The 105,837-nt window shown below is 45.9% G+C and overlaps 6 protein-coding genes and 1 non-coding gene across 15 annotated transcripts; 4 read left to right on the top strand and 3 right to left on the bottom strand.

Moving 5' to 3' along the window:
• The first annotated feature begins 727 nt into the window (after positions 1-727).
• On the top strand, positions 728-18,117 carry KLHDC8B (kelch domain containing 8B). 2 transcript variants are annotated; one of them, XM_061128616.1, is made up of 6 exons: positions 728-1,173; positions 2,111-2,620; positions 3,671-3,835; positions 4,165-4,389; positions 4,491-4,592; positions 16,852-18,117. In XM_061128616.1, exons 2-6 carry the CDS (start codon positions 2,245-2,247, stop codon positions 16,920-16,922), a joined length of 939 nt encoding a protein of 312 aa, XP_060984599.1. In that variant the 5' UTR covers positions 728-1,173; positions 2,111-2,244; the 3' UTR covers positions 16,923-18,117. The 2 variants fall into 2 exon arrangements, with proteins under 2 accessions (XP_060984599.1, XP_060984598.1); XM_061128615.1 differs by lacking the exon at positions 16,852-18,117 and adding an exon at positions 5,021-5,874 and having other exon boundaries at positions 1,043-1,173.
• On the bottom strand, positions 6,632-14,870 carry C24H3orf84 (chromosome 24 C3orf84 homolog). The gene is made up of 4 exons (XM_061128618.1): positions 14,844-14,870; positions 12,866-12,979; positions 7,458-7,514; positions 6,632-7,048 (listed from the first exon to the last, which is right to left on the bottom strand). The coding sequence occupies exons 1-4, from the start codon at positions 14,868-14,870 to the stop codon at positions 6,632-6,634; spliced, it is 615 nt and encodes a 204-aa protein (XP_060984601.1).
• A 1,486-nt stretch (positions 18,118-19,603) lies between the features above and the next one.
• Positions 19,604-45,753, top strand: IHO1 (interactor of HORMAD1 1). Its single transcript, XM_061128607.1, has 8 exons — positions 19,604-19,674; positions 24,209-24,279; positions 26,834-27,008; positions 28,400-28,563; positions 37,405-37,453; positions 37,646-37,733; positions 43,264-43,367; positions 43,712-45,753. The coding sequence occupies exons 2-8, from the start codon at positions 24,224-24,226 to the stop codon at positions 44,861-44,863; spliced, it is 1,788 nt and encodes a 595-aa protein (XP_060984590.1). The 5' UTR covers positions 19,604-19,674; positions 24,209-24,223; the 3' UTR covers positions 44,864-45,753.
• Positions 45,754-45,842: 89 nt separating this feature from the next.
• On the bottom strand, positions 45,843-56,078 carry C24H3orf62 (chromosome 24 C3orf62 homolog). Of its 6 annotated transcripts, none has more exons than XM_061128611.1 (5): positions 54,771-56,022; positions 54,008-54,096; positions 52,297-52,558; positions 49,873-49,988; positions 45,843-49,047 (listed from the first exon to the last, which is right to left on the bottom strand). In XM_061128611.1, the coding sequence occupies exons 1-5, from the start codon at positions 55,178-55,180 to the stop codon at positions 48,980-48,982; spliced, it is 945 nt and encodes a 314-aa protein (XP_060984594.1). In that variant the 5' UTR covers positions 55,181-56,022; the 3' UTR covers positions 45,843-48,979. The 6 variants fall into 6 exon arrangements, with proteins under 6 accessions (XP_060984594.1, XP_060984593.1, XP_060984592.1 ...); XM_061128610.1 differs by lacking the exon at positions 45,843-49,047 and having other exon boundaries at positions 49,107-49,988; positions 54,771-55,213; positions 55,946-56,078; XM_061128609.1 differs by lacking the exon at positions 45,843-49,047 and having other exon boundaries at positions 49,107-49,988; positions 54,771-55,213; positions 55,517-56,022.
• An 85-nt stretch (positions 56,079-56,163) lies between these two features.
• Positions 56,164-97,542, bottom strand: USP4 (ubiquitin specific peptidase 4). 3 transcript variants are annotated; one of them, XM_061128604.1, is made up of 22 exons: positions 97,385-97,541; positions 95,515-95,642; positions 90,751-90,881; positions 89,276-89,402; positions 88,543-88,688; positions 88,314-88,375; positions 78,424-78,564; positions 77,404-77,521; positions 76,090-76,263; positions 74,227-74,385; positions 71,747-71,971; positions 70,700-70,783; positions 69,710-69,804; positions 67,212-67,403; positions 66,464-66,552; positions 63,221-63,448; positions 61,646-61,716; positions 61,263-61,381; positions 60,786-60,935; positions 59,650-59,753; positions 57,125-57,213; positions 56,164-56,749 (listed from the first exon to the last, which is right to left on the bottom strand). In XM_061128604.1, exons 1-22 carry the CDS (start codon positions 97,483-97,485, stop codon positions 56,591-56,593), a joined length of 2,892 nt encoding a protein of 963 aa, XP_060984587.1. In that variant the 5' UTR covers positions 97,486-97,541; the 3' UTR covers positions 56,164-56,590. The 3 variants fall into 3 exon arrangements, with proteins under 3 accessions (XP_060984587.1, XP_060984588.1, XP_060984589.1); XM_061128605.1 differs by lacking the exon at positions 78,424-78,564; XM_061128606.1 differs by lacking the exons at positions 56,164-56,749; positions 57,125-57,213; positions 59,650-59,753; ... (4 more) ...; positions 66,464-66,552; positions 67,212-67,403 and adding an exon at positions 68,051-68,135 and having other exon boundaries at positions 97,385-97,542.
• Positions 93,134-93,585, top strand: LOC133045946 (small ribosomal subunit protein eS12-like). The gene has a single exon (XM_061128614.1). It carries the CDS (start codon positions 93,149-93,151, stop codon positions 93,545-93,547), a length of 399 nt encoding a protein of 132 aa, XP_060984597.1. The 5' UTR covers positions 93,134-93,148; the 3' UTR covers positions 93,548-93,585.
• Positions 97,543-104,451: 6,909 nt separating the features above from the next.
• Positions 104,452-104,554, top strand: LOC133046312 (U6 spliceosomal RNA). Its single transcript, XR_009690453.1, has one exon. It is a non-coding gene; the product is annotated as a U6 spliceosomal RNA (small nuclear RNA).
• Positions 104,555-105,837: the final 1,283 nt, after the last annotated feature.

Below are 105,837 nucleotides of genomic sequence, written 5' to 3'. Positions count from 1 at the left end.
TTGGCTGGTTTCCCTGTCTTCTTGCCACTTCCCTGCTGGTGCTTCCTGTCCTCATTTCCCACACTAACTATGTGCACTTGTGTCTCAGTCTCCAGGTGTGCTTCTGGGGAAAATGAGGCAGACTGTCTATAAAATAGGGACAGGATGGTAGCAAGCACAAACATCCATGAGGACCTCTGCTCTTAGGTGGCCACTGACCTGTACAAATGGGCCCCAGCTCACAGACTCAGCCAGTACTCTTAATGCTCAGAAGATAGGATGAGCCAGGGTCTGGGTCTAAGGTAGGTTGGCCTCTGTCACACCAACTTGCTTTCGCCTGACCCCAGAGTTGGCTACAGGCAGACACAGGACCGTGAGGATGGACAGTCACAACGTGCCTAGGGTCCCAGAGTAGCCCAGGCCTTAGGCCCCACGGGACAAGCCCAGAGTGACCTGCCTGGGAGGTCCGTGGCCTCTGATTCTTCATCCTTTGCTCAGGTACACTCCCCCACACAAACTGTCCCCACCCAGACCTGTGGAAGGGCCTGTCAAGGACTGACGCTGGCACCTTCTGCTCCTCCACCCACGTTTAGCCTCGATGTGCATCACACAACCTCTTCTGTGCCCTGTTCGAGCTTGGGGAAGGGAGACCCAGCCATTGCCCACGCCAAAGGCCCAGGCCATTCCCTAAGAGGCCTCAAGGGGGCGCCGCCGCGAAGCCTGTCGTGGGCTCCTGTGAGCGCAGTAGCGGTGGGCGGGCGCCCGCTCCCTAATTCCCCAGGTTCTGCTGGTCGGCCCCTTCGCGGGTGCTCCCAGGCTGGGTCCCGCTCAGAACCGCCCGCATCCTACACGGGTCGCGAGGCCCATCGCCGCGTCCTTTCTCCCCGCCGCCCAAGGTCGGACCCCAAGTCCTGGGCAGGCCCAGTGTCCACGTGTCCGCCTGTCTGTTCACCCGTGTGCCGGTGACCATACGTCGGTGCGCCCTGCTCCGGCCACGGCAGGTGCAGGGTTAAAGCAGGGGGAAGGGTTTCCCGAGTCGGGAGCGGGGACGAGGGGCGGACCCCGTCCAGCCCCGCCCCGCGCCGGAGCAGAGCCTGAGCCCCGCCGGCGCCCGGCCTCAGCCCCAGCCAGAGCCGGCACCAGCGGAGCCAGAGCCGTGGACCCTGCGCCCGGCGGCGCCGGAGCCCCGGCCCGGTGAGTCCCGCGGGAGCCGCGCTCAGGGGAAGTTTGGGGCGCGGGGTGTAGAGCCCCAAGCACGCTTGTAAGGACCCGCCCCCCCCCCCCCGTCCCCCCACCTCCGCGTTACCCGAGCTGGAAGTTTGGGGCCAGGAGGCCCTGGCGCCAGGGGTCCTAGGAATATGGCCCTCCTTGGGAAAGGAGAAACCTGGGAACTTAGGGATCTGCTGTAAAGTCCAGCTATCCATTCCTGCTGGCAACGCCCTGGACTCTGGGAACCTAGAGTCCAGTCAGTGCTCCTAGGTTCCCCAAATCACCTTCCTCCCCTTTCCGGACATCAAGAAGGCTGGTCTCTGGGGACCTGGCATGGGCAGACCCCTGAGGATAGACCTTGAGGGGAAATATGGAACTCTGGCCTCCATCCCCTCCCCTCCCGGTTCCACCACCCTGATATTGGTCTTTTGCCTAGGAATGGATGGACTCTATGGGATGATTCCCAAATGGGATGTAAGGATACCCTGGAGTCTGATCTTTGGCAGTAGGTGGGAGACCCCAATGGCTATCCAGAGCACCCTGGAAGCCAGTAAAGGGGAGGGTCCAGTCTAACTCCACCAATGCAGAGCACCAGGGTGTGGACTGTAGAGGGGAAGGGAACCGGGCTGGTGTGGGAAGTCCTATCCTAGTTTCTTTACCTCCCACTTAGACCTGGATTTAACCAGGGAGCAACTAGGTGAGGGCAAGGTATGGGAGGAGACTTCCTCGAGCCCCAGAGGCAGTGGGGAAGTTGCCTGGGTAACTGGAAGACTGCCCTCCTTCCCAGTCCGGGAGGGAATCCACATCAGTGTGCTAGCCAGTGGGGGTGGGTCCTCCCTCTGCTTTTCCCACCAGCAGTTTGGGGCCAGGGTGCTCATCAGTATCAGTGGCTCTGACTCTTCATTTTCCTTCTCTTCCGTAGGTGAAGACCAAGTCCCTGGACTGGCCCCACACTCCCTTATAGCCCCCGTAGAGTCAAGATGAGGCCCCATCATGCCCTTCACTGAGGCCTACAGCCTGAGCAGATAGCATGGCCTGCCACTGTAGGTGAACACCATGGCTACAGGAGGAGGCCGGGCCTTTGCTTGGCAGGTGTTCCCACCCATGCCCACCTGCCGGGTATATGGCACAGTGGCGTACCAGGATGGGCACCTGCTTGTGTTGGGGGGCTGTGGTCGGGCTGGACTGCCTCTGGACACTGCTGAGACATTGGATATGGCCTCGCACACGTGGGTGGCACTGGCGCCCCTGCCCACTGCCCGGGCTGGCGCGGCTGCTGTGGTACTGGGCAAGCAGGTGCTAGTGGTGGGCGGTGTGGATGAGGGCCAGAGTCCGGTAGCTGCTGTGGAGGCCTTCCTGGCTGACGAGGGCCGTTGGGAGCGTCGGGCCACTCTCCCTCAGGCCGCCATGGGGGTTGCAACTGTGGAGAGAGGTGAGTGGCCTCCCAGGGAAGGTCCCTCAGGTGTCCCAGCAGCCTCCATCCTTTCCTGACCTGGTCCCTTTACCTTCAGAGGTTGGGTGGGAGCTGTACATTTTGCCTGGGTGCCCTGGACATGGATTTGCGTCCTGTAGCCTTCTGTACCTAGTTTTGAGCTGGGCCAGCAGCAGCCTTAACTGCGTTTTCCAGCTGTGAGCTGAGACTCAGAGCCCTGGCTAGCCGCCAGCATGATGGGAGGGCCAGGCCACCTCTCTGCCCCATTCCTCCTCTCTGAGAGACCAGAAGGGGTGGCCCAATGGCTCCCATAGTTATAAATAGTCTGGGAGGGGGGAGGGGAGCAGGGCCTTGGCTCAGAGCCCAGTGAGTGCTTAAATTCCTCGCGCCACACAAACAAACCTGGGAGAGGAGATGGACAAAAGCCAAGCTGGCCTGGAGGCAGTTGCCATGGAAGCCCTTAGCTGACGGGCCATCTCCCCAAGGCCCTCAGACATGCCCCCAGATGACTCTGAGGGTGTCACAGGGCAAGAACCTTCTCTAGTGAGAGGACAGGGTACAAAAGTGCTGGCAGAAGGCTCATGGACAGCACCCTCATCCTGCAGGCCCAGGCTCCTTCTCCCAGTCCCCCAGCTGATCCCCAGAGCCCCCTCCCCAGTCTGAGCTCCCTGTTGAACAGATCTCCATATGGCCCCCACCTCTGGCTTAAACCGACCCCCAACCTTCTTCCCCCATGATAATTCCCACCTTGTGGCCTCTAGGTCTGACCACCGTCCTGCTTGGATGCCAGACTTGGTTGCCATAGCGTCTCCAGGGAGACGGAGACGGATTATAATTAGATCAACTGCCTCCTGCTCTTCACTTGAAGGGGCCCTGGCCAGAGTGTGGATCCTAGCTCTCCCATCCCCCACACCACGCAGGCAGGAGGGTGTCTGCTGCTAGAGAGGGGGTACTGTAAATAGGTGTGTCCCAGGCCTGACCAGGGCAATTGTCAGGGTGGAGGACTGTGGCCAGGCCCAGGGATAGTCTGTATTACTCTTTTCTCTGCAGATGGTATGGTGTATGCACTGGGGGGAATGGGCCCTGACACGGCCCCCCAGGCCCAGGTTCGGGTGTATGAACCCCGCCGGGATTGCTGGCTGTCGCTGCCCTCGATGCCCACACCCTGCTACGGGGCCTCCACCTTCCTGCATGGAAACAAGATCTATGTCCTGGGTAAGGACCTGGGGATGTGCCAAAGTGGCTTGAGGTCCAGAAGCTTCAAATGTATCCCTATAGGTTAGTCTGGGATGGTGGGACAAGAGCCCCTTTGTTGGGTTGAGTCAGGGTTGCTCTGAGGTGCTTTCGGTGGCCCTGCTGAGGCTGGAAAACCAAAGCCCAGCGCCAATGGATCTTCGGGGTTGATCCATGCTCTGGTGTGCACACAGCTGGGTATGGGTGGCTGGGGCGGGCAGTGGTAAAGGTTCAGCAACCTGGTAAAAGAAGGGCCTGCCAGGCCCACCCCCACTAGGGCCGCCTCCCAGGTGCCCCAATTCCATTGGCAGGGGGCCGCCAGGGCAAGCTCCCAGTGACTGCTTTTGAGGCCTTTGATCTGGAGGCCCGTACCTGGACCCGACACCCAAGCCTGCCCAGCCGCCGGGCCTTTGCCGGCTGTGCCATGGCCGAAGGCAGCGTCTTTAGCCTGGGTGGCCTGCAGCAGCCCGGGCCCCACAATTTCTACTCCCGCCCACACTTTGTCAACACTGTGGAGATGTTCGACCTGGAGCATGGTGAGCAGTGGTTGGTGTGGGCTACCCTCCCACTCTCCGTGGGCTGGAGGGGTGCAGAGTGAGTGAGGGGGCTAGCTCTCACCTCCTCACCTCTCCTGCAGGCTCCTGGACCAAGCTGCCACGCAGCCTGCGCATGAGGGACAAGAGAGCTGACTTTGTGGTTGGCTCGCTTGGGGACCACGTCGTGGCCATTGGGGGCCTTGGTAAGTCTCTGTGGGGCTTGGGATAGGAGGGGAGCCCGAGACAGGAAGCAGTAGCCCTCTGCCTGAGTACTACCTCCTGCCCTTCTCTAGGTACTCCGGGGGTCAGGACTTTGAGTTATCCTTTCCCAACCAGTCAGTGGGTGGTCTACCTGGCTCAGCCTTTGGGGTGTCTCTCAGCACCTAACTGTGGGTTCTGCAGCAGCAGGGGCCCAGAAGATAGAAACAGGACAAATGACCACTGAATGAATGGAGAAGTAGGAGTGTGAATGAATAGATGAATGAGTAATGAAATGGGGGCAACGGGTAGCAAGACCCTGGGTATCCCGTCCTGGGGCAACACATGCTGGGCCATGCTGTGGGCTCAGGGAGCAGACGAGCTACAGCCCCTGCAGCTTGTGCCCTTTACACACTCTGTCTCCTTCTGGCAGGAAACCAGCCGTGCCCCCTGGGCTCTGTAGAGGCCTTCAGCCTGGCACGGCGCCGCTGGGAGGCACTGCCAGCCATGCCCACAGCCCGCTGCTCCTGTTCTAGTCTGAAGGCTGGGCCTCGGCTGTTTGCCATCGGGGGTGTGGCCCAGGGTCCCAGTCAGGCTGTGGAGGCACTGTGTCTGCGTGATGGGGTCTGAATGCCTGATGGGACCTGTCCACAGGAGCAGTTCTGTGCCAGGAGCGGGTGTCTGTGGTTCCTTTCGCTGCTGAGAAAGCTCACTGTGGCTCTGTGGGATGAGGGAGACACAGGGTGGGGCACTTGAGACACTGCCCCTGGGACGTGGGGGTGGCCTTCATCTTTAGCGCAGGACACACACACCCTTCTACCCACCTTTACTCCCATCCATTCGTGGACCATGCCCAGCTCCACTCTTGCTCTGGAAACTACTGGGCCCTCTGACCAAATGGGAAGTGGGAGAAGGCAGAGTTGGCCTCCCGCCCCACATCTCGGTGCCCACCTGGAGTTGATCAGGCCCACCCCAGTGGCTATTCCTGAAAACTCCTCACTGTCAGCCTGCCTGGAAGGCCCCCATGGACCCAGAAGAGTTCAGAGAGGGCAGAAACACAGAGGGGTGTAGGCATCGATGTGGGGACCTCCAGAGGGCCAGAAGAACATTGACTGTGGGCCCTTCACACTGCTGGCTGTGTGACCTCGGGCAAGTCACTTCACCTCTCTGTGCCTCAGCATCCTCATCTGTAAATGGGGACCTCGGGGACCTTCCTGCCCTGCCTACCTCACAGGGCTGTTGTGAGGACCGAGGGGGTTCAGATGTGGAAGTAAAAGTGCTGCTAACTCCGGCTTGTGGCCTCTGCTGTGGACTCTATGTTACCTATGTTACCCCTATGTTACCTATGTTACCCCTATGTCCTTGGCTCTCTTCTGGGGACCTCAGTTTTCCCAGGGATGAGGGTCTAGAGGAGCCTTTAGGATCTGGCCTCAGCCCTCAAAGGGTTCTGGTGTCTCAGCCCCACCTAAGCCTCTAGTCCTCTTCTGTGACTTAGGATGACCACCCTCTCCCACTGCCCTGGGTGTTAGAGCTCACAAAACAAATACCATAGAATTAAGATGACCTCCAGATCCATGTCACACAGCATCTCCTCCAGGCCTCTGCTCACCTCCATGGTGGTGGTGGGGGTGGGGGTCCAGTGGGGGTTGGGTCCCTCTGTCCCAGCTGTGGGGAAGCTATCTCTTAGGCATGGCAGTGTGGCCACTCACCAGATGCCCTGGAGGCAGTAGTCTCCCAAAAAAGCAAAGCTGCCAGCCCTGGCCACCTCCTCCAGTCTTTGCTGCCCACCAATAGGGGCTGCTGACTCTGCTTTCCCTGCAGCCATACTGACTGCAGGAGGTTCACGGTTGGGTTTGTGGCCAGAACGGATTTGGGGTCCTGGAACCCACCTGCTGTGTCCAAGGTAACCCTCATGGATTGTTAGCCTGGGACGTTAGCACAAGGCACCACGGCACAAGCAACAGAGGAGGCAGGCGGAGGGCCCAGCTTACTGTTCTCCAGCCTCTGAGACCTCTTGGGCTGCAAGCACAGATGGGCCTCTGGGTCAGCCATCCTTGTTTAATGTTCCGGACCAGTTTAGACACTCAGAGACCCCAGTGTGAAGATAATGCTGCAGCAGCTTGGGTCTGGGGATCCCCGGGAGGTCAGGCAGCGTGTCGGTGACTGGGGTCTGGGGGCCCACGTTGTCGCTGCCACAGTGACCACCCCGGGAAGGCTGGCAGAAATTCTGCTGGTAGGTGGTGTTGACACGGGGAGGCTGGATCTGCACAAAGTGGACAAGGCGCTGGGGGAAGTCCCTGAGTCCTGGCCCGGACCGGAATTGGGTCTGGTAGGAGGATTTGAGGGGCCGCAGCTGGCGCAACTCCAGTTCACAGGGTGCCCAGCGCAGGAAGGTATGCTGCTGCCACAGGCGCTCCAAGTCTTTCCGCCTTCCGATTCCCTGTAGCAGGCAGTAGGGCCCCTTCTCAACGGTATGGGCCCTTGGCCCACAGTCTTGGCACCAGGTGATTCCTTGGGCCCCTCCTATACCCCAGCAGGCCTGGTGATGCCTGGCCTCCCTGGCCTGTACCCCAGCCTCTTTGAACTGCATCCCAGCCATGCCTTCCTTTCTAGAGCGAATAGAGCCCCAGAAAGTCAGTGGCCCCTAGGATATTTGCACATTTTTGGGCAAACTGATGGAGGAAGCCAAAGCAGAGGGACCTCTGTTTGGGGAATGGCTGTTTGCCAGAGGAACGAGGTTATCAGGCAGACAGACACTCCTCTGGATAAAGGAGCCTGCTCTGCCCACCATGTCTTATTCCCTCCACCCTACCTCAATTTCAACCTAGGCTGGAGGGCTGCCCATTCTCCTTCCTCTCTCCAACACTCACCTTGTCGAAGGAAGTGCGGTTGTCATGCTTGGAGAAGAAGTGTTGCTGTGGTGGTTCCTTGAAAGACAGAAAGAAAGAGGGTGAATGGGGAAAAATGATGCTTAGCTGTCCCTAAGATGCTACCTGAGGGTCCCATAATGGAGAGAAGTTGCCAGGTGCCACCACCCCTAAACTGCCAACATCCTGAAAGGGCAGATACAAATTAAAGCAACAGCTTATTCCTGGAGCACCTCATCCCAGCACTTGCCCCCAAAGCAGAAGCCTTTGGGGTCTCCGATTGAGAGAGGGGCTGAGGCATCTTACTGGACATCCTTCATCAGTGGGGCAGTACTTTAAGTCTCACACTGGGCCTTTAACCCTAGGTTGTTCACGACTAGGCTCCAGCTCTCTCCTCTTCTCTTTTACTCTCTAATCAGTGACCCAGGCTTTTGGCCCTAAATATTATACTACCTGGAAACTGACATTTCTCTTTATAGCTTTAGCTCTCTCCTGAACTTCAGACTAATTAGACAACTGCCTGCTCCATATTTCCATGTAAATGTCTAATGGACATCTCCAAACACATGTCTTGGTTTTGGGTCATTCTGCAAAACCACCCCACCTACAGCCTCCCCCAGCTCAGGTCATGGCAGTTAGATCTTGCCAAACACCCCAGAGGCCCCTTGATTCTTCTCTTTCACACCCTGAATCCAGTGTGCCAAGAAATCCTATGGATACTTCCTTCATTATGTACCCAGATCAGACCACTTCTCATCATGGCCACTGCCTTCTCTGGTCTAAGCCACATTCTTCTGATGCCTGAATACTGCAAGAGCTTCCCACTTGGTGTCCCTGCTTCTAGCCTTGCCCCTCCAGCCTCCTGTCCTCTTAGCAGGCAGAATAACTCTTAATGTGTAAGTCAGATCACACTCCTGGTTTGCCAAAAATCAATAGTTCCTCATGTTTATAAAAGTCAAAGTAAAAAATAAAAGTCAAAGTCATCATAGTGGTCCATGAGACCCACATGATATTGATTTCTTCACTACCTCCAGCCACACTGCATCCTCACTGTTCCTCAAACACACAAGCTACTTCCACCTCGGACATTTGAACTACCTCTTACTTCTGCCTGGGACTCTTCTCCTGGCTGGCCATGACTCCTTCTCACCTGTCACTTGGGAGGCCTTCCTTGACCACTAGAGTTCCATCGCCCCAACCCTGCATTTTTCACCTTCTAACATATTGTATGACTATATATATTGCTATTCATCATCTGATGCCCCTGACTAGAACACAAGTGCCTCATGGGTAAGGTCTGTCTTACTCACATCTGTAACTCAAGGACTGAGCTTGGCACTGTGCTCAATACATGTTTGCTGTTAAATCAATGAACAAGGACAGGGACTTCCCTGGTGGTCCAGTGGTTAAGACTCTGAGCTCCCAAGGCAGGCGGCCTGGGTTCAATCCCTGGTCAGGGAATGAGATCTCACATGGGAACTAAGAGTTCCCATGCCACAATTAAAGATCCCACATGCAATAGTGAGGGGCTTCCCTGGTAGCTCAGCTGGTAAAGAATCCACCTGCAACACAGGAGACATCCTGGGTCAGGAAGATCTGCTGGAGAAGGGATAGGCTACCCACTCTAGTATTCATGGGCTTCATTGTGGCTCAGCTGGTAAAGAATCCGCCTGCAATGCGGGAGACCTGGGTTTGATCCCTCGGTTGGGAAGATCCCCTGGAGATGGGAACAGCTACCCACTCCAGTATTCTGGCCTGGAGAATTCCATGGACTGTATAGTTGCAAAGAGTTGGACACGACTGAGTCACTCACTTTCACGTGCTTCAGTGAAGATCAAAGATCTTTTTTTTTTTTTTTAAATAAGATAGATCTTTCATGCTGTAACTAAGACACAGCACAGTCCAATAAATAAATAAATGGTTTTTAAAAATTATTTTAAAAAAGAACCTACTATATATAGCCCAGGGAACTCTAAGTAATACTCTATACTGATCTATATGGGAATAGAATCTAAAGACGAGTGGATATATGTATAAGTGTAACTGATTCACCTTGCTGTATAGCAGAAACACCACACTGTAAATCAACTCTACTCCAATAAAAATTATTTTTAAAAATAGATTTTTTATAGATTTTTTTTTGATGCACCACATGGCTTGTAGGGTCTTAGCTCCCCAACGAGAGATTGAACCCTGGGCCCTCAGCAATGACAGCATGGAGTCTTAACCACTGGACCACAAGGGAATTCCAAGATTTTATAGATTTAATACACACACAAATGGGAAATCTGAATGAGAGAGGTGGATTACATACATGTCAATGTCCTGGTGGTGATAATCTACTATAGATTTGCAAAATGCTACCACCAAAAAAAAAAAAAAATGCTACCACTGAGGGAAACTGGGCAAATCATAAAAAGGATCTCTCTTTACAACTTCTTCCAACTGCCTATGAATCTACAGTTATCTCAATGCTGCTGCTGCTGCTGCTAAGTCACTTCAGGCGTGGCCGACTCTGTGTGACACCATAGACGGCAGCCCACCAGGCTCCCCCGTCCTTGGGATTCTCCAGGCAAGAACACTGGAGTGGGTTGCCATTTCCTTCTCCAATGCATGAAAGTGAAAAGTGAAAGTGAAATCGCTCAGTCGTGTCTGACTCTTCGAGACCCCATGGACCGCAGCGTACCAGGCTCCTCCGTCCATGGGATTCTCCAGGCAAGAGTACTGGAGTGGGGTGCCATTGCCTTCTCCGAGTCATCTCAATAAAACTTCAATTAAAAAATCTAGGGGTCTGGGGCATATTCCATCTGCCCCCCTCAATTGTTCCTGCATCTCTATCCTCAGCCATGAAACTGTACACAGTCCTAGAATGTGGATGCCTCAGCTACTGAAGGCAGCTCTGACTTTGAAAACTCACTATTCTCACAGTGACAGGATAATCTATCAACTCCCACTGCCTTGAGTTTTATTCTCACAACTGTGGGAATCTGGTGAAAAGTGCAGTCATTTCCTCTCCACCCAGGCAGTTCAGAGTATTCTTGTCCCCAAGAAGAATTTCACCTGCATCTTTGCTTCTAAACCACCGAGGGCTCCCTTTCCATTCAGGTAGTAAAGCTCATGTCCTCTGAGCAGGTACGGCTTGGGCTAGGATACAAGCTGAAGAGTCCTTGGGGGAGAAGTAGGTTTCCTGGGATGGATCAGTGTTTGCCTGTGGGAGGGCTAAGAGCCCCTGTGGAGGCTGAACAGTGTGCAGCTAGAGGGGTACTGAGTTGGGGGGGCCTCTGTGGCAGACTGAGGTGTGGTGGGGGTGGGACAGACAGGGACACACAGCAATCAAGATACCACAGGACCTGCCTCCAACCATGAGCCCCTGGCTCTTTGGTCTGACCCGGAGAACAAACAAGCCCAGGATTACATTTCCCAAGAGTCAGGCAGGTGAAGGCTAGAAATAAATTAGTCTGGTTTAGAAGAAAAAAAGAGTAAAAAGAAAAAAGAATTTTCTTGCATCTGAATGACAAAATTCATACCTGCCCCAAACTAAAGGTAAATGGATGCCACATATTGGAAAGGTTTTCAACAAGAATAGCTGCAGTCAGCTAGCTGACACCTGGTATCTCTCAGCAAATAAGGGGGGAAAAAATGTGCACCTTCCCAGAGCAGTTCCACTAATTAAAACAGCTTTAGATCTAGTCAGGAGACCTAGCATTTGTACAACCTAAAGCCATGCTATTTGGGGTTGCTGATAATGCCAACATGTAACAAGTCTTGACTTGAATCAGAACAGGCCCCCAAATATGTCCCCTACTCTGTTCCTGGGGGGGTTGAGAGGACATTCAGGTCTTTGGGGTGAGAGCTACCACTGAGGACTACTACAGACACCAAGCAGGACGTGCCCAGGTCGCCTCTGCCCCTGCGCTACCCAGATCTCATCATTCTCTCAGGGGAGGTGGCCCCAGACGAGCAGTCTGGAGTCACATTTGGGCTTAGTACGCACTGACAGACAGCCCTTCCAACTGAGCACGGTGAGGAAGCTCAGGCTCTGCGGCATGGCAGACTCTAAGACCCTGCTCCTGGCCTGGGAAAGCAATTTGTAGCGAATCCAGATGGCGGAGGGAGCAGGACCTGGCTGGAGGCCGGGAAGCAAGAAGCTGCAGTGGGCGGGGCATGTTCCAGGCACACCTCCAGGTCCCTCCTCCACCCTGCTCTTTGCCAGGAGTCTGATGAGAACTCAGTTCTCACCAGGCTGACTTCCCTCAGACCTGAAAGGAAGCTGGAAAGGAGATGGAGGGGAGGGAGGAGATCTTTCTTCTCCTGGCTCCCTTCCAGGCCGGCCTCCCCTGCCTATCTTACCACTTCTCTCAGGATGGCCCTCTCCACACCACTCTCTCCTGGGTTCTAGAAACCATGCCTTCCCCTTGTTCCTTCAGGCCCAGCAGTCCTGACCACTTGGTTGTTACCACCCTGTGAGACCGCCATTCCCTGAAGCCCCCACACCTACCCCTTTATATGTGTACGCTCCCGAGTGCTCCCGTTTTGAGTGGGCTTTTTACTGCTGGGACACTGGCTGATGCTCAGTGCTCTCTCCTTGTCTCTAGGCCTGGAAGCATGGAGGGCATAGGAGTCCGGCATCCCTCTCCTGTTATCCGGAAGCCTTTTCCAGCCACTCTAGGCCACTTCTGCCATCACTCCCTTCCAGTCCTCCTTGGTCACACATGGAGGTGAATGTGTGCATGTGTGTGTGCCAACCAAGTTGCTTCAGTCATGTCTGACTCTGTTGACCCTATGGACTGCTAGGCTCCTCTGTCCATGGGAGTCTCCAGGCAAGACTATTGGAGTGGCTTCTATAGAAGCCATGCCCTTTTCCAGGGAATCTTCTCAACTCAGGGATTAAACCTGGGTCTCCCGCCTTGTAAGCAGAGTCTTTACCATCGGAGCCACTAAGGAAGCCCATGGGGGTGGATACATGCCACTTTTCATGCTGTTCTCCTGACCAGCGGAGGCTTCCTTCTCACTCCTGAGTCCTTGGACGACGAGGCTGACTGTAAGCTAGACCACTGACTTTTAGGGCATCAGGGAATTCATGCTGAAGGACAGTTGTCTGCAAAACTGAAGGCATACTTCTTGGGTTCTGGAGGCTCTCACTCTATGATCACCCATCCCACCTTGGTCCTGATCCTTCCTCCATTTAGAAGGAGCGGTGAGCAGCACTGTCCAGCCTGGTACCGGCTCTTATACACCCTATCTGTCGGGGGAAGATCTGACATTTCAGGGACGAGGGCCCAGGACTCATGGAAGTCCTGGGGATAGGCTGGCCTCGGGTGTCAGTTCAGCTGTGGTTGGGCTGAGGATGTTGCTCTTGCAGCCTAAGAGCAGCAGAATGTGGCCCAGCTGGCTGCAGGGCTGCTTCCTACCTGACAACGTTGCAGGAACACTGCTGGAGGCTGGGGCTTGGCTGCAAGGCGGTATTCTCGAGCACTGTCACTCCTGAATTGGCCTCTGTAGTGCCCATAGAAGCCACTGTTGTGCTGTAACAAGGCAGGCTTGAGGATGAATCCCACCCCAAGCCCCCTCCCAAGTCTTAGACCTCCCAGGCTAGAAGCCTTTCCTGGGCTTTCCTGACAGAATAAAAAGAATCAGAGGAGAGGGTACACCCAGGAGAGGAGCCAGCAGAGAAATGTCTCCATCCATCATTAGAACAGTTGGCCTCAGCTGTGCTGGCCCACCTGGGAGGGTTATGTGTGTAAGCAAAGGATTCCTTCCTTCCTTCTCACCTCCCTCTCTCCTTCTCTCTGTCTCCCTTCCCTCCTTCCTCTCCTTCCTCTCTTCCTTTCTCTGTCTCTCTCTTTCTTCAGAGCATCCTAATATGGGCTGGCGACCTGCAGCAGTGAAAAGACAGAAAGACCCTGGCTCCTATGAACCTTTCTTCTAGGGAGGAAGTAAAACAAGTGACTAGAGTCAGGAAAGAAAGAAGCTGATGACCGGATCGAGAGTGACAGGCAGCAGGGGACAGCATCTCATGACAATGGGGGTGGTACCTGAACGTGAGGAGGAGTCAGCCACATAAGGGGCAGTCGAAGAACATCCTATGTGTGAGAACTGCAAGTGCAAAGATTCAGAAGCCAGAGAGAGACTTGTGTTGGAAGAACCAAAAAAAGAGAGAGAGAGAGAGAGAGAAATAACCACAAAAAAAAAGGCCTTATTGACTAAAAGATAAAAGACTGTGAGCAAGTCGAAGAGAAGTGAGGTGGTCAGGGAGGGACAAGGCTTGGATTGGATTAGGAATATGGATTCTAAGAGCAAGGGAAGACTTCAGTAATGGAGGGAACCAGATGGATTCTGAGTTGGGGTGACTTAGGAAGCACTGAGCAGAGTTTTGAGAACAGAGACACTACCTAGTGGTGAGGTCCTTCCCTGGGAGATCTGAGAGGAAGTTCCCTTCCTTGTCCTCCCTGCATTAATAAAGGTCAAAGGTCCCTGAAGAGCAAAGATTAAATTGATCCATATTCTGTACCTATTGACAAAGTCATGAACACCTGTTTGTCACACACTTTGCTATTCTGGGGTGAACAGTGCACCATTTGAAACTGGAACAAGGGATGAACTTTCCAAAAGAAGTACTTCACCAAAAGTGGATACTTTTGGAGAGAATTTCAGAGACAAGGACTGGCAGAAGACAGAAATGAGCACCTATCAGGGGTATAAGAAGCTGTATTGTACTGACGTCATGAGGCTGACAACATAGTTGACCATGTCCTGCCAGGGAAGTCCTGTGGCCCGACCTCATTGTTCTCAATGCTCCCTGGAGAGGATAGTGTGTCTAGCCCACTCCACAATCACAGCCCTGAGCAGAAAGAACCTGTCCCAAGCTGGCCTCTGGCCATCAAAATAGGCTTCTTATCTTTTCATCCCACTGAGGGCTTGGGTCATCCAACTTGTCTGTTCATCCTTCCACTACTTGTCAGACCTTCCTCTCTATTCAGTTTATTTCAACAGTATTTCTGGACCTTGACTGTATTCCAGGCATGGGACATAGGGCTAGAAGAAAAAAGTCTTTACCCTCAAGATGTTCCCGGTCTAGAGAGCAGTCAAACTACAGAAGTTTGGGAAGATCAAACAAAAGACTGAGAATAAATGGGGTGGCAAGAGGACTAAGAGGATCACCTAATCCAGGCATAAGACCAGGACACAAGGAAGGGGGCATGGTGTCAGGAAGAGTAGGTCAGCTCTAGGGGGACCACAGAATGGCAGAGCAGGAATGGGCAGTTGGGGGGTCCTCCTCTAGCCTGGAGCCTAGATAAAACCCTTCTCACTTTACTCCCATGAATCATTCAAATTTCAGGTACTACCCCAGGGTCAGGGGCTAGGATTAATTGTAAAGTGCATTCTTACCCAGGAGCCTACTAAAGCACTTTGCATCTTTCCGGGCAAGGAGCAGAAAAGGTAAACTTTCCTCTTGTCTTTTTGAGGCTACTTCTGGAGAATGAGCATCTCAGCAGGTCAATTTCTTGTTGCTTAGTGACAAAGGGAGGTTGTGACTACACAATGCTCCTGATTGCTGAGGCAGTGCCCAGCCTGCTACCCTCTTTGTGCTTTCTGCTCTGTTCTTCTCTTTGAGAGAAACCTGCCCCTCAGCACTAAAACCTGCTCCTCAGCTTGGGAGAGTTCTTATATATAGAAACATATAAGGCTTCACAGTGGAGTCTGATGAACTCACAGTCAATGAAATACCAAAGAACATTTTAGAGGCAAATCCTGTATTTTTAAAACTGTAACCATACTGCCAGGGATATAAATTTAGAATGCATTTCATGGAGTCAGAAGAAATGCTAAAGGGACTGGTGGCTCTTAGGATAAAAATGCCACTTCAGAATAAGGCTCCGTCAAGTTCTCAAGAGTTTGTGGTAACTGAGAACACTAACTGTTGGCAGGTGAATGTTACAAGGTCCCAAGTGAAGGAGGAGAGAGCGTAACAGTGGAGCAAAAGCAGCAGCATGAAAATATCTGACACCATGGTTCCATTCCAAACTAGCCTTAGGCAGATTATTGTTTCTCTCATTTGTTTTTTTTTTTTTTTGTCTCTCTCATTTTTAATATAGGCATGTGAACAATTCACTCCTTTTTCTAACATGAAGAAGCTTGTGATGAGCCTCTAAAAATGTGCCAGTGAGAAGTTCAACAACAGGAAACACTCAGTAGGGCTTGTGTCATTGGCACAAGCCCTACTAGCCAGAAAGTCCACCCTATTAGTATAGTTACTCTGGAGACCCCCTCCCACATGTACTCATAACTACAGGAAGTTCACTGCTATATCTGTATAGGGGAAGAACTACAAAAAGGCTGAATGGTTATCTGGAGAACAATGAGAAAATTGGCCTATAATTACACAATAAAATATTGGAGTTGCTATAAATCTGCTACAGATACTTGAGTCCATAGAAAAAAATCTTAAAAATAGTAAGTCAAGTAGTTGTAGGGGGAATTCCCTGGCAGTACAGTGGTTAAGTGTTGGTGCTTTCACTGCCAAGGGCTCAGGTTCAATCCCTCATAGGGGAACTAAGATCCCACAAAAGGTGAGATACAGCCAAAAGAACAAACAAAAAAAATTGTATAATTTGACACAATTTGATTTATGTATATACCTACGAAACATAACCACAATCAAGATAGCAAACACATCCATCACCCTCAAGTTTCTTTTTGCCCATTGGTATTCCTTCTCTAGGGTATTCATTGGCCTCAGGCAACTGCTGAGGCTGTTTGTCTTTCTATTATGATAGATTAATTTGCATTTTCTAGAACTTTATGTAAATGGAATCATTCAGTATGTGTTCTTTTGTGAATTTGTCTTCTAACTCAGTATAATTATTTTGAGAATTATTCATGTCATTGTACCTGTCAGCTGTTTATTCCTTTTTATTGCTTAGTAGTTTTTATTGTGTGGATATGCCAAATCTCTCCTCTTGCTCTTTTTTTTAATTATTTTTTAATAGGTTTAATCTTTTAGAGTAATTTTAGGCTCACTGAAAAATGGAGCAGAAGGTCCACAGATTTCTCATATACTTTCTGCTTCCACACATGTGTACATTTATTATGAATGCCGATCCAAGATCAACACATCATTATCACCCAAAGTCCATAGATTACCTTAGGGTTCATTTCTGGTGATGTACCTTCTATGGATTTGGACAAATGTATAATATATAATAACATGTATGCACCATTATATTAGGTTGGTACATAAGTAATTGAAGTTTTGCATTGCTGAAAGTTGCCATTTGATATTGGAATACATTTTTAAATAAATGTGGTTGTTATACATCATTTTAATGTGTATTTCTTCCTTTATGTGTTTTTACTAATGACTTATTATTTGTCATTTATTTTATATTTATTTTAGACCAGGGAAATGATGTCAGACAAGAAGCAAATTCGAGCAATTTTCTAATTCGAGTTCAAAATGGTTTGTAAAGCAGCAGACACAACTCACAACATCAATGAAGCATTTGGCCCAGGAACTGCTGATGAACATACGGTGCAGAGGTGGTTCAAGAAGTTTTGCAAGAGACAAGAGCCTTGAAGATGAGGAGCATATTGGTCGGCCATCAGAAGTTGGTAACTACTAATTAAGAGCAATCATCAAAGCTGATCTTCTTACAACTACACAAGAAGTTGCCCAAGAACTCAACATTAACCAGTCTATGGTTTGGCATGTGGCAATTTGGCATTTGGCAAATTGGAAAGGTGAAAAAACTGAATAAGTGGGTGCATCATGAGTTGACTGAAAATTAAAAAAAAAAAAAAAAGTTTTGAAGGGTCATTTTCTCTTATGCTGTGCAACAACCACGAACCATTTCTCAATCAGATTGTGACATGAGACAAAAAGTAGGATTTTATACAACTGGCGACAACCTGCTCAGTGACTGGACCTAGAAGAAGCTCCAAAGCGCCTTCAAAGCCAAACTTGCATCAAAAGAAAGGTCACAGTCCCTGTTTGATGATCTGCTGATGGTCTGATCAACTACATCTTTCTGAATGCCAGTGAAACCATGACATTTGAGAAATATTCTCAACAAATCAATGAGATGCACCAAAACCTACAATGTCTGCGGTCAGCAATGGTCAACAGAAAGGGCCCAATTCTTCTCCACAACACCTGACTGTACATCACACAACCAATGCTTCAAAAGCTGAATGAATTGGGCTATGAAGTTTTGCCTCATTAGCCATACTCACCTGATCTCTCGCCAACTGACTACCACTCCTTCAAGCATCTTGACAACTTTTTGCAGGGAAAATGCTTCCACAACCAGCAGGAGGCAGAAAATGCTTTCCAAGAGTTCCTCATTTCCTGAAGCATGGATTTTTATGCTACAGGAATAAACAAACATTTCTCATTGGCAAAATTATGTTGATTGTAATGGTTCCTATTTTGATTAATAAAGATGTGCCTGAGCCTAGTTATGATTTAAAGTTCACGGTCCAAAACTGCAGTTACATTTGCACCAACATAATAGTATCATACACAATAATTTCACTGCCCTAAAAACCCTCTGTGCTCCACTTATTCAACCCTCCCGCCCCTTCTAGCCTCTGGCAACTAGTGATCTTTTACTATCTTCATAGTTTTGCCTTTTCCAGAATATCATACAGTTGGAATCCTGCAGTAGGTAGCCTTTTCAAAATTGGCCTCTTTCATTTAGTAAATGCAATGGTACTTAAGTTTCCTCCATGTCTTTTCATAGCTTAATGGATAACTCTTTCTTAGTCCTGAATAATATTTCATTGTCTGGATGTATCACAGTTTATTTATCCATTCACCTACTGAAGATGAAATCTAAGTTGCTTCCAAGTTTTGGCAATTATGAATAAAGCTGTTACAAATATCTATGTGCAGGTTTTTCTGCATGCATACATTTTCAACTTTTTTGGGTAAATACCAAAGAGCATGATTGATGGATCATTGGTAAGAATAAGTTTAGTTTTATTAGAAACTGTCAAAAACATACTCTGAAGTGGCTGTACATTTAGCATTCCCATCAGCAACGGATGAGAGTTCCTGTTGCTCCATGTCCTCACCAGCATTTTGCGTTGCCAGCTTCTGGGTTTTGGCAATTCTTTTTGTTGCTGGGAAAGATTGAGGGCAGGAGGAGACGGGGGTGACAGAGGACGAGATGGTTGGATGGCATCACCAACTCAATGGACCTGAGTTTGAGCAAATTCCAGGAGATAGTGAAGGACAAGGAAACCTGGTGTGCTATAGTCCATGGGGGTTGCAGAGTCAGACATGACTAAGCACTTGAACAATTGTTGCATAGTGGTATCTATTTTATTTTGTGTTTCTCTAATGACATACACTGTTGAACGTTTTTCCTGTTTATCTGCCATCTGGTGTATCTTCTTTCGAGAGGTGTTCTGATCTTTAAAATTTTTTCCTATTGTTGGGTATTTTGAAATACATTTTAGATACCAGTCTTTTATCAACTAAGTCTTTTGAAACCACATACCAATCAGGTTTTTGTCCCCACTACATCACTAAAACTGCTCTTGTCACGGTCACCAATAATTAATTCTCATTTTCCTTGATTCATTAGCAGCATCGGACACTAACTTCCTCTTTGACAGATGGTCCTGGAGGCTTCCACAACTCCTCAGTCACTATTGGTGTTCCTCCCCTATCCCTGACCACTCCTACTCTGACTCCTTTGCTGCTTTTTCCTCATTGAAGCCTCTAAACTTTGCGTGTCTTGGGACTCAATACAATCTGTTTTCCATCCATACTCCTTCATTGGTGATCTCAAGCCACTTCACGGCTTAGACAGCTATCTATAACTATTGTGCATTAAATTGAGAGCATCTGAGAACGTCTGCATCAGCGAGGGGATTCAGGGCAAGGTGTGGGTAGACAGCAGGGTATGAGTATGCAGGTGTGAGGGTCCCTCTAGTCAGGTGCGCGTGGGCTGGGTGTTGCACAGCAGTATGTGGTGAAATGTAGGTCAGCAGACCTGGCCCACGATTAAAGGCTTCACAGTTCAAACTATTAGGACCGTTAAAACCGTTAGCAGCTTGCAGCGGCAGGGGCGGGCCCAGAGGGAGGGGGTTAACTCTCATTGGTCAGAGCGCATCCTGGGGGCGTGGCCACACAGCTTTGGCAGCCTCCTCGGAACCAAGCTGCCTCTTGATCAGGCGCGTGCAGGCCCTCAGAGGTGGAGGCAGGAGCGTGGTGGGTGGGGGATGGGGAGTCGGGGGATGGAGGATGGGAGGGGTCGGGGGTGGGGGTGGGAGATGGGGGGGGTCAGGGGATGGGGCGGTCGGGGGATGGGAGGTGGGGGTGGGGGTGGGGGGTGTTAGGATTAGGGTTAGCCCTTTCTTTCTCTGTGACGAAAGACCACCCTGGCTCTTCAGCTTCCTTGGGGAGCTGTTTTCGTCAGATTCTTCAGGGACGAAGGCCTCCCGGCCTGCCTCAGAGACCAGGAAGAGAGTCCGCCCCCGAAGTCAGGGTGAACCGGAAGCCAGGGAAACCCACTGGAATTTTGGTCATTGATTATTATGACAGGAAACCCCTTGGAGGGGTAGGGAAAGGACAAGGAATAACTTATTTAGTCTACGATCCCAGAGTTTGTCTCCTGGTAGAAGAGACTGAAAATGAGAAAGCGACTGTACCGAGGTTGAGGCAGGCCTGGTGGAGGCCAGAAAAAGAGACTAGTTTTCCCTGTGGCCAAGTAGGGGCACTTGGAGGACCCTGCACTGCGATCTCAGGATTCTCTTAGTTGAAGATGGGGTCAGATGGGAGGGCTTGGAGCCCCTCAGGACACACCCTCTTCAGCCCCATATATTCCTCCCTGCACTTAAAGGCCCTTGTTGTGGAAATAGTCACTTGCACTGAAACCTTTTCCTTCCTTTTCTGCTTCCTTTAATGGGATTGGAGGAGGAGAGAGGGAGGGAACTCAGGCCTTGTGAGTTGTTAATATGTGCATTTCAATTTTCATTTACCTTAAAATAGCTAAGGTCCAACTAAGAATGACTACCTCTTCATTACTAGTGTTATACTAGTATCTGTGAGGAGAGGGATTTTTGTAGATGGGATTTCTAGCCTCTGAGAATATAAAAGCATGTATACAGATAGCATGGTGACAGGTGAATGCACAGAGGACAGGTAAGCTGAGACTCTTGGCACATCAAGCACCAGGTGGCCATTAAGCACAGTTGGTATAACCATGGAATTTCTTCAACCATATTTAAGAAACTTCTTAAGAGTAAGTTAGGTCTGGAACCTGGGGAGTAGTTATTCTAAACCCCAAACAACAGGTTATATAAATTACTCTATCAGCATAAACAGAAGTGAAAAACAATAGAGGATTTATCATCTATATGTAGTTATAATGACCTTAAATAATGACCTTGTAGTGATATGTATAAAAGTGTCTAGATTCTAAATCTATACTCTAGATGGAGGAAATTCTGCTAGTGTGGATGGAAGAAAAAAAACTCGGACTATCAGAAAAACTCGGACATACAGACCCCATAGACTGTAGCCCGCAAGGCTGCTCTGTCCATGGAATTCTCCATGCAAAAATACTGGAGTGGGTTGCCATTTCCTACTCCAGGAGATCTTCCTGACCCAGGGATCCAACCCAGGTCTCTCCTGCATTGCAGGCAGATTCTTTACCATCTGAGCCACCAGGGAAGCCCCAAACATGAGGATCAGGAGTCCCATTTTATCTCCTTTATTAAAATATATAATAAAGTCTGTGATGATACAGGGACTTAAATGTAACAATTGAAAACAATGTGTTTTAAATTTATGGATATTTGGAAAGTTTTGCTCCATTGTCCTAATTTAGTTCCCATTTACACATCTAATAATATTTTGTATTATTTGCCAGCACTTATTATTTGCTAGGCACAATTTGTAGATTCTGAGGGTATAGCAGTGAACAAAACAGACAAAAATTCCTATCTTCAAAGAGCTTAAAACTACATTCTGGTAGGCATGGGTGTGCATGCTGAGAGATGAAATATGATAAATTAATAAAATATATAATGTATTAGGATGATAGGGTAGAGAAAAAGCAGGGAAAAGACATAGTGATGATGATGATGATGATAGTTTTGGCCTCACCACTTGGCATGCAGGATCCTAGTTCCCTGACCAGGGATTGAACTTGTGCTCCCTGCAGTGGAAGCTCAGAGTCCTAACTATTGGACCACCAGGGAATTCCCATATAAGGGCTTTTGTGTTTCTTTTACTGTGAACCATTGGCTCAGATGTCCTGACCATTTTCTGTAAGATTTGTAGTGTGATACAAAATTTTCTTTTAAAAAATGTTATGTAATCAGATTTGTCAGTTTTTTTCTTCTGGACTTTTTGAGTCAAAGTTTTCCCCACTTCCAGGCTATAGAGAAATTTACCAATTTCCTCCACCCCAGTGCTTCTATGGTTTCATATTTATTTTATCTCTGATTCATTTTTTTTTCTTTTTTTTTTTCTCTGATTCATTTGTAATATTTTGTAACATATGGTGAAAGGACTAGATCTGATTTTTTTTTCATACATCTATTCAGTTATCCAAACCCTACTTTAAAATGTTTATCTCTCCCCAACAAATTTGAGATAATACCTTTATCATAAAAATACATTTCTATTTTCAGAAAGATTTATTGCTCTGTTCTGTTCTACTGGTTTGTCTATCTAATCCTGTGCCAATTTATGTGATGAGATGTGAGGAAACATCTTGCCTTGTTCCTGATTTTAGTGGGAACGTTTTTTAGTTTCTGACCATTAAGTGTAATGTTAGCACAATATTGTAAATCAACTATGCCCCAATGGAAATTTTTTTAAAAAGTATGATGTTAACTTTGGATTTGGGGGTAGATGTTTTCTATCAAGTTGAGGAAGTTTCTGTTTTTTTACTTTGTTGAGAGTTTTTATCATGAATGGGTGTTGGATTTTATCAAACACTTTTTTGTATCTATTAATATGGTTGTATACTTTTTCTTCTTTAGCCTGTTGATGTAGTGAATTAGCAGTTCGGTTCAGTCGCTCAGTTGTGTCTGACTCTGCGACCCCATGGACTGCAGCACGCCAGGCCTCCCTGTTCATCACCAGCTCCTGGAGTTTACCCACACTCATGTCCATTGAGCTGGTGATGGCATCCAACCATCCTCTGTCGTCCCCTTCTCCTCCTGCCTTCAATCTTTCCCAGCATCAGGGTCTTTTCAAGTGAGTCAGTTCTTTGAATCAGGTGGCCAAAGTATTAGAGTTTCAGCTTCAGCATCAGTCCTATAATCCTAATGGATTATATTAATTGATTTTCAAATTCTGAACTAGCCTTGCTTGCATCTCCTGTTGTGTATAATTCTTTCTATACATTGTTGGATTCAATTTGCTAATAATTTGATGAGGACTTTGCATCTATGTTCATGAGAGACACTGGTCTATAGTTTTCTTTTTTTGTAATGTCTTCATCTGGTTATATTATTAGTGTAATGCTGGCCTCATAGAATGAGCTAGAAAGTGTCCCTTCTGCTACCTCTTGGGTGAGGTGAGGTTATACAGAATTAGTATGGTTTCTTCTATAAATGAATTGGTAGAATTTACCTGTGAGCCCATCTGGACAATATTGCCAGTTTTTAAAATGAATTTTCTTCCGTTTTCATCTCAATGATCTAGCATAGAACCTATTTATCAAGAATTATTAAAGAGAATTTGAGCTAATTATTTAGCCTATCTGAATCTTCACAAGCTTTTAAATGGGGATAACAAAATCTGCTTCACAAAATCATTAAGCTTATATTCTGCAATGTGTCTAGCACTGAGCCTAGCACATAGTAGATACTGTGAAAGTAGTACTACCTCTAACCCCTTGATTCTGTGGTCTATTGACTTAACTTTCTTGCAAAACAAATGCTTATAAGCACACAAATACATGTAATTTTTTAGAAAGTTAGAAAACTTCAGTGTGATAAATTTCTGTAAACAAGGTTAAACTATATTAAGTGTATACCAAACTACCTATATTTGTTCAGAACTTATGCTTCATCTTATCTAGATCTACATTGGGGATCTCATATGTATGGATATCATTTTCTGATGCTCTCAGTGATAATGTACAATCTGATACATATGAATGTTCTGTGGGATCAAGGAGACAAAATTTGGAAATTGGGCTTGTTTCATAAAATCCAGGCTCTATGATCATCATATGAACTCTATTATGTAGTATATTAAGACTGTCAGTGAGCAGAGTAGGAAACTGCTCTAAGAGGTGTGGGAAGACACTTTTGCCCAAAGCACTTACTCTTCAACCAGCTTCTTACTGCCCAAATTCCACAGCTTTCTTGGCATTCCAATACCCTATGGACTAAGAAGAACTAGTCTTCTCGAGAAAGGTTATAGATTAAGTCATTCATTGTATCAAGCAATGAAAGAGGGGTTTATTGGTCTTTTTCTACAAGCAGATTATTACTAGAGGTGGCAGAACAAAAATGAGAGAGCAAAGGATGGAAGGCAAATTTACTGTTTTATAGGTGGCTAGGTTCGGGCTCTGATACTGAGGGGAATTTGCATGCAATTTAACTGCAAGAAAAAAAAACATAAAACCTATTTCTGGCGGATATGTAATGGGAATTTTCACCAACTGGATGAGAATATAACTGCTGAAATGCCCTCATCTACATATAACAGTCACTGTAAAGTAATCTTTGGAAAAGTACTGTATTAACCTTTTAAATGAATGTTCCTCTCTTTTTAAAAGGAATAATCATAAGACATGAATTTTAATGTCTGGAATATCAAAGATATGCTCAGTATTCCCTCAGGCTCTGGGTAAGTTTTCTGGTTATGTATTTTTTTTTTTTTTTTGGTTATGTATTCTTCTACTTGAGAGGATTGATTTCATGGAAACAGGCTCCCCTTTGTATCAGTTTATAGTAATAGAGTTACCCCGTATAGCTTCTCCCCCTTCTCGTCCCCTCGCTGGTCACCACTGAAACCCCCTCATACTGTCTTCTCCCTTTGCCTATTTTCTAATTATAAAATTAATATCAATTCAGCTATGTGTGTTAGTTGAACAATGACTGTCCAGCACCAGACCTAGGGACTATGAGGCCTGTGAGAATTAGACATGGTCCAGCATCTAGAAACTCTTACCTCATTTGGAGTGATTGCTATTGAAACAGCAAGGAGCAAACTCAAGACAATGTATTCAGTTGTGTCCTACAATTTGTAGGTACCATGAAATTAAGAACCACTCCAACTGCTAACAGGGCTCATTGAAATATTGCTCCCTCTACCACTCTGCTGAGGTACTTAGATTGGTGTCCTTTAGCTATGCAGAAGGGCCTGCTATTGCTAGCTTGGTGGGTGTGCCCCAGAAGTGGTACATATGGAGGGATTTCCAATTGTTTCTGGCATGCTTTAATCTTTGAATAGTTTCTTTTCCTCCTAACACCTTCCTAAAGACAGCAAAAAACCTAAAACATTGTTCTTTTTTTTTCCTTGAAAAGAAAAAAAAGGCTTACAGTTGATAGAGTAGGGGAAAAAATATATGTTTAATTTCAGATCATAGCTTGAAGATACAAATCCTACATGACTTCTGTAGGCTCATAGAGCTGTTTCTTTTCCAGCCCAGCTAATTATTCTCTTTGACCTAAGAAGGGAGTCACAGAGAGCTATTTAGCTATTTTGAGCAATGATTATGCAAACCATATTATAATATATGTGTGTAGCCCATTACCTTAGCTAATCTTAGAAAATGATTCTATGAGTCAAAATAATTTATCTTCTCTGTTCTGAACAAGTAGGGTTTCTTTTTTTCTTGTATTAATATATAATGATTCCTTTGGCTTAGAATATGTAATTTATGTGCTATCTATTTTAAATTTAACATTTGGAAAAGGAATGATCTGCCTGTGTGTTTTAATGAAAAGGATGTTTTCTTGGGTTATACAACAGCATTAAGTAACATAAACTGTTATTGAGATGTCTTTCAAGTAAAAACTTGAAGACTATGTTTTGTCTATCCACTTATGTGCTATCTCTGTGTAAACTCAGTACACTGTATTCAAGTGTGATTGCATCATTATTAATATCATTATCCCCTTCAAATGTGAGATTTAGACTGGCATAGGTATCCATGGGAAGCAAATTGAGGGTCCACAGCTGGAAGTATTTACAACAAGCAAGGATAAGACACTAAGGTGTGAAAGGGAATAATACAGTGCTTAACGGATCTTTCTGTGTGCAAATCTGAGTTGATCATATTCTTCAGTCTGTATGAGACCTATATTAGTCCGCTTGGGTTGCCACAACAAAGTACAGTAAACTGGATGGCTTAAACAACAGAAAGTTATTTTCTCACAGTTCTGGAGATTGAAAAGTCTTAGAATTGAAAGTCCTATGCCAGCATGACTGGTTTTTGGTGAAGACTCCCTTCTTGGCTTGCAGACAATTGCCTTTTTCTGTGTCTTCACATGATGGAGAAAGAATGAGGGTAAGCTCTTTGGTGTCTGTTCTTATCAGGACACTAATCTCATCAGGAGGGTCCCATCCTCCTTACTTCATCTAACCCTAATTACTTCCTAAAGACCCTATTTCCAAAACTCATCAAAATAGAGATTAGGGTTTCAACATACAAATTTTGGGAGGACACATACATTCAGTCCATATCTAGGTCTATATTCTTTTTTTTTTTTTTAGGTCTATATTCTGTTTGTTGTATTACAGCGTCTTCTCTCCCTCTAGTCCTGCTCCTTTCCTTCCCTATAGACACACATTCTAGGGGAGTTAATGTGTATCCTTCCCATTAATCTTCTACATACTCAATTACATACTTGTTTGATATGTATGATGTAGGCTTACAAATTACGTTAATACATGAGAGAGTTCATTACATTTTTATTTTTCTTCACTCAAAATTATGTTTTTGAGACTTATCCATGTGGTTATATGTAAATCTAGTTTATTGCTTCTGACTACTGAATCAGTTATATGCATAAGCTGTATTCTATTCTTAATCTGTTCCCTTACTGATGAATAAATTCAACCTTTTAAAATGTTCTCTTAATCCCTAAAGATTTTATGAACTTTGATCTCCAAAATGGTGTTAAAGCCCATAATCTTGTTGTACAAGAAATAATGGTGTTAGTCCTTAATGTCTGAATTTCCATCTGATTGTTCCCAGGTTGTTGTAATCAAAATGTCTGGCATTCATAATTTCCTTCTTTCTTTACAGGTAGTACTGGCAGTGTGCAGGGGACTGGGAGGTCAAAAAAAGCTAGCATTCTGCCCAGAATATTCTGAAATAATTTCGAATTATGGTTTTCATTTGTTCAGGATGTTTGTCTACTTGATATACTTTTATCTTCTTGCTTAATTTCAGGGCCAATAAGTCGTCTAACTGGAATAACAATCAGACTGATTACTCCAGTCTCAGTGATTCCCAGTTTCTTTTTGGATCCCAGTTCTGTCCAGAAAGTTCACAGACCCTGTCAACACCCTTGGACTCTGAAGTCCACTTGAGACATCCAAAACAGTCACAACAGAATTCTCTGGATGTGAGTTTGAATTCCAGAATTTCTCTGTACATGTTTCACAGTCATTATGGAGATAAACTGTAAAGATGACTTATTTTGCTGGATTATATTTTAGAATTGTATACCTCTAAGGATCACTGCCCTAAATAGATTTGTGTTTGACTGGTGATTCATTTGACTTGGTAGTCTGAAATGGAAAACATTTATATTTGCATTTTCTTCTATTACTAAAGCAACACAGAGCATTTCCAGTACTTTGAGCACTCCTAGGGTGTGCCAAATATTACATGACATTTTCTAAGGCTTGTCATATTATTGTTTGTGAATATTCAATAAGAAAAGAGAACTTTAGAAAAATAGGGACAAAGTAATATAAATATATTCTATATGGACATTTTTTTCCCTAAGAAACATCAGACGCTTTGTGGATTTTAGTCCATTATACACATTAACTCCTTGAATAAGAAGATGAGGATACTGAGGCCTAAGTTGATGAATAAGGGCCAGAAAGTGTGAAAGTGAAAGTCACTCAGTCATGTCTGACTCTTTACAACCCCATGGACTATACAGTACATGGAATTCTCCAGGCCAGAATACTGGAGTGGGTAGCCATCCCCTTCTCCAGGGGATCTTCCAAACCCAGGGATCGAACCCAGGTCTCCTGCATTGCAGGTGGACTCCTTATCAGCTGAGCCACAAGGGAAGCCCGAGGGCCAGAATCTCTTGATTTTTTGGCGATCAGCTTGTTTTCTTTTGTGAGTCAGAAATATATATATATATATATTTATTTATTTATTTTGGTCTAGAACCAGATTTAACTTTATACACAGACTTAACTGCATCAGATAGACTTAATACAATTAGGTCACTATTGTAACTTAGTAAGGTATGCTCTGAGATAAGCATTTTAGTGCAAAAATTGGTACCCAGTGATATGAAGGAGTAAATGTACTACCTGAACGTTTCAGAATAAGTTTTGCTTCAGAATGCAGGAAGTGGCTTACCATGTACCATTTACATTACATGTCAAACTTATCAGTAAGTCTAGTTCATCAGCAACTGAGCAACAACTTGAGTTAAACTTATTAATATAAAAACTTTAACACATTATCTCAACAGCATAATTTTCTGTTGTTCCCTTTAAACTTATACAATTGGTTTTAAGCCATTTTAGCTGACATTTTAAATATCTCTGGGCTGGTAAGGCAGAAATTATATTAGTAAAAAGAGTTGCTTTTCTTTAATATAATTTTCTGGTGCATATGAAATAAAAAGGAAATACTACATGCTGCATTGGATTTCAGTATTATAGTTTGCACTTAAGTGTAACTCTGCTTTGTGTAGAAAATAGTGAATGCTATAAATATTTTTATGTGTATAATGCTATGATGTTTTTCTTTTCCACTGAACAGAGTGAACCTAGTATTTTCACAAAGTACCAAACAAAACCCCAGCTGCTTGGAGGAGAAACAAAAGATGGAGGCTCGTTTCCTCTTCCTTTGTCTCTTGGAAAACCAAAAGGCCTCTTGGAACAGTTTGAGGAGAAAAAGAAAAGTGCAAAAGACAGATGTGACAGGTACACAAAAACCTTTCAAGTGGATGAGACAGCTTCTCTTTTCTGAGTGAAAGAGCAAATGGAATGTCAGTAGTTAAATAATTCAGTTTCAGCATGATAGCATTCTTACTTTTACCGTTCATCTAGTAATTACTCTTCATTTGCTTTCTTAGGCTGCCATAGTTTTGGTGTCTCTGAATATTAAGCTAAAGGACTTCTTAGAGAAATGCAATATTCAAGTAATGTTAGGTTTATTCTGCCTAAAATTCTGTCCTTTTTTTTCAGATCAGAATTAGGAAGTTAGCTAACATTTGTTTCAGGGTCAAGAATATAGCACATGAATTCTTAAATCATAGTTCAGGCTGACTTTCTCACTTTGAAATGTTGGTATTTTTAAATATATAGCCTAAATTTTATACATATTCTTATTTGTTTTATATATATATATATATAATATATATATAAGCAAATTTAGGACTACTACATTAATTTGTAAATAAATAAGTTGCAGTCACTGAGGAAATTAACTTGTTCATTTCTCCATAGTAAGTTATTATCAGGACATCCTTAGTTATCACAGAAATTGTAATGCCCAAGCAGAAATATACTTTATTATTTCTGTAATAGTAAAGATGTGTCATTTAGCATCACCACTAATACTTCCATGTTGTTTTTGTTGTTGTTCAGTTGCTCAGTCGTGTCTGACTCTTTGTGTTCCCACAGACTGTATGTAGCCCACCAGGTTCCTCTGTCCATGGGATTTTCCAGGCAAGATTACTGGAGTGGGTTGCCATTTCCTTCTCCAGGGGATCTTCCCAATCCAGGGATCAAACTCATATCTCCGTGTCTCCTGCATTAGGAGCCAGAATTTCTTAAAGAATTCTAGATTAGGAATTCTTTTAAAGATTAGGTATATTCTCCACTATATACCTATATTCCTTTAGTGAGAAAAGCAAAATACTCTATTTGAAGTGTTTGATTCTGTTGGTAAGTAAACACTTCCCAGATGTTGACAGATTTCTTTCCTTTAGGAATGTAGGCTCTAGGATTCATAACAATGGTACAGTACTACTGATGAGCAGGCTCCTCTCATCTTACTGCTTCAAATAAATTAGTCTTAAGTTTTTTGTTCTCTGGGCTTTTGGATTATATTATTTTGTTTGATCACAATTTCTGTAGCTTAAAAAACTTTTGGAAACATTAAGTTCTTGATATTTCTTTCTTCCCTCTCTCTTTCCCTCCCTTCCTTCATTTCTTTATTTCATTTTTCATTTCCTTTGCTTTTTTTGTAGTGAAATGAGTTTATTTATTTTCTTTTCCTTTTTTTTGGTTGCATGGCTTGTGGGATGTTAATTCCCAGACCAGGGGTTGAATCAAGGCCCTCGGCATTGAGTGTGGAGACGTAACCACTGGACCACCAAGGAATTCCCAGAAATGAGTTTCTGTTAACAATTATTTACAAGATGGCAAAAAATTATAGTATTTATACAGAAAGAAAAGATGATAAGGACACTGAAGATTATCTTTTCCATTAAAAAAAATTTCAAGTTTATGATATTGATTTAAATGCTAAGCAGAAAATCATAATTTTCATAAATTCTGGCAAAAACAAACCCCATTTTAGATTGCTGTTTTCTGTCCATAAGTGCTTGTCAGAAATGTGATGAAGAGTGAGAAATGTTTAAATGAGAGACAGAAAGTATACCATTGTAAATTTGGAAGCAGGAAAGTGATAAGGCATGGTACAGAGTTAACATAAGAGATGCTACTAATCAATAAAACATGTATTTACATATTGTGTTTTGAAAGTACATGTTTTCCCAAATGAGTAGAAAGAGCGTATGAGGTTAAAAAAATCTCAAAAGAAGCCTTACTCATTCACATTGCATTTGTTATAACTCTTTTGATAGCAAATAAACTAGCCTGGATAAAAAGGAGGCTATATTAGCTCTCTGAACCAATCTGGGAAGGACAGGGAATGAAACAAAATCAAAATCTGTCTCTTTTCTATGCTTCTCTTCCCATCTGTGCTTTCCCATTCTCTCCTCCTAGAGACCAGCTTCCTACTAACACAGAAAAAGAGACTCTTACCCCTTAGTTACAATTTGAAAATCCTAGTGAAAGCTTCTGATGGATTTAGTTATTTGGTTATTGAGGGGTGAGTGAAGAGGGGGATGTGACTTGAAGTTCTCATCATAATCACTTACTGGATGCAACAAGAAACATTTCTCCATTAGAGGTGGATGCTGGGCATCCCAGACAATGGATGTTCATTACCCAGATTATTTTTTTTTAATCAGTTATGTTTGAGAAAACAGATTAGTCTCATAACTAATGAATAACCTAAGGACCACAAGGAGATTATAAAACGAGCCATATTCTTTCAAGACTGGGGATCACCACAGTGAAATCTGTTCATTCACTCACTCAATAAATACTGTGCTAGGCTCAATAGGGCACACTGGGGATCCCAAGGGGAGGAATAATGGTACCTGTCTTTGAAGTTCTCAGTCTTGTTTCAGAAACAGGTATATGATGGATAAATTAACAAGTGAGCCAGAGTTAATAGCTGTGAGCAACAGAAATAACTATTTAAATGAAAAAGGAATTTATTAAGAGGGTATTGGAATGGCTTCTGGTTCTGAGTAAGACAGAATAAGCATACAACATCCTATTGCTCCCACTGAATGCAACTAAGCCCTGATGGTGTGCATGTAGCATCTGAGGGCTCTGAAAAATAAATAGTAGCAGGTAGGTTGAGGAAGGGAACTTGAATTTGAAGTATGATAGCCTAGCGTTGAGATTTCTGGGGTTTTGTTTTTAACTAAAATGTAAGATGTTTGCTCTGTGGCAGACACTGTTAAGAAAATGAAAAGACAAGCTACAGACTGGAAAAAAATATTTGCAAACCACATTTTCAACAAAGGACTTGTATCCAGAATATATCAAGAACTCTTAAAACTCAACAGTAAAAAAAACAAGCAACTGAATAAAAAAAATGGGAAAAAATTTTAGCAGACACTTCACCAAAGAAAATATATGGATGGCAAATAAATACATGAAAAGTTTCTCAACACCATTAGCTATTTTGGAAATACAAATTAAAGTCACAATGACATTACTAATATGAGTAGATGATATTACTACTCATCTATTAGTGTGACTAAAAGTAAAACAGACAAAAATTGACAATGCTGGGCACGAATATAGACCAAATGGAAATCTTGCTGGTGGATATGCAAAATGATACAGCCTCTTTGGAAAAGTTTGTCAGTTTCTTACAAAATTAAATGATTTACTATCTGCCTCTGCAGTTCTACTCCTAGTTATATATCTTAGATAAATGAAAACTTATGTTTTCATAAAAGTCTATACAATAAAGTTTATTGTAGCCTTGTTCATAATCATCAAGAACTGGGCACAACCCAAATGTCCTTCAATGTATGAATGGATAAACCATGGTACGTCCATACAATGGAACACTACTCAACAATGAAAAGGAATAAACTATTGCTACACAACAACATAGATGAGCCTTAAAGGCGCTCAGTTCAGTTCAGCTCAGTTGCTCAGTAGTGTCCAACTCTTTGTGACCCCATGGACTGCAGCACGCCAGGCTTTCCTGTCCATTGCCAACTCCCAGAGCTTGCTCAAACTCATGTCCATTGAATCGGTGATGCCATCCAACCATTTCATCCTTTGTCATCCCCTTCTCCTCCCGCCTTCAATCTTTCCCAGCATCAAGGTCTTTTCTCAGGAGTCAGTTCTTCGTATCACATGGCCAAAGTGTTGGAGCTTCAGCTTCAGCATCAGTCCTTGCAATGAATATTCAGGACTGATTTCCTTTAGGATTGACTGCTTTGATCTCCTAGAAGTCCAAGGTGCTCTCAAGAGTCTTTCAAAGGCACTATGCTGAAAGAAACCAGTCCAAAGACTATATGCTATATGATTCAATTTATATGACATTATGAGAAAAGCAAAACAATAGGGATGGGTATTAGGTCAGTGGTTACCAGGGATTAGGGGTGTGGGCTGGTCTTTACCACAACGAGACAGCCTGAAGGATTTGTTTGGGGGATACTGTCTTATATCCTGGTTGTGGTGGTTGTTACATGAATCCGAAATTTGTGATAAAACTCACAGGACTGTGTACACATATATATACAAACTTCCTATGTTAATTTAAATTTTTTTAAGTGTTAAACATTATTGAAAGATATTAAGTGGTTCATTTTATTAGTTAGGATTACGTTCAACTGCACTGACATATGTACTCTCATTCTCATAATAATAATAGAAGTATTTAAAAGATGCTTATTTTTCTTTAATGCAAAAAATCATCCTGAAATGTGTGGTTCAGGGCTAGAATGGTAGCTCCATAGACCTCATGGCTCCTTCTAGCAGTGCGGATCTAGCAGATCCTTAAAGTATGATCCCTCTCAGTCCTCACAGTGCTTGGAGATTTTATATCAGATTTCCAGACAGTTGATGGATGAAGGAAGGAAGAAGGGTATTTTCCATTGCCTTTAGGATTTTGTTTTTCTTGGTCATGCCATGTGGCTTGCAAGATCTTAGTTCCTCAACCAGGGATTGAACTTGGGCCAACAGCAATGAAGGCATGGAGTCATAACCACTGGATTGCCAAGGAATTCCCTAGGATGGAATGTCATCTACCTAGGTGGCAGGGCGTTGCGGGTAGAGATTAGGAATCCAGTTTGCAAGGAAAAAAATGAGGCCAATTTAAGTTTCTGCCAAAGTCATACAATTGCCAACAACTACCTACCATGGACAACTTTCTAAACAAAGTCTCAAAATCAGTCCCGTGCAGATTCTGCGGCCCACTAGACTCTGCCCAGAGTGCAGTGGACCCTTCCGTCCATTGTTGTCAGTGTAGTCCACTTTCATCAGTCCCATGGAGCTCCATCTTTCTACTATGATAGCCACAGCCACCAGAGAAAGAGGTCACAGTGCTTTTACCCTGACTCCCAATCTGACAAGGTATATGTGAAGGGAGAGCTCAAGTTCAGGAAAAGCTCAGAAAGCAAGCTCCTGGCATTCTCAACCTCAAGAGGAGGAAAGGGACTCTGCTTCTTCCCAATATCCCTAATCTGAGGAACTCCTCAAACAGTAAAGAGGATCAGATGGAGAACAACCTAAAATAAAGAATCTAGACTTTTCACTCTAAGTACAAATTTGTAAATGCTGTAGTAGAGGTTTCATCCAAATGCTTTGGGAGCCCTGAGGACAGGCTTCCAGCTCTGACTGGGGGCGTGAGGAAAAACTCCATCCAAGGGAGCACATCTAAACTGAGTGGGAGTTTTGGGTAGAGATCTTGGGTCTGTCAGATTCTCAAGTCTGCCTCTGAATCAGCTTACTCTGTGAACCACCATTAACACTGTTTTATATAACTCTGCTCTATTTTTGTATACTTTCAAAAATAAAAATGGAATTGTTTCCTATGGATTATTTTCAATCTGTTTTTTAATTTAATAATATTGAATGGTTATATTTCTATTTCATCTATAAAATCATTTTGGTGGCTGCATTGTGCTCTTTTATATGGATCATTTAGAGGGTTAGGTTTTAAATGTTTAATACATATGAGAAATGCCAAGAATATACAGTGAGGTAATGATAATCTTTCAACAAATGATGTTGGGAAAACTGAATCCCTATGCAAAACAATGGAAAAGGATCTTTATCTTATACCATTAACAAATATCAACTCAAAATGGATTAAAGACGTAAATGTGAGACTTGAAACCATAGAACACCTAGAAGAAAACATAGGGAAAAACATTCTTGACATTGGCCTTGGCAATGATGTCTTGGATATTACACAGGTAACAAAAGCAAGAACAGACAAATGAAATGACATCCAAGTACAGGCATCCCTCATTATCCACAGAAGACTGGTTTCAGGAGTCCCTGCATATACCAAAATCCAATGATGCTCAAATCTCATAGTCGCCCTCTATATCTTCAATTTTTTTTTTATATCTTCAATTTTGAATGCACAGATTCAACCAATTGAAGATGGAAATTTCTGTCCATGTTTGGCTGAATCTGCAGATGCAAAACCCTGGAACGTAAAGGGCCAAGTCTATTTATTGAATAAAAAATCAGCATATAAGTGGACCCATGCATTTCAAACCTATGTTGTATAAGGGTCAACTGTAAAAAGTTTCTGCACAGCAAATGAAATCATCAACACAGTGAAAAGGCAACCTATGGGACAGAAAATACTTGAAAACCATATATCTGATAAAGGGTTAATATAAAACATTAAATGAATACCTACAACCCAGTCACAAAAACAAACAAAATAACCCCGAAATATCCTGATTAAAAGACGAGCAAAGGAATTGAATGGACAGTTCTCCAAAGAAGACATTCAAATGGCCATCAGTTATATGAAAAGATGCACAGCTTCACTAATTATCAGGGGAATGCTAATCAAAACCACAATTAGATATTATCTCACACCTATCAGAATGGTTATCATTTAAAAAACTAATAACAACTGTTGGCAAGTATATGGAGAAAAGGGAACCCTTGTACACTGTTGATGAGTGTGAAAGCTGGTTCAGTCACTTTATTTAATTTTTTTGTCACACTGTAAGGCTTGGGGGATCTCAGTTCCTCGAGGTCAAACCTGCGCCCTCGGCAGTGAAAGCTCAGAGTCTTAACCACTGGACCTCCAGAGAATTCCCTAGTGCAGCCACTTTAGAAAACAGTACAGAGGTTTCACAAAACATTAAAAACCGAACTACCACATGATCCAGCAATTCCACTTCTAAGTATATACCCAAAGGAAATGAAATCAGGATCTTGAAGAGATAACTGCACTCTCATGTTCATCACAGCATTATTTAAAATAGCCAAGAATGGAACTAACCTAAGTATCTATCAATGGATGAATGGGAAAGAAAATATGGTATGTACATACAGTGAAATATTCTTTAGCCTTAAAAAAAGGAAATCCTGTCACTTGTAACAACATGAATGAACCTGGAAGACATTTTGTATAAATGAAATAAGCCAGACATAGAAGGAAAAATACTAATTATATGCTACCACTTATATGAGGAATGTGAAATAGTCAAACTCATAGAAGCAGAGAGTCGAATGGTGGTTGTTGGTGGGGGAGGTGTGGGAGAAACAGGAAGTATTACTCAAAGGGTACAAAGCTTCAATTTATACAAGATGAATAAATTCTAGAGAGCTACTATACAGCATAGTGTCTATAGTTAACAATACTCTATACTTTAAAATTTGTTTAGAGGGTGGATCTTTGTTAAGTGTTCTTATCACTAATAATAATAAAGAAAGAGGGTAGAAGGAAACTTTCTGAGGTGGTAGGTGTATTTATGGCATAGATTGTGGAGAGATGGTTTCATGGTTGTATACTTGTCTCCAAACTTGTATATGTTAAATATGTACAGCTTTTTGTGTGTTAATCATACCTCAATGAACAAATTTTAAAAATTGAGTACTGACCACTCAGAAGAGATGATGACTACAAGCAACTGGCATAGCTATGTCATTATGCAAGACTAGGAGTTCTTTTTGTTCAAAATTTCTAAAGCATTGCTTCACTCACCTTATAGATTTCTGGGTGCTTTTAAGAGGTCTGCTGCCATGCAGATTCCTGAGCCTGTATATGTCACTTGCTTTTTTATTTCTGCAAAATTTTAGGACCTTCTCATTATCCTTAGAGTTCTGAACTTTTACAGCACTATGGTTTGATGTGGCTTGTCATAAGCCCTTGGCATGGAGGAATTCCTTTTGCCCTATAAACTTGTGTCTTTTGGTTCTGGGAATTTTTCTTTTATTATACCTTGGAAAACCTCCTATTTTCACTCTTCTTACTGTCTGGATCTCCAGTTTTGGTCAAGCATTGAATCTCCTGCATTGATTCTCTAATTATCATTAATTTTTTTTTTTTTTTTTACTATTTGTTTGTTTCTCATCTGTCTTTTTTCTGTTTTCTATCACATTTCCATACTGTATCTTCTGGTTAATTCTATTTGTTTAATTTCTGCTATTTTAATTTATAAGTACCTTTTCTTATTCTTATTATCTGCTTTTATAATTTAATAGCATTCTGTTCTTATCCTTAGTTCACTAAATTTTTCATTTTAATATTTTTATTGTTTTCAGGTCATATCTTAATCTTGTTCATAAAACTGTGTGGTTTGTAAGACTCTGAAATGGTTCTATCAAATTCTTCTTTTAAAGTCAGTCTTGTGGAGCATCTATAAGACTGTGGCATGAAGAGCTGTCCTATTGGGGTTCAAAAATTGATATATTATTGTATAAAGAAACAAAAATCTGTAAAAATTTTTAATGATGAGTCTTGTCTGATTTTTTTCAAAAGTGGGATATTTGAGGAATAATTATGATAATTTATTTTTCATTAAAAATTAATATCATTCCCATAATTATCTCCATTATTACAGACAAAATACTAGTCATTAGACTAATATGTGTCCAGGAATTTTTGACTATCCATAGGAAGTCACTATCCTCCGAACCATGTTGCCATAAAAATGAAAGCTGGTTCTACTATAGAAACCACTTGAATTGCTAAAATTCAACCTCATTTAAGATTCATATAGAGTATATTTAAAAAAAAATAAAGTTTTGTTTCACTTTGGAAATGATCACAAAAAGTCAGTGTTCTCCTTTTCTAATCTGGGCACTAAGATTTCTCAGGGTTGAGTCTTCAGCTCAACCACTGATCAACCACTGTTTTGATGCTGCACTGGTAGAATCCTGCTATGTTCATGGAATCAATTTTGTTACATACTGTTTAAGTATTTCACAAAGGTTCACTTTCTTTTTTCTCTCCTATTTTAGTGAGACTTTATACAACTTCATTTCCCATATCAGAGAAAGCATTCACAAGGTAAGTATGCCACATTTCAAGGTGTTAAAACATCTTACATTTTAAGAAGTTTAATAATTATATTGTATTGGTTTTTGTTCGTGTAAAATAGCAGTATTTTAACTACCCTTTTTTATCATTAAGTGACAGTTTGCCAAGTTAGTAAAATGAGGGAACAGTCTGTGAATTATTTCCTGATTTGGGGTTTCTTAGTTACAGACATCAGTGGAAGAGTCTGAGGAACATCTCAGTTCCAGAAGTCAGTCTATTTTGGATTCTTTGGAAACTGTGGCCAAGACATGTGAGTGTCTCGTGTTTGAGATTATCGGCAGGGGGCACTGGCAAGCAGTGAATGTGAACTTGCTGACCCTAGTCAGGTTTCTGCCAGGGGTGAGGTTCCATAGAGTGTTTCAGATGAGAGAATGGGTACATAAGATTAGACCTGAAGAGATGTGGAGCTGAACTGGGTAGCAGGCCCCACCCCTGCATGGGAATGCCTGGTCCCTCCATGCCTTTTTTGAAGCATCAGTCCCCCACCCAGTAACCCAGCTGCTTCAAGGCAGATGGTTCTGCCAGATTTCTAATCTCACCACCTGAAGTGAATCAATGGCATCCTTGAGTCTCAAATGAACTGCTGGCTGTGTTGTCTATAAAGGCTCCCTTGCTCCCTTAGGACTTAGAAATAAATACACCACTCCTTCAGAAGTCAGAAATATTCCAGTCACCTACTGTTCTGCTTGCTGCCTTCATTTCAATGACAGCTGTTTTGTAGTGAATCACAGCATCTTTCTCAATTTCAGTTACAGTCTGTGGTCTGTAAAGTCCTCTGTTCAGTCAATTAGTGATCTACGTTTAGGTGAAACCATGGTTCAGGCCCTTATTCATCAGAAGGGAGCCATGACACAGGTCTCCGTAAATGAACACTTCCCCTGGAACCAACAGCTTTTCAGCTCAACAGCAAGCTGATAACTGCATCTGCACTTGTTTGCATTTGTCTCTGTATTTATTTTTTTTACTTTAAACAAATTGAAGTCAACTTATTCAAATGCCAAGAAATGGATTGCTCATGATTTACAAAAATTAATGCCTTTATGTAACTTTCAAATTAATCCCCATCTGTCTGCGAAGAAGCACTGTACTGTCTGCTGGCTTCCAACCTGAGTATCCCACACACAAGGCCACTGTGCATTTGCTTAGAAACCAGTTCTGGAAGCCCAGGACTGTCACCCTCACAAGAAGATGCAAGACAAAGAGCAGAAGGAAAAAGGAGGCTTCCGGTGTTTAACATGATAAAATAGCTCATTGTAAGTCCTGAAAGGAAAGCACTCTTTTTACTCCTCAGATTTAAAACTGGGTGAAATATTGATACAAAAAGGAGGACTGCAGCAGAGGTGTGGCATTTAAGGCCCAGAACAGGGAATGGACGTGCTCAAGGCCACAGCACAGGGTCAAGGCAGAGAGAGGAGAACCGAGTCTGCAAAGGGAGACATAGGGATGCCTTGGTAGGCATAGGGATCCTGATTCTTCACTCCTGACAGTTCCTTAACTTTGAGAGCTTAAGACTGACCAGGCAAACAGTAAAACACTGTGGCATTACATTAATTAAAAGCCAGGTCATTCTTAAAAATAGGCACGCAAGTAGCCTGTCCAGAATCATTCCCTTTCTTGGTAGGCAGTCACTGAGAGGAACCAGGAAAATCTGCTGTCAAATGGCTAGGCCTAGTCCAGCTAGCTTAGAGCACTGAACCTGCCAGTCAGTGTATTCTGAAGGCTTTCAGTAGGCACTCACTGTGCGTGGAAGGGGGAAGATACTATGTGAAAGCACTCTCTTAGTTTATTATGTCATTCATGCCTTCACAGAATGAGGTCATAAAATCTTTCCCCAGTCACACTCTGCCTATACAACCAGAAGGATCACTCAAAGCCATCTAATCTAACTCCCCTTCTTCTTCAGTTGAGGACACCAAGAACCAGACGAATAGAATGAATTGCCAAGGCCATTTACAATCCACTTGACCTTAGGTTTAGGTGGGGTAATTAGTACACAGCAGTACTTTCACCTAAGATATATAAATTCTATTGAAAAGTATGGTCATTAGGAGAATAAAAAGGAGAGGACACTATCAAAATCAGAAAATACCTCTTTTTGGCAAACAGGTAACTCCATACATCAAAATTCATTCCAAAGGAATTAACATACTGTGTGGTGATTAAATCATAAATAGAACTATAAGAAGCATGAGCAACATTTTTATAATTTTAGAGTGAGAAGTGTCTTTCTGAGCAAGGCACATATAATTAAGAAGAATGAAAGTCATCTATATGAACCATGTTGGAATGGAAATACTTATTAATTGATAAATGAAGATAGCAAGGTGCTTATGTTTACATGGCTTGCTCCAGGACACATCTTATGGCGGAGAGAGATCAGTCAGTGAAAATTGGGAAGGGTATCCTAAAAAAAGGGAGGACTGAGCAAACTCCTTTTGTACATGGAGCCTTCCAGACCTTTACTCAGGTGGCTTTCATTAGCACAGCAGGGAGAGCAAAACTATCAAGGGAAATCATTGGCCATCAGTGGAAAAACATCAGCGTACAACCTCAACTCAATGGAGCCCTTGTTGAATCTCTAAAATAGAAATGAAATCTTTTTTGAGGACAGCAACAAGGTGATGGGGAGTAGAAGGACCTTGAGTTCACCTCCTTGTACAAGCATGCCAAAATCACAACTAACTGCTGAATAACCATCAATAAAAAAGATTGGAATCTAACAAAAAAGGGGGGGGGGGTCAAATTCAAAGACATAAAGAAGAAACCATGAGATGGTAGGAGTGGCACACTCACAATATAATCAAATCCCATCCCACCCAGGTGGGCGACCCACAGACTGGAGAATAATTATATTGCAGAAGTTCTCCCATAGGAGTGAGAGCTCTGAGCCCCGTGCCAGGCTCCCCAGCCTGGGAGTCCGGCATGGGGAGGAAGAGTCCCCAGAGCAATTGGCTTTGTGGGGCAGTGGGGCTTGACTGCAGGAGCCCCTCAGGACTGGGGGAACAGAGATTCTATGCTTGGAGGGCAAAAGCAGTGACTCCATAGCAGCGACTGCCTGCTGGTCTTGGAAGGTTTCCTGGAGAGGTGAGGGCGAGGGTGGTGGTGGGGGACTTAGCAGGGTCCTGCGTGAAACTCTGGCTGGAGGCAGACATTCTGGGTCCCTGGCACCAAGACCCGGCCCGACCAACAGCCTGAAAACTCCAGTGCTAGGACGCCTCAGACCCTGCAGAATCATTTTTACAAGAAAACGGAGGGATTCCCTGGTGGTCCAGTGGTTAACCATCCACCTGCCAATGCAAAGGACACAGGTTCAATCCCTGGTCTCGGAAGAATCCATATGCCAAGGGGCAACTAAACCTGTGCGCCACAACTACTAAAGCCAGTGCACCATGCACTGAGAGCCTGTGCTCTGCACCAAGAAAAGCCACCACCATGAGAAGCTGTGCACCACAGCTAGAGAGTTGCCCCAGCTCATCGTAACTAGAGAAAGCCTTCGGGGCAAGGAAGACTAGTACAGCCCCCAAATAATTAAATAATAAATAAAATTATTTTAAAAGAAAATAGAGTACGTAGCAGAGCAGCTCCCTTGCTGCGATCTAGTGAAAGTCAGCCCTCGACACAAGGGTTTGTAAAAAAATTTAAAAAAAAAAAAAAAAAGAAAATAGAAATATTGGCAATATACTGGCAGCGCATTCAGGGGTCCTGAAGATCTGTCTCTTCCATCAACAGTGTTTGGATGGAACAGACCCAGGGATGCCCTTTGCTCTCACCTCTGACCACCCTCCAACCTTTTTTCCACTCACAGACTTTGAATCAGTCACTCAGCTATCCTTGGCCACCAGGCCCAGCCAAGGCCATTTTTTGAGATTAACTCCTTATTACCCATCAACCATGTTTTGTCACAACCCAGATTTGTCACAATTAGTCCATCAAGGTGGAGGCCGCTGTCAACCGCGTAGTCAACAGGCGTCTGCAGGCCTCTTCTCCTACCTCTCTCTAGAGGGTGTGGGCCACTTTTTCCCACATACTGGCTGAGCAGAAGCACCAGGGCGTGAGCGTCTCTGGAAAATGCAAAGCCAGTGTGGTGGCCACTCTTTCTTCCAGGACTTGCCGAAGCCATCTCAAGAGAAGTGGGTAAGGCCCATGACGCTTATGGACGCGGCTGTGTTCATGGAGAAGAACCGAAACCAGGCCTGTGTCGACCTGCGTGCCCCGGGTTCTGCCCGGGCAGAACCCGCCTGTGACTTCCGGGAAAGCCGTTTCCTGGAGAGGCAGGTGAAGCTCATCAAGATGGCGACCACCTGATTAACCTCTGCGGGCCGGCTGGTCCCCAGGCAGGGCTGGGCGAGTATTGTTTTGGAAGGCTCACCCTCAAGTCTCCCAAGCACAGGGGACTTTGAGGAGCCCCTCTGGTTTCCGGACTTCTACCTGAAGCCCCTCTCTGCAGCCACAAGGCAGCTTTTTAACCACCCCGGAGCCTTCTCCCAAGCCTTGGACCAAGTGTAAACAGGAAAACTTTTTGAAGAAAAAAAGATTGTCCAGAGTATGGAAATGGACTTTAAATGGCATATTTTTCTAAAAAGCTAAAAATATCTGTTTATAACCAAAGCAGAAATGAAATGAGTCCTCTTCTCTGGAAGACACACACACACACACAGGATCTATAACCTATACGTGGGTATGCACATATATTAATACAAAACTCCAGAAAATGCTCATAATGCTAAATCCAAGAAGCGAGAACAAGGTCTACACAGGAGAGATTTGATCATTTTTCATTGGAAGCATTTGTATACTGTTACAGTTTTTAATATGTGTTTATTGGCTGTGTCAGGTCTTAGTTGCCAGCACTTGGGATCTTTCCTTGCCACAGAATGGGCTCTCTAGTTGTGGTGCCTGAGGTTAGTTGCTCCGAGGGATGTGGGATTTTAGTTCCCCAAGTAGGGATTGAACCCATGTCCCCTGCATTGTGGGGCAGATTCTTAACCACTGGACCATCAGGGAAGTCCCTATGCTGTGATAGTTATTAAAACAAAAAAAATTGGATAGATTTTGGAAGTAATGTGCTCAATACAAAAGCTCTTTAAAAGAGAAGATCCTGAATGTGTTTCCTTGGGACAAAGAAAAAATACGTGGGATCACAGACTGATGCTTACTGATTACTGAATCTAGAATTGAACACTTTGCTTGCCTTCTTCATTCTCTGCTTTTGTGGCTGGTAATGTTTAGCTGGTAATGTTCACTGTTCCTAAGAAACATTGCTATTCGTGAACTCATCTAGGGTAGCATAATTACATTTCCTTTCTACTACAAATATCAACATAGATGTCTGGAAAAATATTTCATTAACTGAGTTTAGGAGCAGGGATCCAGTGCTTAAAATACAAGTAAACAGTCTTTTTCTAGTTGGTCGACACATGGAATTTACCATGATCATAACTACATTCTAGAAAGATCACTCTGGTGACAGGGCCAAGAAGGCAGGCCAAAGATGAGTTGGTGCCGTCACTGGGGGAGTAGGTTTCAGAGTCCCAGCAGGTGCTGAGGTTGAGTCTGCTTTGGCCAGGATGTCCTCAGGGAGAGAGGGAAGAAGAGACAGTGGGGGAACCACCTTGCTCTTGCTTTCTTTCTTCAGCAAGGTTGATCCAGATAGGTCCTGGCAGAACAGGCTCAGGTGGCCCATGCCAGCTTCCAGTTCCTCCTTCTCCCCGATGGCAGCCTAGGCAGGGTGGAGCATACCATAGTCTTCATGTGGTGAACTGTCATTGTTCTGTATTTAGGGCAGGAGACTGCAAAAGCTCAGAGTGGTCTGATGTTGGAAAGAGTGCAGGACAAAGGCAATGTGGAGCAGGCCATCCTCGAGTTGCAAAAGAGATTCGAAGCTGTAAGTGTTAGACCTTGACCCCTGTCCTCAAGTGTGTGTTTCTGGCTTTGTTACTAAGACCTATAGAGACATCTTTAAAATTGCAAAATTTCAGCCAAGAACAGAGGCCACCACAGGCTGCTTGGTAACAGGTCAGGGGAGAGCCCAACTTCCTTTCTCAAGGTTCTCTGGCATGTGGACCCTAGGGACCCTGCTCCAGAGTGTTGCCATGCTTCCGCTTATAGTACCCAGCAGGGCACAAGGTTTGGTTCTGCTGGTCCATTCTTTGTTTTGTCCACACATTTTATTGTGCCCTCTGAGTTGCACTGTCCATAACTCCTTACTTTTCCACTGCCTTTCTTTAGAGACAAGCAGAGTTTATAGAAATGAAGTCCAACCTGAAGCACCTTGAAGTTTTGGTTACCCAGCAGAGTAAGGACTTTCAGCAGCTGTGTGAGCATCTGGGCCAGCTGAATATGCCCAGTGTTCTAGCACAGTTAAAGCAATTGACCTCCATCGCTCTGACACCCAAACACGTAAAAGACAGTGCCTCTCAGACATCACCACCTCTGGCGCAGAGCCTCAGTTTCACCAGGCAGGACAAACATACCTCTGAGAAGCCAGTTATGTGGCAGGCCCAGGCCCTCCCTGCTGCATGCAGTCTTAGTGTGGGCTCCCCAAGGCCCAGGGAGTTTGTTGTCTGGGGTGAGGGATCAAAGAGGGATGCTCTCCAAGAAGAGGCTGTGCAGCCGGCAGTTGGAACTGGCAAAAGAAACAGGCAAATCACGGACAGGGCAGTGCAGACTAGTTGCCAGAACTCTGTTACTAAAACAGGTTCTGAGAACTGTGGCTCTCCCTTCCTGGGTCACAAAGTTCCTGAAGCTAGGGACCCAGTTTCCCAAGGAGACTCACAGCTTATATCTCGAGGATATAAGGACTTAAACAACTCTGCAACCAGCATTAAGAACACCAGCCAAAAACGGCAAGCTAAAGGCGTATTTTCATGTGACCCTTGTGAACAAAGGTTGGTGACCGAACAGAAAGGCATAACTGTAGAAAGAGGGAAAAAAGGCAAGCAGCAGCAGCCCAGGAAAGCCCCCAGAAGAAGTTCTCTACGCAGGAAGCAAGAACAAATGCCTAACAAAACTTGTGTTTCTAATTCTAAATATCCTAGACCTCCAGTTTCCAGTTCACAAAGGTCCCCCCGGGGGGAGCAGGAAACTCTTGCTCAGCCCCTGCAATTTGGGGGCCCTGGGAGCCCCACAGATCTAGTCTGCTCTGCTCAGGGAGGAACAGTCATGCCCAGTAAGACCACGAGGGCAGAGCAAGGGAACCTCATGCAGCGCAGTGGGCATTCCACCCAAGACAACAGCCTGCTGCCTCCCAGTTCCCAGAGGGACCACCGGATGAGCTGGTTCAGTGACCTCAACCCCAGGACAGAGTCCCCTCAGTCCCAGGAGTCAGGGAAGAATATACTCTATGACCTGGGTTTTGATAGCAGCGATGATGGCTTCTGACCAGCCCATGATGACTTTGGCTGATGGTTTTTGGTCTTGTTGGAAAGACAAATCACAGAACATTTGGGGTGGCTGATGGCAGAGTTCTCAAAGCCTGTCTGAAACCTTCAGGGTCAGAGGGTGGGCTTGGATGGGGTGGTGGTGGGGGTCAGTGGAGGGCTGGGGAGCAGATCTGGCATTCTGGGTACTGGGCACTCCCCATGACAGAGCATAAGGGATAAGTGCATCCTTATTCATGGGAGTGAAACGTGTGAGGAGGGTGTGAGGAGAGCTGGGGCAGCGGCCCGGGAGTGGGGCATCAGCAGGAGGGTATTGGGTCTGGTACAAGGAGAACTGCCCTCCGTACGGAACATCAGTAGGAGAAGGGCTCTCACAAAACTGTTGCTATGGCAGCAGGACTCCCAAACACATCCTTTTGGTCTTCAAAACATCTCCTTCACATGACCAATATCTTTCTGGGCCTCAGGATTTTTTTTTTTAAATTTGTATCCATTTTTGCTGTGAGAACGTGCATTTTTGGGGTGAGTGGATGTATTCCGGGACACACACTAGCTCAGACTTCTTGTGAACAGAGAAATGAGTGTTAAAGCCTTGAAGAAAAGACAGGTGACTCACACTACATGCTGGGAGCCGCACTTTTCACAGCCATGAAATCCCACTCTTCTTCCCAGCTGTTTTCCCATGCCCTGTTTTCCACCCTTCTTTTAAAGCTAACGAGAGTGGCTGCAGGCCCTGCATCATTTCTGGAGAGCAGTGGGCTTATATGAGACTTTGGCTTTCCATTTGTATCTTGTTAAAGTTTTTGAATTTTTGCAACATATATGTTTCTTTTGTAATTCAAAATGATCAAATAAAGATCAAACTTTAAAAAGCATGTTTTTTTTTTTTTTTTTTTTTAAAAAGCATGTTTCTTTCATTAAGTTTATTGATCTCCAGTTTACTCAAGGAGATCAATGAGATTAAGATGCATACCATCTTTTTATTCCTTCTCATACGTTTTAATAAACCACACCCTACTCAAACTGATTGTTATGAAAGTAAAAATCCTCATGGATGGACAGCTTCCAGAATTTTCCCATCTTTAAGCCAGGACAGCATTGAAATAGGGCTTTTTTTGTGGGGGGTGGGGGGTGCTGTGCAAGGTGGCTTTTGGGGCTCTTGGTTCCCCAACCAGGGATTGAATCTGGGCCACTGCAGTGAACACACTAAGTCCTAACCACTGGACTGCCAGGGAATGCCTGAAAATGGGGCTTCTAGGTAGACCATAATAGCTCCTGATTTCTTTTATATTTTTTATTTTCAGGGGTGTGTATCCCACAAAAATTTGGTAGAGTTTAATTTGCCTGTGATACCTTTGGCAGTAACAACTGAAGCTGCCTTCACTCTCATTTCCAGACCGACGGCCTCCTGTGTCCTGCGGCCACAGGCCATGGCAGCAGCCCTCTGTAAGGGCAAGACAGTGAGACTTGGGCTCTGCCTCAGGCGGCCCTGGACCCTGTGCCCTCTGTGGGTCTCAGGGTTATCTGCTCACCCCTCTGCTAGCCTCCACTGCCTTCCCCGCTGATTTTCTTTGCTTATGCCAAGGTGGCAAGGGAAAATGGAACCCAGCCCATCCCAAACAGGCTACAGGCGGTGTGCAGCAGCTACTCTGAGGCTTGTAGGGCAGAGCAGTCTGCATTTGGAAATGTTTTATTGCTCTAAGTTGAAAAGTTTAATCATTTTACTTCAAAGCTGAGACCCTGTTGAGAAAACTCCACCAACATTGATGACTGTGGCCTTCTCATTGAAGTTTCCTTCCAACTTTAGAATGCCAAAGCAGGACCCTCTATTCCTTAATTCTGCTGTGTTATGAAATCCTGTATTTCTTCAGAAGTATTTTATTTTGTTTAAAGTCAAAAGGCCAGAGTGACTCAGTGTTACATGAACTGGGTGTTTTTGTAGAATAAGCAGTACATTTAACACCTAACAAGGCTGGGCTAATTAAAATTACACTGCCTGTCTCTAGTAATCATCAGGAAAGGATATTATATTTCTTATTTTATTCCTAAGGGTTTTTTGTTTTTTTTTTTGAAACTATTGTGTTCCTGCCGAATTTGGTGAGCATGACACAGCCCAGCACATCGCTGAAGCACACAACATTTTTGGATAGAGATCTATGTAGCTACACAGGGGCGGATGTGGTGGGAGGTCTACTGGTCCAGGGCCCACCTAGGGGCTCCTCCCACTATACAACCCCAGCTACCGTCTGAGGATGGAAAAGCCACTTGTAGCACCTAATTGTCTTGACAGTCAAGTATCAATTTAAACATCACCTACAGAGAGGTCTCTTAAGGGGCTTGCCTTCCTCATTGCCCATTCCCTTACCCTGTTTTCATTTCTCTCAGATAGTTCCATCCGAAATGATATTTTAATTCTGTATTTTTGCCCACCTTGCATAGTGGAATATAAACTCCAGAAGCAAGAACAGCAGCTGTAAAAAAATAAAAGAACAGCATCCACCTCATCCCTACTGTATTCTTAGCATCCAGGAGTGGTATGTCATTAGGAGACACCTGACAAATATTTACTGAGGGCAGGGATAGCTTGCTTATCAAACAGCTCCTGGCAGCCTGTCCTAAAAGTTGGGTCTCTCCAGTAGCCCTCTGCAACAACTTCCCTTTTTTGTCTTAGATGTTCCAAAGGGCTCCTGACGACAGGTCTCCTATAAGATGTGCATTCCTCTCTCCCAGGCCAGCTCCCACCCAAAGTACCCAGAAAACCACAGCCTTTTTGCCCTCAGAAAAGACAGCTGCTTCCTACAAGAGCTGAGCAGGTTTTAAAATTATTTTTCATGCCAGGCCTTAGGCCAAAACTCTTCATCAAATCAGGCATTCTCCAGCTGGCCTAGCACAGAAAGTCCTTCCCCACTAGGGCTGCAATCCATTGTCAGTAGATTTCCTGAGTAAAACTTTGCTCCCTCTATAAATATTTAGCAGGAACCTAAAATATTAATGTTCTCCCACATACTCCAGGGAGAAAGCAAATTACCAGAGCCTCAGATTGTCTCCGGATGACAGTCTTCCCAATAACGACCGACAAGCAGGTTCAGTGGCCCCCCCGGTTCCCCTTTCTGGTTCACTGGCCTTCTCTGCTGTATCAAACATCTTGTGCCTCCGTTAAGAGGAGGCTCCCTCCGGTAGCTGGTGAGCCCCTGGCCCGTCATTCAGGAGGAGGGAATCCTTTTCATCAATTTCTTTGATCATTAACAGCTCACGGCTTCTCCTGTGGCAGGATGGTGCTGCCTTACCAGCACATTCCTGGATGCCAAGGTGAGGGGCACAGGTACCCCAGGTGGTCTGTCTCTATCCTCCTGGTCTCCTGACCCCCTTGGAGTCTTCCCTGGGCTTGGAAATGCAGGGTCCAGCAGAATGCTAAGGAGGCAGGGCTGGTGGGCCAAGAGGTGGCTCCCCCACTCCCCTGGTGAGGGGAGCAGGAGGCAGGCAGCCTTGAGACTCAGAGATGAGAAGGTAGGCTTGCGTGCCTGATTATGCTGGCTGGAGCCACACTGAGGCAGACGCTTACTGACCATCAGTGCCCCCAGAGCTCACCTGGCAAGAATTCAGGCTCTAGTCTTGATCTCTGTGGCTAGCCGGCCAGGCCCAGGAATGCAGGGAAACACTGAAATCTGGAAGGGGCTGAGGGCGGGGTCACTGCTTCCAGCCCTTGGCCACCCTTGAATCGTCCTCTCGAAAGAACTGCTGCTCTACTCTCGAGCCTCAGCGTGGCCTCTGCTCCTTGCTGGACCTTCACTTGGCGTTTACTCATCTCTCCTCTTTCCTGTCCCTTCTCCCTTCTTTTCCTCCAGTCCCCAGCCTTTGCTTGCTTCTGCAGACCACCTCCTGCCCTAAGTGTTGTTACAAAGTTTACCAATACACTGACAGAGCTGGTTTCTAGTGATTTTGGCCTCGACCCGGCAGGCAGCATGCAGCCAGAGGACCTGGAAACCCCTCCTTACAGAACTGGATGGGCCCAGCTTCTCACATGCCTTGTGCTGTAAGTTGAACTTGCAGTTGGCAACTAGCCGGTTCCAAAGCTCCTATTTATTCTTGAAGCTGCCTTGTTTCTATTTTGATTCTGCTAATCCAAACTGCAGTTTGGTGTTTCCACGGAAACAATCCAGTGATTGTTTGGCTTGCCAAGATGAACTGCGGGGGAGAGAACCAAATGACGTAAAACATTTTTAGTTTCTCAAAAATCAATGTCTCCCCAAGAAGTCTTTGGTCCCAAGTTTTATTAAAATAAATGTTCTAGGCGAATAAAAAAAAATCTAGGCTCCTGTTATTCCTCCAGCTCAATCCCTAGAGACTGGCTCCCCAAACCTCTGCTCTGCGCAGATAAGCACGCTTCTGCCTGCCGCCCTGAGGCACATGACAGAGGCAGGAAGGTGTCCCTTGGGCACCTTGGGGAGCCAGGGAGGCAGAGACAAGAGAAGGTGCCACCAGGGAAATGACCATGTGGCCATCCCAGCTACTCTGGGAGTCGCATGCCAGAGGCTCAGGGCTCACCTGCTTTACCCTACAGCTATTTCTACAGAGAGGAAAAGCTCCTCTTTTAAGGAGTCCAGGCTGGATTAGTTCTTTGGTAAATCTGAATTTCCACACAAAGGCTTTGCTAAACTAGAGGTATACTTGTCTATCCAGCCAGGAGAATCTAAAGCCTCCCTTCTGCCCCACCCCTAAGCCAGGCTCAGCCCTCATTCACAAGTGCCACAGTCTATGCTGCAGGCAGGAAAAAAGTCCTCTCATTTCAGTCTTATAGGGTTAGCACCGGCTCTCTACTCCCAGCAGCCACCCCCTCTGCAAAGCCTCTCCAGGGAGAACTAAGTGCTGAGAAACAGCTCTGTGAGACCTAGAGCTTCTGGCCCTGAGGGTTCAGCACTATCAGGGAGGCGTGAGCCACTAGTGAGGGTCCTGCCAAGCCTCCCCTGCCGGTCCTGGACCTGCTGCAGTTCCCAGAACTGTGAAGGTCACCTCTGGGCAGGTATCTGGTGAGGGATGCCCACGGCTGGTTGGCGGAGGTGAAGGTTTTAAAAAACAACTCTAATTTCTTCTTTCTGCAGAAGTGATTCAGGTCCACTGCAGATAAACTGAAAAACAGACAAAAAAAGACTAAAACCCTTCCTGTCCTCCTTGGTAACAATGTCACAAACTTGGGATCAATTGCATTAAAAAATTTTTTTTGTAAATTTTGGAATAAATTCAGATTTACAGGAAAGGTACAAAGATAGTAAGTTCAAATATATCCTTCACTTAGCTTCTCTTAAAGTTAACATCTTGCATAACGTGGTGTACGTGTCAAAACTAAGAAACTAACATAAACATATTAAAAACTAAACTTGAGCTTGTATTTGATCCATTTTTCCATGAATGTCCCCTTTCCATTCCAGGATGCAATCTAGGACACTTCACTGCATTTAGTTATTGTGTCTCCTTAGTGTCTGCTACTGTGTGACAGATTTTGACTTTTTTCCTTGTTTTCCTGACATTGACAATCTAGGGTACTGGCCAGGCATCCTGGAGAATACCCCCCAATCTGGGTTGAAAATGAAGCTCCCATCTCGTTGCATCCTGTCAGGTGTGGGTAATGGGCACAGGACAGCATGGGTGGGATGGACCTTCATCACTTGGTTAAGTGGTGTCTGCCAGGCTTGTCCATGTCTCTACTCTCTTCCCCAGCTCTCTCCCTTGAAAAGTGAGTTACTAAGTCCAGCTCACTCTCCAGGGGTAGTGATGGGCAGAGACCGGGGAGGATGGGGATTACGCCTCACTTCCTCTGTGGGAGAGGATCCACATCAATACATATTATTTGGAACTCACTGTTGGGAGACCTGGTGTTCTGAATAGCAAGTCGCCTGACATGTCTCCATCCAGACAGCCCCTTCTCCCGAGTGTGGCAGCCAAGAGGCTGTAGGCATTTCTTCTCACATGCTCCTGTGTCCCACCAGCTCAGGGGCTAAAAAGTGAATCCCAACTCCACCATCTGCGAGTGTTTATTATCCACTGCAGGGACTGTCAGGGGGCTGTCAGGAGCCTCTGGTTAGTCACTCTGCCCTTCACCTGGCAGTGGAGACCTGTTACTTTAAGTGGCGGGAGGCTAGTTCTCAGGGTCAGGCAGGTGCACCACTAAGAACTAGGTGCAAAGTCTCCACCTATGGGACCCAGATGACTCTCTGGACCTGTGGTGGTGATGGGGTGTTGCCAGCCCTGCAGCCTGCCTCATGCTGGGTCACTAGCCTAAAATACGGCCTCGTGGGGGTCATCAGCCCCCAGGCCTTCCTCCCCAGCTCTTTGACTTTTATGTCTTAACAAACAGTTCTATACCAGCCTTGTCACCCCCATTCTCCCCTATGAGCCAAGGAGGTAGGCAGTTCCCTGATACTCAGTTTCTGGGAGATATCATACCTTGCTCAACAGTTTATTAGGTTTCCTGAAAGAACATCATGGTTTTGAGAGATGGGTCCAAATAATCCCTGATGGTGTCCTTTCTCTCAAGCGGTGGGGCTGGAGCCAGCCCTGCTGAGCTTCTGCTGCCATGCTGACCTCAGAGGGCAGTAGCTCAGCCCCTCCCTGCCCCTGGCCATCTTATCCCAGCACAGTCATTGTCATGGGAACCACCTGTGGCCTCCCGGGGGTCCAGTCCTGGAATGGGATGGATGAGGTTCAGGTATGTAGTGAATGAGCAGGACCTGTGCTCATCCCTTCCTTTCCCCCCTCAGCTGAGGGCCCAGATGTCTGATGTGGGTGTATGGTGGGCTGGCCTCACAGGAATGTCCTGCCAGAAGGGTACCAGGGATGCTGCCAGCTCCCTGGACACAAGTAGGAGGCCTCTGATCTGGGCAGGGGCAAGGATGGAGGGACTGAGGGTCTGGCCATGAGGAGGGCATGATGCCCGTGCAGGGGACAGGCAGCCGTGTGTGTGGTGTGTGCAAATGTGGCAGAGGGCCTGGGGCCAAGGTCCCTCTTGAGGCCAGTTCCTCCACTGAGCAGGCCTGGGATGGGCTGGTCCCAGGGGATCAGAAAGCCCACACTGCTTGTGGAACCTGGACGTTTTCAGGGGCCCATAGAAAAAAACATCAAGAGACACAGCAGAGGCCCATGACCTGCCTTGGGTACTGTGTATATTGAACAGCAATCCAAAAAACAGTCAAGATGTTAGAAAAAAAAAAGTGAAAAAAGAAACATTTTAAAGCAACAGAGTTAAAAAACAAAAGAACAACAACCAAAAAACTGGGCTGTCAGCTGAAAAAGGTACACCACTAGAAGTTAAAAAGTCATGGTAATTCAGATTCTGCTAAGCCTTTGAAGTGGCCCCTGATGATTGTGACTAACTTGCACAGACATCCTAACATCAGTCTCCTACCATAAAGAATCAAAGCTGAAGTCAACTGTCCTTACTCAATTTGGTATTTAAAAGAGGTCATCAAATTGTAGTCCTCTTCCAAGTCCAGAACAGTCTCCACGATATTGTGGTCATCGAAAGCCTGCTTGAGGCTGCCAGAGTCTGCGTCCGGGGCCTTCTGAGGGCTCTCGTCCACCAGCAGGGCCCAGGCTTCCTCCTTGAAAGGCGAATCTTCACAGTGGCCACACACACGGTTCAACTCGTTTTCAAATTCTAGTTTACCAGCCAATTCTTCAATAGTTCGGATGCTTGTATGGTCTTAAAAATAAAAACATTCAGCATTAGAAGTCCAGTGGGAGAATTCTGAAGATGTTTTGGGCAGAAATTAAAAACTACAAGTGGGTGGCCATCTCCTGGGAGCAGGCAAAGCCGGTGTTCCGGACCCGGCTGTCACACTGTAATGTGGGCTTGGCACCCCCTTTCCAGTGCAGGTATTTACTGAGTCCCAGATACCTATTGGTCTCCAAGCAGGCTGTAAGTGGGAGGATACAGAGATGCCTGTGCTTATTCTGGCTCTTGGGGAACTATTCCCTGACCTGAGGACACAAGACACTGTGTGGGGTCTTCTGAATAAGTAAAATGCTGCCTATTGGGATTTTCCTGATGGTCCAGTGGTTAAGACTTCATAATCTCCACTGCACAGGGTGTGGGTTCCATCCCTGATCGGAGAACTAAGATCTAACCTGGTCAGGTGGCCCTGGTGATGAAGAACCCCCCTGCCAATGTGGGAGAGATAAGACATGTGGATTGGATCCCTGGGTCAGCAATATCCCCTGGAGGAGAGCATGGCAATCAACTCCAGTATCCTTGCCTGGAGAAACCCATGGAGAGAGGGGCCTGGCAGGCTATAGTATGTGGGGTGGCAAAGAGTTGGACATGGCCAAAGCGACTGAGCACAGCACACAGCACAGAGCGCCACGCACCACAGCCAAAAGAGCAGGAAAATGCTTCCTGTAGATGGCAGGGGCCATGGAAGGAGGTAAGCAGAGGCAGTGATGACTTCCGTTCACCTACTGGGACCATGGGAGGAGATTCAGGTCACTAAAGCAAAGGCAGGGATCTTGCTTTGTGACCCAGGGCACGTACCACCCCTCACCAGACCTCCTCCTTTGCTGCCCCATAACCCCGTGACCCTTCAGGGCCAACAGCTTTGGGCTGCTCCCAAGGCTATGTATCTCTTAATTAGGAGCTGTCTGGTCACTGTGCATTGTGTAAAAATAGGGCGCATGAAGTTCACACTCAGAACATACAGATGTGTGTGTAGCAAAAGTGTCTACGCCAGGATATACCACCCTGCGTTAATAGTGGTTGCCTTTGTGGTGGATGGCAGAATTAAAGGGGAGCTTTGGGCTTCTAACTTTTCTTTTAATCTTGTGTTACCACCACCCACCCAAGCTAGACTACTCCCCGTCTCTTCATCTCTGCCTATGTCCTGTTTCCTTCTCAAATAAACTCATCCAACAGCGGCTGCGGTCCTTGGTTTCCGAGGATTCACTCTAATTGTACATTTATGAAATGACTTGATGGATGTGACTCCTCCAGGCTATCAGTTCCATGAAGGCTCTCTGCATGGAGCCTGCTGTGAACCAAACAAATCTATCAAGCCAATGGAAGAGATGTATTTTTTATAAGACACTTGCTGACTTGGGGGCCTGGGTGAAGGATCTATCCTTTCAGAGAGAGGATGGAGCAGCCCTCTGAACTCACCAATCATATCAAGCAGATCCTTTGTGACCTCTTGGCTGGAACCGAGTGGGATGCTTGGGTCAACTTTCAAATCCTTCTCTGTATCATTCCTGCAGCCCCGGGGAGAAAAGAAAAAGGCAGAGGATTAGATCCTCTTTCAAGAAAGTATCAGGGGTGAACTCAGTGTTAGATAATCTTAAAGACAAACACTAGTCCTTTAAATTGTCATTTATGTTGTGATTCAAAAACTGGGAACCACTAAGTCAGTGAAGTTGACTAAAAGCATTCTAATGCCCATTAATGTCTGTGAATAAGAGCACAGATAAAAGTAATACTGAAACAATTAAATGGCTTCTTCAATCTCTCCTTACAGGGCAGCCAAGATGGCAGGACCTGGAAATTTCAGCCCACATGGTCCTCCTTGCTAAGAGATGATGCAAAAATAAACTTAAATTTTAATTAAGCCTTTAAAAGGTACCTAAGACCAGGCAGTTTGCAACCACCTGGGAGAAGACAAGGTCTGGGGAAGACTTAGCGCCCCCAGTGAGTGAAGTGAAGTCGCTCAATGGTGCCCAACTCTGCGACCCCATGGACCGTAGCCTACCAGGGTCCTCTGCCCATGGGATTTTCCAGGCAAGAATACTGGAATGGGTTGCCATTCCCCCAAGGGGAGGGAAAATCAGTGTTATGGACCCAGCTTAGAATTTTCAACAATTCCACCCCCCCCCCCCACAATAGGAAATCCCCCTAATTGTAGCTGTTAAACCCATGAGATTGGAATCACCTTAGACTGTCTTTTCTCCAGTTCTCCCCATCTCCTGTTGCTCGCCAAAACTGTCTTTCGGGTGCCAAAATGGAGGAACGCATCAGGATGTTTTCCTTGCTGCTCAGAGGTTTTCTTTTGGGGCAGAGCGCCTGGGGCTTTGCATTCACGGGGGCATGGTTTGGTGCAAAGGCCACATTCTCGTTCTCCGGAGCGCCAGGGACGGGAGAGAATGGAGCCGCAGAGGAGCAGGCTACCAGCGGGTGCCTCCGGCAGAGGAGCCGGTGCACGGGGAGGGGGAAGGCGAGCGGGGCGGCGTCCAGCTCCACCCGCGGGCGGCCCGAGCACTCCTGGGAATGGCTGACTCCTTCAAAGGCCCGGTCGATGGCTGCAGTCAGCTCCTTTCTGCATCTCCTCAGTTTCTCAGACATCTTCCCTACAAGCGACCTTTATTATGTAATACACTGGAAATGCACAGAACAATGTGAGAATAGCGGTACAGATAAGGTTGTAAACCGCCCACGATGGGGTATTTGTCACAATTTCCTTAAGTTTGAGCCACGCCACAGGTCAGAGAGCCGAGAAACCCACTCTCGGGGAGATTTTCTCCTCGTGGCAACAGCTGCGTCTGCACTTCTCCACCGGGGAGGGAGGAACCAGTGATCGATCGAGCCCGGCCCTCCTCCCCGCCTCCTGGCCACCCCCACTCCGCTCTCAGGCCCCACCCCGCGGCCGCCCAGGGCCGAGACCCATGGCTGCGTCCTCACCCATCAGCCAAAGAAACCCATCAGCCGAAGAAACCTAACCGTTGGGTCGTCTTGCGCTCTCATCAGCTGATCGCGCGTGTCGGCGCCCGGACAAGCCCAACCCCCACGGCTCGGGTTAAAGGTCAGACAAGGGACGCATGGATGGCCTCGTTTTTTTGAACCCACGCAGCGTGACGGGGAAGCAGAGGGCCCACGCACGCACGCACGCAGGGGACAGCGACAATGGCCCGGGGGGAAAGGGTGGGGCAATCAGACCAGGGGCGGGGATCTCACTTCTAACCAAAGTCCCCAGCAGAAGAAGAGCCCTTTCCAAGCCCAGGAAAGTTCCTATTCTGACGCCAATACGGAGAGAAACGGCTGCAGGAGACCCAGCAGTGTCCTGTCCTGATATTTAAGTGGGATCTAATAGAAATGTCACACGATATCCACCTGTCTCAATTCATCAAGGATGCCAGGGAACATAACAGAACTGCTAGGTTCCACAGGAGACTGAAGGTAGGGAAACTCCAACACCAAATATCATTAGGGAGAAGGAAGCTGGAAATTCCAAGGTGACTAGGGAAACAGAAAGGGGCATCAGTGGCTACTTTTTAGGGTATTATAAACCCATCTCAGTGCACAGCAAGGGAAAAGGGGACGACATCAAGTTTACTTGAGGTTGATTTACTGTGGGTAGACTACTGGGAGGACCAGTAACCAGCACCAGAATCCGAAATCCAGGAGGGCAGGGCAGCCTGTGGCAGGTCTTCACGGCAGCCCCAAACGCAATGACAGTGTGTTCCTCTCCACTCAATTGGTCAGACATTCTCCACTGTGTGCTCCCCACCGCCAACCCCAACTCTGCAGCTCTACCCGTTTTACAGAAAATTTTTACCACCTGTATAAAAAAAAAATAATTCAGCCTCTTGACATAACCCTTCTGAGCAAACAGGGTCTTTTTTTTTTTTTCTTCTGCTCATAAAAGCAGGAAATTTCCTCATCTGGTTTTTAGACGGAACACTAGCAGTCTTCAGTGTCAAAGGTGTTCTCCTGGGGGATGGCACTGGTGCTGCGGTGCAGGGTCACTGGGGCAGATCAGTTGGTGTCCATGCTGTAAGTCTCGTCATCCCCCGTGCCCTGCTGTGAGCTGCTTGGTCTTGCACCTCCATCAGAAGATCCAGGAAAACTGAGCGAAGGTGTCTTATGAAACTCATCGTCTCGACGCTGATAAAACAGCACATAAGCTGCTTTTGTCTAAAACACAAGAGGCACGACGTCCGTTCACAGGTTGGAATAATCACCCATTCCCCCCCCAAGCTTTGCTCTCTGTTCAAAACACACCACCCTCAGGGATCCGCCGTCTTGCCCTGTGTGCATCCACACACTAAAGTGATGGTGAAAACCGTACCACCTGAGGCTGGCTCATGCTGACCGTGCCCAGGGAGTGGCGAAAGGTAGCAGCCCTGTGACAGACTCAGGAGTCAAGCGTCTCATTAGGAAGGGTCCCGGAAGGAATGGTAGCTCCCACTGTCCCAGCAGGATGACTCAATAACCAACTAGCCTGGGAGACTCTTCCCAGCTCTAATCCCTAAAGGTAAGAGTGGGAACCAGGTATCAGGGCCTACTCACCACTATCTGATCCTCACAGGCTAGGGACACATTGCTATCATCAAAGTAATACCACTTCCCGTTCAGTTTGTTCTTCGCGTACGCAGTGTCTGCCAAAGCAACAGAATATGCTAGTTGGTCATCAAGAGAGGTGATCTGGCTAGCTCAGTAGGCTGGCACTCAACAACTCCGAAACATGACACATAGCAAGAGCCTGAAATTAAAGGTAATTTACAGCTTGTGTCCTAACAACCGAAAGAGAACTCGTCCTTAAAAAAAAATAAGCTCTTCTCTTCTCAAAAAGGCTCTAAAAGGGTAAAAATGGAGCTGCTGGGGACTCAGACTTTAAACTGTAATCTTGGGGAAAACAGCTATGAGCACTAATTCAGAGTTGGGGGACCCATAAAAGGAGCTGATACTTTTTAAGATTTAAGCAAAACAATAGTTGTCAAAAACATGCTTAGTCAAACACCCCCACTATATCCAGGAATGGCTGTCTACTATTGTTTCTCACTGCCTCTGGAGCCTGTGGGGTAATCCCAGTGAGAGACACACTGGGGGCTTGGGTTGGCAGAGTTGGGATATGAACAAGAAAACTTAAATTTATCTGTCTTTGAAACTCTGAGTCAAGAATCTGTGGCTCAGTAACAATTCCTCACACCAGTCCAAGTATTTTCCAGAGTGAGCACTTCCGGTTTTGATTTTACACTTTCCGAGCAAGATATGTTTACAACAGCAGTCCCAGCAGTGATACCCGATTCGCTCCACTCAGCCTCTCAGAAACGACTGAATCTGACGGAGATCTGGTTTCTGGTCTCGACCTGCTGTGTGGCTCTTGGCAAGCTGTTTAACCATTCTTCACTGCAGTGCTTACTGCACCAAGCGGTGGTGAAGGGCACAGGAAAAAGTGACAGAGAAGGTGCCAAGGGCCTGTCCCTGCTGTCCATGCTTGGCAGAACAGTAACAATGAGGGCTCTCAATCATGGTGTTCCAACTGTGGACCCAATGTGGGTCTGCACACAACCAGCCTAACCGGGATAAGGAAACTGAAGCATATGGAATCGAAGTAACCTGCCCAAGCAGTACATTTGTATGCTAAAAGAGTTAAAAATGAATACATGTGTCCAATATGCATGAATACACATATCAAAATTAATTTGCAGAGAAAAAAAAGTTAGAGACGAATAAGTGCTATAGGATGTGGTATGATCACAGGTATTGCAAATAGCCGCTCTAGAAGAGTCCCAATTTTTAGACAGGTACAATTTTTCTTTCCCACCCGTCCTACAGCTAGTTGGTAGGTGACCAAGTTACAGCCAATGAGACGTATGTAGAGGAGTTGAGGGGGATTTCTGGGCAGTCTGCTTAAAAGGAAAGGTCGTGCCCTTTTTTCCCCTTCTTCCGATGGGCTGGAATGTAGACCTGAGGGCTGGAGAATGAGCAGCCATCCAAAGGCAGGAGGCGATATGGTAAGAATAGAGAGGCAGGAGAACAGACTTGGGCCAACAGGAAAAGCGTACCCGTACAGAAGAGAAGACTGGGGTCTGGGGCAGTTCATAATCCACTATGAGGGTAAATGGAACTGACACCTCCCATGGTGTCACCTCTTGGGGTCCTGACACTGGGGGTAGTGGCAGGTGTCATGGTGCGGACGCAACAGAGGAGACACGAGGAGACCCAGCTCCTCACTTCAACATCACTAACCTTTCCATAAACAAGTAACAAAATAGACAAGTAAAAGTATAAATGCAAAAGTAAACCTACACATTATAGAAATTTTGGAAAATAAAGTAGAAGAAAGTAAAAAAAAAAAAATAATAAAACGAACATTTTGGTCTCTCTCTTTCTAGGCTGTCCCCTCTCCTATCACAATTTGTCTTTTGTTTCAATGTACATAGTTATGATACTACTTTCTATAATGATGCAATTTTGTGTAGCTGTTTTCCCTGAGCACATCATGGGCATTTCCCCATGGTATTAATAATTTTATTTTGCAATGGCTGTGTGCTCTTCCATCAAGCAGATGGACAGTAGTGACAGCTGCTAATCACCAATGCTGTCACTAATTTTCCACTAGTGAAGTGAAGTGACTCAGTTGTGTCCGACTCTTTGTGACCCCATGGACTGTAGCCTACCAGGCGCCTCTATCCATGGAATTTTCTAGGCAAGAGTACTGGAGTGGGTTTCCATTTCCTTCTCCAGGGGATCTTCTCGACCCAGGGAGCAAACCTAGGTCTCCCGCATTGTGGGCAGAAGCTTTACCGTCTGAGCCACCAGTATAAATAGGTAAATATCTTTGTACATGAAGCTTTTCCCCAAAGTCAAGTAATTTCAGTAGGACAGATTTACTGGAAGTGGATTATTGGATCAAAGGATATGAACCACCACCCTGCCAAAACAAATGAGGGGCAGCCTGCAACTTGAGGCCTGCAGAGCTGTTAAGTCAAGTCCTTAGGGCAATGGCTGGCACACAGGGAAAAGCTGGTGACAGATGAGTGGCCAAGGGCATTTCAACATCTCAGAGGAAAGCAGATGCCAGTACTCACAGTGGCCAACCCCCATGGCTCCATAGTGATTGGACACGGCGATGAGGTCGTACACATACGGCCTCGCTGACGGGTCACAGACAAACTCCGACATGTTCAGACCTCTAAGCACAGAAAACAAAAAGAACCCTTCAATACCTTAAACTGAGAGAAAGAGGTCGGAGCGATCTAGCCACCCCTTTCATGCAACAGACTAGAACACAGGAAGCCCTCAGACACTAACTGCAGAAGGAACGGATGAAGAGTCCAGACAGAAGGTGCCCTGGGGTCTTGCTCTGACCACTGACATGTTAGGCTGGAGAAGGGAAGCCTCCTGGGGAACTCCAGCCTCTGACAAGATGGCAAGGAAGGGCTCTGGGCACAGACATGAGGGCTGTTGCAACTTTGTAGAAATGGCTATTACTGTCAGAATCACAGAGCCATAAAAATGTAAGCTAAATACCCAAACAGGCCCCTCAAAGCATTTTTTCCCCTAATGTTTTATTTCTAAAATTTTAAATATACAGAAAAAAAAGAATTTGACAACACCTCTACTTGACCTACTGCCATCTATGTCCTCCCACTGATATGTCTACACTGCACCTATCTACCTGTACACCAGCCCCTGAAAAGAGCATTTTTAAATCTGCATGTTATGGGGAACTCCCACCTTGTTGAGCGACTGTGTCACTTACATTCTGTACCCTGGGACCTGAGAAGCCCCAAGTAGACAGCCAGTCCCAGCCCCTGCCCCAAGGACAGGACTGCGGTGGATCTGCACCACCAAGGGCGGCCCCCAACAACCCAATTCTCCCCAGCAGATTACCCTCTAGTTCCTTGTGCCCCGGCATTACTGTGGTGCAGCATATTCGTGTGCTGTCCTACTGAGTCTGGGCTCCCGGGGACCAAGGACAGGTAAAAAGACCAGGTTAGTCAAGCTGCACAGGGACTCAGGAGGGGACGTGGTTCTATCGGAGAGACTTTTCCCCACACAGGGAGGAGAAGTGAGCCTAAAATCCTAACTGCCTGGGGCCCAGTAACACACACATCTTAATGCAGAAAAGTCTTTGGTGGCAAAACACTCTGCCTATCAGTGCCCAGATGGTCTGCTTGGTTTTTAATTTTCCCCAAAACACCACTGCAGCCTAGGGACCCACCTGACTGGGAACTCCACGACTGTATCAAGCTTATCCCTCCAGTATCTATTGTAGGAGAAACGTTTGAGATGGACCACCAGGATCTTCGGCAAGGACCACAGGTCAAACTTCTTTGTGGCCTGTTGGTGCTTCTTACAGTTGGGACAGTACCTGAAAAGAAAAACCTCCGCTGAAGTGGGGAGGCAGGGAGCCAGGGCCACCTGGGCAGGCAAGCAAGGAGGCAACCCCGTCACATCCTTTCTTGCAACCAGCAGACTGCTTCAGGGCAGCGAGGTCTCTAAGCCACCTTCCCATAGACGGTGATGGCCTTCTGAGGCTGGACAGCACAATTCACACAAAAACATCTGCGTTTTTCTGTCAGCCATGTAGAAAAGTGACAGATCCAAATACAAAAGGTTTGTGTCACGTAGATGGCCCCAGCAATCTCAGAGCCCCAGGGTGCCTGGGTGCCCCTGCCCAGAGTGGGGAGCTGCCTACCAGGGGTCATGCTCCCCAAGGGTCTCCATGGTAGTGAAGAGCTCAATGCAGTCCCTCAGGGCCACCGCCGTCTTCTTTTTCTTCTGAGGTTGCAACATGCTGACATGCTTCTCGTACGTCTGTGAGGAACAAAGTGCTGAGTTGGCTGAGGAAACAAAACCTCACCAGACTGAGTGAGCCACCACCTCATGACCTCATGAGCTCTCGTGCCTGGAATAGAACGTACTTTCTGGAGCTTCTGAGCATTTAATAATAAACTCTTTTGGTGCTTTTCATTCTCAGTCTAAAAGATTAGCTGTGAGGCCAGCTGTGGAACTGGTGAGAGAGACCTCCCCAGAGCAGAAACCAGCACATCCCCTGACCAAGAGTTCCGAGTGACCTACCTCAGATTCCTGCTCGTTGTAGTAACGGCTCCGGGTCTCACTGTCCCAGTCGATGGCTAGTGTGGACCGAGCTGTGGAGAAGGACCAAAGTGTCACTCACTACTGACCGGTCAGCAACAGGAGAGGCTCCACAGGCGACAGGAGGGAGGAGGAGCACGCTCAGACTGTGTTCTAACACCTGCCCACCCATCAGCAGCCACCGCGGAGAGCAGCGCTCTGCCTGGGGCCAGCCAACTCGGAACCCCTGGGCCCTAGATCCTCTGGCAAAGACTTCCTCCACATACGCTCTAAAGGCTGAGGATACGCTCTAGACTCATGGAACGACAGAATTCTGAAAGGATGCAGGTTGAGATGAACAACAGTGACTAGGTTTCTCCTCTCTTCTTAAACCACAAGAAAACCTAACAAGACAAATGACACAACTGTTTTGTTTCCAGACAGTGAATATTAGCCAGAGCAGGAGTGAGATCCCTGAGAGAAGGCAGAAAATAAGGTGATGCCCACATGGCCCTAGCTTACTGCCTGGAGGCATTTTCCAGGCCATAGCGTAGCAAGGGAGGAAGGAGATTTGATTCCTGGGTTGGGAAGATCCACTGGAGAAGGGATAGACTACCCACTCCAGTATTCTTGGCCTTCCCTAGTGGCTCAGCTGGTAAAGAATCGGCCTGCATTGTGGGAGACCTGGGTTCAATCCTTGGATTGGGAAGATTCCCTAGAGAAGGGAACAGCTACCCACTCCAGTATTCTGGCCTAGAAAATTCCACGGACTGTGTGGAATGACTGAGCGACTTTCATTTCACACTAAAGAGAAGAAGCTGCCTAGACACCACGGAGCTACAGAAAGACTGACAGATATAGAGATCCAAAGAGATCTCAATAAAGCTGTTTCAAATACTCAGTATTTCTCAGTATTTTTTTATTTTTAAGGGAAGAAAGCAAGGTAGCTAGCTGGAGGACATGTAGCAAACCTCTTCTGTAATGAAGGAAGTTAAAGACACGAGATGCCTTTGCAGCTCCATTCCTGACCATGGGTAGGCACCTTCATCATCCACATGCACTTTCAACACACAACACACACTCCATGTGGATGTCCCTTCTTGCCTATAGATCCCAATCATAGGCTCCAGGTAACAGCCTGTGAAATCCATGAGCATCCAGATGGGCCACATTTCAGGAGTATTCTCATGGAACAAAAGAAATCTGCATTTATTCTCCTATGTCCGGGGAAATGCTGCCACCTAAAGAGGGTCACGAGAAGTGTTACCACTGGGAGCAAAGGTCCTGAAGGGTGGTGGGACTGAAGGGACAGCGTGCTTCATTCTGAAGTCATCAAGGACTGAAAAGAAAAGCCTGACAAGAAGGCCAAGGAAGGGGTGGCAGGAAGGGTTAGAGCCAGGTCCTTTCTCTGAAACAGTCTTTGGGGAGCTGCCAGCCAAGGATCACTCAAGTGTCTGTCCCTGGGGTCACATGATGACACTATAGAAGCCCAATGTGGTAAGTGCTGAGTACAAAGGATTTTCCAAGAGACCCTAAGTCCCCCAAAGCCAAGTTTGCAAAGTCAGAGAAGGTGCTTACAGTTGAGTTTCAGTAGTTTCCCATCAGTGGCAAGGGAATTTATGTCGGCTGTGCCATAGGAGTTCACAAGGCTGAAGGTGAAAAGCCTTCTGGGGCGAGGCCGGCCTTTGCTCTTCTTTTGGGTGGCCTCGCCGTGGTCACTTCCTGGCTCATCGTCCCCACTGCCCTCCGTTTCTGAGAGCTGCTCTCTGCCTTCTTCCTGATGCTCCATTTCTTCTTCATCTTCACCTAGCACACAAAGGAGGGGGGAAAAATGTGTATGGAATTTGCCACTATTTTTAACTGAAATAGTTAAAGAGCTGAAATTTTTACTTCATGCCTAACTGTGGTGCTTCCTTCCAGGTTCTGTCCTGTTCGTGTGGAACTATACACACTTCTCTGCATTTAAAAGGCACTTAAATTCACACGTGACCCTCTTCACAACCTGGTCAGCAGGCAAAAGGGCACTGCTATTCCACGAGGAGGTCGCAGGGGCCCAGAGAGGTTCAAGGGATCAGGTGAAGATACAAAATTGAGTCAGCAATTCTGCCAGTCCTAAATTTGGGCCCCTTACCACTTGGTTACTTTACTGGGCTTCATCTGACATAGTCTGACTCTTCAACCTGATCACTAGGCTGGCGGAGAGAAAAGGACCAAATATTCATTTATTTTTTTGGCCACACAGCATGTGGGATCTTAGTTCCCTGACCAGGGATCGAATCTTTGCCCTGTGGAGTGGAAGCACAGAGTCTTAACCACTGGACCACCAAGGAAGTCCCCAAAAGACCAAAATTAAACACATATTCAATATTCAGGAAGACAGGCTGGTAAGAAACAATTTAAATGCAAATTTTTAAACATGATAAAGAACACAAACATTAAGTGAAAATCTTCAGTTCCTCCACAAGGAACCTGCTGACTCTCTCCTCAACAAGCATTTCCTGAATGTCTTTCAGGTGTAGGTGCCATGACAGGTCCCAGTAACAGGGCATACAGGATCCTCCCTCCTTTTTTCTCTTTATTCCTTTGGAATTGCCAAGTTTCAGGAGTTTTAAAAGGGGGAATTCCCTGGCACCTCAGTGGTTAGGACATAGTGTTTTCGCTGCTGTGGATCAGGGTTGAATTCCTCATCAGAGAAGTAAGATCCTGTAAGCCAAGTGGCACTGCACAGCTCTCCCCCACCAAAAACAAGAGAGAGAGAGAGAATTAAAAGAAAAGAGAGAGAGACAGAGCTTTAAGAGGCATTGTACAGACATATACTGATGAGTACATTTCCCAGAGAACTGGTTGGTACAAATGGCTGCAATAAGATTCATGATCATATTTTTTGCTGTTGGGCAGCCAAAGGGGAAAGCTAAGGTATCAGGTACGTCATTTCAACAAAGATGGGGACAACTCCAAAAGGTGATGTACAAGTAACAGGGGAAGAAAAGCTTCAAAATAAGAAGTTTATATACTCAGGGAAATAGTGGTAAAAATGGAAACTGACGAAAGGAGGTCAGATGTATATTGTCCATAAAAATTCACTTTCAAGGACAGTGTGTCTTGGGAGTGTTCATGAGGAAGGAAAAGTCGGGCCCAGGATAATGCAGCACAGTTCCCTGCCAGGCCCCAGGAACAGCAGAGCCATGGATGAGGGTGTGACATGGGTCCCCATGAACAGTGCTCTGAAACAGCCAGTGTGCACGAGACTGCCAGTCCCAGCTCTCACAGAGATTCCTTCCCTAATCAGCTCACTTCACTCCTGGAGCAGTGGCACTGCGCCATTTACACTCAGCCTTGCCAGGGACACTCAGAAACTCAGCAGGGGACAGCCACCATGGACCTAACAAGCAGCCATGACAGTAAAGAAGTCAGAATTATTTCAACATTAAACAGAGTTTGAAGCCTACGCACCAAGACTCACTGCTGGGATTTGAAAGAAGGCAGTAATTCTTCCTAATTAGGAGAGTGACAGATGGAATGTCTAAGAAACTAGGCTAAGTGTGTAACAACAGCAAATACTTACATGGTGCTATTATTAACTGAGCATCTAGTATGTGCCAGATACTCTAACCATACTACCTCATTAAATTGTAACTTCAACTCTGTGAAGCTGTTGTCATCATCCCATTTTGCAGATGGATAAACCAAGATTCAAAGGGATAAAGTGACTTCTCCAAGTCCACCCCACACCTCAAGCTGGGAGTCACAGTGCCGCAACTTCCAGAGCACCAAGAACCTACAAGTCACTGCAGGTCTGCTAAGAGAATACCACTACCCTCCAACATCTCTGCTTGTGGGACCTCTGCAAAAAATACGCTCCTGTTCGTCCCTAGTGGGATGAGAACATAATATTCTGGGCAAGAATAGGAGTACGATTATAATAAACACATAAACCACCAGGACAATTTGGAACATCCTGCCAGGACTGAGTCTATGGTTGTTACTTTTTTAATGTCAATTTCTCACTTTCCCGGACCGTGCATGTCGTGCAGAAATGTGGGCATCTGCAACTGAGAATTTATATATTCAGCTCTTTGCAAAGCATAGGAATTGGAGGACATTTCCAGTTTTATAGGAATAAAGCCACGGAATCAGTCACCTAGGTCCCCAAAAGCAGGATGACAGCCACAATGCAGGTCAGACACAGCTTACTGGTCAGACGAGCTTGTGAGCACAAGGCCACAGGAGGATGGCAGCGAGGGCTCTGGGTTTCCTACAGTATGGTTACCCTACCGCTAATCCAGCTATGGCTCTTCACTCTCACAGCAGGAGCTGTCCAGAGCTAGCCACCACGCATGGCTTCCTGGGTACAAAGAAACACCCAAGAGGGCCTGTCTCTGCCTTCTGACAGGCTGGGCAGGACGCCTGGGGCAGCGGCCACAGCACGGTGATGGGGGGAAGGGCCAGATAACAGCTCCGCAGACAGAGCCGGGCTGCAAAGGCAGCCAAGTGTGTACTCAGCAATCCCAACAGAGCAGAAGCAGATCCCAGCTCTGCTTCGTGACCACAGGCAAGTCACTCGGTCCTATTAATGCTTATTATCTCTCTGAGGTGAGACCCAGCTTCCACGTCTAAATTCCACGAGGTGTCAAAGGTAGACGATGGGCTCTGGCAGAGCAAAATGGTGCAGACACAGCTTCAGGTCTGCTCTCTAGACTCAGCCCCCAACAGCCCCTCCCCCCGCCTGCCCAGAGCCTCCCTCTCCCAAGTGTACAACACCTTTAGAAGAGGGAAGTCAGAAGGGGTCAGTCACAGCCCCACACCGAGGCGAGCGCTCACCTTCACAGCCGCTCCTGGAGCCATTGCAGGCCCCCAGCTCCAAGGGCGAGCTGCCTGACTCATCAGGCAAAGGCTGTTTTATATAGCGGCTTGAAAAGAAGAAAGAAATCGTTTGTTAGTTGCAACCGTTTACTATTTTTCTCCTCTCCTCAGCTAGAAGTTGTGCCTGTATATTTGGGAATTATATATTCCTATATATTATATATTCAACTATTCACAAAGCAATTTATGTAAATAAAAGGGCCTTAAAAATCATGGGATGGCTTAACACTTCAAGAAATTGAGAGGAACCCAAGAGATAAGATGTCTAACTACCAGGTCACTGAAGACTCTCAGAAAGTCTGTTCCTGATCTTTGATGACTGTTGCATGGCACCCTCATATAAAAAAAATATTTCCCAGTAATGTTAATGAGCAACTTCAGAATGATAGTGGAGTACTTCAGAAATTGTACTCAAATACAAAATACCATCAAAACACAAGACTTTCTCAAGCAGGTGACTGACAAGTGTGAAGACATGATTCCAGGAACCAGAGGAGGATGAGGTGCTCGGGGTCACGGTGCTTCAGGTGTGCCCAAGGCCTGTCCCAGCAGCACCTGACCCAGCCCTCCCAAGGGCCAGCATGACTGTGTTTCTGAGAGAAGGGAGCACAGTGGGGCCACACTGGCACTCTGCAAGGGGCAGTCACTGCTACTACTGGACCTCTCTTATTTTAGATAACCAGCAAATGGCATTCCCCCCACCAACCTGATACGCTCACAAACCGCCTGGTACAAAGACTCGAGGGTGAGCTTGTGCTTGGGGACAGAAACCAGCAGTGGCTGCCCGTACAGCACTGCCCCAGTAGAAGTGCTCGATGGCCTAGATTTCCTCTCCCTGAAGTACACGGGGAGCGTGACACACTCGGAGCCGTCCGGGGAGGTGCTGCAGACTTCGTACCTGTGTCAATCACACAAGAGAGCACCTTTAGTGGCAAGTCCTGGAGAGCGATGGAGATCTGAGCTGCAGCTACCTAGTGGCCAGGACTAGAGTTATTAGGACAGAGCGTTCTCCAATACAAAAGGTGAAGAAGGCATTTCCAATAGGATGCTAGAGGCTGGGTCAGGAATTTCAAAAGAGGGTCACTGTCTGTCAGCACAATGTGAACCTATACCACCGAGGCCCTGGGGCTAACATGATCCTCCTTCCCCCAACCATGGCCTTAAAGTCTGTGCTCCTTCAAACGGGACTCAACACAGACCGCAGCTGGCATCCAGACCATCACTTCAGACACAAAGGCACATGGGGGGCCCAGCCACCAAGTTCATCTTCTGTCACCCACCAAGGAGCTCAATTTTTAGAAAAAGGCACTCTTAGCACCCTGCCCTTTGGTCAAACCAAATACTGTAAAAGGATGTACATATATCTAGAATATAAAGCCAGAGACTCTTCATTTCAAATGAGAAAGCTAATTTATAAATCTGTTTGCCATCTTTGTTCAAAAACACTCAAGTAAAAGACTCAGATTTAATTTTTTCAAAAATCAAGATAACCAACAAAACTGCTAAAGACAAACCAATGATTTTGAAAAATGTGTCTTACTTAGCGAATACATGGGAGATTTATAGATGTTTTATCCTGGAACAGATGTTACCAAAATTGCTGGCAACCGACTGTAGTCTTTCCCTCTTCCTATAGGGGGAGACACAAACTTACTGATTCAATTCTCGAAAACTAAACACACACACATACAACCCTCCCCAGATGCCTGACAAACAGTCCTGACTGCAGAATGTGCAGGAGTTCAAAGAAAAACTCACAAAAACGGCTAAGATGTGCTCGAAGGTAAGAACCCTGGGGTCCAGCATAAAAGTCAAGAATGAAGCCTTGAACTGGGAGGCTGGCTCGGGATCCAGTCCACCTTGCCACTCGCTGGCTGATGGGACCAGGCCAAGCACCTAAACCTCTAAGTCTGTTTATCCAGGGACGATGGGATCTATCACCTACCGTATAGAGTGGAGGTAGTAACTAAGTAACTTAGTCTCACAGCACCTCACATGCTCATGAAGTATTAAGTGCTCGAACTGTGTTTTCATAAGACCATTATCAACTTATCATAACAATTTGCTTTCATAATGACTGGCCCTCAAGCCCTCGGAAAAATCCTCTGCGGGTGGTTCGCCAATCTTTCTACAAGGTGATGCCCCAGTTTTCAAGTCTAGCTATGTTCGAACATTAATCTCTGGAGTTGAGGGAGACTGTGTTGAGGACTTGGGGTCACAAGTGGACAGTCCCAGCTCTGTGGCCCAGTGCAAGCGCTGGCACCCTCTATCTGTAAAGTAAGGGAAGGTGGCTGGGAGTAGGGCAGCAGCCTGTGCGCCTGTGTGAACAGAATTAGAATCTTGGGTGTGGTTAAGAACGCTTCCTTTTACAGTGACCAGAAGTTACAGGCCCCAAAAACATAAAGGGAAGGAAATGCCTCCCTTGTGGACTGCATTCCTCAGCCAAAACCAAAAACCAAAACCAAACCCTGAAAACCACTCTCAGCAGAGAGAAATTTCTGAGTGAGAGGGACTGAGGAATATGGAGCATGGGTGTGGTCCACATGCAAACTGCTCGGACAAGCGGCTGCTGGGGGGCGCAGGCAAGCTTACACTCCACCCCGCCCCACCTGGAAGAGGGACGGACACACACACACACACACAGTCACACAGCAGAGGCAAGAGGACTTGGGAGGGGCTGAGGAGACGGGCTGCAGTTGGAGTGCACTGTCCCCAACGGGATGAGAAAATCCCATCTGGGAGCTTGCAAACGTTAGAGCTGAAAAAGGCTACTTAATCGACTTTCCCTGATATTCTGAGATGGAACCAATGTGAGGAACCACTGCCCACGGCTTGGAGAAAGGAAACCCCCTTCCTGTATCGTGTCCCTTCTCCTATCTTCCCATGACCCCTCACAAAGCTGTAACTCTTCTTGAGAAAAGCATTTCTGACAGCAGGATCATCTGCAGGACCACTGAACAGGCCTTCTTAACAAGGAGCAACTGTTGGCGAGAGCCTTGCCCACACCGAGAAGAGGTATCTGGAATGCCTAGCTCTGAAGTGCCCAGAGGCACTTAGCACTGGTGGCTGCCCACAATTCCCTGAATGTCCATCTCATGTGCCCAGGGGTCAAGGCAAATCCACAAGCTGCCAGATCTTCACCAACTAGGCAAAGCCTCTGGAATGTTTCCGCTGACCTTATAGCAGAAACCCCTGAGTACTCACACAAAAATGTCATCCCGAGGCATGATGTGGTTTAAACCTTCATCCATTTGGAAAATCTTGTGGAACCGGTGATTATACACATCTGTGACCACCATCTAAGAATCAACAGGAATAGGGTACTTAATACTCAGGTGCAAATGAAAAACAATGTGCTGCTGGGGTGCTGCTTCCAGAGAGATTACAATGTGACCAGGCCCAGAGCTTAGGGGTCAAGGTCTAATGGAGAGCAGCAAGCTGTCGCCAGCAGAAAAGATGCCAGTAACATCTGTCCCAAGGTTTATGACGGGATCTGCCCTCCAGTGGTGGGAATGGTGGGAAGTGGGTGCGGACCAGACACCAGCTGTCATCCAGAGCGCTGTGAGGAGTTCCCTGGGGCTGGAGGTCCCCAAGCCATCCTCACACATAATGAAAAAGAGCAACACCAACCACCAAGACCTACAACCTGACACCAGCAGGAGGTGCAAGGGGAGTGGGGAGAAGAGCACTGACCAGGGCTGGGACAGGGGAGGGGTCAGGGGGTCTCCAGGAGGAGGGGTCCTCATGCATGGACAGGTCTTCACTCTCCCCACCTCCACATGGGGCCAGGCTCAGCAGAAGGGCCAGCATGAGCAACTGTTTTAAAATAAAGATATCTAGCAAGTCGCTTCACAGACTTGCAGAGTTTGGGACAGGAAAGAACATGACGTTTCTCACATTACAGACGAGGTCAAGGTCGGGGAGGCAAGGTGACAGCAGAGCCCCACTCCTGGCCCTCTGACCACAGCCAGGTGTCCTCCACGATGGAAAGGCTGTTCCAGGGGCCAGAAGGGACAGCCTCAGCCACACTGAGCATAGTGAATGGGGACTAGGATGTCAGAGGCTTCCAGATATAATCACATGTGCTGGCCCATAAGAACCACCCTCTAAAAGTGACTAAAAGGTTGAAAAGTAACTCCAAAGGACTATGAAGTGTCCCCAATAGGCAGAGAGCCACAAAACACCCTGCCTTACGTTTTCTGCAGCAATGCCAGACAGTCTGGAGAGAGCCTCGCACAGGTCGGACACAGCCCCCATCAGTGGCACAACCACACGGTACTGCAGAGGAGAGAGAGGAGGGGTGACAAGGGTGCTCTGGAGAGGGGCGGGGAGATGAGCTGGGAGGAGCAGGCACCATGGAGGGTGGAGGTGCCCGTGGTGAGGACAGGGCCAGATGAGCTGCCAGCAGAGCGAACGGGCAAGTCTTTGGCCTCAATGTCTGTCTCTCTATTCAGGCAGCACCACATAGAAGCTGGGCCATGTCTTTCTCTCCTACACATGGGCTTCATTTTTTTTCTCAACTTTTTGGAGATGTTCACTACTACTTCCTTTTAAAAAATGTTAAAATTCTACAAATTGCCAACCAGTCCTTGTCATCTTTCTTTAGAGACAAAAGAAAATAAGACTAGAAGCAGCATGCAGTGAGCCGTCAGCTGGGCTGAACACCTTTCCATCTAGACTTTTGCTCTGGCCAGGCTCTCCCAGTTGATTCGGGGGTGAACATGACTAAGCAAAGTACTGTTTCTAGTTCCCTAACGTTCAGATTTAAGTATCTTGTAGCAGATCAGCCAGGTTCCTTTAGACAAATGAATGGAGCATGGGGGAAAAGGTGATGGCAGAGCCCAGAGGACCTCCATAACACACATTAAAAAAAAAAAATCATTCATTTGGCTGTCTCAGGCCTTAGTTGCAGCACACAGACTCTCTAGTTGTGGTGCTTGAGCTTAGTGGCCCTGTGGTATCTGAGGTCACAGTTCCCCAACCAGGAATTGAACCTGGGAACCACACTGGAAGGTGGACTCTTAACCACTGGATCACCACCCGGAAGTCCCCATGATGTGCTGGAATGCCGTGGGATTACACAGAGGTCTGACAGAGGACACGGGCACACACTCAAGGCAAGCACCAAGGGGTTTCAGAGGCAGCTGATGGAGCTCCTGTCGTTAACAGATGGAAGCAGCCCCACTCTGGGTCTGCAGGCCTCTCACAACAAGGGATACGTAAGGGTGCCGACTCTCTTACCTGGGTAGGCCTGCAGCGAGGGTCAGCAGGAACTAGGAAGATCTCCATAACTCGGTCTTTCTTCAAGGGCAGTGGGAGAGTTAGATAGCAAAATGGGTCAAAGGTCACAGAAACCTTAGCACATTCTGGGCAAACCAATGTAGATTTGAAGAGGCCATGGAACGTGTCCACGATCACAGAGTCATTCCTCAACCTATGATTCTCCCAGGCTTCCTTTGCCACCACCTGGAAAAAAGGAAAAGGGATAAATAAAACATTCTCAGCATCTCCCAGTTCTTAACCTCTGCATCCGGAATGATTCACGGCAAGATCTGAGATGGCTGTAAGGCAGTCTGTGTGGCCGAGTCCTGGGTCCAGGCCAGCGAGGGCCAGGACTGCTCTTGGCACACCAGACTCACTCCACACGCCAGCCCAGTCCCACATGTAACAAAGTGCGAACTCAGGATCTGTGGGACACAGATGATGCATGGACCTGACCGGGGGCGGGGGGGGGACGGGACTGTAGCCTGTAGCACTTCCAACAATTCAAAGTCCCTTCAGGGACTTCCCTGGTGGTCCTGGAGTTAAGACTTAGCCTTCCAAAGCAGGTGAGTTGTGGGTTCAATCCCTGGTCAGGGGGCTAAGATGCCACATGGCTCTTGGACAAAAAAGAAAAACCCAAAATAGAAGCAACAAATTCAATAAGAACTTTTAAAAAATCATTCACATTAAAAAAAAAAAAATACCACTTGAATTAAAAAAAAAAAAAGCTGCTTCATGAGCTAGCTCATGGTTTTTCCTTTAAGATCTGAATGCTACTTTAAAATATTCACATCGAAGGGACTTCCCTTGTGGCCCAGTGGTTAAGACTGCACATTTCCCGCTATGGAAAACAGTGTGGAGATTTCTTAAAAAACTGGAAATAGAACTGCCATATGACCCAGTAATCCCACTTCTGGGCATACACACTGAGGAAACCAGATCTGAAAGAGACACGTGCACCCCAATGTTCATCGCAGCACTGTTTATAATAGCCAGGACATGGAAGCAACCTAGATGCCCATCAGCAGATGAATGGATAAGGAAGCTGTGGTACATATGCACCACGGAATATTACTCAGCCATTAAAAAGAATTCATTTGAACCAGTCCTAATGAGATGGATGAAGCTGGAGCCCCTTATACAGAGTGAAGTAAGCCAGAAAGATAAAGAACATTACAGCATACTAACACATATATATGGAATTTAGAAAGATGGTAACGATAACCCTATATGCAAAACAGAAAAAGAAACACAGAAATACAGAACAGACTTTTGAACTCTGTGGGAGAATGTGAGGGTGGGATATTTCCAAAGAACAGCATGTATACTATCTATGGTGAAACAGGTCACCAGCCCAGGTGGGATGCATGAGACAAGTGCTCCGGCCTGGTGCACTGGGAAGACCCAGAGGAATCGGGTGGAGAGGGAGGTGGGAGCGGGGATCAGGATGGGGAATACGTGTAAATCCATGGCTGATTCATATCAATGTATGACAAAACCCACTGAAATGTTGTGAAGTAATTAGCCTCCAACTAATAAAAAAAAAAAAATTAAAAAAAAAAACAAGGTCTTACTGTATAGCACAGGGAACTATATTCAATATTGTGTGATAAACCATATGGAAAAGAATAAGAAAAAGAATATGCATGTGTATATATATATATATATATAAACTGAATCACTTGGTTTTACAGCAGAAATTAACACAACATTGTAAATTGACTATTCTTCAATAAAATTTTTTAAAATGGTAAAAAAAAAATTCATTTTAATTTTAATATTAATGTTTTTTCAAAGAAACTATGTGGATTGAGCAGATGTCCAAAGAGTTCTTGAATTTTTAGTATTTTTTAAATTAAATTAAAAAAAATTTTTATTTCCTAAAAAAAAAAAAAAAAAAAAAAAGACTGCACATTTCCACTTCAGGGGGGTACAGCCTTGAGCCCTGGTTGGGGACCTAAGATCCCACAGGCTGCACAGTGCAGCCAAAATTTAAACAAATAAATAAATTAAATAAAAACTGAAAGCATTCATACTGATCATCCCAATGTGATAGGATAACTTAAATACTAAATTCCTTCTTTAGAGAGCTGAAAATCAAGGCAAAAAAAAAAAAAAAAAAGTGCCCTAAACAATATTAATAACAAACTATTTTAACAATCACAGATGGATTTTCATCAGAGGAGTAATAATCCCAAATGCCCACACTGCAGGCACTTGACAGTTTGCAGGGGCTTCCCTGGTGGCTCAGATAGTCTGGTATACCAGTAAGGAGCATCAGAGGTAACCAGAGTTAGCCCCTCTGTAACTGCAACACATTTCTCTGAGACTGCATGCCTACGTCACCAACAACAGTGAGAGAAAACCAGGGCCCTGCCACCAATACTCCAAGACCAGAAGAGGGCCCCTGGAGGTGGCTTCTGTGGAATACTTTTGTCCAAAAGTCTCCAGTATCATACCGCATCTGGCCGCCCATTGGCATCCTTCAGCTCCAGGTAGGGTTTTTTCTTCACACGGTTCAGATCTTCATGCAATCCATCTAGAAGAAAGGCTAAGAGCTCCTGAGAGTCTTGTTGTTGGTAGCCAGAAAACTGAGGGGCAAAGCGTCCCACCTGAGTCTACAATAAAAGCAACCACATTAGAAGGTTTTCAGTTATAAAGAACCAGTGAAGTCAGATGGGAAACTGTCATCAGAAATAGCTTTGCACAGTCACCTAGGACCAGATGGGAGAAGACCCTTGGGACTACTACTTCGCAAGGGCCTAAAGGCAGGTAGTTCTCACCAGAGAGAACAGGGCTGAGATCTGAAATTCAGGATAACTACAGATTAAGAACCTGCGCCACCACCCTACAAGCAGAGTGAACAGTGACTCCCTAACTACATCTCCGAAGTACAGACACGAATCCCTCTCCAACCACCTCCTTTGGTTCAGTCTCCCTAAGAACTTCACAAATGGCACCTGCATCAGCCAGAAGACTCCTCCTGCACATAAGAGCCCTCCTAAGGGATCGGGAGCTTGGAATGGACACGTACACACCGCCGTATTTATAATGGAAAACAGACCAGGATGTACTGTACAGCACAGGTACCAGGTTCCACGTCCTGTGGCAGCCTGGATGGGAGGGGAGTCTGGGGGAGAAGGGATACGTGTACAGGCATGGCTAAGTCCCTGTGCTGTCCACCTGAAACTATCACCATATTGTTAATCAGCTATACTCCAATACAAAATAAAAAGTTTAATTTAAAAAAGAGAGAGCGAGCAAGCCCTCCTAGCCATAAATGTCTGCCTTGTATTGTTCTACGTCACTGATCCTCAGAATGCAGTGCCCAACCAGTGGCATCAGCAATACCTGAGAGCTTGACAGAAATGCAGCCCAGACCTATGGAAACAGAAACTCTGGGAACAGTCATTACATGTATTGCCCAGGGATTAACGTGACCAAGAGGATGGAAAGAATTTGTTTTCAATTTTAATAAACAATATAAGGTTTTAATTTTCTCCTTGAGCTTAGGTGCTATTTTTTTCCCTCTGTGAATCAGATGCTTCATTAAGTCTCCTTGAACCAAACAGGATTCCCAGATTTCACCACGTGGAGGCAAGTCACTTCTCCCTCGGCGGGAACAAACATTCAGAGCAAAAGGAGGAACTGTTTCAAGTGCCCACTGCAGTTCACCCACCTCCCCATCTTCCTAACTGACGGATCCAAGTGAGAACTGCCCCTCACACCACCTTCCAAGACTGTCAACCCAATTCCTGACTTAAGGGGCTCAACTGAAACCACAGTTGGTTTAAGTTCCAGGCTCAGAGAACCTGCAAGAACCCCTCAGATACTACTGGATATCAGGTTGAATTTTTATGGTCTGGCTTAGGGTACCAGCCATTTAGAGTGGCTCAGCTTGTAAAGAATCCGCCTGCAATGTGGGAGACCTGGGTTCAATCTCTGGGTTGGGAAGATCCCCTAGAGAAGGGAACAGTTACCCACTCCAGTATTCTGGCCTGGAGAATTCCATGGACTGTATAGACCATGGGGTCGCAAAGAGTTGGACATTACTGAGTGACTTTCACTTTCTTCATCGTAGAATATGGCATTCTGAGCAAGCAGCTTACAATACAAATGATATCTGAAGAACCCTCATCCCAGAGGTGAGGGTTAAGTCACTTAAGATAAGTATGTGCTAAACGACTGAACAGAAAAGAAGGATCTGACCATGCAGTCTCAGAGCCCATCTTAATGCCAAAGTGCAAGTAAGGGAATACTTCATTACAACATTAAATCACCCTCCACAAAATAGGAAAAAGGAAAGACATATATCAACCTACTTTGAACATGCGAGGTGCTACGTGAGCATCCCTGCCAGACCACATCTGCTTAATGAGCTCTGCATAGGCCTCTGCAATTTCCCCTTTCATTCCCAAGGGGTTGTCCCTGTTGATTTCGGCTTCGTATTCATCTTTGAGAAAGTAGTCGGTCAATGGTGCCGTGTTGCTTAAGCACTGAAAAGAGAAATGATCACAGCTCACAAGCCTTCTGAAAAGCACTCAGACACAGGAAAAACCCAGTTCTAAATGAACAGTGAAGATCACTCCAACAAAATGAAGGTCACTCCCTTCTGATTCTCTGGAGGGCTCACAACAGGAAGGCACAGTCTCTCAAAGGCCAAGGCTGGTGGCCACATAGTGATAAACCTTCCAGGAACACTGTCTTGAGACAAGCTCACAGACTAAGAACCGTCTCTGAGACAAGCTGAGGGCAGAGGCTGTTGATCCCAAGTGCCGGATCACACAGTTTACTCCTTCATTCTGTCACTATATTTAAAGACATTGCTTAATTTTTCAGGTGTTTAAACCAGTCTGGTTTTCCTAGCACAAATCCCACCCTCTTGTTATGTGTTACTTTTACTTAGACCTCACTGATTTTGATCTGCTAAAATTTTATGTACATTACTTGCATCTATAGTTGTGAGATATGGTAATCTGTATCCTTTCCCTATAATATACTGTAACTGTAAGGAGAATTACTTTCAAGTGAAGTCTATGAGTCTGAGCAAATTAACAAACTGAGGGTCATCTTTAGGGACCCCCAAACCTGCAGTGGTGTCAGAAATGAAGACAGTTATTAGGGACTGTGCCCTCTTACCTTTGTAGCTGGACTCTTAACTCCAGCCCATGACCCCTACAGTCCCATTACACAGTATGTGCCCAATAAATATTTGGTGGATGAATAAATGAGGTTTCAATGGGCGTAAGCTGAGACAGCTCACTGGTGAAGATGGTCAGCCTCAGGCGAGAATATAGTGGCATGGTACCAGCTGCTCTGAGATTTCATCCCATTAGAGACCAACCAGGCATGTATTCCAGTACTTTTTGAGATCATTCTCTAAGGGTCAACAAAACTCAAAATATTTTCACTATAAAACCAAACCAAACTGAGAAAACATTTTGAAGCCAGGAACACTGATGAGGCCATTCTGTACCACCCAGTGGCTATGCACTGGCAGAGATTCCTGAAGTACTAACCATGGGTCGTCAGGGACCCTGGAGAGGATCCCCCCAACACTGCAGAGGCCACTCCCACCCCAGCCTCAAGTACTGTGGAGACATGGTGTTAACTGTGATGGCAGCTCTGCCCCCTACCTGCAAAGCGGAGTTCATGAAGCAGGTGTTCCCCAAGTTTCCTAGTCCGCAGAGCCCAGGTTGGACATGAGTCAATGGGGACTCCTGACAATTATACGAAGCAGAGAAGCCAGATCCACTGGAAAACACAAGCCACACCAGCAATCAAGTGAGTGCTGCTCACATGCCCTCAAGATGCCTCTTGGGGCTTCACCTGGGCCTCTAGAATTCTCACTTGATAATGATCCCACGATATAAGTTCTCTTTACTCCCCTCCCCAGCCCTCCAGCTCCCCCAACCCCCGCCTTGACGTGACATGGTAATAGGTGGTAAGCACATCCTTAAGGGGAAGAGATGCTATTTGAATCCTCTGCTCTCTAGCTTTAATATGGAGAAAGAAATGGCAACCCACTCCAGTATTCTTGCTTTGGAAATCCATGCCATGGACAGGGGAGCCTAGTGGGCTACAGTCCATGGGGTCGCAAAGGCTTCGGCAAATGCTAACTCTATATCCCTCCAGAGGGCTAAATGCCAGGTGACTTCAGGAAAGAGCACTGTGGTTACCAAGATGGAAGCTTGCACCTGCCACCACCCAACCGGCCATGCGTGGTCTTGGCTGTGCCTGAGTGCACATGCACTCTCTCTCGCCTCACCTTCCTCTACCACTCTATCTGTGCTCTATGGCAGGTGCTCTGACACAGCTGGAAAAAGGATCACAGCCACACAGAGGAGAAGCAGGCAGTCCATGATGCCCCACACCCCCTGCAGCTGACAGTCACCCCCTGATAGCCATTCTGCCAGAAGGCCAGCCCATCCCTTCATAGACAAATGCAGTGATGGGAAAACACCAGCTGGTAGGAAGAAAAGCAACGTACACCAGAGCTAGGAAGCACTCTTTACTGGGGGGATGAAATGGACCGAGAAGCCACATGAGGCGGGTTCTCGTGGGGAGCCCGAGTCCTGCATATGCTCAGGGCAGCAGCAGGGGAGCTGTCAGGGAGGGCCTGGGAAAGGAAGGAAAGTGAAAGGACCTGCTCTTACCCCCTGCTGACACCGGAGCTGTGCATCCCCGAGGCGTTAGTGCCATCACCATTTGCAATGGGAGAGGCAGACACTGAGGAATAGGGACTTGCTGATGGTTTTGGAGAGGTAGTAAAATTTCTGCTAGGCGTAGTGCTTGATCTGGGAGAGAGAAGCAGAAACAATGCTACTGACTGTGCACAGAAGCAAGCCCTCTTTAAGGCTTGCTTGAGAAGAAAGTGTCTTCTCAAGAAACACATGTTCCCCAAATTCAGTTATTTAAAATTAATTGCAAATAGCCCGTTTTCACGCTACTTCAAAGTAAATTTTTATTGAAGTCAGAGTAAAGAAATTAATTGGTCTTCCTGTCTCATTCATCCACATGGTCATACACTGAATCATACACTGAGATAAACCACAAGGCTGACCTTCAGGGCATCCTGGTTTGATCGACAAATCATCAGCTGCCCTGAATTTTAAGAGTTACGAGTGAAAGACAAAGAAAAATGGTGGTAAGAGATGAATTATCTCAAAACACTAGACCCAAATTAAACAGATGGCTGTAAGTACACCAGAACATGAAAATGGCAATTTAGTGTCACAGTGCTATTCCAGGCAACTGCTTTTGTTTCCTGAAATTTACCAAAGTGAAAAACCTCTGTTTCAAAGTTTTGTTGCAGTATTTTTCACAGTGTCTTATTTTAGATTTATTCCTAATTTCAGATTAATTAACTCAAGGGCTAATTGCCCCAAATCTTAAATTGACAACAATTTTATCAAGTTTTCTACCAAAATCCACATAAGACAGATAGGAGGAAATGAGTTGTCGGCAATGTTTCAAATACGTACAATGGTGATTTTCCTTCCAGATTGGGAGTTATTTTTAGAATAGAGAAAATAATTAAGCTGTGGTGTCCCTGCAGAATGCCTAGCCTCATGGAATCTGATGTCAACCAGGGCTCCCTGTGAGAAGAAAGTGGGGTGTGGCAATAAAGATGAGCGATCCTGTACCCACACTGTAGGCAGATGTCAGGGACTATCCAGGGGCCTCAATGGGTGTCAGGAACTGAGTTCTGCTTCACACTCTGAAGTCACAGCAAGGGAAAGGGAAAGAGGGCTCCCCAGGCTCTCAACCACCCACAGAAATGCACCTTCTCTAACCCTGAAGAGCATTTGCCTCACTGAGCCTCATCTTCAAGTGCAGAGAAGTCCAAGAACTACGGCAGCTCCTTAAATGAGGCTTGGCAGAGCCAAGGGACACACTCTTCTGGCACACAGGGGACTTCAACAAACATCTAAAGGCCTGTTCCGGGTGCTGCCAGAATGCCCAGCCTCCTATGCAAACAAGTTGCTACCCAAGGCTGGGCTCACAGAGCAGACTCTGTTACCTCAGGTCTGCAGATACTCCAAGACAGTAAAAATCAATTTCTGATATACAAACCTCAAGGCACATGGCTTAACACTCCCTTTTTAAGTCATCATTCACTGGTAACTTATTTTATTCTCTGAAGTTAAAAGGGCAAAAGTCCATATAAGGCCGTTACATGTATCCAAGATCTGTCAACTTCTTAAACAGACAACCCTTCTGGTTGAAATGAAAGAAAATGAGAAAATTTTTATTTGACACTCATATACAATGTTTCAGAAAATACTGCCAGTAGTTTTCAGAGTAAATTCAGTCAAAAAGAAATCCAGGGACTTTCCTGGTGGTCTGGTGGTTAAGAATCCGCCTTCCAATTCAGGGGATACAGGTTCAATCCCTGATCAGGGAACTAAAATCCCACATACCTTGCGCTCACACGCTGCAATGAACGATAACCCAGCTGAGATCCAACACAGCCATAGGTAAATTAAAAAAAGAAACCTAACAATGACTATCTAAGGATATATTTTATATGCTTGAAAACTTACATAATACAAAGTGCTTTTTGTTGTCTTTTAAACTCTACCTTTGACAGACAAATCAAAAAGTAAGACCTCTGTACAGAATTACTTGACTTGCACCTGGGAGACACCTGGGCGCTTGTCACTTGATGTTGTCTCAGGCAACTTGAGAGCATACCCGAGGGCTCTGCGAGCTGGGAGGTAGGCAACGGTAGGAAGGAACTGACATGGGGCAAGACCTCACTATCAACCGTGACTGAGGTTGCCTGCCACAAACATTATGAAAACAGAGGCTACGTCTCCAAGTAATGCTCCCTCTGCTCCCAAAAGATACTCTGGTCAAGCCTCTGGTCTCCTGGTACCTTCCTCCTGACAGATCTCCTGATCCCAGGCGCGCCAGGTCATTACCGTCACAACGAAAACAAGCACAGACCAATGGCTCTGCAACACACTCACGCCTGCCCTCCTTGCTGCACTGCTCTCTGCCTGCCTCGCAGATGTTTTCCAGGCTGGATGCTACGCTGTGGAGTTGTCCACTCTTTAAATTCACCCTCTGACCTCAGAGCCCAGCATCTGGCATTATCCTTAAGACAACAATCAACTAGTAGCCACAATCCTCACTGCCTTCACATGCTAGGCTGTGATCTTCCCCACACACACCAACACTGTTAACCCTCATTTGAGCACAACTCAAATCTCCATTTGAGGAACACTGGCCTATTCTAGCTCTGGGCAAGCAGCCTTTAAAGGGATGATGGCAAATAAATAAATAAAGGGGACGGTGGTATAGAGCTAACCAGGCCTTACAGATATCACCCAAGTAAAGTTAGAACTAAGAGTTAGAGAGACAAAAAAATTGGGACCGGATCTACAGAAAACCTTGGCAGAACTAACAGAGAGGTTGGAGTAATCCACAGAAAATGGAAAAAAAATCATTGCAGATGCTCACAATTAACCAGGTGGCTCTCACTGGTGAAAGAAAAGCTGAATGGAAACAATTTCATTATGCTTTCCTCTTGCCAGGATACATGGAAAACTGATTTTATGAGCGGGTTGTTTTTCTTTTATTTTTTATTTATTTATTTTTTTATTAGTTGGAGGCTAATTACTTCACAACATTTCAGTGGGTTTTGTCATACCAGCAGGTTGTTTTTCTTTTAAAAAAAGGATTAAGCCAATCATTGACTTTCCCTAAATGACATATTCACTTGACATACTTTTCACATTCCCTCAATTTCATCCTGCATCTTCTTTGACAGACAACATGTTACTGAACATGGCTGGTTTTAAAAAAAAATCTGGGGAGTGGCGGGGGAAGGGGAAGAGGGGAAGGGGCCCAGCCGTGGAGTTTCAGAGGATCTCCAGGAGGGTGTTTTCTGGGATGTTTCTGCAGAACTCGGGCTGGAGACTTAAGTTGCTACTCCTTCAGCTACAGGAAATCATGTAGCCTGGGAGCAAACTCCTGCCTAAATTCTGTGACATTTTCTGTGAATATCGGTTTCCTCTTGTACTGCAATGATGCTAAAGTGGGAGAAAGTAATAGTATCTTTGGGGTAAGGACGTGAGGAGGATTGGCCATTTGTAAATAGTAACTTAATAGCAATTGTTGAGAAGGAAGGATGGAACCGCGCATTCATTCCTCCCTGTATAGACGTACTTAGGGCAGAAAGCCTTGATTGCCAGATGGTGGATTTGAAAGTACATCCAGAAATAAGAGACTCAGTAGAACCAGCAGATTTGGGATACGGGCCTGGCCTGAGTGGGAAGCAAGGTGGACCCCCCCCAAAAAAAAAGAAAAAGAAAAAAGAAAAAATACGAATTGAGTTTGTCTTTTGAGTAAGTTGAACGCATCTATAGTTATTCTAATTACTGTTATAGCTGGACTTAATTCAGTCTCCTATGTTTTTTAATTACCATACTTTTCAGTTGTTTTTTCTCCTCATTCTTGCCTTCCATCTCAATTCCCCTTTTTAGGTATGACAGTTTCCTAGCTGCATCCTATGGCACTGTGATTTATAACAAGAAATACATGCTTTGGTTTGGTGCAAGGTTCTTGGCACACAGCTTCTAAAACTGTTGCAATGTCTTAAGTGATAAGAGTAATGGGAACATCTTTGGTTATATTCTGGTATTCTATCTTTGGTTCCTGAAATAGCTCCAAAGTGATAAAAGTGAAAAGTGTCTGTTGTTCCTCCCAACACAGATCTTTCAACCACATCTCAATTTATGCATATGACTTTTGCAAAGTTCCAAAGGATTGGTGGGGGTGGGGGTGGCTTGCTGCTGGCCAGGGGAATCAACCTTGTGATGAGAAGGTTGGATCTTCTGCCCTTACCCCCACACACCCACCTCTGGAGGGGAGAGGGGCTGGAGATTGAGTTCTGTCACCAATGGCCAAACAGTTTAATCAATTCTGCCTGCTTACTGAAGCCTCCACAAAACCCCTGAAGTATGAGTTTTGCTGAGCTTCCAGACTGGTGCTTCCAGACATGCTTTAGCATGGAGGTGCTAAACGGGTGACTGCACGGAGAAGGCACAGAAGCACCTCACTTTTCTCCTATACCCTGGCTATCCCTCTCTATCATTGCACTGTTCCAGTGTTATACCCTTCCATAATAAAGTGGTCAAATAGCAAGCTAACTGAGTTCTGTAAACTGTTACAGCAAAGTATCAAGCCCAAGAAGAGGGTTGTGGGAACTTCTGATTTACATATAGCCAGAGGGTCATCAGAAGCACAGTTAACACCCTGGTTTTGGGAGCGGCATCTGTAGGGGAGGCAACCTTGTGGGACTGAGCCCTGAACCTGTGGGATCTGATGCTATCTCCAGATGAACAGTGGCAGAGCTGAGTTAAATTGCGGGACACCCAGCTGGTTTCAAAGAATTGATTAGCATGAGGGAAAACCCTCACATACTGGGTGGTACTAGTAGAATAAATTTTTTTTCTTCACCTCCCAATAGCTATTCTTCCATTCTTCTTTAGTTTCCAAATCCTGAGTTTTAGCTAGACCCCTTGCAAATGCTGAAAGGCATTTCCCAGCCTCCTTTGAAGCCAGGTGTGGTCACAGAATTGGCCAGAGAGATATAAAGGGCCATCTTCTATGTGATTTCTGGGAAATTTCCTTACAAGGAAGGGGCATGCCCTTTCTCCTGATTCCTCCTCAGCTACCTGAATGCACATATGATCTGTTCAACTAAAGCGGTCACCCTGGACACTGAGGCGACCACCTTGGAAGCTGAACCCACATACAGCAGTCACATGATAGAGCAGCTGGGTTTCTAACAGCAGCAGTACTGCACTGTCCTCCTTAGAAATTCTTCTTGGAAAGATGTAAATGTCTACCCTACTTAACAGACTAATTTTCAGGTCTTTCTTCATTGCTAGCAAACCTTTCCTAATCAATACAACATGTTAAATAAAAGACATAAATTCTACTTTTGTACTTCTGGTAGTTACTCCATTAACTTATTAGGATCTATTAACTATTCTTCTCTTTCCCCATCAATTTCTTCAACTTACTAACTACATTTCCCTGCAAGAGAAGTAGTTCAGGACATTTTCATCTCTCTCTATTGCCTCCTCTCCTCACCTGTCTTCCATGTCAGGATTACTCAGTATTTACTTCTGGACTGTTATTGATGCAGGCTGCTTTCTTCTTAACTATTACTAAACTTTTTACTGAGGTATTACATACAGAAATATATAAATCATGAGTACAAAAGTGAAAACTTTCTTGGGAATTCCCTGGTGGTCCAGTGGTGAGGACTTGGTGCTTTCACTGCTGAGGCCCGGGTCTGATCCCTGGCTGGGGAATTAAAATCCCACAAGCCATGTATGGCCAAAAAAAAAAAATTCAAAAGACATTCTTATCAAGTGATGGTGAAAATGTTAATTACTCAGTCATGTCCAACTCTTTGCAACCCCATGGACTGTACAGCCTGCCAGGCTCCTCTGTCAATGGAATTCTCCAGGCAAGCATACTGGAGTGGGTAGCCATGCCCTCCTCCAGGGGATCTTCCTGACCCAGGGAACGAACCCAGGTCTCCTGCAGTGCAGGCAGAGTCTTTTACTGACTGAGCCACCAGGGAAGCCATGCACCTATCTGATCACTACTGTACTATGCCCCAGACCAAGCAGCAGGACAGCACCAGCTCCCAAGTGTCCTCCTCATGCTCCCTGCAGGCACAATTCTTCCCAAAGCTAACCTCCACGGTGCTCTTGAGATGCACAGATCCGTTTTGCCCGTTCTCAAGCTTTATATCAGGGACTCATACTATAGGCCATGTTTTGGGTCTGGCCTCTCTCATTCAACATTGCTGATGAGCCTCAAGGCTGGAGAGAATTCTGTCGTATGCACACACCTCGATTCATTCTATTTTGGGTGGCCTTTGGGTTAGCTCCAGTTTGTGACTATGACAAGCTGTGCTCTCATGAACATCTTTGAACGTATCTTTAAGTGAATGTGAGATGTGTTTCTGTTGGGTGTAAGCCTAGGAGAGGCTTGCTGGGCTGTACAAGATGCACACAATTCTTCATTTAGTGCTTGTTGCTTAATCTTCTAAACTTCCTATACCACTTTATACACCCCATCAGCAGGGTCCAACACCTCATCCACACTTGCTATTACCCAACATTTTCATTTAACCATGCTGGGGATGTGCAGAGGCACTGCATTATGGTTTGAATTCACCATTTCTGGATGCTTGCCAAGGGTGAACGTCTCTCCGTATGCTCGCTAGCCACAGGAATAACTTCCATCTTCAAGTCACTGTTACAGGTTTTCTTGTCCCTTTTCCTAAAAGGGGTGTCTTACAGTTTGCAGTGCTGTGTCTTGTTTAACAAATCTTTGTTTCTCCCGAAGTCTTGGCTTTTCCGGTCAAGAGAACATTTTACTAGCTGTATGCTAGTAGATCTGTATGCTGGATTTTACTGCCTGCTCCCTAACACTACTTCTCCCAAGAGGTTTGCAAGAGGACCTCTCTGTAGAAAGCCTTCTAAGGTCATCTTCAGCCAGAGAAAAAAATTTACTTTATCTTCACATTTAGATAATATTGTAGTAGCTTGTAAAATTCTAGTTTTAAAGTTATCCTACTTAAACAAGAGTTTGAGCAAGCTCCAGGAGATGGTGAAGGACAGGGAAGCCTGGCATGCTGCAGTCCATGGGGTCACAGAGTCGGACATGACTAAGCGACTGAGTGACAACTTTGATACTGAAAAAAGTATTCCTTAGGTCCACAGTTGCCACTGGGAAGTTTGATATTAATCTGCTTCTCATTCACGACTTTCTCTTTCAAACAGATTTGACATTTTTGCTACATCTTTGTTGTTAAATTTCAATCAAATCTGTCTTGGTGTGGGCTTTCTTTTATCTGTTGTGTTTAGCACTTTTTACATTGAAGATGTTTCCTCTTTCATGATGACTGAAAAACTCCTGGTCACTTCTAACATAGTACATGTTTTTTTAAATTGAAGTTTAATTGATTTACAGTGTAGTGCCAGCACTTTTCTATTATCTTCCGCCTCCTTATCCCCTAGAATTCTTCAACCTGAGCTTTCAACTTCTACCTTCAGTCTTTAGCTACACTCCTTCTGCAACTCAACCCCGCCCTGAATTCTTTGTTCCCATGTTATTTCTCTCCTTGTTTCTGTTTCATATACCCATTTCCTCTTTTTCCTGAGGATTTTCACTGTGTTGACTGCGTCCTCCTAAGCAGCTGGGGATATGAATTCTGCTCCAACTAGCACCGCCTGTCAATCTGTCACTTTCCTTCTATTCTGACTCTGGTTGTCAGCTTCTCGCTGTGGCTCCCTGTGAGCCTTTCGCCACGTGAGATCACACCTCTTCTCACTCACCACACCCCTTCTCACTCACCACTCCCCTCCAAGGAGCTCCCGGAGGCAGAGAAGGAATCCAGAGTCCCACATGGCTCACCTCAGTCCTCCTGTCACTCCTCTGAGCCCAGCCACAAACAACTCCTGCTGCTCTTCAACCAGGCCTGCTCGGCCCCAGGTCTTCTGCAGCTGCTGTCACCTCCGCCTCACAAAACTGTCCTGCTCACGAAGCACCCCACTCCCTGCTGATTCCCTTGCCTCCTTCATGACCCTGTTCAAAGGGCACCTCAGCGGGGCCTCCCTATCATCCCGTTTATGCCCAAAGCCTTAGCACTTGCTGCTTTTTCTTCCTTGATTTTTTCCCAAAGTACTTGTACATCTACAGACATGTGTCGTTCTTAAACTTACTTTCTGCTCCTTGAGGACAGAAATTTTCTTCTGTTCATTGCTCCATCCCTGGCACCTTGAACAGTGTCTGGCACTACTGGGGGAGTAGTAAGGTGAGCTGTGCCTTAGGAATTCTGCTCTGAGCTCATTCAGCACTGGACGCCCCCTACCAGGAGACTCTAATGTTTGGGGCGTCTCAGTAAGGCAGTGCTCTTTTCCAAAAGTGGTTTCCCTTCACTGGAATCTCTTAGGTCTGAGGCTCTGGAAGGAGTAGGGAGAAGCAACAGGAGGAAGAGAAAAAGGCACAACTGCCAACAGTCTGCCGTGGCCCGTACACCTGGGCTCTTTCACTCCAAGCTCTCAGCCCTACCTCAGAGACTAGAATCCAAGCACCTTCTGTCTCCTAAGGAGGTTGTCTCAGTTTTTATGTTATTTTCTCTTAGTTCTGTGGCATTTCCAGTTCCAAGGAGGGAGTGAGAAGGCTGCTGCGCTACTGTTACCTGTTTTTTAGGCTGCTGTCACAAATTACCACAATCATAGTAGCTTAAACAACACAAGTTTATTATCTCATGGTTTTGGAGGTCCGAAGGTCAAAATGATTGTCACCGAGCTAACTCAAGGTGTGGGCAGAGCTATGTTCCCTGGTGAAGGCTGTAGGGACTTCCAGAGGCTGCCCAGCTTCCCTGGCTCATGGCCAGTCGACTCGTCTCACATTTCATTGCTCTGACTCTGCTTCCACCCTCACATCTGACTCTTCTATCTCCCTCTTTTGTTTATAAGGACCTTGTGATTATTCTGGGCCTACCCAGATAATCCTGGATCATCTCCCATCTCAAGATCCTTAATCACATCTGCAAAGTCCCTCCTGCCAGGAACCTAACACATTCATAGGTTCTGGGGATTAGGACATGGACTTTGTGGGTGGGGGGGAGGAATACAATCACTATTCTGCGTAACACAGCTATTCTGTCATCTTGTCAGGAATTGGTAACCAGAGTTTCTTACACTGAAGTCCATGGCTAAGCTTTGGGGGGGGGGGGGGGGGGGGCGGTCTATAAAACACTTGAGATTGTCAGCAAAATGCTGCATCTTCCTGTGTTTCTCAAGAGAGAGCTTGTAGCTTTTGTAAATTTCATAGAAGAGCTATGAGCCCATTACCACAAAACACTCACTGTCCAAGATCTGACTGAGGGAAGAGAGCAAAGACCAACATTCTCCCAATAACTACTGGAACACAGACACGATTCCCCTATCTTATACTGTATGAAAAATCCACCACTCCTTTCTGTCCCCTTCTCAGAACATACATTAACTCCACACCACACACGAACCTCTCCTGAAGACAGGGGTGCCTGGAGTCCCAGTTTAGTACTAGAGTAATTCCCCCAGGAAGTGACAAGGGCAACAATCAGAAACACTTCCCGGGGTGAAGAGTGGGATTGAATGGAACTATTAAGTAGGTAAGACCATATGTCTGAGCCCTCTCTTCCTCCATCAAAGTCCCTGCCTATAGGTGGAGAAAATAAATGTCCTTGACAGAAACAAAGCCACATCTTGGCAGGGCAGGATCCCCAGATCCTGGCCCCTCCTCTTCCCCATCTTGTCCTCAAAAGCAGAGGTTCACTGCCTGGTTGACACGTCTGACAGCTTTCCCTGGGATGGCTGCCCAGCATGCTGCTTACCAAAGGCCAGGATTAAAGACTCTGGATACAAAAGCAAATGTTTTCCATCTGGTTTAAAGAATGTTTTTCTTTGGAATCTGTCTTATACCCATGTGCCCAGCCACAAGAGAGAACAAGTTCACTTACTTTGATTGCTGGGTCTGCCTTGGCCATGTGCCATCTTCATTTTGGGGCTCAATGACTAGCACCTGAGTGAAAGAGGAAACCACATTGGGAACATGCACACCATCTCACTTGCTGACATGCTCAGAACCAGAAGGGTTCTGTCCACACACAGCTGGAGCTGTCTGCGGGGCGGCCCGGGCCCTCCTACCTGGCCCTGGAGCTGTCTGCGGGGCGGCCCGGGCCCTCCTACCTGGCCCTGGTACAGCCCGGCGTCCTGCACGGTATTGTCCAGCTTGCTCAGCTGCTCATAGGTGTTGCTCATGTACTTGTTCCACAGCCGCGTCTCGCGCTCCGCAGGGATGTTGAAGAGCTTCCTCATCTCCTTCTCGATGGTTGCTGGGGACAGGCAGACACATCACTCTGGGCTTTTTCCCGGTGAAAGGACAACAACAGCCATGGCAAACTGAGGCACCTCTTCCGTCCTTTTCAGACGGTCATGGGATGCTCAGGATCAAAAGCTCTGACTGACCTCAGCCCCTTGGTGACTCCTAAGGCCAAACATCTTGCATGGGGCATCCTTTTAGACTCAAATACCCAAAGACTGCCCCTAGGTGTCTCATTCTATGATGATGTGGGTCCCCTTTTACAACACAAAGGCAACAGGGCATAGTTAAAAAACGGACCGCTGGAACTAAGGCAGATTTGGTTTCAAATACTAGGTCAGCCATTTTCTGAGATTTCTTCACCTTTATTACCATACGTTAAGTAAGCAGAGAACACATGCAATGCTTCATACAAAATGATTGCCAGGCTTTGCTGTCCACAAGAGTGCCCTGCAAAGCAGGCGCCCAGGTCAGGACAGGTAACCACAATCCGAGACTATCTGGGTAACAAGTCTAAAGAGGGTGCCCCGCCTCCCCTCTCATTAGCCACCATGCCCTGCACTCTCACTAGCTTCCTGGAATGCCAGCCAGGGGACTCACCAATGGTGTCTGCCTTGCTGAAATGGCAGCTCAGCACGTTGGTGGGGTCACTGTTCTCACAAAGCTTCAGTTCCAGCAAATACACCTCCACCTTGCAGTGCTTGACAAACAGGCCATGTTCCACCACCTGTGAACAAGCGCACGGGTGAAGGAGCACTGGTCCCACAGCGGGACAGTCTGGGAAGCAACAAGCCTCATCACTGACAAAAGGCAGAATCTATGTGACAAGGAGTGTGAGCTTTAAAGTCATCGGCATGTGTCTCAAGAGTTTAAAAATCTTATTTCCACTGGCCCCAGAGAGATGCAGCGCATAAGAAGGAATATTTTCAGGGAGCTCAGACTCTTGCATATTCCCATACAGAAAAGCACTAAATTCCTTCACTTGAGATATGTGGTTTTCCTTTACTTAACAATAATCTTTCGATGTTCAGACTATCTGCTCTTTGTTGCAAAACTTCTCCATAACCTGGCTCCCCCAGCCTCGCCTCCTCAGAGCAAGCCTCTCAGGATCACTTGAGATACTGTCTCCTGGGGGCTTGAAGTCCTAAAAATTTCCACCAAATAAAATGTAACTCTCAAAGGAAAAAAAAAATCTTATTTCCACTCATTAGGACCAACCAAGAGCATCGTGATGAACCGGAGGGCACAACAGGAAAGTCACTGTTCATCTCTAAGTGGAGATCGTGATACCTCCCCTTGCAGGGTCTGTGGAATCAAGAAGCCTGGAGAACACAGTTAAATCCTTCAGCAGCATGCTCACCACACAGCAGGGCTGCAGGCATTAGGGGACACCTGCGAAAACTGGCCTGCCCCTCACCATTTGATTCCTAACCCCTCCTGGAGTCCCAGGTTTCAGGTTGGAGAAAGAAGGTATTCCGGCCCCGAAGAGTGACGCTTAGAAACTTGACCTCAGCACTGCAGCCCTTCCCTGCTCTGCTAAGAAGGGAAACTGCACACCATGCAGAGTGAGAAACGTCCCCAGTGCCTACTCCTCCACCAGATGAGATGTCCCCCTCTGAGGGGACAAGCAAACAACTCTGGGAGTCAGAGTGGTGGTATTCTTGTGAGTTCTGGCCACCAGAGGGGTCAACAAGCTGGGTTTCTCTCCCAGGGCCTGCCTTCCCTTAGAGATTGTTCTTCTCTCGGCTATTAACACCTGTTTTCCGAGGTACTCAGCAATGTGATCAGAGATTCCTAACTATGGGGGAAGAGCAGTATCAGAAAAGTTAAGTTAAGCAAGAAGCAGCACACTACTGTGTGTCCATATGCCCCCAAGTGAACTTTCCCTCACAGAAGCTTCCAGAATGCGATCTCACTGTACTGCTGGACACATCCCAAGCCACTGGGCAGCTGTAATGTTTGGAGGCCTCCATTCAACAGCTTCGGAACGTCTGTACCCCAGGAAAGCAAAAGCAGTCAGTGTCAGGGAGCACTCACAGACTCTGACCAGCAGGTGGGACCATTCGGGTACTCACTTTTCTGACAATGGGCTGCTGGCCTTCTACGCAGCCATACCAGTTTAGTAACTTATTCCAGGCCTCTGCTGGGACCAAAACATAGTCCAATTCATCAATTAAATGTTCCTTTAAGGTCTGACTCTCAGGATCTGAAAAAGGAAAACAGCAGATAGCTCACTGCTCTTCTCCCCAGAAATGTCTGTTTTACATGATTCTCATCTACTTTTCAGAAACAATAAAAGTATTTATGGAACAAGTACAAAACTCCAAAATTCTGTCACTGGCTATAACACAGAGCAGACCTGGATGATTGTCTTTAGCTGTGATTTCTGAACAGTTTGTGAGGAACTTGTATTTCTTCCAAAATTGGAGGGAGAAAAAAAGAGAAAAGAGAAAAACTCCGATTTACATTTTCAAAGTGCTTCCAGCTCCACAATTAAAACTGTTTTATTATGAATATTTAACAATATTCTGCTGAATGAAACTGCATTGAAATCAGACATCACCTTTCTTTGAAAGATTTACTAAGCAAGCAAATGAACACATCCATGAAGTTAAATTTATTTTTACCAAGAATCATTTACCATTCTTAGTGTCCAAAACTCCAAGACAAAAACTCAGCTGGACACCAGCCATACAGAGGGAGAATTTTTTTAACATGTGAAGCATCCATCTTACACCCCCACATGGAGGCAACACAACTGGGATTCAGAAAAGGACATCCATGGACTTCCTTGGTGGTACACTGCATAGGAATCCGCCTGCCAATGCAGGGGACACGGGTTCGATCCCTGGTCCTGGAAGATTCCACATGCCACCGAGCGACTAAAACCCTTGAGCCACAGTTACTGAGCCCGCGTGCTACAACTGAAGCCTGTGTGCCTAGAGCCTGTGCTCTGCAACAAGAGAAGCCACTGCAATGAAAAGCCCATGCACTGCAACAAAGAGTAGTCTCTGCTCTCTGCAATGAGAGAAAGCCCATGTGCAGCAAAGAAGACCCAGCACAACCAAAAAAGAAAGAAAAGGACATTCATGGTCTGAAATATACTCTGCTAATGGAAGCCCAAGGGACTGGATCAAGGGAAGACTGACCACCTCCCACCCAGGGAGTATGCCCACCAACACCCACTCCCGCAACAGTGTCACTATTCTCTTCCAACAAGTGAAGCCACAAAGCCAGGGAAGCAGGAAGTACCCACAACGGTGTAACTCATCTGTACAAGGTAGACAATGTTAAAAATAAAAGCCAAAAGCAGCACTCACAAGATGACCAGGGCTTCCCATCTGATTCACCTTTGCCATTTTCATCTCCAAGGAAAAAGAAAAGACACTAAATAGCCTTGGAGAACAGGAATCCCAAAGTGAGAAGGATGAATGGATAAACAAAATGAACATAAGCATAAGCACAGTGGTATATCATTTAACCTTTAAAAAGGAGGAAATTCTGACATGCCGTAATATGGATAAACCTTGAGGACCTTATGCTGAATGCAAAAAGCTGGTCAGAGACAAATACTGTATGATTCCACTTATACTAGGAATCAAGAGTAATCAGAGACAGAAAATACAATGATGGTTGCCAGGGTCTGGGAGAAAGGAGATTGGGAACTACTGTTTAATGGGTATGGAGATTCAGTTGTTGTTGCTATTTTAACATTTATATTTATTTCTTTAGGACACGCTGGGTCTTCATTGTGGTGTGTGGGTTTCTGCAGTTGCAGTGTGTGGGCTCTCTAGCTATTCCATGCGTGCTTAATTGTGGCATCTGGGATCTAGTTCCCTGGCCAGGGATTGAACTGAGACCCCTTGCTTTGGGAGTGCAATGTCTTAGCCACTGAACCACCAGGAAGTCGTGAGGTTCAGTTTTACAAAAAAAAAAAAAAAAAGTTCTGGAGATTGGCTTCACACGAATGTAAATATACTCTATACTACTCAACAGTTAAAAATATTTAGATAGTGTAACTTTCCTGGTGGTCTGGTGATTGAGACTCTGCACTTACACTGCAGGAGGCACAGATTCAACTCCTGGTCAGGGAACTAAGTTCCCACATGCCACAAGGCAAAGCCAAAATAATAGTAATAATAAAATAAATTTAGATGGTAAATTTTATGTGTATTTTACCATAATTTAAAAGGAAAAAAAAAACAAGTGGTTCCTCACTGATGAGCCAACTGTTTTCCACAGCAGCTCTGGCACAATTATTCACACTGACAGATCATACATTTTCTACTCGGCAACAGAAGGATGATCCAGGAGGAGTACTTGAAACAAAAGCTTCACACCTCAACTCCAAGGTCTTCTCTGATTTGCAAATTAAAACTCAAAAAGGTTCTTCACCGCTCTTTCCCTGCCCGCCGGGAGTCTCGCAGAGGCTCGGGTGCATTCAAGATTCGGCTCCACCCGTAACCCACCTCCATGGCCAAGGAAGGCATTGCTGCTGGAGGTGTAATGGACGTTAATACTGCTCTGCAAGAGGTGCTGAAGACCGCCCTCATCCACGATGGCTTAGCACGTGGAATTCGCGAAGCCGCGAAAGCTTTAGACAAGCGCCAGGCCCATCTGTGTGTGCTTGCATCCAACTGTGATGAGCCTATGTATGTCAAGTTGGTGGAGGCCCTTTGTGCTGAGCATCAGATCAACCTGATTAAGGTTGATGACAACAAGAAACTAGGGGAATGGGTAGGCCTCTGTAAAATTGACAGAGAGGGAAAACCCCGTAAAGTGGTTGGTTGCAGTTGTGTGGTAGTTAAGGACTATGGCAAAGAATCTCAGGCCAAGGATGTCATCGAGGAGTACTTCAAATGCAAGAAATGATAAAATAAAAAACTGAGCTCTTTAAAAAAAAAAAAAAAAAAGGTTCTTCACCAATCTTACTTGGAGAAATAGACCTTCTTCATTTCTAACATTATGCAGGTCTGGCTACCCATGCTGTGCCCAACAGCACCCACAGACCTTTAAAGGTGGGAAAGGAGCCAAGAGCTTTTAGCGTCATTAACCCCAAGTACATCAGTTCTACAGGGCTTTCTCCTCTAAGGCTCAGTGACGATCTCCTCAAACATGTCATTCTTATGACACTCAAGAGCAAACACAGGAACTTAACTGGAATTTTCAATACAGTTCACCATTTTCCCTTAAAACTGCATCAGTCAAAGGGCATCATAGTAAAAAGCACACAGGAGTTTTGCAATAAGGACTAAGCCTTTGCAAATTTCTTCAACAGAGCAAATAAAGGGGAACAATGAGAGCACAACTTGGTCTTAGCATAAGGATTCCATCGGATATACAGAAGGGGCAGAGGTGGAAAATGAGAGAGGAAATTGCGAGCAGACTACATTAGTGAGGATATGCCCTACCCACTCCTTCCCACTCATTCAAGAGCCTCTTCTAGGCAACTCCCATGACCGTAGGCGGCAGGCAGCCAGACTGGGACTGGCAGGTGACTGAGAGTCCAAGAGCTAAGAGGGTGGCTCTCACTGGCTAGAGATAGGCCATTCCTGCTCTGTCAATGTTCCAGGGTCTGAACGGAATGTACTTCTCGCCTCCTAAGCACACAACAAATGTTTCCAGCCTAATCCAGTGACATCAAATTGTTTTAAAGACAACAGAAGAAATGCTTGCCCTCAGCTGAAGGTCACACCAAATGACTTGAGGTCCCTTCAGCTCTAGGATTCTCAACACCAATACTATTAAAAGCCTTAAGTGGGGTGGGAGGTAGGAGGGAGGTTTAAAGGGGAGGGGACATATGTATACTTATGGCTGATTCATGCTGATGTATGGCAGAAACCAATACAATATTATAAAGCAGTATCTTTCAATTAAAAATGATTTTTTTTTAAAGCCTTAAGAATTCTCCTTCTCAAATAAAAGATGGAAATGGACAAAGTGTAAATACAATACAAGGATCCTTTAGGGCAACTTCATGGTATACTTCCACCTACAACAGAAAGAAAAGCCTATAACATTATTATGTCATTCATATCTCCCAGAAAACAAGGTATACACTGAAGCACTGCTCGCTTTTTAAAACACCCAGGATAGTGTTAGGTATCTGAATCAAGCCTCATGCATTGTCTGCCTTCCTGCTGCCTTGACTGTGGGCCCAGGCAACAGATCATCTCTGTCCTGCTTGCACGGGAGTCTAAAAGCAAGGCAGAAAAAAGGCGAGGAAAGGCCAACTGCCGTTTCTATGCACCCAAAGGTGCAAGTTAAAATCAGCCATGTCATACTTCACTTTTTCAGTCATTTCTTCCATGAGGAGCTGGTCTGTATTCGTAACTCTACTGACCTTCCACCTCCCCTCACACAACTCCTATGACAAACATGGCCACCACAGCAATGCCTGATGAATGTTGTCAGGTCTACGATTTGTCTCACTGCAAAGGTTACACAGAAAATTGTGGTTCCTAAATTTCAGATTCCAGATGTAGTTTCAAAGTAATATCCTATTTCTTTCAATGTAGTAATCTCAAATCTCTGGCAGAACTTGAAAAAAAAAAAAAAAAGGTAAGAGACAGGCAGACATTTCTTCAGACATTCTTCACTAAGACATTTCTGCTTTTACTAAAAGGTGTTAATTCAGGAAAAAAGCAGCTTCACTGCTCTGTGAGGGCCTGCAAAGACTTCTACTACAAACCCAAGTGAAGGCCCCTTGTTTCTATCCTCTCACAGTAGGAAAGTCAGGTTCATGATACCCGTGGCAAAGAGAAACACAACCTCAGGCCACCATGACCTCAGTTTACCCAAGTGGACATTTCAGTTAGAAAAGCAACGGGATACTGTACCTGAAAAGAGTCCGGAGTTATCTATTGGGCCAGGATACAGATTATGTTCACCCACATTGTACATATCCCAGCTGTCGAAGCCCACATACTTCTTCCACTGCTTGAACCACCGGCTGTCAATAAGATACCTACAGACAGACAAAAATGCACTGTACCAGAAAACCTGAGGTTGTACGTTTCTGCAAATGCTCCCTAAATTTTTTAGGGTTGTTCCACTTGGGGAACAAGCAATCCCTGCTAAAAAAAACACTCTCAAGAGTAGGAGAAGGGCCAGGCCCTCTTGGGCCTGGAACAGAAAGCCTGGCCCAGGGGATGCACTGACTAAGTGAAACAGCTGTTAAAAAATAAGTAAAAGGAAGGAAATGGCTAACTTCAAAAATGCTTGTTTAAAGAAATTCTTTCTTGGGGAAAACCTTATTTGCTAATGACCATGTCATTAATTTCATAATGATCTTTACAGAGATCCTTGTCCAGGCAGACAGTTTGGTTACACTGCTTTGTTTCATGTGAAGAGCATTAAACCAATTTTCTTTCTAAAAATAAGATAACATAACACACTTCAGTTTTCCTTTGAGGACCAAACGTGTGTAGATATATACATACACACTTATACAGATATACACACGCATATATACATACAATGTCGTGGTGTGTTTATCTTATCAAAGAGCATTATGTTGAACTGGTTATAGTTTAAAAGTATCATCATGCTGTTTTATTAATACAATTAAGACAGAAGGAGGGAAAAACCTCTGTAGGGGAACAAAACATAACAATGACATTGGTGAGTCCTTCAAGTTTTATAACCAACAAACTTCAGAGACCAGTCAGCTTCCTAGAGGCCATAAGGATCATAAATATATCCACATCTCTAAAATGCTCTTTTCTCTCCGAACACTTTCACTGTGTGATTTTAGTCTATCTGAAGCCTCCTCTGCTTCTGCTGACTATTCTTCACGTGTCACCACTTTTCGGGATATCAAGTACTTCTGCCTGCTCTGCCTGTCACAGCTTGGCCAGCTCAAGGACACTGTAACGACTGAATTCCTCCTAGCTTCTCTTCCCTGCTCAATTTCTCTGTCACTGTAATACAGCCGTTATCACCACCACCATCGTTTCTTAAAAAAGGGTTGCTCAACCACATTCAGTGCAACGCCAAGCCCCAGTTTCTTTTTTCACACAATAATACCACCCAGAAATCTCTTCACTAGTGGAAGTACTGTCCCTGCTACTAGATAACTTATTAAGAAAAACTTATTAACTCAGACTTGCTCGACTAAATCTTCGTTTGTTAGGCTCTAAGCTACCCGCCTCTTTCACTCCGAAACGCTGCTGCCACCAATTATTTTTAACATTTGCTACCAAAATAACCTGGGACTCTCAGACAATTGTTCAGCTACTGACCTTGACGTCTGTCCAGCAGTTTACAAGCTACAGAGTATCTACTTCTCATCTACACCTCAAGCAACTGAGGGCGGGGGCACCAAATATCGCGATCTTGGTCTTAAGAAGCAGCCAGGGTCTGTGAGGTGTGGACGCCTTCGCCCAAAATCACAAAGTGAATCCTCAAAGGTAAAGGACTCTCCTCAACCGCAAGGTCCCCGGGAGTACTCCCCTTCTTTCCATCTCTTAGCCCTAGCCTCCGCTGGATACGCCCCCTCGGGCTCCACGAAGACCTGGACGACCCTCAGCTCCACCCACGCTTTCATCCAGTGCTCCCTTCCCTAAGGGGCGGGAGTCCAGGCACTCTCAGAGTCACCAACATCTCTCCTGTCCAGCCTCTACTCCAGCCGGAAAAGAGGGGCCGGGCCTGAGCACCCGAGCGCCGGCCCCTGGTCCAGTGGGGCAGAAAGGCGAGCCCGGCGCTCACCACTGCGCCCCTCGCTGGAGCGTGGTCCTCATCAAGGCCCCGAGCTCGGATTTCTGGGTCTCCGCATCCGGTCGCTCACGGTACCCTCCGCCTTCCGCCATCTCGTCCGCGGCCCCAGCCCAGCCGGCCCGGACATCCGCCTCGCGCACAGCGTGCTGTGAACCGCGCCCACGCGCGCACGCACGCACTCACGTGCGCGCACGCAAGCCCCTCCTCGTGCAGCGGCCCGGGGCGCCGGCCCGCCCCTTGCTTTCCCCCACCCCCAACGACGCACCCCGCCCTCCCCTCCCGCGCGTGCGCGATGGAGCCGGGAGCGGGGCCGGAAGAGGAGGCTGACGTCCGGAAAGAGCTTCAGTGTTCTCAGTCAGGCGTCGCGCACCCGGCGCCGTCCGGCACACCTTTCTGTGTCCAGCCCGGCGATCTCGAGGAGTCAGATCACAGGCCCCACGACCCTTCGGGTACCTCTTCTGGTCTGCGGGGTTATCCTGGTCTTAAATCAACGCAGCGCCAGGTGCGAGGAGTCCTGAAACTAGATTTTCTTGTTTTCACTCCAGCCATGCCGCTTTCAGCGGAGACATCAGGCGAGCCCTTAGCTGCCCAAACGTGAACTCCGGATGCCTGTCCGGCAGGCCCTGCAGGAATATTCCCAATCATCTCTGTCTGAACCCCAGAATCACCTGGCCCAGGCCGAATTCCACAAGCCCTCCATTACTTCCTTTATCGGGCAGGCAAGCAGCCACAGGGGGGCGATAGCAACGTGGGTGGGAGGAGCGGTCCAGGTATATTCTCCACATCAGGTACCCAGGCTGCTGCTTTGTTGCTGCAACAAAGTACGATAGCCTGAACACCTTTGGCTCCCAATCGACCGTGCATACAAGAAACACAGCCCTCCTTCTGGAGGGCTAAACTATATCTGTCTAGCAGCTCCTGCCCTCAGAAAAATTAAACAAACATGACTCAGTACCTGCCCTTAATCCAATGATCCCCATTTTTTTATGCACCAGGGACCTATTTCGTGGAATAACATTTTTATGGGGGGGGGGTGGTTTTGGGGAAGATTCAAGAGCATTACATTTCTTTGCCCTTTATTGTTTTTACCACCTCAGACCGTCAGACATTAGATCGCAGAGGATGAAGACCCTTGCTTTACCCAGTCTAATAGAGGAGAGGCGCTATTCCACAAATAACCCCAGCACCAAGTCAAGCAGTGTGTGATAAGCACCATTGAAGGGTGTGAATCAAAGACTGTAGACCCCAAGCTGTGAAACGGAGCGTTTCACTTGAGTACCTTTTGAGTGTGATCTTGAAAGCATAGAAATGATGGTGCATGTTAAAGGAGAGGAGACTAAAGGGGTTAAAGGAAATTTCTGGAACAAGCAGGGAAAGTCATAGAGTGAAGATTAGGCCAGTTTAGCTGGACACAGACTACTGAAAGGACCTGAGATCTAAGGCTAGAAGGGAGGCTGGTCCCATATATCCTGCATATAGATATTGTAGGAGGTTTGAGAGCAGAGAGAAATAGCTGAAGGTACTTTATACAGAGGTACAGCCCACAGACCTACTAAGAACCCTTTGGAAAGATGTCTGTGAGGGAAGAGAGAAAAAACAGGTGCAGAAGAGAAAACTGGCCTGGTGAAGTTGAGGTTGGTCATTTGAACAGATTTATTACTTCTTTAGGTTGAATTTTGGCTAATTGATATTAATACATTAAGCACTGTCTGCTAACAGAGGCCTCTTGGCAGCTGGGTGGATAGTGGGGCAAGGTAATTTGGAATTAAAACTGCCTTGAGGGACATCCTTTGTGGTCGCATGATTAAGACTTTGAACTCCCAATGCAGGGGGACCAGGTTCAATCCCTAATCAGGAAACTACATGCTGCATGCCACAACTAAGACCCATAGCAGCCAAATAAATAATAATTTTTAAAAACACCTTGAATAACTACATAGCAGTTAATCCCGTGCACATAAGAGTTACCATCAAATGATAATTCTACATCTTGATCCTGACACCCCAAGTGCCCTTCTGTGAAAGTTCTTTTAAATTGTTAAAATTGTTACCGAACCAAAACCACTGCTTTTAGTCCTATTTATGGAAAATGAAAGCTGGGTTAATGGGCATGACTGAACCTACATTACAGTGTCTGCTTCCCTCTTCTTTTTTTAGCAGTTCCTCCTATACCATTTATGGCATGGGTCAGATTCTTAAGGAAGTAGGACAAGTCAGCACCACTAGAAAGGGGGACAAAACCTAATTATAAAAATGAAAACTTTGGAAAATCTTTTTTGAGCCTGGATCTCTTCTCTGCTATTCAACAGCTGTAAACAAACGAAAAAAAAAAAAAAAAGTACACTAATTATGAGTAATTCCTAAAAATTTATATTCAAATAATCAAGTGCTGGAAGTTAAAATGCAGGGGGTAAAGTGACACTTCATAATCAGATCACCATTATTTCTAAAGTTTTCAAACTTTCATAGTGAGTTTGATTATTACACATTAAAAACAGAACTCGAAACCGTGAACATCTGCCTGCATGTTCCTGCTATTGTGACCCACGGATTTGGGAGGAAAGGAGTTGAGTAATTCAACTCAGGACACACCCTAGGCCCAGGGCTGGATTCTCTGTTGGGCTGTTTCCCCTAGGGGAGGGGTATAGGCCTGGTAGGCCCCTCTGTTGGCCCGGTAACCAAACCTCAGAACTGAACAACTCACCCATTGCCTTGGGACCTTGGGGCACAACAACGGGAAGGAAAGCAGGAAAGGGAACTAGGGGGAACACGCCTGACTGACTGGTCACATGCCCACGATCTTGGATGGGGATGATCTAATTGAGGGTTTGTAATGTCTGGGTGTGTAAACTTTAAGCTTTATTTGGTTTCAAATCATAAAGTTCTTTCCTTGGCTGGTGCTATGGCTTACTCTAAACCTACTCCCCAGTCACCCTTGGTCAACACCTGCCTGGCAGTCCCAGAGCATGTCTGGCTGTATTCATAAATATTGAGCACCTTTTGATTAGAGGTGCCATCAGGAGAGAAATATTTTTTGTTTCCTCCTTGCCTGTGCTTTTTTAGCTTGCCTGGGGACAGTGAAAAAGAGAAAGGCTGTAGAGATACATTTTAGAAAAATTAAATGTCTTATCAGTGACACTATCACCTCTGTGGTAAAAGGGGTAGGTTTACTGGGGAAGGGTGACGTTTCCAGGGTGGCTCAGTGGTAAAGGATATGCCTGCCAGTACAGGAGATGTGGGAGACTTGGGTTCCATCCCTGGGTTGGGAGGATCCCCCAGAAGAGGAAATGGCAACCCACTCCAGTATTCTTACCTGGAAAATTCCATGGCCAGAGGAGCTTGGTGAGCTATAGTCCATGGGGGTCATAAATTGTTGGACACAACTGAACACACACACCGAGGAAGGTGACAGAAGCAAAAAACTGAAGGAATCTCACAGAGAGGATGTGGGGTCATTCTTTCCCATGTTGGAGATGCATGCTGTTGCAGATTCCATTCTGGTTATGCCCCTGTCAGTAGGCAGTCCTGATTGGGTGAGGAAGGTGTTGCACCCTGAGCCTGGGTGTGGCAGTGCCTTCTCTTCCTGCTCAAATTCTGTTACTGTCAACATCTGAACCTTAAAAAAGTATTTAGGTATTAATTGTGTGTGTTGTTTGCCCTTTGCACAGAGCAAATTCTCAGTAAGCATTTCTTGGGTGAATGAATGAAAGAATTATCCAGATAGTAGTCATTTTTTCCTTTGAGTAATAATCTATTATGTACTCATAGCCCTTACGCTCCAGGGGTTCACAGCCAGCGTGGCTGGGGAAGATGTTTTCACGTGTAATTATAGTGCGTTGTGTGATAAAATTCCTAGGGGGCGAAGGCGATGGCACCCCACTCCAGTACTCTTGCCTGGAAAATCCTATGGACAGAGGAGCCTGGTAGGCTGCAGTCCATGGGGTCGCTAAGAGTCGGACACGACTGAGGTGACTTAGCAGTAGCAGTAAAGTCTACTACTACTTTATTTAGAGGATAGGTGTAAGTGAGAGCAAGAGTGGGGTGGACACGCCTGTCCCTGCTTTCCTCATCCCATCTGGACCCTTCTTTGCCCTTGAATCTATTCCTCCCTTTCCCCAGCAGTCTGTTTATTAACTAGCAAGAGGGCAAATAAGGGATCTTCTAGGATTGATTTTGCTAATTTTTTGGAGGATACCGAGCACCATTTCACCATATTCTGTACCCTTATCTGACAGTCCCTCCCAGAACTGAGTTTTCTTTTCATCCAGGGTTCAGAAGGAAAAACAAAAACAAAATCATATCGTCACGCACCAATAAAAAGTAAGCTGTCCAGATGGAAATAAAATCTAATTAGGCAATAAAAAAAAAAAAGTGCTAGGGGGGAAAAAATGCTAGGGGAACATGAAGGGTGATGCCGTAGACACTTGCCTAGGAAGAAAATATTGTAATATAAGCAACTGTTGTAGGAAACAGAGTTATGCTTAACATCCCTCCTGGCCTCTGAGGATGCATAGTGAGTCTGCCAAGGAATCCTCAGGGGCCAGGGCTTCTTTATTTTTCATTTTTTAAAAATTTTTTAGAGAGCTTAGGAATAGGCTGTTTTATTTTATTTATTTTTTGAACCACACCTTGGGGCCTGTGGGATCTTAATTCCCTGATCAGTGATGGATCGAACCTGCACCTCCTGCATTGCAACAAATCTTAACCACTAGAGACCGCTGGGGAAGTCGCAGACCAGGGCTTCTTTAGATTCATGCACAGCTACACAGGCACAGGCACAAGCTGGGGACAGAGGCTGGGGTAACAGATACGCAGGACTGCAGGACAGCATCCAAGGTGGGCTGCATGTGCCCTGGATACTGCCCGACCCTAGGCAGTTGGATTAAGTGAGCCTGTTCTTGGGTCTCCTGTCTTGCCCTTGCTGGCCATGGCTACCCTAGGCCTGGGAGGGGTGCTGGGAATAGGATTTCTGTCTGCAGGATGAATGATGGCAAGGCTGCTGGACCTCTGACCAGTATATCACTGTCATGTCCTGTCAGTTTCAATGCTTCTGGATGCAACTTACAGAATACCCACCAGCAAGTGACCCACCTAGCTGGTGATTTTGTTTTTGCTTTTTCACGCGACAGGTCTGGAGTTGAGCTCTTGGGTAGGTCAAAGCTAAGGATGTCTGATCTCAAGTCGGCTTCCCTGTTACCCTCAGGGCCAGGGCCCATGAGCCCTCACTCCTCGGGCAAGAACCTCTCTCATCTGAGCTCCCACTTCCCAGTCCAGCAGTTCCGGATGCCCAGTAACTTGTTGACCAGCTCCAGCTGGGTTTTATTTTAGTGCCAGCACAGATGTGTCACACCTGTCACACCTCTATGAAAGCATGTTCTTCCAGCCTATTTGGTGGCCATAGTAACAAAAAACAAAAACCTGCCAAATTCAGAGTGCTCTGACCTGGATCCCTGTCCATTCTTTGTAAATCCATGCCATGGATGAATTTATTTCTCCTGGGGAAATCGTTAGCCAGTATTTTTCACTCAGTATTACCCTAAAGTTAAAACTTACGAGAGGGATTTCCCTGGTGGTCCAGTGGTTAAGACTCTGTGCTTCCAATGCAGGGGACACAGGTTGGATCCCTAATCTGGGAACTAAGATCCTGCATGCTGCAGGGTGCGCCCCGCCCCCCTAAGGAAAAAAACAACCGAGAAAAGATTGATTGGGCCAGGAATGCCTCTCTGAAAATAAACTTAAGTGTTGTTCGTGGAACTCCGTGGAGACAGAAGAAGGAAGTCATTTGATAAAGGGCTAATTGTGCAAGAAGGGCCTGACCAAATGGGTTGTATCAGATTTTGTTTTTTCAGCTTTGTTGAGGTATAGTTGACAAATAAACCTGTAAACTATTTCGTGTGTACATAATGATGTAATATACACCTATGTGATCTACCGGATTTAATGTTTAGAAAAAGTTTAAACCAGCCTTTCTGGAAGAGCTTCTGAAATGGAGGTTTCTGAACCTGTTGCGTAACAGCAGGGCCCAGCCCTTCTCGGAAGACCTGTGGACTCAGTTCTGCTGCCTGCTCCCAGATCAGGCAGTGTCCCAGAGGCGGTACCACCAAAGGCCAGGACCTCAAGCAGACTCGCTGGGATTCCTTCACTTTTACTTGTTAATTTGAGCTGCTGATTCACAATGGGGTGGAGTGGGTTGCAGGTCCCAGCCAGTAGCAGTAGGGTGGTTGAACGAGAAAGAATGTGTGTGTGTTTTTGGGGAAGAGTTCTAGTTTACGTGGAGGAAGATGAACCCTTAACGGGGCTTTAGACCGAGTCTTCCTGAAAAAGAGAGTTGGAAAAGACAGTTAAAGGAGGCAGGCAACTTCAAGTCTGAGCAGGAGCAGTCACCAGCCAGCGTCAGCCACATGGGGATCTCCGAAGCTCCTTTCTCTCAGAGCTCAAGGCATAAACTGAAGAAGAGAAAAACGTGGGTGATGAGGGGTGAGTCACTGGGCACCCAGACTCTCACCCTCTGGGGTGAGACGAGTCACTCACAGATGTCATGAGTTTTGGTTCTAAGAGGGGCACAGATAGGGTGGGGTTTAAATGGGCAACAGAACTCGGCCTTTGGTCACCTCAGAGGGGACTCAAAATCTGAGATGGAGGGACTAGCAGTCTAGTGGTGAAGACTGCGTTTCCAATGCCGGGAACGCAGGTTGCATCTCAGGTCGGCAACTAAGATCCCATGTGCTGTGTGGAGCAGCCAAAAAGTAAAAAAAAAAATGCTGAGGTGGAGAGGCCTTGCAGCCAGAGGGAGGTGGTAGGCCTGTTGAGGATGGTGGGAGAGGGAGCCGGAACAGATACTGCCCTTAATGACCTAAGGCCAGACGGAGGGGGAGAACAACAGCAAAGATTTCTGCTTAGGGTTGGAAGAGAAGTTCTTCAGAGTTGATTCCAACACAGCAGGGACTTGAGTCACTGATGTGACCATGAACACTGGGACCCCAGAATCTCTGGACCACATTCTGGACTGATAATGAAGTATCTGGGTGCTTGTCTGTCCAAACAGAAGCTTCATTGCAGTGCTTACTTCGGGAGCACATATACTCCAGTTGCAATGATAAGAGATTAGCATGACCTCTGCACAAGGATGACATACAAATTTAAGAAGCGGTCCGTATTTAAAAAAAAAAAAATTTTTGAAAAAAATACAGAAGCAGCTTCATTGCATACAGCCCTGCAGAGTCCCTTGTACAGTGATAGGAAGTGGTCCAGATCTGTCTGTCTCAAGAGATTACTGACAGCAGGGACCACAGATGGAGGGGCTGGAACTGAGCCACACCTGGGAAGTGGCAGCTGGCCTCCAAGATATGCCCCACCCTGAGCCTGGCCCCGAAATTGCAACTGCTGGGCAGGGTCAGAGCAACCAACTGTGTACTCTGCTGACTACCTGAGTGGCAGCAACCAGTAAGCACAGCTTCAGAGCAGACAGAAGCGCTGGATGGACCTATGCAAAGATCTAGCAGTGTCCTGAGGAAAGAAAGTTATGTCTCATGAGCTGCCAACTGTGTAAAGTAGACTTATATGGTCCTAACACCTGGAAAAGCTGTTACCAAAAACAGGACTCACTGCCTGATGGGCATAGAACCCAATACTACGGCACCTACATTTTTGTCTGCACTGGGATCTTAGCTGTGGCACTTGGGATCCTTAGTTGCAGCACGTGGGTTCTAGTTCCCTGACCAGAGATCGAACACCAGCCCCCAAGTTGGGAGCTTGGAGTCTTAGCCACTGAAACACTAGGAAAGTCCCTGGTACCCACTTTTTTTTTTTTTCCTGGTACCCACTTTTAAGAAGAGTTTTTAAAATTTTTTTAGTTCTACCAGTTTATTGCTACCAACCCATCTCCCTCCACCCTCAGGCACACATGCTCAGTCATGTAACCCCATGGACTGCAACCCGCCAGGCTCCTCTGTCCATGGACTTTTCCAGGCAAGAATACTGGAGTGGGTTGCCATTTCCTTCTCCAGGTTGAGAAGAGTTTTACTGGGAGGTGACCTTAACTGGGAGGTCGATGGATAAGCACTCAGGAAGCAAGACTGTCAAATCCGTGTCCCTAATCCAAAATCACTGCAAATGGTGACTGCAGCCATGAAATTAAAAGATGCTTGCTCCTTGGAAGAAAAGTTATGACCAACATAGCATATTAAAAAGCAGAGACATTACTTTGCCAACAAAGGTCTGTCTAGTCAAGGCTATGGTTTTTCCAATAGTTATGTATGGATGTGAGAGTTGGACTATACAGAAGGCTGAGCGCTGAAGAATTGATGCTTTTGAACTGTGATGTTGGAGAAGACTCTTGAGAGTCCCTTGGAAAGGAGATCCAACCTGTCCATCCTAAAGGAAATCAGTCCTGAATATTCATTGGAAGGACTGATGCTGAAGCTGAAACTCCAATACTTTGACCA

This window comes from Dama dama, chromosome 24 (assembly GCF_033118175.1).
Source record: "Dama dama isolate Ldn47 chromosome 24, ASM3311817v1, whole genome shotgun sequence".
Classification (NCBI taxonomy): domain Eukaryota; kingdom Metazoa; phylum Chordata; class Mammalia; order Artiodactyla; family Cervidae; genus Dama; species Dama dama.
The sequence above is the reverse complement of the archived record's forward strand: the minus strand, read 5'-3'. Positions and strand labels throughout refer to the sequence as shown.

What these genes read in the sequence shown, in the direction of transcription:
- KLHDC8B (XM_061128615.1), top strand. Translation starts at nt 2,245, where the DNA reads ATGGCTACAGGAGGAGGCCGGGCCTTTGCTTGGCAGGTGTTCCCACCC. An exon ending in GATGTTCGACCTGGAGCATG is followed by an intron (nt 4,390 to 4,490) that starts GTGAGCAGTGGT and finishes CCTCTCCTGCAG; the next exon opens with GCTCCTGGACCAAGCTGCCA. An exon ending in CGTGGCCATTGGGGGCCTTG is followed by an intron (nt 4,593 to 5,020) that starts GTAAGTCTCTGT and finishes TCCTTCTGGCAG; the next exon opens with GAAACCAGCCGTGCCCCCTG.
- C24H3orf84 (XM_061128618.1), bottom strand. Translation starts at nt 14,870, where the DNA reads ATGCAAAGTGCTTTAGTAGGCTCCTGG. An exon ending in TGTTCCTGCAACGTTGTCAG is followed by an intron (nt 7,515 to 12,865) that starts GTAGGAAGCAGC and finishes CTGTCTTTCAAG; the next exon opens with GAACCACCACAGCAACACTT. An exon ending in ACCGCACTTCCTTCGACAAG is followed by an intron (nt 7,049 to 7,457) that starts GTGAGTGTTGGA and finishes ACCGTTGAGAAG; the next exon opens with GGGCCCTACTGCCTGCTACA.
- IHO1 (XM_061128607.1), top strand. Translation starts at nt 24,224, where the DNA reads ATGAATTTTAATGTCTGGAATATCAAAGATATGCTCAGTATTCCCTCA. An exon ending in AGTATTCCCTCAGGCTCTGG is followed by an intron (nt 24,280 to 26,833) that starts GTAAGTTTTCTG and finishes GCTTAATTTCAG; the next exon opens with GGCCAATAAGTCGTCTAACT. An exon ending in TGCAAAAGAGATTCGAAGCT is followed by an intron (nt 43,368 to 43,711) that starts GTAAGTGTTAGA and finishes GCCTTTCTTTAG; the next exon opens with AGACAAGCAGAGTTTATAGA.
- C24H3orf62 (XM_061128610.1), bottom strand. Translation starts at nt 55,180, where the DNA reads ATGTCTGAGAAACTGAGGAGATGCAGAAAGGAGCTGACTGCAGCCATC. An exon ending in TGGAGAAAAGACAGTCTAAG is followed by an intron (nt 54,097 to 54,770) that starts GTGATTCCAATC and finishes CCGGGGCTGCAG; the next exon opens with GAATGATACAGAGAAGGATT. An exon ending in GGATCTGCTTGATATGATTG is followed by an intron (nt 52,559 to 54,007) that starts GTGAGTTCAGAG and finishes TTTATTTTTAAG; the next exon opens with ACCATACAAGCATCCGAACT.
- LOC133045946 (XM_061128614.1), top strand. Translation starts at nt 93,149, where the DNA reads ATGGCCAAGGAAGGCATTGCTGCTGGAGGTGTAATGGACGTTAATACT.
- USP4 (XM_061128604.1), bottom strand. Translation starts at nt 97,485, where the DNA reads ATGGCGGAAGGCGGAGGGTACCGTGAGCGACCGGATGCGGAGACCCAG. An exon ending in CCTCGGGATGACATTTTTGT is followed by an intron (nt 67,404 to 69,709) that starts GTGAGTACTCAG and finishes TGATTGACACAG; the next exon opens with GTACGAAGTCTGCAGCACCT. An exon ending in ACAACGAGCAGGAATCTGAG is followed by an intron (nt 61,382 to 61,645) that starts GTAGGTCACTCG and finishes TGTTCCTCACAG; the next exon opens with ACGTACGAGAAGCATGTCAG.